Here is a 144,179-nt window from a genome sequence, read left to right as displayed (position 1 = left end):
ATTGATGGCTTGGAATCTTCATCTTCTCATTCATCCCTTCACCTGTTTGTTCTCCGGGATGGTGTATTATACCGCCACAATGTACGCCCGGACGGTCCTGCCCTACTCCTCGTCACTACTAAGCACCTTCGGTCAGCTGTTCTTCAAGAACTTCACGATTTACCAACGGCAGGTCACCTTGGCATCTCCCGCACCTACGACCGGATTCGCCGACGCTTCTTTTGGCCAGGCCTTGCCCGCTCCGTCAGGGAATACGTTGCGGCGTGTGAGAAATGCCAGTGCCGAAAAACACCATCGACGCTGCCTGCCGGGTGCCTTCAACCACTCGACATTCCTTCGGAGCCGTTCTTTCGCGTTGGCTTGTACTTGGCCCTTTTCCTCTATCCACGTCTGGCAACAAGTGGGTCGCTGTGGCGACATATTACGCCATACGCTACGCCATCACCAGAGCCCTTCCAACGAGATGCGCCACAGATGTCGCCGATTTTCTTTTACGCGACGTGATTCTGCAGCATGGCGCTCACCACCAACTGCTCACTGACCGTGCTCGCTGACATCGCCCACATCCTGCAGTCCTGCTCAACCAAGCACAAGCTGACTACGTCTTACCATCCACAGACTAATGGTCTCACGGAGCGTTTGAATCGTACCCTAACAGACATGCTTGCAAAGTATGTCTCGTCCGACCATACTGATTGGGATCTTGACCTACCCTATATGTCATTTTTGCATAGAATTCTTCGCGTCACGACACGGCCAGTTATACCCCGTTCTCTCTGTTGTTCGACCAAGAATCCACATTGCCACTGGACGCATCCCTTCCATCCGCCGCAGCAGAGACCAGCGAGTATGCACTTGCCGCCATCACCAGGGCAGCCCAAGCACGCGAAATGGCCCGCGCTCGCCTCCTGACCTCACAAGAGAAGCAACCGCGTTTGTACGATCGCCAACACAGAGACGTCCACTTTTCGCCGGGATCTCTGGTACTCCTGTGGTCCCCGACTCGTCACGTTGGCCTGTCAGAAAAACTCCAGTCTCGGTACACAGGCCCATATCGAGCGCTGCGGGCCGTGACTCCAGTTACCTACGAAATCGCCCCAGTCAGTACCAGTGCCTCATTTGCCCCGAATTCCACTGACGTTGTGCATGTCGCGCGCCTCAAATCATATTACTCTCCTGTTATCACCGATATTAAATCGCACCGGGACGATGCTTGCGCCGCCAGGGATAAGGATACATGCATATTGCGTGTTCTTGTGGCCGAAGCACGCGGGCGCCCCAACGAAGACGACTAACGCTCTCTGGCTCTCGAGCTGTCGGCTGAACTGGCCAGCGCTGCATTATCCTTTGTAGATATACTTTGTATATAGTCTCCAGTTGTTAATCCTTCGTTCGCGTAACAGTATCTACGAATTTCTAATGGAGGAAGGCGAGTCAAATGAAAGTGAGCCAACCCACCCCGCGCAATAATGGTTCGGTTCATTATCTGCAAGGCATGCGCGTAGTACACAGGCATCTCTCATTTAAAAAAGTTACACGCAGGTGTGAGGATAAATATTCTTTAATGCTCTCATACACTGTGTTGAACATGGTTGCGTGACATAATGGACGCTCCAAAAGTTGAACAGCATGGTGTCGTGAGGTATCGTGAGTATATCGTGAGTATATGAGCATCGTGTCGTCCGGCCATACTGTAAGGTATGACCGGACGCCAAGGGCCATACGTCATCCCCTTCCCCTCTCATGGTCAGGCACCGTGGGTGCTACGTCATCCCCTTACCCTCTCATGGCCGGACCCCACGGCGCCGGAGAGGTCATTCACCCGACCCTCTCCCCGGATTCGTCGAAAAGAGGATCGACTTCTCCTTCCCGTGCTCGGTATTGCAGGAGGAGGGGCCTTCTCTCTGTGCCTGTCACGTGTCATCAACGAAAGCAAGATGCCGCCCACACGATTGTAGAGAGCCTATTTAAGGGGCTCCGAAATGTACTTGTGATATACTTCATACTTGATACTTCATTCTCTTCTTATTTTCTTTCAACTACCTTTGAATAAACAGTGCAAGTTTCGCACTAGCAAATCGTCGTCTCGTCCTTGCTCGGTCGCCATGGTCTACCGGATGCCTGCAGCTCACCGACAACGCCACGCTACCCAATAAGGAAAGGTCGGTCGAGCTTCGAAAGGCAGGCGCCGCTACTTCTCGGCAGCAGTACGGTACGCTACCCGGGAGTACGCAAGAGACAGGTCGCTAGCAGTGGGATCGCCTACAAACGCAACAAAGCGGTTGCTAACGGTGGGATCGCCCCTGAGGTGCAACACTACCGTGTACGTTGAACATTGTTTTCATTGGCCAATGTGAAGTGTCGGAGCAAATGGTTCAAAGAAGGACGTGAAAGTTGCAAAGACGATCCAAGAGCGGGCCAAAGCCACCGTGCAATCACCCCAAACACAATTTCAAAGGTTGATGAGCTTATTAGACAAGAACAGAGGATAAGCATGGATGAACTGACAGAGCGTGTGAACATCAGTCACGGTTCGGTTCACACCATAATTCATGAACATCTCGGTTATGGGCTCTTGTGTGTGCAATGGGTGCCCAAGATTTTGAACCACCGCCAGAAGACGGAGAGGTTGGGCACTGCCTTGACTCATCTGATCCGGTATCCCAATGAGGGTGACGACTTCTCTTCTGCAATTGTGTCCGGGGACTAATCATGGTGCCAATATTAAAAGCCTGAAACACGACGGCAATGCTTACAGTGAAAACATTCGAATTCACCACCCCCAAAGAAAGCAAAGGCCGTCATTTACGCCGGAAAGTTGTTGACTTTGTTTTCTTTGATCGTCAGGGGCCATTACTGATCGAATTTGCTAAACCTGGAGAAACCTTTTATATTTTACAATATTGTAAAACGCCGGATGGGTTGCATGTCGCAATCAAGAACAAACGACGTGGAAAATTGACAATGGGGTGATCTTGCTCCACGTCAATGGCCGTCCCCACGTCGTTGATGTAGTTAACACAAGACTGACAAAGTTCAAGTGGGAAACGCTGCAACATTCGTCATACAGCCTATACATGTCGCCTTGCGACTTCCACATTTTGGGGCAATTGGAAAAACAGCTGAAGGGAACCAGATTCGTATCGCACGATGTCGTGAAAGAGTCAGTTACAGACTGTTTGAAGCAGCAACCCAAGGAGCTTTATGAGACGGGAATCAGGCGACTCGTTATTCAGTGGGACAAGTGTCTTCATGCTCATGCAGACCACTTTTCAATAAAGCAGCCCTTTGTCATATATTCGCATTGGCTCACTTTCATTTGACTCGCCCTCCTGTGTTTTCCAGAACTCCTGCTTCTTATATGTGCTCTCTGTTGAGACTACATTTTCGGTTTAATTACAATAAACGGCCGGTGACAGCTGCTCCTGCGCAATACATTGGAACAAAGGACAGCGTGATTGAGATTTTTTCCTGGTCGTTGCATATGTCCATAAACATAAACAAGGTTCTTGAATGACAAAGTTTCATTAAAATATTTATGCTCAAGTTGTTTATTTCACGACCTTTGCATTTTTCATATTAGCGGCATGTATGTACTGCCTTGCTGGTTTCGAACTGATATAGTTCTAAAGTTCGTGTGATATTTCCTTTGCTTATTAAATAGACAAAAAATAACATTGAAGCATTGATATACTTATAGTTATAAATATAATTATATACATATATTATATATAATTATAGATATTATTATATATATTATTACAAATATTAGTATATTTAGATATTATAGTTATTTTGTGCACAATTTTCGGGACATACGAGTATATTATTTTATGAAAGCATATGTATTTTACTTGTCTTGACAGTGCGTAGCGTCCAGAAATGCGTTTGCCGCATCTTTGGCAATGGCAATGCAGTTATCAAACATGTATTTGATCCCTTGACAAATTCTATGAGGAGGCCGAGCTGCAACCTGAGCCTCGCCCCCCCCCCCCCCCCCCCCGAACGAAATTTCTGGCTACGCCACTGCTTTTGTGGCAGATATCGCAGTTCTGTTAAATCAACTGGGTTATTCGAAGAGGCGGACACTACTTCCACGTCAAATTGCGTAGTTATATTACCTATTTAAGAACAGTTTACGAATTACCTTCACATATATTCACTTTAGAGTGAGTCTCACAATTGCAAAATTGAATCCGTTCAGTCATGAAGTAATATGCGTTTAGCCAAAAATTGTGTGCTTAGCACCAGTTTCGAGAAATATGTTTTCGGAATCTGTTGCAAATTGTACTTATGTTCAATTTTACACTTATCAGCACTTAATTTTTGACAACAGTGCTGATAAGTGTTAACTGGAACGTGAGCGCATTTCGACACAGAATCAAACGACGTATTTCTCGAAACTGGTCCTATAAGCACACAATCTCCGCTAAACGCATGTCACTTGATTACTGATCGGCTTCAATTACTCAATATATGTTCTAAAGTGAACGGATGTCTAAAGTGAAATGGAGCAGCAGGAATCAAGTGCACTTCCAACCTCTTCCACCTGCATGGTGCACCGGCTAAGCCTATATGTATACCCATTTATGTTTACGCTGATAACGTATTCCGTACGAAGTCTGAGACACCCTTCGGTGTGCCTCTACGTGTTACGGACATCCTATCGACGCATATAGAGAGGCCAACGGTGAAACCAAGATAACCAGAACACCTCTTTGTGCATGTGTGCTGCCCAGCTGCTCACAGCGTATAACAGCGATTTGGTTATTATTCGGGCACTAAGTACTGGTGCTATCAGTTATGCCTAGCGAACAGTTGCGCAGCAATTCCGCATTTCACTATCGGAGTTGTCCTCGTTCGTATCCATCTGCCCGCGTGCCATGCGCCGGGGCACCAGCAAACATATACGTCTATAGAGTTCTAGCGATTGTCTATAGTTCTTTCGATTTGTAGAGTTCCCATATATCGGGCGGCCTGTTGGCATCTGCTGAAAGTTGAAATGAATATAGTCTTCACGCTCTCAAGGGGATAGCGAATATATAACGCGCGCAGATATTTACATGTGGTGCACCTGCAAGAACAATGGCACGTTTATGGGGCGTTTATATGCCGTAAGTAGCACCTGAGTGCGTTTCCGAAGATAATACCCGCTTGCTTCGGTGCATCTCGCTTTCGTAGACCATTGGAATGCGCAGCAGCGATATTTTCCCGCTAACATCACTATACTTATAACCTTTATCGGCCAGAAATAGAACTGAGAGACTGCAGAAGAAAACGGGCGTCGTTTTTCTCTAGCGGGAGCATAACGCATAATCGGCCGAACAGCTCATGCCAATTGCGCGCTATTTTTGCCGGGGATTCCGCCGAGACCCGTATGAGCAGCCGAGCGTTGCCTTAAGTCCTCGCAGCCGCAGACTGCTAATAGCACGTGCACTTTTTAATTGCCTGCTTTCCCCGATGGACGCCTTGACCGCGCCAGTGGAACGTCCTCATTCCGCGTTCAAGGTGAGCGAACCAGCCCGTTTATAACACAGGCGGCGCGCCAGGTAAGCCCCGTGGGAAGCGAAAAGAACCACGGCGGATGCGCCTCCAGGAAAAAAGAAAGCAGGAGAATGAAAAACGCGCTTTAAATTGGGGGGCGTGGGCTCGCCGGCGATACCGGCGGCTGCTCGTGCGAACTCCAGCGTTACGCGCGCAGATTCCTCCGCGCGTTCGTATATTCACGCCGAGCGCGCCGAGCATGTACTTCGACTCGATGCCATTGAATCGTTGTGGTTCGAAAATATTCGCCACAGCGCGCAAGCGGGAGACCTTCCGAAGAGGTGCCGAATTATTGCGTTTCACGCTCGATGGCTCCTGCAGGGCCTAGGTGTCGTCCCGAAACTGCTGCGTAACCTTTGTTTTGATTCGGGAGCCCATTGAGTCGTCGTTGTTTAGAACGCTTGCCTTCACGAGTAAATTGCCGACCCGTCTGGGAGTTGAATGACCCGCAGCCCATTTCTATAGCAGCGTCGCAGTGATCGACTGCGAGCTTCTTCTTACTGCTTCGTTCTCACGGGACGACTTTGTCCAAAGTATGTTCTCGCGGCGTTGCTAGCCATTTCGTGGCGCTTCATTACAAAATGGTGCGAACAATGAAGAGCCAGATGTGCAGCTGTTCGCCGAAGCGCAATGCCTTTCGCCAAATAAATACACGTGACCAGTCTGTGTATGTGACTTTCGTTCCTGGGGGCATCCAGCTGCTTTATGAATTACGTATTAGGGCCCAGTCTCACGCCCGCGGGAAGCATTTGGAAACCACTCGAGCCCTCAGGCGGCTCTACAGTTGCGGATATCCCATGCGCAAGCACCGTGGGCCTGCTCTGAATGCTGGAAACGCCGAGAACTCAGCTGTTACGCCTTGGCGCCGACTGTTTCCTTGTGTGCCAGAACACGTGGATGCACTATACACGTGCACGATTGTCTCCGTGTCCGCGTAAATGTTTCAGTTGGTAAAATGCACGCCACGGATATAGACACTTTGGATCCCCCCATCATGGCAATGGAAATTTAAAGCCTGGCTTCTGACTATGTCTTGACAGTCAAGCAATACTAACTGAACATGTCTTGTGCATATAAAATGTCACAGCGTAACCTGTGTCGCACGCTCGTGCGCACCCTTATTCCCTAACAGCGCCGTCTATGATAGGTGTGAGAACGCTCCCGTAATGACAAAGCTAACTCAAATGCTTTACAAAATTAACAATGCTTTCAAGACGCCATCTTTCAGCTGAATTCTAGCCTGTGTCTGCATCTGATGACATTGTTCGGTTGCTAAGCACGAGGTCGTGGGATCAAATCCCGGCCACTACTGCAGCATTTCGATGAGGGCAAAATGCGAAAACACCCGTGTACTTAGATTTAGGTGCACGTTAAAGAACCCCAGGTGGTCGAAATTTCCGGAGCCTCCCACTACGGCGTGCCGCATAATCAGATCGTTGGTTTTGGTACGTAAAACCCCATAATTTTTTTTTTTAATATCGTGGCATGAATGTGCTGACTCGCTTGCTGAATCATGCTTGAAGAATTATCCATGATGATGACACTGCCAGTGCCTAGGCGCCATGAAAAAGAAGAAGAAAAAATTATCGGATGTTGTCATCACCGTAACAAGTAAAAAAAAAAAAGAAACGCTTTCCTAACTTGAACGATGTTAAATTTGTTCGGAACGAGAAAACAAAACTCGTGTCGCGCAACCTAATGAAGGCTATTATACCGTATTGGTCCCTTCCATGGTCATTCGTCAAACCTACCATTCATTCTGCTGTCTGCATAGAACATACCAGAGTAATCTTCCTTTTCCCTACTGTTGAGGAAGCAAAACGATCCTTCTATCGCGAGCGGTAAATGTGCCGTGCAACCAACCACCTCCTTGTGTGTTTTGTTTTTGTCTTCACCCGCCGTGGTTGCTCAGTGGCTATGGTGTTAGGCTGCTGAGCACGAGGTCGCGGGATCGAATCCCTGCCACGGCGGCCGCATTTCGATAGGGGCGAAATGTGAAAACACCCGTGTACTTAGATTTAGGTGCACGTTAAAGAACCCCAGGTGGTCCAAATTTCCGGAGTCCTCCACTACGGCGTGCCTCATAATCAGAAAGTGGTCTTGGCACGTAAAACTCCAATATAAATAAAGTCTTTGTCTTCGGTCTATTATTAGAAGCGAGAGGGTTCGGTCTTCTCTGGTGCCGCGTAGATACAGAAATGTGCGCTGGCAGTATGAAACCGGCAGGCAGGTGTTAGTGTAGTTGCTCCTGCTGGTAACTCTCTAAGCGCCGCCTGTGAGTCGCGCAAGACGAAGGCGCTTCTGGTCTTCTAAGAGCCACAGTACACTCGCCGTAGATTAGCATTGAGCGGCTGCGCGTGATTTAGTGTGCCGCGACTGAGGGCTCATGAAGCATACATCTCCTCACCGGTCACCCATTATTCAACCAAAAGCAGCGTGTCGGCGCCACACATGGGCACCCTCACGACGGCCTTCCTCATTTACCGTCCCTTCGCGAGGTGAGGATAACCTTTGGGAAGATTGGTGAATGTGAGTTGAGGGAGCGCTGAAGTTAAGAGGTGAGGGTGAGGGAGGGTGCGGTGACGATGTGAGGTTAAAACTTTCGCAGAGCACCGGTATAGCGAAAGTGTGCGCCGCTGCGTCCCGAAGCTGTCAGAGTTTCTCCAGTGTAGTAGGTTTCGTCAGGGCAATTACCCCTCCCGTTCTGCGTTCGTTCGAACTATCCCCTGTTATGATTGGGCGCTCGAGCCTTCGTGCGGAAGCAGTGGTGGCTGACGTTCTGCGTGACTTGACATTGTGGCACTACTCATTCGCTGGTCGTGCTTCTAAACTACGCTTGCGGCATTGCCTATGATGAGTGCTACTACTGTTGCCTCTGTGGAGCGACCGGCCATTTGCATGTGCTGCACATGCAAAGAAGCGAGGCCGCGAACACGCACAGTGAGCACGGCGGCGTCGAACCAGAAACGGAAAGGGCGCCTACGCGGCGATTCCCTTCTCCATTTCCAGGTGCCTTCCTCCTACGGCGCTCGCTTCCTTCGCGGCTTCGAACATCATATCATATCATCATATATCCAACATCATTGCACAGACGGGCCATCCTTGCTTACGCGTAAGAAAACACCAAATATAGTCGCTATGTATTCATACGTCACGGGGGTAATTACTTGAGCTTGTTGGTACGGCGTAAATCGCTGACACACAGCGCTGACTCCCAGGAAGCTCTATTTAGGAAAGCTAGCGAAATGTAACCATACTTCACCATTATCGCCATGGTGCAAACCATGACGCACAATAAATGGTCGTAGAAAAGTCAAAAGACAAAGGCTATTTGCGGGTTTGCCTAAGGATCGTAACACCTCATGATAAAGCAATTGATGTAGGTCTGGTGCAGACGTCACCGGAACGCGCAATCTTCACGGCTTCAATAATTTCTCACGTTAGCATGATCCCATGTGTCCACTCGGAATGGTGCTTCCCTTTACGAAATGGAGGCACCCCTGCGTGTTGCAATGGGCTGAAAGTCAACGTTCGTGGGTTTGCTTCATGTTATAGTCGTGTTTTTTTAAAAATCTGTAATTAAGACAGTGCCTCGTGAGACACGAAAAAAAAACTTTTTTCGCATCTCGTGGGCTTTCTTTCAGGCTTGGAAAATAGTTTTATGTAGCACGTGCAGAGGAACAGAAAGCTTTCAGGATTGTCTACAATTTTCTCATTGACACTTTTGCTCTGAGTGTAATATTTTACAAGTTTGAAGTTTGAAGTTTGAAGTTTATTACAATTTTGACAATACAAGATTGTCATGGCGCCGGAGCAAAAGGCGAGACTATACACGCCTGACTAGGCCCCTGGCGCCACGAGCACAGCAGACAACAGTGCAAAAAAATATATACATATATACACATAATACACACATATACATACTTATATATACGAATGATACAATTATACATACAAGAAATCATTGCAACACAATAAGTATAAACAATGAAAATGAAGGAATAAAGTGCGCACAGAAAGATACAGGAAGGCCAAAAGGCCACATGGGAAAAAAGTCTTGCAACGCATGAAATTGCATATCAGTCGAAAAAACAGGAAATAAATTACAAAAAACAGGTGTCATTTGTTGGAAAAATACAGTTTTGATTTCTTTCTGAACATTGAAATGGTTGAGGAATCTTGTATGATATCAAATAAAGCATGCTCATCATTAAGTAAATTAGGAATCTGCCACTGTAAAAGCTGATGGCCGTAGTTTGTTCTAGTTTTTACCTTAATAAAGTTCCTAGCTCTTAAGGTGTAGTTAGTTGTGGTATTAGTATATATAGAAAAAAAGTTCTCACGATTACTTATGAATTCTAAAAAAGCTTTTTCGGATAACTTTTGTTTATACAGACTAGCGACACTCAAAATACTGTCCTGGTGAAAGTACTCAGAGGTATGTTCGTACATCGATAGGTTATTAATAATACGAACACAACTATTTATTTTAAATTATCATGTAATAAGGCGAAATACCAGAAAAGGTCTGACTTGCTCCAAGCGGCAGCAACACACACACACACACACACACACACACACACACACACACACACACACACACACACACACACAAACACACACACACACACACATATATATATATATATATATATATATATATATATATATATATATATATATATATATATATATATATATATATATATATATATATAATTCTACAGAATTTAAGTCAGGAACAAAGCTTGTATATATGCACAACTGATAACCAGTGCGGTTCACGTAGGTCGATAGATGTACAACGCAAGAAATTTATAGAGCAAGGCACAAAGAATTGGAGCAATAACAGCCCATCCTAGGAAAAGAAATATAGCCTCTATGGAAATATTATAGAATTAATTATGGAATCGTTCCCATTTGCAACGCAGGACAAGCGGGACATTAGGCGCTAGACATTAGACATTAGGTGCCTCGCGCAATGTCCGTATCTTCTTATGATTACGGAAGGGTTTCAGGTTCGCAAGCAGGACACGCGTGCATTGGTTTCCATCCGTCACGCTAAGTGATAAGCACTTCAATTTTTTTCAGCCGCCATTGAGGGCTGCACATTTCGTTTTTCGTTTGGGTTTTCTAAGTTCTTTGCTGCCTTTATTTTTTCATCTGAATATGCTGGCTGATGTGAACATGCGCATTATATGGTTTCTTACTCTCTACCTCTCTCTCGAATAAATGGTTCAGTCGAGAGTCAGCCTCGTGCCGTGATTGCTGCTTACTGTCCCATTTTAAATCGTCTATATTTTTGAAGTACTATCGTTTTGCTTTCTTTCTCTTACTGGATTTCGCTCTCTATCCAGAGCAGAACAGGGCGCTGGCAGTCTTGCTGTTGCGACCGAGCAGCACCGGAGATTGTTAACACCAATCAAGTGTTGTTCGCGTTTCACGCGTGACAGCGCTCAGTTAATCGAATCAAAGGCACAATTAATGGGTGACCCGTTAAACCTCGTTCTCAAGGGGGGCAACATTGTGGTTCCGGTTATATACACGAGAATAAGGTGCGACCATAGTAACCGTGTCTGCCTATGCCGAATCTAATTTCCTAACGTCGCACTGAAGGTGCCGCAGCCTGTTGCGACTTCTGGAAGAAAATTCTTAATGTGCTTAATATGCCATAACTGACTTTTCGCTTCGCTCTATCATGATTGTCACTGCGGTACTCCGGCAGTATTTCAGCTTTGCCTACTACTGCCACATGCTCGCGTCCATGCTTGCGCACTTTATAATCGGCATACTGGCGCATTTAGTTTGAATGATGGGCATCGGGAAAACTGATTTCTATCTCCTTTATTATACAGACCGTTTTATTGAGGGCGCCGCCATTTTGCGATCACGGCGACGTCTATGATCCGGCACCATGCTGGTATGTGGAATCGCGCTGGAGGACCGGTGTACGGCGAACGTGCTGTTGACGACGAGTGGCAAGTTTTCGCGGTTTTCCGAGAGGTGTCCACAAGTTGCTTGGATTGGGAAACTTCTTAGCGTGTCGTCGCTATGCTTGTAGCTTCAATATAGCCGCAATATCGAACGGCGAAGAGCCTAGATGCACTCCCGCAGCTCTGCCCACGATCGAAATAGGAGGCGAGTCAAGCCTGAACATTGTCGATACCTAACGTATACATGTAACGTGTTATTCTAGTTTATCTAGCCTTGAACTCTATTAAGGTATCACTCAGGACAACAACAATTAGAGGCGTCTTCATGTGTAATGCGATGTGCCACAGCAGCGTACATACCAATCCAGGTGTACCTGCGAAGCTCCGAGGAAATACGTTTTGCCAGCTTTCGCGCTCCTAAAATTTTCGCGGCACGATTTTGTAAACATTGTTTATCTGGCACACCGGCATCAATCTTTACACAATAAATAACTGTAAAATAACTCGTTCGAAAGGGCTGTTAACATGGATAAAATGAGCTGATGGCCGCGAATATGCCCACGATCAATCAGATGCACGCGACGCGCTGAAAGATTATGCGCATCTTAGGTCTCGAATAGTGCCTGTGCGTGCAAGGGCACCTCACCCACTCAAGAGAACCGAAAAACGAGCAACTACTCTTTGCAACAGCAACGTTATTTTCTGCAGTATTAGAGCGCGCGATGAGCGGCGTCGACAGCTTGCCGGCCAGATTCGGAAGCACGGGAGAGCCTATGTCAATTAAAGCCGGCCGGCACACGATAGGCATGGCTTTGGTTAAAGAATGGGAAAAAAACACACCTGTATTTCTTAGTCGGCACGTAGTTTTCATAATACATCCTCGATCAACTTCCGCCGAAACAGTCGTTGCCGAGCATGATAATCTTAGAACACGTTTGAACAAAATAAATTCAATGTGTGTGCACAAAGAAATAGTGCACGTTAAAGATTTAGGTGCACGTTAAAGAACCCCAGAGGGTGGAAATTACCGGAGTCCTCCACTACAGCGTGCCTCCTAATGAGAAAGTGGTTTTGGCACGTAAGAGCCTATAATTTTTATATACCACGAGAAAGGAAGTATAAGAACGCTTCACGAGCTCCTGCACGTTAAAAGCGATTTTATTTATTTCGCCACTATTTTTCTTTTCGCTTTTGTTCTCTCTTTCTTTTCTGCACTCCTTAGTTGCTAGACATTATTTTTTTATAATTGATATAGCTGGTCCTTCTGTGGCCTATTTTTCACAAAGTCTCATTATTTATTCAACTTCCTTCAAAAGTGACCGTTGACGAACGACAAACTTCCGCGGGTGCTTTACTCCTGTTTGTTGCTGTCTGCAGTAGGAATCGGCAGCACCACACCCGGCGGAACAGACTCACCTCCCGCAGATCCCGCTGCCGGCGCAAGCAGCGAAGCTGTACTTTCTCGAATTCCAAGTAGCCCTCCCGCTGTTCCTTTGGAAGGCACGAAGCGAATCAGTGAAGTCATTTATCTGTGGCGGTCATCCGTGTTGATATTGTTGCCTCCATAAAGGTGGAAAAACCTGCTGTCTGCTTCCGCTCCACTGCGGTCTATTTTCGGAAGAAGAAAAAAAAAAAAACAGGCCAGCGCGGTCCAGCCTAGTCGATAGCGCGCGTCGATGTAGGCAGGCGCGCGCGCCGGCGAGAGACGCAACAGCCTCCCTCTGCACTGAGCGCGCGCAGCGCTTTCAGCTCACGCCGGCCACCGCGAGGAAGGAAGCCGATGTGTATCGTGCAGTTTATCGGACGCCGCGAAGCGAGTGCCAAACCCGTATCTTATCGACACAAACTACAAAGCGACGCACAAAAGTAGGAACAGGGTGAAGGCTCTCGTTATAGGCGCTATAAGAGACACGGCCGAGCGGATCCGCCGTTGCGTGGCTTGCGCCTTTTCTTAGAGCGGGAGGAAGAGGTAGGGGGTGCCAGTTTATAGCGTCTAACCTTTAGTCGAGCGGGAAAGCGCCTCCAGTTATGGCAAATAGCGACTTGCGCCTCATGCATAAGATGTTCCTCTTTTTATTTACTTATACTATTGCATGGAGTGCATTGAGGAAGAGACGGGCAAGACAGGAGATATCTTTTTGCTTCTTCTACGGAGCTTGTGGCTTTCTTGGGTTCGCGGTGTAGTCAGGTCGGTTTTATTGCCGCGTTCAGATCGGGACGAATAAGGCAGCTCGGCTATATACATCAGCACGTGGTATGAACGAACGTGGCGCTCTGAAGCTCTAAAGCAAAATTAAAGACGGCGCGTAGCCAGGAAGGATAGGAAGATGATATCAGGGAAAGTACCGTTATTTCAATCCTGGCTGGTTCCGCAGTCGCCGAAGGCGCAGGAGACATTTGCCCGGGGCGGACACTGTTTTTCTGTGCCGATAGTAATCGCGCGGCCTCTTGCCTCTTTAACTGCTCTGCCGGGGTGATAAACCTGATGGAAGGAAGTTTGAATGCCAACGGTGCCTGTACTTCCACTGTAGGAAACCGAAGAGAGAGAATGTGCTTGCCCCGTGAGGGACATCGAACGCCACGTCGTGCGTCAGGACTTGCATCTGGGTCAGTCCGCAGCCGGAACTAGTGCCCACGAGGCCCATCGCTCTCTTATCCCAACAACGTTATGCCCTCCGTACGTCTAGGTCACTTCGCGATAAATGACCGCGGATCTCGCTTCAGCATCTAAAATATAGCGACACGTAGACGTTCAAGTGCAAGTGATTGTTTACATGCATGGTATGCGGATTGGGCATATAGACGCGCCGTCTATGTAAGGATCCCCTGACCCCCCGACATTCGCTTCATTGTTTCTTTCGCGACTCCCTTTCGTCCGGAAGTTACTGTGCTCGGTTGCTGGTTTTCTTCTGGTGCTGCAGTTTTTCTCTGTTTACATTTTTTTGTGCATCAGTAACAGGCAACGACGTTTGTGCTGCACCCTGAAGTCTTCTACTCTGCTGGGAGGTCCTCCCCGCGGAGCTTGCCATGGAAGATATGGTCTTGGACGCGTCTGGCGGTCAGCATAGACCGCCCGCGGCTCGGAAACGGCTCAGTTCGGCAGTAGGGTCCGACGCTACTGATTCCGAGCTTTCTGACTCAAGATCGGAAGATTCGGATGCTTTCATACCTGTCAAGCACCGCCGCCCACGACGGACGTCTCCGGCGTCGTCCTCAAGTGAAGGCACTATCATATACAGCACCATCAAGACTACGACAGTAGCTTTCATTCCCATCGACGCGATGGTAAGCCTGAATGCTATCTCTCGACAAAAACTTAATAATTTCTTCTTCAAACTGGCCCCTGGACTAATCCAAGAGGTTCGCGTGAACCCCTGGAAAAATGTCATTGCCGTTGACACGACTGATGATAAGATGGTGCAAACTCTACTTGGTTTGTCTGAAATCTGTGGGGTCCACACACGTCCCTACATACCACAGGGTACAAATACAGTGGCTGGTGTCGTATCTGATGTGGACTTGGATCTCAAAGACGACGTTTTTAAGACCATGATCGTTTGCACGCCACCATGCAAAATAATTAGCGTTCGAATGCTGGGCACGTCAAAGCGCATGAAGATACTTTTCGCCTCTGGAAAGCTGCCTAGTCATATAAAGGCTGGACTTGTGCGCTATCCTGTTCGACCTTTCGTACCACGGCCTTTGCAATGCCATAAATGTTTCAAGATTGGTCATGTTCAGGGCTTTTGCACCAGAGATCTGGTCTGTGCCAAATGCGGTGGAAATCACCATGTAGATTCCTGTGAAAGTCAGGCATATCGGTGCCCTAACTGTAATGGTGAACATTTGGCAACGGATAAAGGATGCCCCTCATTGAAGAATGAAGTAAAGGCACTAAAAAAGAAAGCCATAAAGAAGGCAGCAGGAGATGAGAGCTCCCGTCGCCGTAGTGCTGCCCCAGCGACTGGAAAAGCAGCGCGTTCAAAGAGTGACAAAGAAACAACGCATAAGAAAGCAGGGGGGCGGACCTTCTGCCTCTCAGACACATCGTGGCCAGCGCTTCCATCGAAACCGCCGGAACAAGTATCTACAAAGACTTCGACCACAGTGGAAAGCGCTGCAAACACAGTACCGAAACCGGTATCAACCAACGACGATGTGCAACTTGTCAATCTTCTAAAGATGCTTGTCAACGTCATAAGATCTCTAATCGCCGGTCGCCAGACACCAGTAGCGTCAGCAGCAGAGCAACTTTTGGAGGCACTCGTTCCTGTCCTCGATGGCCTTCGCTAGACGTTCTACCGGAAACAATTCTAACAGTTGTCAGCAGCCTCGCCCCTTTGTGCTGCAATGGAATGTCAGGTTGATGCGACCGCGGCACGCTGATTTAGTCCTTCGACTAGTCGCTATGAAGACTCCACCAGACATTGTAGCGCTTCAGGAAACTAACGTCAGGAAAGACGAATATCGATTGCCAGGCTTCGTGGGTGTCCACAGTAACACTCGATGCGCGGAACCACCTTGTGGCTCTTTCCAGTGTGTGGAGGCGGCGCATACGCGCAATGCTTGAAAAGCATCAGTGTACGTTCGTGCTGACTTGGACTTCGCGGTTATTGACACAGACGGCATCTGTGACGATGAGTTTGAGTGTGCCGCTGTTACTGTGAGCCTCAGAGGTGTGTGTACGACGGTGGCAAGCATATACCACAGGCCTACACGTTCTTCCGATACGTCGCTACTTGAGTGCTTAGTGTCTCGGTGTGGTGCCTCGTTTGTGTTATGCGGGGACTTTAATGCCCACCATCCACGATGGTGTAGCCCTCCCCAAGACAATCGTGGGGCAGAGATTAACGAATTCATTATCAAGAATGATCTCCAAATACTGAATGACGGTTCACCTACATTTATTGGTAGAGGAAAGGAGCATTCCACTATAGACCTTGCGATAACAACGAGAGATGTGTGCTTAGCCTGGTCATGTGAACCCGACCCGTGGGGCATCACCTACCCATTTGGTTAACACCAACACATACTGCGGGTCGCCAGGATGTCGTTTATACAGTTACTAACTGGGACAAGTTCCGACAGCTGATCTCAGAGGCACCATCTCAAGACAGCCTATTTAAACTTATAAGTGAGTGCTTACAAAACGCTACAGTACAACGAAGACGGAATATCGGCAAACCAAATCCCGATCTCAAGCTTTTGAGGCTCCGCGCATGTCGACGGCGCGCTTATAGACGGGCGCAGCGCTCTAAACGACGCACCGACTGGACTATATACAATCGCCTTGATGCAGCCATACGGCGGCATACAAAACAGCTTCGTCGCAAGAGCTGGGAAGCTTTGTGTAGTTCTTTGCATACTGGAAGTGGTTTTGGAAATGTATGGCGCATACTGAAGGCTCTCCGCACTCCTGAAATCTGCAAGAATCCTACGGCTACATTGAGCATAGCGACTGGCCAGTCACCAAAAGTAATAGCAGAGGCATTTGCAGACTTTTTCGTCTCTCATGCATCCAGTGACACCACAATTAGCGACCTTCCTTGTTTGACAAGTCACAGCACCGTAATCGCTTCCTACGGTCCAGCTTGCCAGATGGACGAGGCAGATTTCACTCTTGAGGAGCTGCAACACGCGCTGAGCCTCTCCAAACGCCGCACTGCTCCAGGCGCAGATGGTGTGACGTATCAAGCATTGCGGAACGTCGATAAGAGTTTCCATGACCGTATATTGGACGAGTATAACGAAGTATGGAGAACCGGTGTAATCCCTGCTGAGTGGAAATCGTCCGTGGTAATAGCAATTTTAAAGCCCGGGCGTCCGGCAAGGCACCTGAAGTCCTACCGACCAATATCCCTAACTTCAAACATCATCAAGTTATGGAGCGAATGGTCTTGTTTCGCTTAGATGTCAGGCTAGAGGAGCTGAATTTTTTCCCTGATGTCATGAGTGGCTTTCGTCGCCGCCGTTCGGCTCTGGACAGCATATCAGACCTCGTCTCAGCACTCGAATTTGCTAAAGAAAACAAGCATTCCGCCTACATGCTCTTCCTGGACATCCAGCAAGCTTTCGATTCAGTTCCGCATAAGGCGATTATTTTCGCTCTTGCAACCGCGGGAATTTCGGGTCGTCTGCTCCAGTTTGTGCATAATTTTCTGTCGGAGCGCCGGATGAAAGTGCGTGTCGGAGGAGTAACTAGTGAATACCGAAATGTGACGTGTGGTGTTCCACAGGGCAGCGTATTATCACCGCTTTTGTTTAACGCGGCACTTGCCGCGCTTCCAAGTCGTTTGCCTCGAGACACTGACTTCCCTGTGAGCATAGCTGTCTACGCAGATGACATTGCTCTGTGGATAAGCGGCCCTTCGCACCTTGGTCCGCGACTTCGTGCAAGCTTGCAAAGAGCTCTCAACGCTACTTCGGAGTACTTGGGTGAAGTTGGCCTGCTCATATCACCTGCTAAGTCGGCTGCAATAGCATATCACCCTAAACAACGCGCTCGTCGAACAATGAGCCGACCGTATCTTGACGATACGCCTATAAACTGGGTGCGACAACACCGTTATTTGGGCTTAATTGTGGATGATCGCATCTCTTGGCGTCCTGCCGTTAAATCTGTACGACGCAAATCGCACTCCCTTCTTAAGTATGTGGCCGCCTTAACTGCTCGAGGTGCTGGTTGCGACCAAATAACGGCTCTTCAGGTGTACCAGTCATCTGTACTCTCAGGCATGCTGTACGCATTACCAATTTTGAACATACCACCTAGTTTGATGGCCCAACTGGAGCGAGATCATCGCGTTGCCCTTCGACTAATGCTTGGATTACCTCGTGAGGCGCAATCTATTGCATTACTTACTGAAGCGCATCAGTTACCCCTGAGGCTGCAAGCAGATCAGAGAGCTCTGTATCACATTGAGCGTCTGCACCGCGCATCGAATGGTCAATCGCTCCTTGATCGTCTGATTCACCGCCCATTATCTCGCATGGGAAAAATGGCAGCATTATTTATGGATATCACTACCATTTCTGAACATGCTGCTTCAGATACGTCTCCGCCTCCAAAAGGTATCACGAAACATGTATTCCCCATTTCCCTCACAATCCCTGACATGCACAAAAAGTCTGATATGGCTGTTTCGGCAATATTTCAATTGGCTCAGTCTCACTTGTTCGAAAAGTTTCCAGATTATCTTCAAGTTTTCACGGATGCATCTGTACACAACGACGGTCAAGGCGCCTCTGCAGCTTTTTACTGCCCTTCAACAGAAGTACGACGTATCTTTCAAATACCTCATCCAACTTCGTCAACAACTGCGGAACTAGCAGCGATTAATGTTGCACTGAAATACGTGCAAGAGGAGTTAATTACATCGAAGGTTGTCATCTTTACGGACTCCCGTGCTGCCCTTAGCAGGTTACAACGCAGTGAGCTTGATTGTCCACTTGTGCGCAGCATTAATGACTCTGCGAGCAAAATTACATCACGTGGGGTATGTCTCGTTGCTCAATGGATACCTTCACACGTAGGAATCGCCGGAAATGAAGAGGCTGATCGGCTCGCTTCAAGTTGCGTTCATAACAACTGTGACTGCCCAGAAATTACGTGCAAGCTTGATGACGCTCGTCTGCTGATTCGTCGCCACCTACTCAAGCAGCATCCAGATCAGCGCGTCGCAAATGGAACGTTCCCGCCCCGTGTTCGTGGTCGAGGCTTGCCTCGTCGCGCTAGAGCACAACTGCTCAAGCTGAGGGTTGGTTGCGTGAACGTGCACGAACGTTTATACAGACAAGGGCGTGCGGAAAGTCCATTGTGTATGTCTTGTGGCTGTTACGAGACACTTCAGCACCTTATACTTGAGTGTCCCGCTTTCAGTGCGCAGCGCATGTCACTAGTGAGAAACTATCATCTCCTTGGCCTGCGGTGTGCGACACTCGAGGAATGTTTATACCCCAGTGGCTGTGCATCTAAACGTGATCAGGCCCATCGCGCCCTACTAACCTTTATAGACCTAACTAACTTAGGTTCACGCTTGTAGCATGAACATTCGACATTCAGTTGTAGCGTGACCTTTAGTGACCGGCCCTACTGTGTGTGATCTGTACTGTACCCTAACGCTTCTTCCTTCGAAGATGGGAGGTGGCGGGTTCAAACACCTTGTAGTGTATATTGTGAACCGGTGATTACGTGCAGGTGATTACGTGAAACGGTGATTACGTGCAGCTTCACTTGGCGTCTCATCGTGGAGAACACAATCAGCCGCATAGCGAACTAGCCATGGACGTGGTTGATAATTATGGAAGCTGTTCGACGCGGCGTCACTTTAATTCCGGCTGCAGAGTTCTACTTTAGTCTTTAGATTTGTCCTGTTGCAGTGTTCTACTTTGGTCTTTAGATTTGTCCTGTTGCTCTCCTTTCCTTTTTCCTTTTTCGTCCCCTCCTTCCTATCTTCCATTTCTGTGTTGCTGTCGCCTCCCTTCAGAAGAGTAGGCAGGCGTTGTGCCCCTTCCGGTGGCAGTTGCCAGCCTGCTCCTCGCTTTCCCTTTCCTGTTACCTGTGTATATGTGTATATGTGTGCAAAACAAATAATAATAATAATAATAATAATAATTTCGTCCATATTAAGCTTTCTCAGCGTTCCTTGTGACGCGATTGTAATGCAACTAGCAGATTCAGAAAGTTGAGCGATTGCGCCATAACGTGTGGAAGGAAAGAAAACGGAAGCAAGGCCAAAGGGCAATGTGATGGTAAAAAAGAAATGTCATTTACGTCCTGTGGGAGTCCAACGCCATCGGCTAGCGATAGTATGCCTTATATGTTTTCTTGAAGAATCGGAAAAAGAGGTGAAAAATATGGCACGCCGTAGCTGGGGGCGACCGCGGGGTCTGCTGGCCACTACTTCCCCACCCTGGAGCTCAACGCATAGTCCCGACTATGACCTGGGACGGACCCTGAACGTGAGAGAGGTCGCAGCGGTAGGTTCGAATCTGTTTACCAAGGAGCATGCACAAGTTGCGTGCCCAGAGAAACCGGAGCATGGACAGTGACGTCGTAATCATGGATACTTACGTAGCTGTGAATGGTAGCAGCTGTGGCGGCCACGTTCTGCGTCCCCGCCGTCGTTGGTGCCGGGCCTTATAGCCGCATAGAAGCGTAAGGCCGCTGCTGCCAACCTACGGGATATACAGGCATGCCCTTGTGTTGGCGTAATTATTGGCATAAGCATCGTCATTGCCGCCGGTTTCATTCTGACCCGTGGCCCCTGGCCGCGAATCCTCAACTGACACTTCCTGCCACGTTGCAATGTCTTTCTCTATGGCGTTGCAATGCAGGTCTTGACAATTTTACTTATGTTACTTATTCAATAAAGTATTTTGATTTGTCGTAGAAGTAATGGCTGCTTCATCGAGTCAAAGGTTAGAACTGTGCTATCTGTCGCAGGCATTTTTTGTTTTAAATTTAGTGCAACGAGCACACGCTCGACTTGTTAGGGGGGTGAAACGAATAAGCTGTTCCGTTGGCACTTTCACTGCTGATAATGCCGAAAAGGCCCGGCAACCATAGAAATTCGATCATGTACCCATTTTCAACTACGAGGTGGTAAGATATTTTCTGCTTTTAGATACTAAGTGTTTATGAAAGTCCTATCGTATAAGCTTGATTCCAGATTGACTCCAGAGTTCAGAGAGCCGCCTTGGAATGTCAAAATATCGGCCGCCGGTTCGGTGACTTTCGATGTATGAAACGAACAGCGCCTCCGAGACTTTTCCTATGCTTGCTCGTCGCAATGAATTATAATATTTGAATTCACCGAAGTGTGTGAACTTCCGACTGCTCTCCCTTGACCCGTCATTGCACCTTCGACTACCGTCTCGTTTACCTCTACGCGACGCACCTTTGCTGCGTAGCTCGTGGCTGGGCGTCGCATTTACAAACACTTACAGTTTTCGTATCGGAATGATGGACAGTGCCTCAGACAACTTTTGTTATTAAATTCTGAATTCTGCGGTTTTACGTGTCAAAACCACGATTTGCTTATGAGGCACTCCGTAATGGGGGACTCCGGATTAATTTTGACTACCAGGGGATCTTTAAAGTGAGTCCAACGCATGGGACCCGGGCGCTTTTGCGTTTCGCCTCCATCGAAATACGAACGTCGCGGCCGGAATGAGATCCCGCGACCTCGTGCTTAGCAGCGCAACACCATAGTCGCTAAGCCACCGCGGCGGGTGTGACTGTGACGAGATGATATTACATATCCTCCTGTGCCCTTCTTTTTATAATGAAAGACAGACTTTCTGTACTGCTTTAAGCCGACTGGGCGACAGAGCATTCACAGAAAAAACGATATTGAGATCAGGGATTCGACTGTCGTCCGCACGGAAGGCAACCAGAGCGCGGCTGCACCTTTGAGGAACGACTACGCTGTGCTACCACAGCTTTAATTGAACTAGAGGAGCTACAAAACTAGAGGCGGGAAAGGAATCCTGTGGTATGACTATCACTATACAAAAATCATTAAAAGAGGCATCGTCAAGGCTTGCATCAGTCAAGGAGTTGAAAAATGATGCTGCCATGCTGTGGGGGAGATTACTGATTTGTAAATAAGTTGTTTAAAAACAGTGGGTACACCCGAACAGCGTCGTAGTGCAAATTTGTGAAAATATGTTGCCGGAGATTAGGGCGAATAGGAAAAGGCAAAAGACACCGGAAAAAGAAAATTCGAAAATACGTGTGGTGTTGCTTTACATGCATGGAGTGTCACATAGAATAAAAAAGACAGCCGAATGCCGTGACGTTCAAGTACTGTTCTCCGCTCCGCAAAAACTAAAAAAGCATGTGCGAGAGGGTGAACGCCGGAACCAAAGAAGAAAAAAAACACAAGTGCTGCATTCTGTCAGATTAAACACGTGAAAAAGTACGTGGAATGCGCTAGTTACATGGTTTACCACATCCCACTAGATTGCGGGAAAGTGTAGGTGGTGATAAACTTTATTGAAAGGGGGAAGGGTAAAGAGGGACGTGGCTTAGGGTTAGGGCTCAAGTAAGGCCCTGGGCCTGCTTGGCCTTTTCCGCCCAGTCCACCAGTTCAAGTTGTCGGTCGACGTCCCCGGAACTGAGCCAGGCTGTCCAGTCAGTCTCGCTGCTGACGGGGGGATGAGAGAACGGGAGCGAGGTGCATTCCCACATTATGTGTGTGAGTGTTCCTGTTTCTGAACAGAGCCTACATTTGTCGCTTTCCCTGCCCCCTGTAATTTTGTTAATGTATTTTGGGTGTTGGTATGTGTTTGTCTGAAGTCGCCGAAACGCGACCGCTTGCGTTTTGTCGAGTTGCTTGGCCGATGGTGGGAGCGCGCGACGCCTCAAGCGATACCGATGGGCTATTTCATAAGAAGTCTCGCAGGCTTCCTCGTGTCTCTCCTCCTCATTCACGCCGTCCGCATCCGCGGACGAGGCTCGGCGCGCGAGATCTCGAGCCAGACTGTGAGCCGACGCGTTGCTGGGCACAGCCGCGTGAGCGGGGGTCCACACGAGGGTTTTCAAGCCGCTTAGGGGGCGTCGTGTGAGGACATGGTACGCCTGTTTGGAAATTCTACCACGGACGAAATTGCCGATGGCCTGCTTGCTGTCGCTGATGACGGTATTCGCTTCCGCATGCATGGCCATGGCAATCGCGGGAAGTGTATATTAGGCAGACCGGACGCTGTCTAAACGACAGATTACGGGAGCACAAATACACGTACCAGCTCCTGACAGCACCTAGCAGCTTGACTGTGCTCTGAAAACAGTGCAAACGGTCTCCGCAGCTAGACAGCACCAAAGTCGTTGGCACAGCAAAAACGAAAACAGAGTGAGAAATACGGGAAGCATTTGCGACAGCAAAAGAAAAAGAGAAGTGCGCACTTACTCTGTCCATCATGCTCACCGGAGCTGAGGTCGAGTTTAATAATTCCTTTATTTTTCATCATGAAGATAAGGGCTCGAGGCTGGGAGAAAAAGCTGAAAAGCAACTTGACTAGCTCCAGCCTCCCAACCCGTTGATACGGTGACACGATGACACGGTGACGATATGTGATGATGCGGTGCGCTGGAACATATTTGTTCCAGCCATTCCCAAATCATTCCCTCGTGGAAGCGAGTGAGATTACCACCGTTGTTCACCCCTGTTCAGCAAGCCCACTTTCCTTCAAAGATAAGGATACGGAAGGCTGACTAACACGCCCGCTACCTTTTCTCATTATGTGGAATGCTTCCGCCACTTCCCTTGTAACGCTTCACGAGGCAATGTTTTGGGAATGACAAGTGCTTTTATTCACGTCGAGCATGAACGCACGCTTGATGTAAGGCTTCCCAAAACCCATCGGGTTTTTTCTAATTTATTTATTTTATTTATTTATTTATTCAAATACCCTAAAGGCCCTCTTGGAGAGGGTATAACATAGGGGGGGGGGGGGCACACGAAACACACTAATAAGAATATGCAAAAAAATATAGTAAGAATAAACAATTCAGCAAACATAGTAAGAACACCACAAAATACTCATGCACCAATATTGGAAGTGGATTAAAGTTCAAATAAAGATAAGAATGAAGTGTGAAAATTGAAACACCGGGGGTTCAAGGATAACACAAAAAGAGAAAAAACTGCAATACGATGTCAAACAAGATTCAAAGGTATTAAATTAGCCCTGAAAAAAAATAGCTAACACCAAAGACGCACAGAGACGTCAAATTCTGAAATGAGTCCACAGCATTTGATGAAATTGATCGGTGTTAACTTCAGTGGCAATATCAGATGGTAGGTTATTCCAGTCAGCTATGGTTTTGGGGATGAATGATTGTGCGTAATGGGCCGAGTGGCAAGTTGGGCGTTTGACTTTGCAGGGGTGATCACGGCGAGGAAAAATGACAGGGGGTGACTGAAAGAAGCCGTCGCGCAAACGATCATGATGATGAAGTTTGTGAAAGAGAGATAGGCGGGCGTGTTTCCGTCGTAGTGATAGCGGAGGCAGTTCGGCACGAATTTTTAAAGATGTAACACTGGAGTGTGGAGAAAAATCTGAAAAAATGAAGCGAGCAGCATGGCTTTGCAGGGATTCAATGTTACGTATAATGTAGTCTTGGCTCGGGTCCCAGATGGCACATGCATATTCAATTTTAGGCCTGATCAACGTGGTGTACGCGAGTTTCTTTAGGTGTGAAGGCGCTTGCTTTAGTCTGTGTTTCATGATTCCGAAAGTACGGTTAGCAGATGCAAGAGTAACGTTGATGTGATAATGCCATGTTAGATCCGATTGTAAGTTGATTCCTAAGTTTTTGTACGTGGTAGTAAGTTCGACAACATTGTTACCTATAAAGTATGAAGTTGGAATACGGGAAGAGGAGTGCGTAAAAAAGAGGAGTGCGTAAGTGAAAATACTTCGTCCGTGGGATATCCGAATCATGTCCCAATGTCCATGCACAATTTTGTAGACAAATAGGACATCCGCCCACGTCCAGTTACGGATATCCTATAATATATGTGCCAATGTTATCCAACGTGCACCTTTTTCGGCATACGAGTGAATATTTATCCTCCAATTGAAGCTTTATCTTTGGGTTTCCTCGTAATAGAATTGCTTTCTCACATCTTTGATTTACAATCCCAAGCTGTCATGTCTGCAGTTCGTATGTACGTCGTACTTTACGAATTTTGGGAAGCAATTTACTTGGAAACTTCAGTTAGTTCAGTAAATGTCACTTTCGCTTAGCGGAAGACCTAGATGAATGAGGAGTATGTTGCACTTCTGCAGGAATGAGTGCGTGCGTAACGTGTGTACAAAATGGGCCTGTTCTTGATGCCTGGGCTGCGACCATGAAAGACATTATTGCAAACGCTGTGCAAAAGGCCCTGACGTGTCCTTGAAGTACACGCATAATGTCCCCACGATGTCCCTCGTGGATCTGTAAGAGATATCCGCAGGATGTCCGTAAAATGCACGCATAATATCCCCTCGATGTCCCTCGCGGATGTGTAAGGGATATCCGCAGAACACGGAAAATGTGACCTAATGGTTATGCGAGAGGCGACCGCAGAGGTGGTCGACACATCCCTGCGATATCCATGTCCTGGCAATTGATGTTCATAAGATACCCATAGGACCTCCTTCTTGACATTAGGATGTTAGGTTCTATGTAGGCTCAGACATAAGCCGACCTACAAATTTTCGTAGGCCATGCTAGGTTCGATGTAGGCCTAGGCTCAGACATGGACCAACCTTTAAATTGTCAGGGGCCATGCAAGGATTGATGTAGGCTCAGACATGGCGCGACCTACAAATTGTCATGGGACTTGCTAGGTTTGAAGTCGGCCAGGTTGACAGCAATGATCGGCCCTATGTCGGCATCCTGATGATCGGCCGATGTAAGGCCGATGTCACTCCCCAAGAAGGGCCGAACCAAAATGGCCAAGCATGGGCCACACGTGCCACTATTCGCCACCATATACTTGCCCGACATTAGGTCGAGCAAGATTTTCCCATTGGACTGACTGCAGTGCGCCGTAGGCCAGAACCATTTTGCAAGGATGGGCAATGTTGGAGTGCCAGCAACGCCAGGCCTCCCTGCAACTACACCCAGCCGGCATTCCAGCGGAACGGAACAGGGCGAAGATGCTGAACACTCTTTCTTTGGCCGGTTGACAGTTCACGACCATGAATCCTGCAAGGCCTACGAAATAATTGCGAACTGCCTTTGTCTCAGAAAGAACAGCGCTTCAAGACGGGCAACAAGGGAAGAACCACACACACTGCGCTGACTAACAACTGCCTGTTTATTATCTCGCTGAGCCTTTCATGCAGAGCACTAAGGCAGAGTACTAAGGAGACTAGAAAATAAAGCACACCTGGGTCAGAAGGAAATGAACGAAAAAAAGACCTCGCGCCTAGCACGTTCTTGTTACAATGCAGTTTCAAGAAAATTGACTTCTTTCTTGGACAACAAAAAACGGGATGCCGACGTAATCAAAATTTAGGCGGTTAATCTCAGAAGCCTCTAAGGTTTCCCTGGTGGATGTATCAAGGTGTCTGTGCAATGCTTGACTTTGCGACAACATAGGCGTACATCCACGCTGCCGACAATGCAAGGCAAGGTTTTCTCAGATTTTTTGCAAGTTGTTTTACATTGTTGTTATGCTCTCTAAGCCTTTCGTTGAAACAATGGCGTGACTGACCAATGTATCATTTTCCACATTTCAACGGCACCGAATACACTAACTATTGCACACAGTCAGTAAAAGTTTTTTGTGTTTGGTCATGCACGCTCGTTGCGTACGCGTGTCGGAACTGACCTTAGCGCATAAGCCAATTAATGAAAAGGTAACAGAGAAACGCCGACCAAAAACGAAAAGGTTTAAAAATTTCAATAAACTTGCACGGCGCAGAAAAGACCACGCTAAGGCTCGCAGCCTAACTGGTCCTTTTAAGATTGCGTGATATTTGGTGCAGGTAAGGCAGCACAACCACTTCTCTTTGTCTGCCGTCTTGCATTGCCACGTTATGGCTGGCGTCATTGCGCAGGCTTAGCAAACACTCTGCCACAGAAATTAGCGCGTGTCCAGGATATCCTGCTGATACAAGGCAACCTGCCTGCAAAAGCTATCCGGTGCCTTGTGTGCACAGGATTTGTCGACTGCATTCCGAAAACAATGCGACACAATACTTGTTTTTAACTGTTTAGTGTGCGCCCATGTGAACGGGAGTAGCGTCTTGTTGCCTCTAGGCACGTATGACCACCTCACATGTCTTTGGCCAAAGAAAAGTTTCAAGTAAAGAAATCTGATTCGTTTTCCAGGGTTTCATGGATTAAAATCGTCATCGTTATGTAGATGATTATTTGGTCCTTTTAGATTGTAGACATGTTGACTACAATACGAATGCGCAGATGACTCTTACTGTTTTTCGTCAGTGCTTGAAACCCTTGATTTTAACTCATGCAATGTTGGAAAATGAATCAATCAGATTTCTAGGCGGTGATATAGCTGTTGGCTGCTGTCACACTGTAGTAGTTGCGCGACGCTGTATGATATAGAGCAATGCGCACCGGCTTCCAAAGAGCCCTGAGTTTGTGAACAGCCTGCTTAGTTGTTTCTAATACTAACTTCGTGCTTATAATAAAGAATGCTTGATACAGTGCAGTGTAATGACAAAATCTTTCTATTGTTGGGAATACGGGGATATTAAGGTGGTTTGATAGTAGTGGAGAAGGCTGTACAATCCTCGCAAGCTATTTGCAAAAATATTCGATTCGATTCACTTTTGGTAATATTCAATACGTATTCGATTCAGTCTCAAAAACTGCTTTTCGCATGCCCCTAGTTAGTTCCTCGACACCTCTTTCAAGAACGCTGCTGTCGCGTGCACGAGGCGTGTGGGTCCACGTTCACTTCGCATTCTTTATCGCGTATTGTGCCGCAAATTTGCAACGCGGCAATATAACTAGGAAATGTTACGTCTCAACGCCACGGAGGCGTTAATCAGACGTTTGCCATGACGCAAACACCCACCCATCCATCAACGCCTATCCAGCGGTCAACGCAGTGTGGATACTAACTGTTGACGCGTCCACCAAAGGCCACACCCCCACCACTTCGATCTTGACAGTATAAACTAATGACGAGGGGGGAAACATCAAATGCTACCGAATAACGACGGCGACCGTGGATTCGCAGATTGCTGTCCTGCCGCATATTCGATACCATCGGGCTTCGGAGGCGGGATTACTGCGGAGCGTTGCGATAGCATGGATTCCACAATTGTGATTTGCTGCTAGACAGTCTTCGGAATTCCCTAGTCGACTCGCCTAGGGAAGAGGATGGTATTAAAAGCGGTGATTTCATACAGTTGGGCAGAGGGTCCTGATGTGAACTCGGACGTTTCACTTGCTCCTGCGTGGAATGGGCTTCTGTAACTGGAGCCGTGTAACTAAGCCAATAAATCCTTTTTCCTTCATTCCTACAACCGGACGCACTCGTCGATGAACTTGGCAGATTAATTGCCCTAACGCTACCATAAGCCACTACAAGAGAATGTAACGAGTTGAAAACTATTGCACATGATGATTCGAGCTTAGTCAATTACAAAAGTACTCAGATAATAAAAAAAATCTGTAGCTATTTAGCGGTAATTGCGAGAGAAATGGGTCAGCATTGCGTCGCACTTCTTTGAGGTACTGTATCCATCATATAAACCGCGTTCACCACATCGCAAAGCGTTTTTAAGGATTTCACCCTACCCACGTGCTGCCTCTTCGACGAGCCAAGTGCCACTGACAGTGGTCACACTCGTACTGCTAACGCATTACAAAAAAAAAAAAATCCCTAGTTTGCACATGGGAACTGCTAACAAAACACAGTTGGTCTCATCCTCGTAAGGTGAAAGATTGGGCCTGTCGGTTTTACATCATGAGGCTATAGCAGCGCTAACTAAAACATATGCAACCCGCCGTGGTTGCTCAGTGGCTATGGTGTTGGGCTGCTGAGCACGAGGTCGCAGGATCGAATCCCGGCCACGGCGGCCGCATTTCGATGGGGGCGAAATGCGAAAACACCCGTGTGCTTAGATTTAGGTGCACGTTAAAGAACCCCAGGTGGTCAAAATTTCCGGAGTCCTCCACTACGGCGTGCCTCATAATCAGAAAGTGGTTTTGGCACGTAAAACCCCAAATATTATTAAAACATATGCAAAACGAAAGAGACACGCGGGGACATGCGCTAACTTCGAACTATCGGCTTTGCTTATTGGCCGTATTTATATATACATATGAAACGAAAATTCAGAAAACAAAAGCACGAAACCATCTCTGTGCGCATGCCTCTGCTTTCTAAAAGAGAAGTATTTTTTTGCTGACAATGCCACAGAAGGCCTAATAACACAATTTTCTTCCCGCGCCATGCGCGCAACCTCAGCGATAGTGCGAGTATATTCGTCCTTATAATATGTCTAGATACCACGCGGGCACACTCGAACTCCCGTTTGCACCCACAATCACGGCAATGGATAGCTAAGAACCCTTCTATCCTATTTCTTACATTGTTACAATGTTCGCGCAGGCGTTCATTCATGTACCTGCCTGCTTGCCCCACCTAAGATGCACCACAAGAGAGGAGCATTCTGAAGACAACCTTGCTCAGGCAGTCTACAGTGTCTTATTTTCCCAATTTCTTTTCATTTGTATATATACATACGGTGAATAAACAAAAGCCTATAGTTGGAACTTAGCGCTTGTCCCCGTGTGTCTCTTTCTTTGTGCATATGTTTTAGTTTGCGCTGCTATAACCTCACCCCCGTACTTCGTACAGCCCCTCTTTTTTATTTTTTTATAGCTTGACTGGCATTATATGCATGGGATAAACACCTATATGCTTTCTTCCCAAACAGAAAGGAGTCTAAAATAGACAAGTATAGCAGTCGATTTTGAACGTTGTTAGGTTTGTCGCCCACTAACAGTCGGCAATGGAAGCATAAGAGCAAAATAAGTTTTTTTTTATTGCGTAAGGATTTCTATGCCTACCCAACGAGGAAACCAATCCGTCTGTCCGTCTGTTACGAAGATGTCGCGCAAAAAAGACCGATAAGCAGTCAATGAGTTGATAATGATGATAAAAATGGATGAGGGGTTATATGGGTCTCATCACGGTTGATAATGGTTCGATGAGCATAGATACGGTGCTAAAGAGCGATCACGTCGTATGATCTTCGGAGCAATTCTGATATGATTCATAGGCACAGGTAAGAGTTGATAAGTGTTGGATCAAGTCCGATAACCTTGATAATGACCGATAAGAGTTGATAAAGGTCGGATTATACCTGATACGGTCGATAACGACAGATAAGGATTTATAAGGATCCGATCGATTGCGATAAGGTGGATACCGACTGATAAGGGTTGATAAGGCTCGAATGGAGTCCGATAAGGTTGATAACGACCGATAAGGGTTGATGAAGGTTTATACTGGTCGGATCAAGTTTCATAACATTGATAATTACAGCAGGCTGCGTGGAGATGAGCAAGTTGCACAATCCCCACGCATACTTACACAGCTTCCAGATGAGTTTCCGGGTGAATGTTTTTATTGAACGACGTATGTAAATAAAGATAATAGCTTTACCAAACTTCCTGGAAATGTATGTGCATTAACAAACGACAATGTTGCTGACCCATCGCTTCGCCAGAGTCCTCTGTAGTAATTTCTGCATAGGAAACTCCATTCCATGGTACGGCTGTTAGGCACGGCTTTCGGTGAGCGCTGCCTTCGCGCGTGAAGTCACGCCTCAGTGTACGCAGGAATGTTCACCACATAGCGTACCGCAGCTGGTAGCCGTTTATCAGCTGGCTGGTTAAGAGGGAAGAAACGTGACTAGTCCGCGTGCTGATCAAAGCTAAAAGTGACGTTGGGGCGGTCATGAAATTTACAGAATAGAGGCTCTTGGCGAATGTAGACGGTTTAAGTCACACATTGAACAGCAGGCATCTTGGCGTATAATAGCGTCAGGATGGTCTTAAATTTCAGGAAGCTGTTGTAGAACGCTGTAGCTTCAACCTAAGTATATGTACTATACGAAGTAGCCCATACTGTAGTCGGTGAAATCAGTCGAGTAGTGAACAATTTCCAGTTTGTCCTGAGACTTGTGTTCATCGTTAAGTGTTTCTAATCCTTGCCGAAATATGTATTTCCTAGATGTGCTACGTGACAACATGTAGAAACCTATTTTGAACAAATGGAAGAATACAATGAGCAATTCTGCGACAAGTCCTCGATACCACGTACAACTTCCTTTTCGTCCCAGTCGCGTTTATCGCTGTGACAGAATTCTGGCTTTCCGTTCATTCCCCTGCTTTTATACTTAGTGTGGATCTCCTTTTAATGGCTGCGGTTATAATTAGCAACATTTTCCTTAACGGTACTGAGTTTTCTGGTGAAATAGTACCGCACATTTCGCCCATTTTCTCTTCGTTGTCGGCCCAACTTCATCCTCGGGCATATGCGGGCTGATAATTTGTAATTAATAAGTATTAGGGAATTTTGAAAAATGGCCTCTTGCAGATAACGTAATTTTAGTCATTGAGCTGCATTATTCAGAGAGGCGGACATTATTTGCACGAGAAATGGAAACACATATTAAACTAATAAACAAAAATGCATTTGTTAACTTCTAAATAATTCTTTTACGCTGCACAATGGCAATTTACAAATCGTATCCGGTGATCTTACAAGGCGTGGAATGAATTTCTTCGAATGAATTTCCACAATTACATAAGTTTGGAGATATGCGCCATCAACCTCGCCTTAAAAATGCACAGTTGTTCGACTTGCGTTTTTCGCAAAACGCTCTTTTATGTATTGAAGCACAAACGTAGCTGGGACGCCCAGGTATTTGTCCCGCACATTGGGAAATAATATCTCGAAACTGGTGCCACCCTGGAAATTCATTTCAAGTGGATACGTCTTGCAAACTCACCGGCTACAATTCGTAAATTGCAATACGGGCCGTAAAGTAATTAATAAGATAATTGGTGAATTTTCGTTAATTAGATGAATATGCGTTTCGAGATCTTGCGCTAGTAATGTCCTCCCCTACGAATAATCCCGAACAACTTCCGTAAAAATTAGAAAGGATGCACCCCGTATATACTGCGCGTCCTGAAAGCAGCACGTGGAACGCATGCTAGCACTCGTCACCCTTTGGTTCAGGCACCAGTTCGACCAGTGTGCAGGCTCTGAGTTTTCGTCGCATCCTTACGCGATGGCTTGAGAGAAAGTTCGCGCGATCCGCGAAAGTGACATGAATGGCGAGACTCCGCTATCGCAACTCCGTAACTCCGTAAGACCGTAACTCCGCCCGAGGCGCCACCAGTTGCAAAGGCGCGTGAGCCTCGCTTGAGTCACTGCGGCCATTCGCCCTTGAAACAAGCGTTAACTGCAAGATGTTGATCGTCACACACCTTCGCACCTTTCCTAAAGGAAGTCGAAGAATTAGTCTTCAAAATAAATGTTATCAGCAAGTGTCTCGCATGTGCAAATTCAAACCGCTACGCCTCTTCCCTTTCTACCTCGCTGCCCATTGTTTCTTTCTCGATCAATCTGTATTGGTAAGTCAAAACCACGTACAGCGCGAACGACGAGCACTGAGAGAGACGACACACAATGCGCAGTGTGTGTCGTCTCTCTCAGTGCCAAGCGTAAACGAAAAAGTAGTAAAATGCGCTCTCAGACAGATGACGGTAGCATGCTAACTTCCGACACAGACAGCACAATACCTTCTAAGTCCCATCATGGCCCATAAACCTCAAATTGAAAGCGAAAGCATCACGATCTGGTCTTGGAACTGCAGGTACATTAAAAGCAAGCATGCATCCCTCTCGCTATACGTGCAGGCGGCGCTAGTACCCCCGGATATTATCTGCCTGCAAGAGGCGGGAGAGCAACCGAAGCCAATTATGGGGTATAAGATACAGTACGACCTCAACTACCGTAGGGTGGCCACGCTCGTCCGCAAAGATTTGGCAACAACCGTGACAGTGCTCCCCGGTGAGGAAATCCCACATCTCATCACCACAATATGGCCTGTCAAAAAGGGGATACCTAAACAAGTCGTATGCAACGTATACAGTCCCCCCCCTTCCCCCCCCCCTCCCCGCGACAGAAAGGCTGACTTCGCGTCATTGTTCCGGCACCTACGGGGAATGCTGGAGCACCGCGATCGCCTAATTATAACCGGAGATTTCAATGCAAAGCACAACACGTGGGGCTACTCGAAAGCAGACACCAAGGGCGCCAAGCTCTTAGAAGCCATAGAGCGCCACGAATACACACTAATTACAGTACCAGGTACGCCTACTCGAATAGGAAACAGTGCCAGCAGGGACACGAGTCCTGATCTCACCATCACTAATGATACCGTGGGAACAAGCTGGAACAAGCTGCAGGGTCCTAGACGACTCGCTGGGTAGTGATCACTACATTATCGAAATCACCAGCGCCTCGGCCAAACTACGCCGACCCCTAAGGAAGGCCAAAATTACAAATTGGCCTAAGTTTAGGGAGAGGCAACAGCTCGATTTAGATACAAGTCTGCCCTTCCCGGAACATCAAGGCCGCTTAACCACGATCGAGGAGTGGGCCCAACGCATCAAAGAACTATATGACGCCAACACTAAAGCGTACCAAACCTATACCGACACGCCGGCAATCGACAACGATCTCATACACTTATGGGAAGCATGCAGAGGCCTCACAAGAAGATGGCGCAAACAAAAGCTAAATCGGAAACTTAGACTTAGGATTTCAAACGTCACTGAACAGGCCAGCAATTATGCCCTGAAGGTTCACAGGGACAATTGGCGCACGTTTTGCGATTCGGTTAAAGGAACGCTAAGCACCAAAAAGACATGGAACATACTCCGCAGCATCATCGATCCTTCAAATACCAAAACAGAAACAAACACAACCCTACAAAAACTCGTTGGCGAATATCCGGGAACCGAGGATGAACTCATACAGGAACTCCAGCAAACGTACACGGGAATCTGGACCGGGCATCCGAAACCATACCCTCAATATCCGGGAGCTCCGAACGAGATACTTGATGCACCCATCACGTATGCGGAGGTATACGCGGCAGCAAAGAGCTTCAAGAAAAACACGACACTGGGTCCCGACGGGATCACCAACGCCATCTTGAGAAACCTAAGCGATGAAACCCTGCGAGCCTTTACAAAGCAGCTGAACGAAGAAATATGGGCACCGGGCGGAACATTACCCGAGGAATGGACTACAGCTCACATAGTCCTTATACCCAAACCAGGAAAACCGCGCAGGCTCGATCAATTACGACCGATCTCGCTTACGTCTTGCCTAGGCAAGCTTCTTGAACGAATTGTACTCACTCGAATAGAACAACACATGGAAGAACATGGACTACACCCCAATTGCATGTACGGATTTCGGAAAGGCATGTCAGCACAGGATGTCTTCCTCCTCCTCAGGGAAGAGGTCCTCAACCAACAACCGGGCAGCAACAACAACATACTCCTAGCCCTCGACGTAGAAAAAGCATTTGATAATATAGCACATGAAACCACCCTAGATGGTCTCGCCGCCATAGGATTCGGAGAGCGAGTATACCATTATGTCGTGGCTTTTCTCAGCCACCGCAAAGCTCGTATCGGCATAGCAGGCGTATAATCGGACATATATGATCTACCGCAGAAGGGTACTCCGCAAGGATCAATAATATCTCCTTTCCTCTTCAACATCGGACTTAGAAAACTTGCTTTACAACTGGAAAACATCCCAAAACTCGGATGTGCCTTCTATGCCGACGATATCACTCTATGGGCAACCAAGGGTTCATACGGTGACAGAGAAAACACGTTACTCACAGCTATCGGATACATCGAGTCATACATAACCACAGCAGGAATGAGGTGTGCCCCACACAAGTCGGAGTACCTCCAAGTCCGGCCTAAGCTAACTAAGGAACATCGAGCCCCGCCAATACATCTCGAGATTGCCGGGCAACCTATAAAGCGCGTCCCGACCGCACGCATACTAGGTATGCACATCCAGGAGAACAACAGCATAAAGCTAGCCTCAGAGAAATTAAATCACGTTATAAGAAGCACCGCATCACTCATCGCCGGAGTAGCGTCCAGCAAAGATGGTTTCACAGAGGACGAAACCTTAAGACTGGTACAAGCCCTGGTCATCAGCCGTGTCACGTACGCGCTACCGTATCAAGTCAAGCGCAAAAGCGAGACAGAACGCATGGACACTCTTATAAGAACGGCGTACAAAATGGCCTTACAGCTACCGTCAAGCACAAGCACAAAGAAATTACTAGCGCTAGGCGTATACAACACCTTTGAGGAGCTAGCAAGTGCCACGCTCATAGCGCAGAGGGAGCGCCTCAACAAGACTCAACAGGGAAGACACCTTCTTCAACGGCTAGGGTACCCGCTGACACCTCAGTACTGCAAAGAAGAAACACAACTCTTGCCTAACCACATTATAGAGAACATTGTAGTAGACCCTATCCCCAAGAACGTGCACCCCACCCACAATCAGGAGAGAAGAGCGGCGCGTGCCCGCATGTTGCACAAACGCTGTTTCAGAGACCCGGATACGTACTACACGGACGCTAGCCCGTATCCCTCGTAGCCACGTTGCGAGCTCAAATTAACACTCGCCTTTGTCAATCAGGGGAACCTGGTAGCCTCAGCCTCCATCCGCACCACATGCAGCGCAGCAGCAGAAGCAGCAGCAATCGCTCTCACACTTCGCGACGCTGAGAGCAAGGGAAGGTCCGCCCGTGTCCTTACTGACTCCCAAGCGGCTTGTCGTTTATACCTGAATGGAATACTCCCTATACAAGCCATTCAAATCATGGGTCGCATACTATAATGGACCCACGGTATCGTCTGGTGCCCCGGGCACAAAGACCTGCGGGGCAACGAAGAGGCGGACTGCGCAGCTCGAGGTCTCACTAGCCGAGCGGCAGACCACACTGTTCTTCAGCCCCCGACAGATCGACGAGCGACCCACGAGTTATTAACGACAGGTCAACAAATACTACAGGACCAACGGCTCGGAAGAACGCAATACGCTCCCCCACACAAAGCTCTCAATAAACTCCAGGCAAGGGACTGGCGCCGCCTGCAAACTAACACATACCCACACTTGTCTCGTCTACACGCAATCTACCCAGACAGTTATACGTCCCGAACATGTCACTGGTGTAGCAACCACACAGCGACACTCGCGCACATAACACACGAATGCACCGACCGTCCGGGCGACGCAATTTCGCCACGAGTCACAACACACACACTCACTACGTGGTCTTGGGAGGCGAGACTCTCCGAACTGGACCTGGAAGCCAACTGGCGACCCTCGACCAGGCCCGGCGAGCCGCGATCGCCAGTGGAACCCTGTCAGAGGGAACCACCCAGGAATAAACCGCTCAACGGTTTCTGTAATAATAAAGTACCTCCTCCTCCTCCTCCTCCTTCTCCTCTCTCAGTGCTCGTCCTGCGCGCTGTACGTAGTTTTAATTATGAACAACCAACTAGCCCAAGCATCCAACCTTGTATTGCTATAAGGTTCGTGACCTAAACTTTCTTTTTATAACAACGGCGTCACTTGCTATCAGTAATTACAACTGTAACTGTAGTAATTTCCTCTTGTAATTCATCTTCTATCTACTTTTTTTTCTGGCTTTATTGTCCATTTTCTTCGTGTGGTTGTAACTCACGAAAAATCTAGCCTCTCAGTTCCCTCCAGTGTTTTTGCTTATAACTTGGGAACCGTAACTGCGACTTGCCCCCCCCCCCCCCCCCTCCTTTTCTCCCATATTCCTGACTAGTCTCCAGGAAGGCGTTCCCTTCCGTCTCTCAGATGAGCGCACACGCGTGGCTCTCTTTTAGTCCACTTTTCCCGACCAGTTTCGTTTGTTTTCTGTCTTGCTCTTTCTTGCCCGCTCTGCGCTGTAAAGCAAGTAAGAACGAGCTTTGCATACCAACGTGCAATCGGTGACCCCTGACGGTAGTATATATGTGTCATGCATTTTCAATGGCAGGGTTCCTTCTCAACCGGTTTGAGATCTAGTATGAGCCACGATTTATTGTGCGCCACAAAGCGATGGAGGAAGAAAAAGCTCATCGGCGGCCACAAAGGCACACCCAGTTGAGCGAAGCTCCGCCCGTTGCTGCGCGGCTTTAAGCGCGGAGCGCACAGACAAGCCCCGAGTGCTCGAAGAATGAGTAAAACGAATTGCCGTATAACAGGCAGCAGCGCAACGGCTAGCGACCCCCTGCCGACCCTCCGCGTACGGCCGACGGTGCTGACCCGACACAAACGCGCGTGGCAGCGCAGCCCAACCCTCTTCCCCGCACCACCTCTTGCTTCTGCTTGCATGAATCAGGCTACGGAATGAACGGTCGTGCCCACAACGTCGGCATCGCCAAGTGTAGCCTTGCGCGCGTATTCCGTACATGCATGCCTGCCCTGCGAGCGTATATACCTATACACGCGCGCCGGAGTAGGAAATGAGCGCACGAGCTCGCGTTGCCGTTTCCTGCTTTTTCTCGGGCGGCCGTCACCGCTCGAGCGATTGTTTTTTTGCTTGGATGCGTGAATAACGTTCCCGCTCCGGGAAGCTATCCTTGAACGAAGTCCGTTTTGAAGAGACAACTGACGCCGGCGGAAAGAGAGCGCCACGGTGGGCCGCTTTTAATTTAAACTTTCGGAAGGAGATGGTGGAGAGGGAGGAAAAAGCCGGAGCACGCGGGAGGAAAGAGTCGCAGCATGCGGTCGGCAGCAACGGTGTGACTGGCGCACGAGTTGTTCAATGCGTTACGCGCCTCATGCATGCGGACCAAGAATAAAAATCAAAGTGCAAGCCAAAAAGAAAAAACACAACTAAATGTGTTTTCGTACGTACAGGAGAGATCTAGTCACCCATGCGCTAGGTTTTTCTCTGTACATCCCCATCCACCTTGATGGTAAATAAAATTATTATTATTATTATTATTATTATTATTATTATTATTATTGTTGTTGTTGTTGTTGTTGTTGTTATTGTTGTTGTTGTTGATGATGATGATGATGATGTTGTTGTTGCTGTTGCTGTTGTTGTTGTTATTGTCGTTGTTGTGAAATGGGTGGTTAAGAACGAGGTAAAAAATTATCAGTTTTACCCAAAGGCGAAATATAGAAAGGGATAGTATGGTTTAGCGTTGCACTGAAGGCGTCTCAGGAGGCTGGTGTGATGAGCGTGCCAGTATCTTTGCAGGTGTCGCCCCTCGATGGCCCGCGAGATGGGATTAACGGAAAACACACACACGCTGTGCGGCGCTATCGGCGCTCTCTGCGCGTTCCACTTTGATCTTGGATGAGCTCAAACGTCATATTTATGGAAGCAGGCGTTTTCCGTGTTTGTACCTGGAATAGCAGAGCTATCACTTTAAAAGTTCGTCCATTTCTGGTACCCGAGCCGCAGCGGCACACTAACGTCGCCGCTGGTGTTGACAGGCTCGCCAGTGATTCTCGAATAGAATACCTTCGCCACATCAAGCTCAGTTCGGCGAAGCCGCGAGCGCATATCAGTTGCGCTCCTCCTCGACGTGAAAGGAGCGTATGACAACGTCGCACGTGACGCCAACATCAATTCCCTGGAGGCTATTGGAATCGGCGGCCGCATGCTTCGTTGATTATCCGGCTACTTAACTCGCCGACCGTTTTTCGTACAAGCGGAACATGGCCCCACAGCTGAGCATTACACGTACTGTGACGTGCCTCAGGGAGGAGTATTGAGTCTCACGTTGTTAAATGGGACCCTCATTGGACTAGCTTAAGTTTTATCAAAACCAGTCTACCTCTCAATACGGAGATGACATTTGCCGTTGGACTTCTGCGGTTACTCGCCTTCAGATAAGCGCGCGACCACAGTGGGCAGCAGCCTTGACATTAACCTACATTCAAACAAAAGGCTTAACTGTATTGACTGAGAAATTAGCCTTGATTGAGTTCACACGTGAACCTATGACGCGATGCCCAGTATCAATTAATAGACACACTATCAACTATGGAAAGAACCAACGATTCTTTGGTTTAATAATCGACTGAAACATTTCGTAGCGCCATCACTGCGCGTACCGGAAGAAAAAACTGTCGTTGGTTGCCCTTGTACTGAGATTCATGTGCGGGAAAACATGGGGCACATCTATACATTCCACGCTTCAGTTGTGCAGAGTTCTATTTCTAGGATTTATACGCTATATACAGCCTTCCCGTGTTGTCCAGTACGCTGATTAAAGAGTTTACCGCGCCAAGCATTGTGCACGTGTTCAGGACTTCCTCGCTGCGCGTCAACAGCCGCAACAATTGTGCTCACTAAGGATCATCCCATCCAAGCATACGTTGCTGTAGATTGCCTCAGAGTGCATATTTGTTATATTTGCGGCATCCGCGATCACCACTTGCCGTTCTTGCCCTTGCATGCTGCAGAGACCTCTTGCCACGTTTTCTGAAACTATCACCGCCCGTCAAGGTTGTCTTCCATCCGGATACACACCAGCAGCAAGGCCTTCATTTGCCTTGTGGTATCTTCGACAGTCTCAGGTATGCCTAAATATTCCAGGTGTAAAGAAGAAGGCCAATCATCCCAAAATAGCGCTGAAACATATGACACTGGTATTAATGAATGAGCCGTACGGGGACCACGAATACGCATCTATACGGATGGTCCAGTCTCGTCTACCAGCTCTTCAGGTGCCGTTGTCATTCCAGCTACGAAAACTACAAATTCAAACTGTCGCACATGACAAGTGGCCGAGCATGCTGCCCTACGTGCTACTGTGAAATACCTACTGCTATATAAGAGGCACCTTAGAAATGGGTCATTTTTTACGACTCTAAGGCAGCACTTCAGAGTCTACATTTTGCCCCGTATGCCAGTACTCATCAGCAGCTAGCACATGAGACAAAAGAGAACCATTATCAAGCTACCGATAAATGACATGAAATTATATTTCAGTGGCTGCCTGGACATGCCGGTATTGCTGATAATGACCTCGCCGACGAGGCCGCCGGGTCCGCTCATGTATAAGCCTGACCAGGACCCCTTATCCCAAACTGACGCTAAAAGAAAACTAAATTTTCTCGCTAAAGTTTTGACATACAAACACTTTTCCCCCAACCTCCTGAAGTTTCATATTCATGCACTTAATCCATCCCTAAACCTATACAAGTGCCATAGAAAGTTTCCCGGTCTGAGACGACATTGTTGTGCCGCCTCGGGCTCCGGCTGACATTTACAAAGACCTAGAGAGAGAGAGAGAGAGAGAAAGGCAAAGGAAAGACAGGGAGGTTAACCAGAGATTATCTCCGGTTGGCTACCCTGTACTGGGGGAGGGGAAAGGGGAAGCGATAGGTGAGAGGGAGAAGTATTAAAAAAAAAGAAACTACACACACACGCACGTACACACAAACTGTTTCTGTGGGCACTGTCACGCAGCCCGCAAGGCGTTCCTACTGTGATGCAGTGCACCGTACAATCCTGAGTCACACAGTGAAGTCACAATCTGTCAGAAAGTCCAGTGTCTTTTAAATACCGCAGCAGTGCCTTCATAGCCGATCGCGCTGATGTTCGCGTAGGCCAGTGTCCAAGGATCTTGTTTTCTGACAGTGGGCGCTTGTCCAGTTTGTATAGGGTGGCTGAGAGGACTGCTCTTTGCGGGTTGAAACGAGAGCACTCACAAAGAAGGTGCGCGATTGTTTCATTGCACCCGCAGAAGTCACAAAGTGGGTTGTCGGACATTCCGATAAGAAAGGAGTACGCATTTGAAAATGCTACTCCAAGCCATAGACGAACTAGAAGTGTACAGTCGCGTCGTGGAAGTTCGGGCGGAATACGGAGTTGTAAAGTAGGGTCCAGGGTATGAAGTCGTGCACTTCTGAAATCGGATGAATTCCACTGAGCTAATGTCAGGTCGTTTGCCAGTACGGCAAGTTTTTTCGCTGCGTCGGCTCTCGAAAGAGGAATGGCAACGCACCTGACGCCGTCATGGGCAGATCGGGCAGCTGCGTCTGCTCGATCATTGCCGTGTATGCCACAGTGACTAGGCAACCACTGATATATGATATCGTGTCCTTCGTCAACTATGCGATGGTGTACTTCTCTGATCTCTGCGACGAGCTGTTCATGTGATCCATGGCGCAGTGCTGAGAGTACACTCTGTAGGGCTGCCTTGGAATCACAGAAGACTGACCATGCATGCGGTGGTTCCTCCTGAATGAAATGGAGAGCCGCACGCAAGGCTACCAGTTCAGCAGCTGTCGTTGATGATACATGCGACGTTTTTAGCTGTATTTCGATGGATCTTGTTGGTATCACCACAGCAGCAGCTGAACTTGCAGATGTGACTGAGCCATCAATGTAAACGTGTACGCGGCCGCTGTGCACCTCATGTATAAGTTGTAATGTGGTCTGCTTCAGGGCAAACGACGGCATGTTAGCCTTTTTAGTGATTCCTGGGATGGTGAGGCGTACTTCAGGTCTGTGCAGGCACCATAAAGGTGTGGATGGTCTTGCTGCAGGCATGTAGTTCATTGGCAATGAGGTGCGATTGGCAAAAATCATACGACTGATAGCTGCGTGTGGCCTTTCTGCGGGTAGAGCGGCAAGGTGGTGAGAAGGTAGTCGGGCAACGTGGCGAATATGCGCTCTGAGAGCGTCGGTTACCAAGTACGTTGTTATTGGGTGATCTCGAGATATGACAATCGTTGCCGCTGTAGACGCACACCTCGGAAGGCCGAGACACGTCCTTAGGGCTTGAGCTTGTAGTCCCTGGAGTACACGCAGGTTTGTTTTGCAGGTGTTTCCAAGCACAGGGAGGCTGTATCTTGCGAAGCCGAGGAACAAGGCGTTATAAAGCTGCAGCATTGATCGCACCGATGTGCCCCATGACTTTCCGCCGAGAAACTTGAGGAGATGTATTATTGTCAGCAACCTCTTCTTTAGGTACGAAACGTGCGGGCTCCATGATAGGTCGCGGTCGATAATTACCCCTAAAAAGCGGTGTTTACATGCATGTGCAACTGCTTGGCCGTTGACACTTACAGAATAACGCTTCATTTCCTTCCGAGTGAAAGAAACAAGGCAGCATTTCTCTGAAGACAGCTCTAAGTTCTGTTTTCGCAAGTACAGTGATGTTAAGGTAGCTGCCTTTTGTAGCCGTGCTCGTACCTGCAGTCGTGTTACAGCAGACGCCCAAATGCAGATGTCGTCGGCATAGATTGATACTTGAACTGTGTTGGGCAAGCATCTGACTAGGCCAACGAGCACTAGGTTGAATAGCGTCGGGCTCAACACTCCGCCTTGCGGTACTCCACAGAACGTTTGGTGTTGAGTCGTGGCGCCTTCTTCGGTCATCACGAAGAAATGCCTGTCAGTCAAATAACTGCACAGCCACTGAAAAGTGCGGCCACCGATTCCTGCTTTAATCAGAGCCTCTATAATGGCATAATGTGCTACATTGTCATAGGCGCCTTTTATGTCAAGGAATAATGCCGCAGTGAGTCGTTTCATCCGTTTTTGATGTTGAACATACGCGACCAAATCGATGACATTATCTATGGATGAGCGCCCACGCCGGAAGCCAGCCATAGCATCTGGGTACACGTTGTAACTTTCCAGGTACCATTCCAGGCGCGTCAAAATCATTCGTTCCATTATTTTCCCTATGCAGCTGGCCAGAGCGATGGGGCGGTACGATGACAAGTTTAACGGTGATTTACCAGGTTTGAGAAGTGGAACCAAGCGGCTGCATTTCCATTCACGTGGAACCAAACCGTTGCGCCAAGACTCATTGTAAAGGTTTAGCAGCATGAGGCGTGCATTCTGCCCAAGATTGGCGAGCGCCGCATAGGTAACGCCGTCCGGCCCAGGTGACGAAGAGCGCCTGCAAGTCGCTAGTGCCGCTTCAAGCTCCTCCACCGAAAACATTACATCCATGCGGGAGTCCCGTGGCACAGGAGTGGCACATGGTGTAAGGGCGCGTTGAGGCTGCGAGCTGGCAAGTCTTGAGCAAAATTCTTCGGCAACGTCTAATTCGCTGCGTCCTTGTTGTAAAGCGAGGGACTTAAAAGGAACACGCTGTTGCGGTGATACACGAAGTCCACGCACAGTTCTCCATATCTGAGATAATCGCTGACGTGGATCCAACGACTCGCAGAAACGTTTCCATCTTTGAGATTGAAGTGCGTCAATGCGGCGTTGAATCTTCTTTTGCATCCGCCTTGCCTCTCTGAGATCATGGATGGATTTGGTTCTCCTGTATCTTCTTTCAGCCCGCCGGCGAACTGCTCGTAGTCGCTGCAGTTCGGCTTCAAATTCTTCGTATTTCGGGAAAGGCTGAAAAGCACGCGTAGTATCTTGCATGGCTTTTTGAATTTCGGTTTCCAGACTTGAATGGTTCCCTCGCTGACATACTTCCTCCATGTGCGACCGAAACGCCGACCAGTCAATTCTCCGGAGTGTCGTGGAGGGGCATTTAAATAGTCCCTTGATCTTCAGGTACGTCGGAATGTGGTCGCTTCCACGGGATTCGATGTCTGGAAACCATTGCACGTTTCTTTCAAGACGCCGAGAAACCAGGGTCAAGTCTAGGCAGCTGCTGTATGTAAGCCCGCGTAAATATGTTGGGCTACCATCATTGAGGCAGTGAAGGTCGTGCTGTGTGGCAAAGGATGCTAGTCTCCTTCCCCTGGAGTCCATCTTCAAGCTCCCCCAAAGCGGATGGTGAGCATTAAAATCTCCGGTGAGAATCGTAGGGTGGGGTGTCGCTGATAGCACGTCGTGCAGTCGTTTAGAGTCGAATCCGCGTGAAGGAGCAAGGTAAACAGCAACGAGTGTGAACGTAAACTTGTTCGTTTTCACAATTAAACAAACGTACTGGTTGTCGTCGTGCGGCGGGACTGGGTGCAACACGTATGTCAGATCACATCTAATATATACGATTACCTTGCTTACATCACCACAGGTAGAGGACATGAATGCCTCATAGCCAGAAATGCGTATAACATTCTGCACGTTCGGTTCGCAAATCACAAGTATGGGAAATTGGTTTTCGAAAACGTAGTGTCTGAAATCTGAAATTCTCGATTTGAGACCACGGGCATTCCACTGCAGTAAAGATGCTTTCTTGGCTTCCTTGTGGAAGGGCAGCGAGGGGCGGGCCATGGTGCTATGCGATGCTTTCAAGTACTGGAGTCAGCGCGTCCAGCACTTGCAGTGCGCTACGAGCAGCCGGAGTGTCCATGTTTGTCAGTAGTAGACGCATGACATTCGTGAGGGATTTGAGCATAGCAATCACCTGGGAATCCTTGTCTCGCACTTGGTCAACTGAAGTGACATTTGACGTTAAGCGGCGAGTCATGTGCTGTGGCACTGGCGCGTGGCATGTCTTCGGCAGTGCTGGCCAAACCTCACTTGATGAAGCAGGAATAGCAGGGCCGCTTTTATCGTTGACATTCGTGCTGTTACTGGATACAGATGGAACAGGAGGTGGCGTTGCCGGACGAGACTTTTCCCTTGAACCGAAAGAGGATGTCGTAGACTTTCGTTTCCGAGAGTGGTGTCGCCTTATCGCTGCAGAAGCATCTCTGTGTGATGATCCGTCTCTGGCCATTTTCCGCAAGATTTTCTGCTCTTTCTTTAGGCGTGGACAGTCTTTTGAGGATGCGACGTGTGGGCCTTGACAATTAGGGCACTTGAGCTCTGTTGCATGGCAGGTGTCCGTGTCGTGTTGTTTGGAACATCGTGGGCATGTCGCTGTATTTCGGCAGACAGCGCTCACATGTCCAATTCTTTGACACCTTCTGCACATAAGTGGTTTGGGTACGAAAGGTCGTACCACATGCCGAAAGTGTCCGACCTTTACATGTGACGGTAGACAGTCACCTTTAAACACGAGCCTTACACAGGTCGACTTGCCGAGGCGCCGAGCTTGTAGTAAGGCAACACCATCAGTGGCAGGTTTGATTAAAATTGGCAGGTCGCTGTCGCTAATCGATGTGTCAATATCATAAACGACACCAGCCGTAGTCTCGTTGTCCTGTGGAATGAGGTAGTGGACGTTGATGTTGCCCAGGAGCTTTACTGCCATCAAAGCATTGATTGCGCTTTGGTTATGGACATCAATAGCCAGGACGTTCTTTCGAGTGTTAATTCTGATATCCTTGATTTCTCCTGGGACAAGAGCCTCCAGAGAAACGGAAATCGCTTGTCTATTAAGGCGGTTGTCTACCGTCATGCCACAGCGAAGGCCATCTGCGCACACTATTCTTTTTGTGCCGGACACACCCGCCGACAACCTCAACCACAAAGACCTACTTGTTCTGCATAGGAATGGGGGATAAGCCCATGTGCGACTCTTGTGGAACAAGAGAAACTATTGAAGACATCTTGTGTCTCTGTATCCGGCACGACGTCTAGTGTCTATCTCTCCGCATAGCATTGAACCGGCTGGACTCTAACCATTTTCTGAAATGAAGATCCTTGGACCATGGCTGTGAGCGTCGATGGCACAGAAAGTCAGGAAAGAGTTATTGCATTACATCAAGTCAACAGGTCTAGGCGACCGTTTATAAACTCGGTGTGCACCTCCAAATGAGCGCGAAACTGTGCTCTCTCTCTCTCCTCTCTTTTTCTCTCTTAATTCCTGTATCCCCTATATCCATTTTTAATCCCTATAATTCTTATAAAGTAATCAACAATGGTAAAAACGCGTGGGGATCCTTAGCTGTTTTTGAGAGAGAGAGAGAGAGAGAGAGAGGACAAGAAATGGAGGGAGGTCAACCGGACGAGCACCTCCTTTGCTACCCTACACTGGGGGTTGGGAAAAAGGGAATAGAAAGAGGGAGAGAGTGAGCACTGATTGCGTGTGGGAGGATGCACAGGCACACTATAAATGGTCTCTTAAGCCGGTGCACTTCAAGTAGTGTACTAGTACACGAATCGCTTTTCGTGCCAATGCCGGGTGTGGCCACGGTCCGAGTATCTTTGACCCGGAGAACGGTCTTGAGTCCAATCTGTTTAAAGTTGTCCTCAGAGAGAGGCGTTGTACGCTGTAGCCAGGCCAGGTACACAATAGGTGCTCGATTGTTTCCTCGCAGCTACAGGAGTCGCACATCACGGGCTCTCGGCCACTCCGATACGATAGGAGTAGGCGTTCGTGAACGGCACTCCCAGCCACAAGTGGTACAGCAAGGTTGCTTCGCCGTGGGAAAGTCTTGATGGCAGTTGTAGCTGTCGCATTGGGTCTAGTTTATGCAACCGACAATTGAAGCCGCTTGAACTCCAGAAATCTTGCGACTTTCTGCGTGCAAGCAGGCGAAGTTCCCTGGCAGCGTCCCACCTCGCCAAAGGTATTGGACGAGTATGGGTGTCTTCGTGGGCAGACCGAGCAGCCCTGTCAGCAAAGTTATTGCTGACGATGCCACAGTGAGCAGGAATCCATTGAAAGGTAATGTTTTGCCCAGTTTACAGAGCATGGTGGTGTACTTCTCTGATGTCGGATATTATCTGCTCGTAAATTCTGTGATGTAATGCAGACTTGAGGCTGTGAAGAGCTGCTTTAGAGTCACCAAATGCAGCCCATTCCTCTGGCGGCTCTTCGGTGACGTACGTCATAGCGGCATGGAGAGCTGAAAGTTCTGCCGACGTAGATGTAGTCATGTGTGACAATTTGAATTTAACTGTTACCTGCTTAGCTGGAACGACGAATGCGGCAGTTGAGCTGGTAGGTGAGGTTGAACCATCGGCATATAAATGTATGTGATAAATTTCGAGCACAAAGACAATCTTTGTCCAACACATTGAAGATATTAGATGATCGTCCTCTGAGTGAACAGACGTTACTAGAGCACCGTCCCGACCGATCATCAGCTCAGAAGGCAGTGAACGCACTTTTATGCTTTCTCAGAACTTCTGGTTTGCGCGAGCGTCTTTAACTCAAGTGCTGTCCGTACACGTATCTACACCTTCTCTCTCCCTTCTCTCTCTTCCCCTTCTCCCTTCCCCCAGCGTAGGGTAGCCAACCAGACTATTTACTGGTTAACATCCCTGTCTTCCTATATTACTCTCTCCCTCCCTCTCTCTCTCTCTCTCTCTCTCTCTCTCTATGATACGTCTGGTTCAGTAATAGGAGCGTCAGTTGCTTAAGGGCCGGCGATGGATGATTGGCCTTCTTTGCGATTCCGGTGATAGCAAAATTCACTTGAGGTTGTCGCAGACGCCACAGCGGAAATGAAGGCTTCGCCGCCGGTGTAAGATTACGGTATGCACGCTTGATGAGCGCTAATCACTTTCTAAAATGTCGCTTGAGGTCTCTCGGCTGGTAGGGAGGCTAAGTGATGGTCGGGGATCTTTGACAGATGGCGAATGTGCGCTCTGAGAAAGTCGACAGCTACGTGTGTCTGGATCATATGTTCTCCCGCGATTGTAATTGTTGCTGTTCTTGAGGTGCACCGAGGCAGCCCTAAACACGTGCGTAGGGCTTGACCTTGTATGCACTCCAAAACGCGAACGTTCGTCTTGCATGCATTTGTCAAGGCTGGTAGACTATAAAGTAGGAGTCTGAGAAACAGTACCCTGTACAGCTGCAACATAGAATGCACTGGTGTACCTCAGTTTCTCCCACAGAGAATTATGAAGACCTGAGCAATGGCCCCTAACTTCTTCAGATAGACGCAGTGAGGTCAATGATGACACCAGGAAAACCATGCGTCTTAATATAGGACACAGCTTTACCATTGATTGAAAGGGGATACAATGACACTTGTTTGCGCGTAAAGCCAACCATTGGCACTTTTCGGTAGACACACTGAGGCCTTGTTCTCGGAGATTCTAAGACGCCGTCATTGTTGCTGTCATCGTTGCCGTCATCGCTACCTAAGGGCGAGTCCCCGCAGAGGCCCAGATGCAAATGTCGTCGGTGTATATTGAGACATGCACTGCCGGCGGTAAGTATTCCGGTAGTCCTACCAGGACGAAGTTGAACAAAATGGGGCTCAACACTCCACCCTGGGACACACCACGGCAGATGTAATGTTCAGAAGTTCGGCCATCTTCGGTCTGTAAGAAAAAGCACCTCTCAGTCAAATAGCCCCGAATCCATTGATACATTCGGCCACCAACTCCCACAGCCTCAAGTGCATTCAATATGGCCTCATGGGTGACGTTGTCGTATGCTCCTTTGACATCTAGAAAAAGTGCCACTGAGAAGCGCTTGAGGCTTTTTTGTTCCTTGGCCTAGGTTACGACGTTAATGACGTTATCGATCGACGAGTGGCCTCGACGAAAGTCCGCCATGGCGTGCGGATAGATGCTGAATCGCTCTAGGTAAGGTACCATTCCAAGCGACTTTTCAGAAAGATATGCTTGCTCACAAGAATGACGAGGGGAGTGCTGTATTAGATAAATTCGGTGTATCTGCTGTCTGCCTCAGCACCATATCTTTCTCCGTCTGACCATCATAAACACTCGTGTGATTGTATTCGCGGGTGGAACTATACCTACGCCAATAGTAACAAACAGTGGAACAGCACATATCTCTAATAAAGGGTGAAGCCGACATCCGCCCATTCGAAGCAAATGGTTCAAAGGAAACCCGTACGGGTTCTTTGAAAGAAAAGCCTCGCAGTTGAAGAAAATTCGTCCTGGTCTGGGACTCGAACCCCGGACCACCACCTTTCTGGGGCAGCCGCTCTACCATCTGAGCTAACCAGGCGGCTAGCAAATGGCAGGGCAAACTCGAATTTGTCAACAACTCGAATCAAAGGTAATAGTTTGACGTAATAGTTTTGCGGAAACCCGCAAGGTGGAGAGAAGTAATTAATAAAAGGAAAAGCAGACAACCACCCGTTCGTAGCAAATGCTACAAAGGAAACCTGTACGGGTTCTTCGAAAGAAAAGCCTCGCAGTTAAAGAAAAATTGGGCCCCGACGAGGACGAATTTTTTTCTTTATCTATGGACCCCTCCCACAACTGCGACTGGAGTTTGTGTATACGTATTTTGTAATTATTAAATTCATCAGGTACTGTATTGATTGATAAATTCGATTGATATTTTCTTTACCAATCCAGAACCAAAAATGTTTGAAAAATGATTTCGAAGTTTAGACGTTTATGAGCTGTACCAAACGCGTTTGGGTATGAAGAGAGTTACGTCCATGTCGAGAAACGACAAACCAAGATTAACCGTGGTTGTCAGCTGCCATAGAGTAGCAAGTACGTGCGTGTTGTCGTTGTTAATACTCTGCATTTTACACTATATACAAATCCATGCAACACTTTTACTACATGTGAGCAAACGATGAAACTTGGCATAAAGATCGCACCCTCTTCAAGAAAAAAAAGATAGACAAATAGTAAAAGCTCGCGGTCTGTATTCAAGAAGCAGTTCGGACTGTAGAACGACTCGCAGACAGGAGAGACGCTAAAGACGAAGTTATTTTTTTAAGAATGAAGACGATTTGGTGGGACGAGCTGGAACTAGTTTTAGCAGCCATCTTCTTTTATGCATCATTACCCGACTTGTATATAACTTGCAAGTACACCTCTACACGTTATCCCTTCACTATTTCCGCAATGTCACAATATTGGTATCAGCAAAACAATGTTGAAAACGACCAAGAAAATTATGCGCGACTCCTGAAACAGTTTGTTAGGTATTCTCTGTTGACCACACCACGAAATAAATGGAAAAGAACAAATGTTTAAAATAATTTTGAGCGAAATGTACTAGAGCAGTGCAGGGACGCCGAAATCAGACATTATCGTTCGTACTTAACGTTGGCTTTCGCTAATATTCTGTTCACTATAGTTACTGGCCGCGTCCTGCCGAGATTAAACAAGCAGATGCAAGGTGCTAAAGTCAACCAGACAAACATCCGGTTTGCTACCTTGCACTGAGTGTAAAGGAAAGGCCTTTGCGTGTGCCTGCGTGGGCCGCGAAGGTGTCACCTATTTTGTGTTGATATATTGTTTCTTTATTTTTGCGCCTTAAATCAGGACGAAAGAGCGCATTCAGCAAAACAAACACAAGCGCTACTATCATGTGGCCGATAGCGATACCCAGCCACCGAACGTCGATATTAATCACCGACTTGAATATTTTTCAGTAAATCCTTCATATATATATATATATATATATATATATATATATATCTAATCAGGCACGTACACAAGAGGGGGGGGGGGCGGGCCACCCTCCTGGAATTAAGCGACATACACCCCCCCCCCTCCCCGCAAGAACTCCTCACACACATTCCTAACGCGCCGACAAATCAATGTTGAGACTTGACAGCTATTCGGCGGTGAAAAATTTGCTACTTCTTTCACTCATTTTGGATGGCAGTAGTTATCGACATCTCCTGGGCTGTGAAGGCCAGTTTCTCATTGATTCTGTGCCTGCGCAATTAACTTGAGATGCGTTCAAATGTCACCATCTATTCAACTGTCCCGCGTATCGCTGTTGCCTCGTTAGTTCAACGTTCTTTGTTTAGACTCATCCAGGGACCAGGAAAGGGATTTGGTTCGTTGTAAGCTGGTCTGCATGCCCTTGGAACTAGTTGCGGCCGAATAAAACGCCAGTTGCGTTTACCTTTTCTTTTTGCTTCATTATTTTCTCGAATGACGGCTCGCCACGACGCTGGTAGATCCTCGGAACCATATACCCGCGATATGGTTTAGGTAAGGTGGAAAATAAAATAATGTGAGACAGCGTCCATCATCAAACCTGCAATAACCCTCAAACCCACAAGCAATATGGCTGTCACCCGTTACCTCGTCTGGTTTTTCCCTAATTGTACAGCACTTTTCGTACAAAATTGGCAACTGGAAACAAGAGTCGTAAAGAGTTAAGAAGTTAAGCGATCTACTAAGCGAGAGAGCCGAGGCAACAGCCAAACAGGAAGGAAAAGTGAAAATGAACAATTTTAACCGTCGTTTATGTAAATATTTTGGATCAACACCTTTTTATTTGAAAAGGAAGTAGAGAAAACGCCGCCGGAAGTGAAGAACAAGTTCGTGTGTTTTCCATGATGCTTCTACAGTTATCAGTCAAGCCGCCTGACGTATCCACTTCTCTGCTGCGCTTATGTGGATGAGAGAGAGAGAAAATAATGCAGAGAAAGGCAGGGAGGTTAACCAGAGGTAGTTTCGGTTGGCTACCCTGCTCAGGGGGAAGGTTTAAGGGGGATAAAAAGAGAAACAGAGTGGAAGGGGGAGATAGAAAGAAAGAGAGACAAGCACGAGCAAAGCGCGTACACTACAGAGCGGTAGGGGGCGGTATTCTTAGTCTGTCGTGAAGTCCCGTGGACCACAAGAACCTTAATCGCGCGAGTAAGGCCTTCAACGCGGATGTTCTTTCGGCGCATTGGCCTAAAGCTTTTAGTTCTGAAAGTGGACGATTGTCCAACTGGTCCAGTACTCTGCACATCACTCGTCTCTCAGCACTGTATCACGGGCAGACACAGATAATGTGTGCGAGCGTCTCGCCGATGTTACATGTGTCGCACGTGGGGCTGTTTGCCATTCATATGAGGAAAGCATATCAGTTTGTAAAGGCAACGCCTAGCCACAGACGGTAGAGCATGGTCTGTTCATGTCGTGGTAATCCAGGCGGGAGGTGCATCCGTATGTCCAGAGACAACGAACGTAACCGACACTTGGTGAAAACATTCGAGTCCCACAGGGGCAAAGTACACTCACGGGACATCAATCGCAGCTCAGCCGCAGCGTCTGTTCGCGAAAGCGGAATGAAGACTCGTTGACCACTTTCATGTGCAGATCGGGCGGCTTCGTCGGCGTGGTCATTCCCGCTGATGTTACAATGTCCTGGAAGCCAATGAAAGATTATGTTGTGTCCCTTGTCATGGTTTGTGGATGTTTTATGTTGGCGCAGTACGTCTAGAGCCATAGTGTTTTGCGTTCTATGCTGTTGTACGCGATTGGCGGCCACGCATCGTTACGCAACTTCCCAATTAACAATATAAGTCGGTTGTGGCACTTAACTTGTTAGAGCAGTAAACAAGGGATCCAAAAGAACTGTGGTTGTTCCGCAAATATATATTTGTAATTCTTCCAGAGCAAATTCAAAAAACGCTACTATATTCGGATACAACTTGAATCTACAATGAATCCCCTCCCACGCCCTCATAACCGCCAGCTACCGTTCCTCCGCGAAGCTGTAAGCAATTCGTACTTCAAAGTTTTCCTTTTGCCCAAATAAGGCGGTATAACCAGAAAAAATGAAATTATTATCCCGTAGTTTTATACGTTTTCCCTCGCCTATTATAGTGTAATGGCGAGAGCCTAATTTTTTATTAAATGAAATAAGATGCTTGCTTTTCTGCAAATATTTATTGTCAAGTTTCACTTCAGTTGGCAGTGAAGTTTCATGAGTAAAACGGGTTCAGCAGTGAAATGAACCGTACAACACACTTTTGAAGAGTGAAATACTCAGACTCCATACACTTTGTCCATGTCTGTTGCACACCTCATTGCTTCCGCCGATGAAAAGGCTCTTCAAGAACAGCAGACGCTCCGGAGGTATCAAGTACGACGCCATTTTGAAAAGGCCACATAACGACGATTTTGTTTGCTTCTGTGAGTGGCTGGCGGAGTAATACAACCCCGCGCAGTTTGCGTGCGTTGGTTGCCAATTGCTGTTCGTTTTTTAAGTTGTATTATACTACAGTAATCTTTATTTTACACTTTCGCTTGTTTACTTGTTCGTGGCATTGTTCTTCCTGCGCTTCTTTCCTGCGCGAGTGCATTTGACGTGGTTCCTTGTTTGCCAAGTAAAGGTGAGGTGTATCTCACAGGCGTATATGTGAGATACACCATATTTCGTTTCCCTTTTGTGGGTTGACATGTCTTTACAGAGACTGGTGGGTGCTATTCACATTTGTACTAGTAAAGGTACCCCCCCTCCCTCATTTGCATAGAAAAGTTACCGAAAAAAGATATCCTGGGTACGTGCCTTATATATATATATATATATATATATATATATATATATATATATATATATATTTCAAATTTATTTTCTATAGGGAATGCCCTTATTGGAAGTTTATAGCTTACTTTTGCGCGACGCCAGTGAATTTTGCAAAATGTTTATGTCTTGATGATGTGTGAAGGTATTCGTGGCCATAGGCTGCAGGCCATTGGTTTCATTTTGTAAATCGGCGTGTCACTCGGCTCGGTGGAGGCGTTACGTGGCGTGTGACACGGTCACGCCGGCGTGCTGCATCCGGTCATCGTCCGCTGATCTTTGCGATGGCGGAACACCTTTCACTGCTCAAAGGAAACACCAGATATGCGCGTTTGGTGTTCGGCTACTCCCTGCAGCAGACAGCCCTGCGTGTCTAATGCTATGATCCAGAACTAAATCGACGTTGCCCAAACGTAATAAACAGAACGAAAGGGCGGGGCTTGGTACCTATATTCCCAGTATGCTTACCTGATGCGCTTTTCCCAGCTATAAATGGCAACTTCCTTCGTGACGAGTACAGGCACAGGAGACTCGGTACCCTAAGTTCATTTGCACAGAAATGAAATGATACATGGCTGTGCAATATAGCACAAATGACCAGGGCCCACAACATCAGATGCCGTACATGTTTCTCTGGTATACGTGAACACCAACAAATTCACAAATTTGTCCTTTATGATTTCTCTTGGCTGGCTATGGGACGGGGCAAGCACAGGATGAGTATCTATTAGGGTGTTGAATGGCCGCTCCAATTTCTATGAAATACGCTAGACACATTAGGCAGACTATGTAGTAGCGATAAGTGGCAGTTAACACACCCCTACTGATTTAATCGAAAACCCAGTCGGGATATCGCAGATAGGTTGCTTGCTACAGAGAGACTCTCATTGTAGCTCAATGATTAGAATTGATAGCAAGCGTATGTGTGTTATGAAGCAGGAGCCGGTGGAATAAGGAGTGTACCGATGCCTCAAATTTCTTTGGACTCAGATGGCTTTGCTCATCGCAAGTTTGGTTTCTGAAAAACGAACGAACCGGTGGACCAAGTTAATTATTGACGCGTGTCCGATAACAACTGCTCGTCTCACTTCGTTTCAATCAGCGCTTTTCCTAACGGCCGTCACTTCGCTAATTTGCGGCGCTGAATTTCACGCAACCAAATATGCATACCGGCGGCCAGGAGGCGAGAAACACAACAGGACAAGGAGGAGAAGAAAACAATAACAAAGTCTGGTCCACTTCAAGCACACCGTGCTTCGGGTGCCCCCCTTTCTCTATCTCTTTCTTATTCTTCTATACTAAAGGAAGAAGCTGTGGGGAATGGCCGAGAGGAAGGGGGAGGGAGGTGTGCTGAAAGCGGTGCACTCTCCCTCCCCCCCCCCCCAAAAAAAAAGAACAACAGGAAAAAAAAGAAAAAGAAATCCGACCACGGTCTTTCCTTCCACTTTCACCCCGCGGAGCAGGACGTCGAGGTTTCGGCGGGGGTGAGGAGCAGCGGCGGCGGTGCACTCCTTTCTTGCCGGTCAAAAGCCCCTTTCTCGTGGCGGCCAGCTAGCAGTGCGTCCTCGGATATTTCGGCGCGCCAAGAGTCACTCGCGAGGCACAGGCCAGTACAGCAGTGTGTTACGCTTGCGCGATGGCTCGGCCCCGGTCCTCGGTCGTGGTGGTCGCGGTTGCATTGGCCGCCGCGTGCGCTTTCTTGGCCGCGGCCGACGAGGAGCAGCACGCCGACGGCGTCGGCACCACGGACGCCCCGTCGGCGTCAGCCGAATCGTCCACAGTGGAAGACATCGAGCCCATAGTGGCCGATGCCGTGCAACAGGCCTTCAAACTCGGGCTGCCCGTGTTCACTCAGTTTGGTTCCGACCCGAACATATCCAGCGAGTGTTCGGCCGCGCTCGTCAAGACCATGCTGGGCCTACGCCGCATGGAGCCCTGGGCCATACGCAGTGAGTACACGTGCGTGCTTGTCACGACTTCGGCACCTCGTGTTCTGTTTGCTTCGCTTGTCAACCGTGGTTGTCTCCGCGTGGTCACGGACTGGCTCCACGGAGGCTGCAAACGCAGATACAGACACAAGTTTGTTTATCATGGAGAACCTGATGATGCTTTATAACACAGCGTGATAGTTTGTTGAGCGAAAAGAAGGACAAAAACCTAGAGATGACAGACATCCTTGGGTATTAGGCTATGATGAATCGAAAGAAGGAAAAAAAAGGTTGATGCTCTGATGACTGAGTGGCGTTTTTTTTTTTGTTAATTTCATTACACCTTAAATATACAGCTGCACTCGCGTGCATTCAATGCTCTGTGCACGGCAGAAGTTTTGCTGCTGTAAGACGTTCGTAATTCTTAGAAGAGCGCTGATAAACGTTGCTACGTCCTCTAGATGCAGGTAGTGTGACCGGGCACGCAGGCTTTTGCTTTACCAATGGTTTAAACAAAAGTCTGCGCGCTTGGCGGTGTCCCGTGGAAAAAAAGAGAGAGAGAGAGAGAGAGAAAGAGAGAACAACTTTTCCTGTGTCTCTATCCTTTAGGCTTCGTTTTTGTGGATGTTGTATGCCACTGGAATGATTGCTACGTCACTTATCCTTTAGAGGCAAATAACCTCGAGCATTTGTTCTTTCTCTGCCGTCCCGAGTTTCTTGCAGTCTTAGCCTGGAAAATATTTTGAGAGCACTATACTGGTACATTGATTTCCTGTGTCATTAGGTCAGCGCCTCTGGCTTCCAATGAATGTTATTTTCTTTCATTTTTTTTTTGTTCGCCTGGCTGGCCAGGAGGCGAAATGTCGGAACGATATTAAATATAAGCACGGACGTCCGTTTCACTCCGGTCTATGCCGAAGTTCCTTTATTTTTATAGCGGATCCGCGTACGGGGTGCGGTGCTTGAACAAATATATAGCTGCAAAAACTTTGCAGCGTTGCCTTGTGAAGCGTTGCCAGCGTTATAGTGTAATATCCTGGAAAATATTACAGTGTAACGGCACGCCGGACATGTTCACACCGTGATAACCCCGCAAATTCATCTTGGCTCACTTGACCATCCATATGAAGAGCAGCATAACTGTCGACATCTCCCAGTATGATTCGCATGCTCAATACATAAATTCTTCATCCTGTCATCTCACCAACTGCATCCGCAAATATACCTGATTTATGCAGTGAGCTTCTGGCACTACGACACTCAGTTTCCATCCACGTCAGAACGAAGCGTATACCGTACACGCTCCCATTTACTGATGGCCGGAGAAAGGGGAACAAAGAGGGAGCAGTGAACTGGTGCAAGAGAGCGTGATCTCCTCCTTGTAGCCCTGGCACTAACGAAGAATGATCGCCTTCACCTGCTCCTTTTTTGGACGTTGTTTCCTTTCTTTCGTCTTCGCTATAGAAAGCGACTACCTCCCGCTACTATTGACTTTCACGGGCTTATAGCCCGTTCTGGGTACGACTGGGTTTAGCGCTCGGCTGTCCGTGATGAATGATACCGGAAAACGAGGTACACCTTCGGCGCAGAAAAAACAACAACAGATAAACAAGGAGGGTCGAGGCGTAACCGCCCCTAAAGTGTGCATGCAGTCAGCCGTCTCAATGTGCGGTCGCTATTTCACGATTGCTTCGTGCACGTTAATTCGTTGCTTCACCTCACTACTCACCCTCTTTTATACCGTATTACACTGTGTAGGTCGTGCGAGTGCCGCGTGATGTCAGCAATACGGAGAACCTCCTCAGGTCTGCAATAAAGCTGAGACAGGTATATGGGCGGCAGTCCAGTCTTCCTACGGAACTCGGCCGCTAACTCAGTGGATACGTTCAAACCGAATGCGTGTAAGTCATCTAAGAAAAACGAAAGCTGGTATTTCTTTTATCGAATTATTTTTTCTTTTTGTTCTGGTATACTAACGACACGCGCTCCGAAACTTCATAATTCAATGGCAATGACGATTCACTGTTCCGCATGTTGTCTTTTCGTCATTTTCTTTATTTCGTTTTCTCTTTTTTTTTTGTCCATCTGTTCTCCATGCAGCTTCACGCACTATTTGTTGCCTGTCAGTGAGCATAGTCCTCTCAACATCCTTTAAACTGCGTGAGCAATGTACACACTGAATGCCTGCTCATGATTGAAGGAAACCACTTAGCCAGTCGCAGCGCTTCCTCACTTTTTCCCTCCTTCTCATATGTTATCTTTATCGCCACATTTAGGCTAGGCACTTTTCTTCACTTTATTTTTCTTTTTTTACGTGATAAAGTGGGGATAAAGCACCCTTTATGGGCCAGACGCACACCACCCCGCAACGTGGTTAGGTGTGTGTTTTATTATTATTATTATTATTTTTAATTTTTGCACCTGTGTACAGAAAATGTCATTCACAGCCCGATAGTATATCGCGGTGGTCGCAGACCAACCCGCTGCTGCTGCTGGCATAGAGAGCGTGAGAGCGAAGCGGCTCCTGCGGTTCTTTCTGCCAAGGTCGTGAAAGCGAAACACACGCGTACGAAGCGCACGGCACGCGTTCGTTGGCATTTCGAGCGGTCTTTGCCGGTAAAAGAAAACGTGCGTACCACTCGAAATTACCGAGATCGCAGCTCCTGGCTCACGCGAAGCAAGTGAAGCGAGAGGCTTTTGCCTTGAAAGGGGATTTCCTCCTGTGCTTCTCGGCACTCGCGAACGCGTGCGCTGCGGGGAAGAGCCGCGCGCAACCAGCCGTGCATTTCTGTGTAGTCTTTAAACGCTTACGGATATATTACGTGACGAGTGGATTTAATGAATACCGGGATACTTCTATTCGAAGGCGCTGTATACTTTGAACAGAAGTGGCGCACCTGTTATGCCATAAAGCCGTCTCTTATGATACGCCATCTGTAAGCGAGGAAGTCTGGCTCGGCATTTTGCAAATGCCGTTATGCGGGTAAGATAGCCCGTCGTTTAAGAACAAATACGATGTCCTCTGTTCATGATTACCATTATTTTAGCGAAATTTCAACAGTGTGAGTTAAAAAAAAGGAAAAAAGAGGAAAAAAATTGCTTATTTTTAAAGGGTTGCGCGAAAAACTTACGCGGTCATTACCCTGCCGACAATCTTCGGAAACAGGTGGCCTGCGTACTACACTGTAGGGAATATTAAACCTGTAATCAGAGAAATTTGTCGACATTAATGTATACGAGGAACATATCGCAATTGTCAATTCCCAGCCGCTCGCCTGAGGCACGAAGTTTGTTTTGAGTTGCTCGTGATGTGACGATGTATGGGTGTGCGTGTTTGTGTGTGGCGGGGGGGTGTAGAGAGAGAGGATTAGCTGTTGTTCGACTTCCCCCTCTCACAAACACCCTGATATATTTTCGCCAGAAGCGCGAAGATCTTGTGCGTTCAGATACTTGCGAGATCAGGCCACGCTCTTGCCTCGGTTCACATTCCCTGCAATGAATAAACTGCTCTCTGATCTGGCACCTCCGCGGTAGCACAATGACTGGCCGTAGTGCTGCTCAGCTCGTGGTCGCGCATTCGATCCTGACCATGGCTGCGGTATTTCTACGGCGGCTAAATGCAATAATGGTGGTGTACGTAAATTTATATGCATGGTAAAATTAATCAAAAGGGCTCAAAAGTAATCAGGGGTCCCCCAATATACAGGGTGTCTTATAATCAGATCGTGTTTTTTGTCGCATGGAACCCCCAGAAAAACAATAGACAATACTGAGCTAACCCAGTATGAAGCCTTTGTTCACGATCAGTCGCGCTATGTAAGAAAAGGTGAGGCCTCAGTGTTAAGTAGTTATTATATATGAAGCGCATGTTTTCTTTTCTGTTATAATAGCGACGTCGTCACTCTGTTGCACGTTGCTGTACGTTTAGTTGCTTTGAAAAAAAAAAGAACGCACGAATCCAGATGATGTTCGCAGTACCCAGTAGGTGCAATCCGCGGCACCATGCTAGCTCAGTTACTGCGGACGTTCGCGTCACTCTCGGCCCGCATCGTCACTTTTGTGGATGCGCGCGTCCGCTATTGGTCACGCTTCTCCGCTATACTCATTTAGAAAGTGAGCGATCGATTTCTGAGCAGCCATGTTGTTCAAGGACGGTCACCGCCATGCATGCAGTGCGCGCTTTTGTGCGGCCCGGAGCCACACGCACGTATGCACACATGGGCACAAAACGAGCGGTGCATGGTATAGGAAGTGAGGGGCCTCAGTGGCCCCCAGAGGGGGCCAAAACGGCCGAACCCCGACGGAGAGAGCGCTCTACCCCCTCCACGATTAAAACAATCGTTACGTAAGGCAACCCAGTTCTGGGCGTTTTGGAGCGTTCCAGGAAAGTCATTTCCATCCACAACGACTTCCTCCTTCGCGCAGTCGAAGGCAACAAACGGCGGATCGAAATGTGGGCCACCCTCGGCGGCCGCTGCTCCGGAGCGACCCCAGTGCCAACGGCCATTCAACGCGGCGCTCGTCTCAACACCGAGGGGTGGCGGTCTTCAAGGAAGGTCTTATGGCACTGTCAAGAGGGCGAGTGAGCAAAGCTGATCACCGCGTCAATCTACAAAAGCCGCGGTTACGGCATCGACCTATCTTGTTTGAGATCACGCCCAGTGCACCACGAGTAACTCGTGGCCGTTCATGGGATGGCCAGGATGCTGCGCCCTTACAGCTTACCATACTACATGACGCTTGACGGGCAAAGACTGTAAGCGTCCCGCGGCCTGCGTCGTCCAAAGGGTCGTGAGTCGGAAGGCGCCAGCCCTCGATGCCTTTGTGAATGTGCACCTCCTTAGCCAAATGGCCACTGAGACAGATGCGCGCATAAGTGCTGTATCTCGCGCTATACGCAGGAGTTTCACTGCATCGTGCTCACAAAGATGTCATCAAATAGCTTTTCATTTCGGAAGCGTCTAGAACGTTCTCTCCGCGCAAGTGAAACATCCTTCGGTTTTCTCTGCGCTCTCAAATATCTTCTCAGGTAGGCCGAGCTTTTTCGCTGTGCTGCATATATTGCGCTCGTGAATCAACTTTTCGTGTGATTAAACATGAATTCTTCCTGCGGATGCCCGCCAGCGTTAATAATCTCCACCCCAAAACATTTGTGAATTTCTAGAAACAGTGCACCCTCTACTTGGAAGACCAAGCAGTTCTTTCTGACGTTTCTGACAAAGCAGTGGTTACTGAGACAGCCGAGTAAGCTACCATGTTTTCAGTGGAAAAGCTTTTATCTTATTCGGCATTCCAGTGAGTGGTCCATCTGATAAGAAGAGATGCACGAAAGGTGGTACCTAACCATTAGTATAGCCTCACTGGGAAGCTTTCTTCGAACCGAACTGTGGGGCAACGAGGAGCAAACAAACAGGTGCAATGCTGCAGGTGGACATCCCTCCCTTGCACGCAGCCCAGGAAACGGAATGCCGGAGAGCTGAACGACTTCCCCTGAGACGTTCGGGTTCTGATCTCTCGCACGGACACCGTTGGCGTGCCTAAATTGCACCTACACGCTCGTTCTATACTTCTCTCCACGCATTCTTTCTTCACCGTGTAAAGCGCGTGGAGCTGGGCGTGTTTCTCTGCCATCACGATCTCAACGTACGTATTCTTGGGTAGCTCGGTTACGCAATTCCGGAAATCGTGTGATAGGTGCGCCCTTCCCTACACTGTGACTCGGAAGCGAAAGCAGGAGAAAGGCCGAGAAGGGCACTTTTACGACCGCTGCTTGAATTGCGTAAGCGGCAGGCAACCCAAGCCGCGTTTTGCAAAAGGTCAGTGCTTTAACGACGGTGCACGGCTTTCGGACGAAGCGGAAGAGGCGGCGCGCAGTCTCTTCCGGCCTTCGCGCGTGTCCGATGGCTCTGGAACAGAGTCGTGTACGAACCCGCGAAACGTCCCACCCTCTAAGCCCAACTCCAACCCCTTCGACGACCCAGGGCCCGCTCCACACCGCGGTGTTGCCCCTGCTCTCAGTTCGTGCTCAGTCCAGCCCTGTTACGCTTTTGTGTCCACGGGACAAGATGAATCACCCTTTAAGTTACGTGAATGCTTCTCTCGTCACGCGAGCCCCATGACGAGAACCAATATGACAAGCTCAGAAAGCGACACGCGCAAATTGACGCAATTCCTGAGGTCGACCGACTTAAGTAGCCAATTGTTATTGTCTTGATGTGCACCTCCGGATGAAGTGACCCCCTCAGTATTCTCTCCCCTGCTTTCTTTCTTTCTTTCTTTCTTTCTTTCTTTCTTTCTTTCTTTCTTTCTTTCTTTCTTTCTTTCTTTCTTTCTTTCTTTCTTTCTTTCTTTCTTTCTTTCTTTCTTTCCATCCCTAAACTTCCTTTTCCCTGTGTAGGCTAGCAAACCTGACTGCGCATGTGGTTGACCTCCGTGCCTTTCCTCGCTCTCTCTCTCTCTCTCTGTTACTACGCGAACACAAAGCAATTAGCACGGTTGGCCAGAGTCCGTGCGTGCGCTGTGTTCACGCGGATCTAGTTGGCTCATATCATCACAAACGTGACCAACCTGTAAACAAAGTATTTACAGCATAGAGTCCGTCGTGGCGTTCTCGTCGACTGATTCGAAGAATGGATACAAAGCAACCCTTTCTTAATCTGTCCAGAGATTCTCTTCGGTAATCTGATGTCTACGTCATTTCGTCTAAATTGCCAAAATTACGTTTCTTTGCCGTGCTGTTTTATGCAGGCCGCTTTTTCCCCCATGCTCTATACATTCATTATCGCTGTCGAATTCGATAGAAGGTATCCCCTTCACTTGTCACTCGAACATTGTAAAATTGAGCTTATTATACGGTTTCACGGAGCAAGTAATGGATTGTGCTGATGATGCTGGACGATAGAGAAGAATGAAATTCCGGAAACGCCTCTCTCGCATAACTGCCACTGTTTCAGAGCATAGCTAGAGATATTTACGCAATGCTGTATTTTCTAATCTCTCTCTCTCTCTCTCTCTCTCTCTCTCTCTCTCTATTTCTTTCTTCCTTTCTTTCTTTTTCTCCCTTTGCCTGGTACAAGAATTTTCCATATTTCTTCTGGCAAGGCATTCCGGACATCCTGGCTTGCACTTGCAAATGAGTTCGTGCGTTGGAGCATTTCGTAAAAACAGGCTCTAGTCATCGCGATAGCGAAAATGAAAGACAGAGAGACAAAGAGAGTGAAAGAGGTAAATGATATACGGAAGGCAGGGATATTAGGGGACAAGAGGATTTATAGAAAGGCAGGAAGATCAACCATCAGTGGCTATTGTTAGCTACTTTGCATGGAGATAAAATGAGAAAGAAAGGGGAGGGAAAGAGAGATAGCGAAGATAAAATTCGCCAAGCCGGCCGCCAGCTGAAATAGAGTTCTCAAGAAGGAAACGTTTTGTGAACACGGCCAGCTATCTCATGTCGGCGAAATTTGCGCTCATCCACCACTTGATCCAGCGTTTGCGCTCACGATCCATGTTCCACGCATTTTTCTATACATAATATGAGCTAGATTTTGCAACTATGTTGCGAAGACATTGATATGGTACATGTTTCTAGGTCTCTCGTAGATATGATATGCGTTTTTATAGAGCGGTGACAGTTACGAGCTCGAACTCCATACAGTGCTCGGAAAATTGTAATTCTTCCCATTGGTTTTTACCAAAAGAAGGCCTACGCGGGAAAAGACTGTCTCCGTGGTTTTGCAATTTCCACTGTTTCCTGAAGTTTCGAATTCGTATGTATACTTCCTTGCGCACAAATTTGACAGTGAAATACCACGCATATAGCATGTGATGCAGTTTATAAAATGCATTTCCATGGTAAAACTTCCGGTCTGGTGTCCACAAAACCGTTCGTACACTAGAACGATTCGACGAGTAACAACAAGAATCCACATTCGTGACAGCGAAACAGTTCTTACGAGTGAACAGCTTCGTCAATTCGGCTCCCCTTTCGTATAGTGAGCGCACTTAGTTTACGCAAAGCGTCACTTTCCCATGGAGGCTGTCGTTTCTTGCGCGTTGGCTGCCACTACTGGAGCCACTGGTCGTTTTATTGTCCTAACCTTCGTTGCATGGTCATCCCCTTGATATGTAAAGTTGCTATGTTCTATTCTAGTCCTTCAAACGTTAGCGTCTTACAAAAGGTAGCATGCGGTATAGTGCTATTCCCGCGTGGTTTTCTCTCACTTGCGGACTGTGTGTCCTTGAGTTATAACAGTACACGTTTCGCTCTCAATCTCACGCAATCATTGCCTCTGGTGAACACCGTTACACGGAAGTCCCAGTGTTTATCGATCACACATGACGACTTTCCTTTTAGCCTCGATCGCAAACGTATCCTGCTGTTCTGTAAGCCGACATTACATTGTTCCACGTAGAGGGCAGACAAGCGTACAAGACACGACATCGGAGACCCTCTTGACGTCTTCATCTCGAGGGTTTCTTCTGGGCTCACTACTTGCCTCCTCTCGACCGCTTCTTCGTACTGCTTATTTTTTTTCCCCACTTTTTTTTTCTCGGGCCGCACATTCGTCCCTCGCCAACACCCAAGGAGTGGAGCGTTCTCCTTCGCGGCGTGCTTCCACGCGCGCGCTTGGGCGAAGCCGCGTCCGTGCCGACCGACGCGACTGCATGCAGCCCGAGCGCCTCATGTACGCCGGGGCCCGAAGAGGAAGCGGAGAACGCGCCGCAGCATGCCAGCACGCCGCCGCTCTCTCTTTTCCGCGCCGTTTCATGTCGCTTGGCCCAATGCTCCACTTGCGCCGGTAACAGTTGTAGCGCTTACGGGAAAACAAAAGAACGGCACGTAAAGCGCGCGCACGCGGGCAGTAGACACGACGATGGCGGGAAGCTCACCCGCCGCTGGACGCGGCGCCAACGGACGGCGCCAAGCGAGACGGCCGGACCGCGCCGCACCGTCGTCCCAGGTTGTCAAGCGGCCGCGCGCGTTCGCGGGTCACGCTGGATTTCAGACGCTGATCACGAACGACGACACATCCGTTTTAGGCGTAGAGAAAAAGAAAGAAAGAACATATATGGCGCCGCGCTAGCATTCATGCAATGGCAGTAGCAAAGGCACCTTGCGTGTACTTATGCAGTCGGTCGGGTCGGTCCGCGCAGGCTCTGGTATAGAATAAACGAAAAGGGGGACTGAGCAATCGCCTTTTTGAGATCACCTTTTTGAGATCGCATTGCCTTTCATGGCTGCTATCTTTGGAACTTTCTTGTGGACGAGAGTATTTTTGTAGCGAACCTTCCTCGCCCACCACAGCGTATTCTCAGATAATTGTCTCTTTTTTTAATACTCTGCATTTCTTGAAACGCGTCCTATCATATCTCAATAGAAATGGGGTACGCGCTACACGCATCCTCGATCGCCTTAAAGAGGCCTGCGGCGCGTTGCTCCTACCGGCGGTTTTCTTTCGCTTCCAAGACGTGCTTTTGGCTTGCGTTGAGCCCGTATTCCTGCGGAGGCTGGAGTTATTTAGTTGCAGGAGAAATTTGAAGCGAACACAAGGGTGGTGCACTATAGAAAGCTCGTGGACTCTGGTATTAGTCACCGAAGATACCACCACGTCAGTGGCCATTACCACGAACTTTATGCGGCGGCTACGTGGTGTCACACGTTGGTCAATATGAATGCTAAGTGCGCAACCTTAGCTATATACTTACGCAACTTCGTAGAAAGCCATGTTTCAGCATATACCCGTGCAGCAATCTTAAAGGTGTATGTTTCGTAAACGACGTTGTTGGACGCCCACTGGTAAGCCGGTCCTTCTGTTCGCCACTCTAGTGCTGTAACTTTGTTTCATTATTGTAATGCCACCTGATCTTCGTTAAGTAAAAGAAACATAATAATTTGTTCACCCATGCATGTCTGTATATAAATAGTTGCTTTTGTTATTGCCAGACAAAGTTTACTTTGACGCTACCATCATATGTGCACAGAAGATCATAATACACACACTGCCGGATATCTCTCAGCATTCTCATTCCCACGTGTTGGCAACGGAAGTCACCTACGCGCGACCTGGCTCATTTGTAACTGAGCCGCATCGGTTTGAGTTCTCTGTAATTTTTAGCAGTTTATTTCATTTTCTTGCGACATGTACCGAGGTCGGCTTAATTGGCAATGCACGCACCATCGCACATAGAACCGTTTCCGTTGGGGGAAGGGTCTCCCCGACCGCGAACCTGCAGACACCCAACAAACGCTCCTACGGGACGCGTCCTCGGCGCGCGGTCAACGCTCGGCGGCGCCGCGGGCACCAGAGATCCACGATTCCGTGCAGACAGCCGAAACGCCTCAGCGAGCGAAACTCTCCTTAGCTCTCTCGTCGCTGCTGCTCGCAAATGAGAACAAGTCCACGGGGAGCCGCGATCGAGCTCAAGCGTCCCTAAGGCCACGCTTCCGGAATAACAGCTTCCGGTCAGCGGCTAGCCGTGTAAAGGAGCGCGCGGCACAAAAAGAGCCGCGAGCGGCTGCGACTTCATGTGTAACAGTGCTCGCGCAAAATTCGTCCTCACGCCCCGATCTCGCGTGGAGACTGTTACGAACTTCAACCGCTGCACCACGATAACGGCTTTGTGGTCCCGTAGCGCTCGTCACCCGTTTCGTGACAGAGCGTTGGTAGCGAAGACTCCGAGCCTGGCGTCGATGAGAATAACAAAAGGGACTTTATACATTATATACAGGTTATCATACAGGACATGAACGGGTCGGCACTGGGGCCGAGTGCTCACAACAAACGCGACTGTTCTCGCACGACGACGTCCGGCGAAAACGCGTTTCACATCTCACCCCAGTCGGGAGCGATACTCTCTCCCGGTGGGGTCGGCAGATCCTGTTTTCGAGCGGCGTGTCACTGCTTTTATAATCCCCGAGGCACATTGTCACTCAAACGGCCCAATACAAAGTCAGCACACGACGGTCGTCCGAGGGGTCCAACCAGCGACCGCGCTGGCCACCCGGTTCAAAGTTCGCGCGCGCGGTGACCTCCAGGCAAGGGAGGTGCGGCGCCGGGCTGTCGGCCACACGCGGACACGTTTAAACACGCTGCTTCGCCGAGGCTTCTCCCGGACGAAGGCGCAGCATCTTGTCTTGTGAAGGGAGAATTATGGCGCTCGCAGGATAGATTCTGCATCTTGCAGATTCGGGATCCGGGCTTGTGGTAATGGCACAACAGCATCCCCGCCCTCAGATAAGGCGCCGGGAAGACGAGCTGCCTCCACGTGGCTCGGATGCCAGGCGCGCACGTTCGTCAGGCTCGTCCAAGTTCACGTCCAGTGTCGGGACGCCAGGTAACCTCACGTGCCCAGGTCCGACTCGCCAGGACAGGAGCTCTGCTCACCACGTCGTCGCCAAGGCACCTTGACCAGCTCCGCTCGGGTCGTTCCTAAGACCTTGCTTCTCGCCACTGGTCCCGCTTGGTCGTTCTGCAGCTTGCAAAACCGACCGGCAAAAGGCAACACCCAACACGAACAAGTGCCCTCTGTCTCCCGTCAAACACCAGACAAGGCCATAATTCAAATCAACCTAACTAAATTGTTTTCCCCTTTTTTTCTCCCGCTGCAACAAGAGGCAGGTGTACGATCTAGCACACAAGGCTTAAACAATCAGTTTTCAAATCAACAACACATCAAAATAGAAACAATTATTAATCAGCAATAATAATTACAAATAGAATGGTCCCCTTGAAATCGCTTTGGACCGAAAACATACTTCTGAGGAAGCAAATGAGGTCATTCATTTTTCCCGGCGATATTTTCGCGGAATCTGAAGCTGCTTATATTTGCGACCCTGCTTATCCGTGTAGCGGCGGTACAATAAGCCAGATTCCTTGCCAAATGAAACCTCCTTTTTTTTCACTCCCCGTTTGACGCTCTTCCTCAGATCGGCTAGTGAACAATCTTCCTGTTGTTCGCGAATCCGAGTTTCCCTTTCAACTGCAGCCTGCTCCTGCCAGCTGGCGGAAACCGGAGCGAGTGTGGAGCCCGCGTCGCCTAATTGCGGCGTCGCGTCTCTATCGCGGCTAGCACTGCACGCGTCACTCCCACTCACCTCCAGGACCCGCTCGCCTAGGCCAGCCTCCGAGCTCTGCCTCTCCCGTGACTGCTCGCCACTCAAGTTACCGTGATCGGTCCGTGTGCCGCACCGCCTTTCGCTAACCGACGCTAAGCCAAGTTCCCTCGACAGCGGGCGCGCTTTGGATCGCGTGGGGGCCATGTACGCCACGTCGGCAAAGAATGATTTGCCCTGATCCCTCAGCAGCTGCTCCGAGCTATTTGAGAAGAGGTAGGAAAATTGCTCCGGGAGGGCGGCTGACACAGCGGCTTCGGTGTTAAGTTTCCCAAATTCTCCTTCAATGCTAACCGTTGCGATCGGTAAACAGACACTCTCCTTCTCGGCCACTTGCCGTATCCTAACGCACTCTCCCGTAAAATCACTCGAGGAGACGAAAGACGGGTGAACAACGTCCATAGTTGCTGCAGAGTCCCGCAGTGCTCGGCACTTCTTGCCGTTTACCTTAATTTCCTGCACATAGGGCTCCAATAGACGTATGTTCTTGTGAGTTTCCCGTATCGTTGCAAAAGCAATTCTCTCTGGGCAGCTTGCAGCGATGTGCCCTTGCTTTTTGCAATTGTAGCAGGTTAACGGTCTCCGTTTTTCAAAAGAACGCGTCATTTCGTTTCGCTGTTTCGGACCATCGTCATCATTCTGAGATGCATTCTGTCCATCCCTTACAGTTTCTTTGGGAAGGGACTCGTCGTCCCGAAACTCGCGACGCGTGATTTCCTTCCGTTCGTCGGGCTTCCCGTAAAACCCATCTCTTCTATCTGCTTTTTCTATGCGCACTGCCTTGCTGTGCAAGCTGCGGCGTGTGTAATACTCTTCCGCTAACTCTGCTGCCTTGTTTAGCTTAACCTCCTTTAGCCTATCTTGCAGCCAGAGCCGGACATCCTCATCAATGCAACGGTAGAACTGCTCCAACGCGATGCATTCGACAATTTTGTCGCGGTCGTCGTAAACCTCTTCGCCCTTCAGCCATTCCACCAAGTCGGCTTTTAGACGAAACGCGAAGTCAACATTCGACTCCTTACCCTTTTTTGCATACCGGAACCTCTGCCGGAAAGCTTCGGGCGACAATTTGTACTTCCGCAGTAGCGCTTCCTTCACATCACTGTAGCTCTCAAACGCCTCCTTCGATAAGCAAGTTATTACGTCTGATGCCTCCCCAGGAAGCAAGGCTAACAGATTCTGTGCCCAAAGGGATCGCTCAATGCTATTCCGTTCGCAGACGTGCTCAAATTTCACGAGGTATTTGGCCATATCCTCTCCGACGACAAAGGGTGGAAGTTGATCGCGTATTCTTGGAACATTAGAAGTGAGACTAGGCGCCGGCGAGTTATTTCGGATCTCCAACTCTTTCATTTTAAGCTCGTGCTCACGTCGCTCCCTCTCTCTCCTTTCCTCCTTTTCCTCCTCGCGAAGTTCCTTTTCTCTCCTTTCCTGCTTTTCCTCCTCGCGGCGTTCCTGTTCTCTCCTTTCCTCCCTTTCCCGTCGTTCATTTTCCTTCCTTTCCTGCTCGCAACGTTCCTTCTCCTCCCTTTCCCGACGTTCATTGATATCCGCCCAGGCCTCTGCGGCTTCCTCAGCCGTTACGTCCCCGGTCCTCATGACCTCAAGGATCGCATTCTTTCTTTTGGTTGAGCCCAACTCATTGCCCAACTCCTCACAAATTTCGAGAAGTTCCTTGACCTTGTACTTCTCCATCGTTCACACTGTCCTCCTGCTGTTTACCCTTTTTGAATATACCTGCCGTACGCTACTATAACACTACTAGTAAGACATATGCAAGTATTTCACACACTGCCCTGTTTACCCCCTCAGCATCCCCTGGTTTTCAAAACACTCTTACTAGGCTTGAAACACACAAGGTTATCACAATGCAACACCAAATCCTTCCCTAAGCTACTATAACCTGTGTCAGAGAAAGTCTGGTGTTTGAGGTAAACTTCAGGCACTCACCGCGCCGAGGTAGCTGATGCCGGTCAATCCCGTAGCTGCCATCCAGTGTTACGAACATCCCACCGCTGCCACCAGTGTTACGAACTTCAACCGCTGCACCACGATAACGGCTTTGTGGTCCCGTAGCGCTCGTCACCCGTTTCGTGACAGAGCGTTGGTAGCGAAGACTCCGAGCCTGGCGTCGATGAGAATAACAAAAGGGACTTTATACATTATATACAGGTTATCATACAGGACATGAACGGGTCGGCACTGGGGCCGAGTGCTCACAACAAACGCGACTGTTCTCGCACGACGACGTCCGGCGAAAACGCGTTTCACATCTCACCCCAGTCGGGAGCGATACTCTCTCCCGGTGGGGTCGGCAGATCCTGTTTTCGAGCGGCGTGTCACTGCTTTTATAATCCCCGAGGCCCATTGTCACTCAAACGGCCCAATACAAAGTCAGCACACGACGGTCGTCCGAGGGGTCCAACCAGCGACCGCGCTGGCCACCCGGTTCAAAGTTCGCGCGCGCGGTGACCTCCAGGCAAGGGAGGTGCGGCGCCGGGCTGTCGGCCACACGCGGACACGTTTAAACACGCTGCTTCGCCGAGGCTTCTCCCGGACGAAGGCGCAGCATCTTGTCTTGTGAAGGGAGAATTATGGCGCTCGCAGGATAGATTCTGCATCTTGCAGATTCGGGATCCGGGCTTGTGGTAATGGCACAACAAGACGTAGGCGCGGCGTGAGCGAATTCTTTCCGGAGACAAGCGATGCACCCCGGGAGCCGACACCAGCTGCCACTTTACCGAAGGGCACCATCATCATCTCTTCTGCCCCAGGAGGGTGCACAAGCTGCGAGCGTCCGTTATTCGAGAAGAGATTCACGATGAAACGGAAGTGTCACGGGTTCGCCGTCCCGATCATGCGTGGCGGCAACGGTTGACGTTGCGCTGACGTTCTCTCCGGCCGCCGGGCCTTTATTTATTTTTTATTTTGTGCCTCTCGTTTTACGTCAGAGCGAAACACCGCGTGTTATAGGCTTGCTTCCTGCTGTCTGGCCCAAATCACCCGCGAGCCACGCGGCACCGTGAGTCGACCGGGCATTGCTCTTACGTGTCCCATTGGTTTTGCGGAAGCGGGAAAGCGGCGCCAATGGAGTCATCTCTCTCCTTCTTGGACTGAGTGGCGGAGACTTGCAGGCTGTGTTGTAACGTTTTGTTTTGTCAACGCAATCAAGTACGAAGCCGGAGGCTTGTTGAAGTGTAGCTGCGAAGCGTAAGCAAGACTGCTCACAACGTTCCTATGCTTGCTGAAAAGCGGTTTCTCTCTCCATAAGCCGACTAAAAGATAAATAAATAAATAAAAAGAAAGAAAAAGTTAAAGAAAAGGAAACGTAAACTCGAAACAGTGTTCACGCTTTTATCCGGCAGTGATGGTAACTCACATTTGAGACGTGACTCTCTGACTGCAGCAGGTGCTTGTTTGTCAAGCTGAGCACGCGGTCATAGGAGCAATGTCGGTCAGTATGTGTACCTACGTGGCTACCACGACTGCGTTTTGACGAGAATGCAAACCGATTACCCGTGCGGTGAGGCTCTCAGTGGAATTGAGGCGACAGCTTTCTGGTCGACCATGCATACTAAACCGCTCCCTCTCCTCCACAATATGACGCTTTGTTTCATGTCTTTATTCGAACTAGTTATGGGACACAACAGGGTATTTATATTACCTTCTCCCTCTCTACGTCATGCAGGGGTAGAAGTGATATGTACACATAAGTACGTACACCACGCGCCCACACCTCAACTGTAGGACGGTGCACGAATCATATTGCTGAAAGAACTGACTGACAAATCAATCGCTGGAGAATTTTGACCGGCCCTCTTACAGAAGAAAAATCCTCCCCCCCCCCCCTCCCCCGCAGCACAACGTATTCGGCGTGCTTACAGAGCGGCTACTTGTGCTATCGTGCAAGTTCGCTGAAGGCGCGCGAACTGCGGCGCTCGTCAGTGCGGGTTCTAGCGGTCATTCTCGGTCCCGTATTATTCGACGCGCGCCCAGCGGCGTCTCGCGCCTCGATTCATTACGCGGAAATGTGCTACATGCGCTCTCGAAATAGCTGCAGCGCTCGCCTTTTCGCAACAGCTTGCATGGCGCCAGGAACGTTTTGATCCCACCCTGTCTGCAGCTACGGGCACTCGTAAACAGGGGGACGCCTCGAGTGCGCCCGGGGCGTGAACATTTCGATGAGCTGCTACGATGAGATACCCGACGAGTGCTTACGTTAGCAAGGAATAAAAAAGAAAAGAGAAAACAACTCTTCCCTCAAGTAAAAGACGCTTCCTGCGTTTCTTCTCAAAGCAATGGCCACGCATCGTAGAATGCGCGCGCACGCGTAGTGGACGTGCGAGCAGCCTAAATTCGTCCGCATAGCACAGCCGGCGCCGCTAACAAGCCACCACCGACCCCAGAAAACTTCCATGGGAATAACAGCTCGTTTCGGCGGGAAGAGATCAACTGCCGCGCCTCCCCTTGCGGCTCACTGGCGTTCGTATACTTATCAGATGGGCGGACGAAATAAGCGAGTGCTGGAAGCGTCCTCCATGCAGGAAACGTGCGTAAGGATATACGTTGCATGATTGCGCCGTGGAGCGGACGGAGACCGCGTGCTTCTGAGTTGCTCGTTTTGGCCGTGTATACTAGCCGTTCAACTCAGCTGTGAACTTCACGAGCGGGAACGTGTTCTAGCACACTTATCTAAATCTCGTAAAAGGGAAGGCGCGGCAGCGTAAGCCAGCTTTATCTTTTCGCACAAAACAACCTTGGTGAACGCTCATTGTAACTACCTATTCCTATTGCCTACTTTGGTAGTCAGCCTGTTTTTCCTTGTGTTCGGGCGTTTCTTCTATGCCATTTTTGTAGCACTCTAACTCCGCATGAACTATACATAGCCGACCTGCTCGTGAGGGGGGGACTGCTATTGTCTGAAAAGACGCCTCTTTTTTACTTCCTTTCCTTATGGCAGTTAATCAGTTCCTGATGACTATTTCTCTTATTCGCAGTAACCATTAGTACAAAAAAATTCTTCACTGGCTTCGGAATGATCAAAGTGCGTGAACGAGTTGCTGGCCGATCACGGAACGCTATATGCATCGCTAAATAATCACATTCAGTTGAATACACGCTACCACGAGAAATATATTCGCGCTAGTCTTGCGAACATGAACTGTCACCAAATGCTTTGCACGTAAGACGTGTACGGAGTAATGCATAAGTTAATAAACAAGCTCACCTTTGCATTTACTCACCTACGGAGGAGGACAACATAACAGCATCAATCGGAAGTATGCGCTTCGGTATATACAAGATTTCCAGTACTTTCCCCACTATGCCACATTGTCCTCAAGGTACCGTCGTATCTAGGCTACTGCATATGTTTTTTTTTATTTATATGATATAAGAAGATGTTGACACACAATTTAAGGCGCCGGCTGCTCCTTATCTCTTGAATGGTTCCTTCATACAGCATACAGTGTTCAAGATTACATATCAAATAACCTTTTCCCACAAGCACCAGGATTTGTCACGCAACATTTTCACAGGAAGACTACGACGTAAGAAACACATGGTACATACAATATACAAGGTAAATGTATCCACAGTTATGTAGAAAAATGTCCCGGAAATGCAAACGATACTGTCGCCTAATAACAAAGTCTCTAGTCAGCGGGTGGTACATATATCGTGTACATGCATTATCCCATATAGTCACAACAGAACAGTCAACATAACACAATCCACAAACACATACATATATACAGCGACATTGAAATGAAATTAACAATAAAAGCGTTAATAACGTCCAACAATGACACTTTCTTCAAGAAAGGTCTTTAGTGCTTTTAAAGCACTTTTCTGCAAGGATGTTGTCAGCCAAGGACCCAAAAGTTTCTTTAAATTGAAAGGTCTGTGGTTTAATTTAGGTGGTGTCGTGGTGCGGGGGGGGGGGGGCAATCTAGAAGGAGGTGATATATATCTTCGTCGACAAATCCACAATCACATTCGGGGGTTGCCGCTCGACCAATTATGTGTAAGAAATGCTTTGTGTAGGTAGTGCCTAGCCTTAATCGATGAATAAGGGTTTCCATAGTTCTGTCTAATGACAATGAAAATTTGAATTCAGTAAACGGATCAATATGACATAAGTCCGAGCTCTTGGAATTCTGGTCAAACCAAGTGTATCTACACATTTTGAAAGACGTTGTCCTTATAATGCAGCGTAATTCATTCTTTGATATTGGGAGCGGAACCGCATCATCTTTGAGGTGTGCTTGTCGTGCTGCTTCATCGACTGCTGTGTTGCCAGGAATGTTACAATGCCCTGGTATCCACTGGAATGCTGTTGCATGTTTCGTTTCGCTTGCCTTTGTGATGTTTTTAAGTGCTTCCTATATTATACTGTCACTGAATGTTTTCCCTTTTGTGCTGCACAGTGATGTTAGAGCCGCCAGTGAATCGCTGAAAATTACCCATTTTTTACGCATATCAATTTTATCGCACATAGGATTGCGAACAGTTCATCCGTTGTGGACTAAGTCGCACGAGCTAACTTAAATGATTCTTGTTTGTTGAGGTGAGGTATAATGAATGATGAAGTTGAAGAGGTTGCTGTACTGGAGCCATCTGTATAGACGTGTGTGTATCCTGAATACCGCATATATATCTGGTAAAGTGCTAGTTGTTGAGCAGCTTGAATGAACATGCCTCTTTTTCTGAATATCCCGTCTACTGACAATTCGAGTTTTGGAAGTGTAAGCAGCCATGGAGGATATTTGACGTCTGAGTTCCAAAATTCATTTCTTGGCACTATGTGAAGATTTTCTCGAATTTCTGTATGAAGATAACTTCTATCTCGTTTCATTATATTTAGAGCCAATGCGTGGCTTTTATGCTGTGTTTGACGAGGGAAATAATGTCGGCATATTTCTGTAGTTCGCATAACTGGAAATGATGATTAGCGAGCCTCAGCTATTACAAGAGAGCTATAAGACACTCGTGGAACTCCTAGACATATGCGTAGTCCTCTAGGTAAAAGTTTTTGAAGTCGCTCTTCTGACGTGTGGGAAAGTCCGTGTAAGATGGGCGCGTAATACGCAATTTTTTGTCGAATTAATGCGTTGTAAACAGTCAGCATGGACGATACTGATCCACCCCATGATGTGCCTGCAAGTCTTCGAAGTACAGTCACTATGACATTGACCTGGTTTCGAGTTTTTTTGTGTCCGGTAGTAAGGATAGCTGCCTATGTATATCAAGTATTATGCCAAGAAATCGATGCAGTACGACGATCATTAGAGGGTGTCCTTCCAGATTAAGAGTGAAATTTTTTAACTGCCTCCAAGCGTAGGGTAATACAGCTGCCTTTGCGTGTGATAGAACCATTCCTCTTTCTCTCAAAAATTAGTTAATGATATTTATGCCGTCTTGGAATGCCATCTGAAGTAGTTGAGCATTAGACCCATATGTCCAAATACACATATCATCTGCATACAGTGAAAACTTTAACTGCGATGGGAATCTTCTTGTTAAATCAGCCATGACTCTCGCATGTGTTCTTTATTCACCCCAACGAACCAAGCAATTTTTCTTGCTGCGCTCCCCCTATTCCTGTGATATTCTATTCAACATAAATTCATTCGATACGTCGCTTAATAAACAACCGATTTATACAAACTGCGTAGATATAAAATAATTTTAGCGCCCCCTTCCCTCGGCGCCCGCAGTACATTCTTCCACTCCCTCTTTGGAATTTGTCGATCGAGCGTTCGGGCAGATGGTGAGCGAATATTGCACAGCGCAACTCGTTCGAAACAGTGCGAACGTAATCTGGAGTGTCCGATATTAAACGCCGCTGCGTTAAGTCATGGAAGCTTTACGGCACGGCACACATTAGCAAATCAACATCTAACTTTCTTTATCAAATGAGTTACAGTTAGATGAATTATTTTTTTTAATTGCGATAAAGACTTGCGACGTAATTCTTTGTGTATATATGTATTATACGTGTGCTGTGAGGCCTGTGTTGTGCATTAATTGAAGGGGTGTTTTGTGGAATCTATTATCAACTATCCAGCGGTCGCAGCTAGTTGTGACACTGTAGCGGAGGGCGGCTTGCAGTAGGAGAGGCGAGCGTTCCGATCGTAAGTCTGCACATGTCCATATTAGGTGGTACGCACGTGACTCCATTACTGGGACTGAGCAGTATGGACTCGTAGCACCCAGTGGTAAATGCGACCAATTCCACATTGAGATCACAGCCGGTGTAAGGGCCACCCCGGCTCGAAGCCTCCTAAGCACAACCTCCCTACGCCCTAGTAACGTGAACGGGGAGGCAACAGAAACACGGTGACATAAGAGCGCATGTGTCCTGCCGGAGAAAATTTTTACGGGCGCGGAGTGAGTTAAGGGGTTGAAGTGGGTGGGGAATAGACGGAAGATCTGAATTAGGAGGGCAGTATGCCTACTGGATGGCAGCAATCAATGTTGTGAGGGTTCGCAGCATGGCCTTGAATCCAGTGTACCTTGACGTAAGTAGCTGTTTTACTATTCATAGTGTGTATGGTCTCGCAGATTTCTAGCGCCTTGTGAAACTTCTTGAGTTCTTGACAAGCCCTTTTTGTTGGCCTCTTATTTCATATGCAGTCAGGGCGATGAGCCCCCGCCAATGTCTCTGCTTGCGTTAGTGCAGAACTGCATCTTCTAATGTCACGCGTAATGATAAATTATACCGGGCACCTTGACGAGACAAGCGGTTTCTCTGTATACGGCGTGGCTTGCAGCTTAGTGTAGGGCACTAGATAGAAGAAGGTAGATGATAAATGCGCAAGAGCACATACCGCTACCGCATGCCGAGTACGTATTGAGTTTCGCTTGAAATACTCTCGACGAGAGCTTGACAAGTTCGTCTGGCTTGTTGCAGCGAAAAACGCGAGGGTGACTGGCGAATAAATACGCACGCACTCATATTCTGTCACGCGCACACTGAAGGAGCGAGCACAAGGCACACGCACGCGGGTACCTGCTCTGAGCAACGCACGATGGCGTTAACCCAGTTATGCGGTGCGTTTATTTCGGGGAAACTCTCGTCACGCCTTCGCCTATCAACTCTTTCGCTACCCGCCATAAGTGCGGAAGGAGTGACAGAGAAGGGAAAATATAAAGAAAAAGAAAAAAACACACACGCGCGCGCGCGCGCGAACAAGGGGGCGCGCGCTGCCCGAATTGTATACGAGGATGGCGGATCACCGGAAGCCGACACCAGGAAGGAAGTCGCGGACACACCGGCGAGGGAGGTTACCTTCGAGAATCCGGCGCACGTATATACGTACCGCGGGGGTATTCGCCGCTCGGACGCCGGTCTTTTTTTCTCCCTCGCGAGAAAGAAAAGGTCAGGAAACGCTGCAGTCGCGAGCGCGCGCTGCGCTTGGGAGCGCTTCACGAGGTACACATATTTTTGGGCGACGGGAAGAAAAAGAAACGAGAAAAACGGTAAAGCAAAGCAAAGAAAATAAATATGGCGAAGTTCTCCTTTTGTAATACGCAATAGATCAGGGCAGCAGGAATCGGAGCCTTGGTATGCCAAAAAGTACGCACGAATGAAAGGTGGGTGGCGATCGAACGAATTTTCTGCACCAACTGTCCGTGGCGTACGTCGTCGATTTTGACAGCACCTGCCTGCATGGTGATAACTGCTTGTTTATCAATAACGAGTGATGGCGTCGTATTTTCAATCAAGAAAAAGCTCAAAGGTCGAAGCGCAATATGAAGTTCGACATTTGATTCTGTGATTTGCAATGATATTTTAAGTATTAAAAAAATCTGGAGAAACAAAAGAGTGTCGAAAACAGAGACTTCGGTGTTACAGCTAGTCTCTTCAAAAATGTTCTGTTGACAGCTTCGAGCGTTTCGCTACACTTGAGCTGCCTTTAAAAGGAGCGACACAACGTGCTGAGGGTGGGGCAAACCTCAACCATACACTGCGTTGCTCTGAAAGGAAACTATGCCTCGCTATGGGGCCGTCATCAGGGCGACAGCTATGACACTGATAGCGGGCTTCATTCCTGTTCGGGGCGGATGCATTTCGGCCTGCATAGTGCAGTGAGAAAAGTGTGTAGCGGCTATATTTAGCAGCCCAGGCGCGGCGCACAGCCGCAATGTGCAGTGCCGTACAGTGTTCTGGTTCCCAGCATGAAGGACTGCCGGCTCGCCGACGAGACGTGCGGAGCTCATTGAGGACTAACCCTTGAGGGCCGGCTCGCGCCGAAGAGAAATGCCGGCGTCCATTTTCGTAATTGTCACGCTCGTTTTCTTCCCCCTTTTGCTTCTTTTGCATCACGCAGCTGGACGGCCAGCAGCGTCTATTTTAAGAGCGCGAACAGCTATATCGCGACTTGCGCGGCGGTATAACGCGCACCGCGGCCATGTACGAAGGCGTTTAACCCGTTCGCTCTGCGTAGCTCCGTCACAATTTGGGTGGGCACAACGTCTTCCCCTTTCGCTGAATACTCGCTCGCCGAGCTTTATGGCTAGAGCGCGCGCCTGCTCGCTTGTTGGGAGGGCGTGCGCTCTTGTTTGAACCATCCGAGCCCTCTCCAATCACGCTTTGTGCAGCCAACATGTCCCATGCATTGACGTGCTCATAACTTCCGCGGGGCGGCGTGTGGCGCCGACGTGCTTCTCCGGCCATGTACACGTCCTCATATGCATGCCTGTGAAGCTGAACTCGCCACGGGCGAAGGTGAATTGCCACCCTAAGCCACGTTCTTTAGTTCGCCCGTTGTTTTTCTTCACGACCCGCGGTCACTCGCCACGGTCTTGTAATGAGTCTTTGCACAGAACAAGGTCACGCATTGTCCCATCTATTTCATCGTCTCCTTCCTCGAATGCAATTATAACGCAGAATAACGCCCTGTTCAGTAACGAGACCGCGATCTCGACGCGTGGCTTTCAACAAAGCCGGGCCGCTGGGTTAAACGCGAGCGTGTTCAGTTCGAGTGACCCTTCACCCTTCGACCCAAAGGCGCCTTTCGCCTTTTGTGAAGTGCGAAGTGCGGCAGGTGCCGTCTGCTTTTAGCACGGTGCGTAGGCTGCCGGTACTTTCATGGACACATCGTAGTCACGCATTGGGAGCCCCAGAAACGGAAAACGCGGAAAACCTAACAGAAATAAGTACGTGTACGAGCACCGTGCGTGACCTCCCTGTATAGAGCCGCTCGTTCGTAAGAGAGCGCAAAAGTGTGCGCTCGACGTTGTCGATCACCGGCCACCCGCATTAACGCTGAGCGTACTAGGATCCTTAATTTGGCAACACTCACGCTCTAGATGGCTCGTTCAGTCGTCAGAGCTGATCAATTGCAATAAGCTTTTTCTGACCCCGGTGGTATCTGTACATATCTATACCAAACACAGTAAACAAAGGAATATATACAAGGTAGAAGTGTTTTTCATGATATAAAATATAAAAGAAAAAGAAGTGCCTTCACTGCCTTCTGAGCCGATCATCAATCGGGACGGTGCTCTGGTATTGTGTGTTTCAGAGGACGATCATCAAATTTCCTCGAAAAGCAAACATCGTAATTTAGTGGAGCCTTCTTTTTTCACGAAACGAAATAACACAATACGCCCCACTCCTTTTTTTATTTAGCCTATGCTTGTATCTTGCTAACTAATCTTAAATGTCAACGTATTTTTTGATAAGACAAGAAATGTGAGCCACATGTAGCGGAGTCCACATGCCCCGAAGGTTCCTGACCGAATCCTTCAAGTGCAATGGCGCACGCACATAAAAAAAAGTACAAGGGTGACCCTAGCACGTGTTAGCATTGTGCCACTTATCACGGTGGTGTTGACATCACGTAAACCTATATTGCGACCAATTGTCCATATCTTTTTTTTAATTCGTGAAGTATACATTGCAGAACTTTAAGAAAAGAACGAAAAAGAAGCATTTTTTCGTATGTATAGTACGCCCACGCAATAGATAGATAGATAGATAGATAGATAGATAGATAGATAGATAGATAGATAGATAGATAGATAGATAGATAGATAGATAGATAGATAGATAGATAGATAGATAGATAGATAGATAGATAGATAGATAGATAGATAGATAGATAGATAGATAGATAGATAGATAGATAGATAGATAGATAGATAGATAGATAGATACAAGAAACGTGGGGTCCACCACAAACCAAAAATCTGGTGCGCGACAGCTAGCAGGACACCACAGCTTTCTTGTCAGGACATCTCACATTTACAATGCGTACCTGTTCGTCGCAGATGCTTTCCTGGCGTCAATTTCTGTACTGCACGGAACAGCGACTCTAGCAAAGCATCCAATTCTCTACTGGCTCATTTTCTCTCTCTCTCTCTTTTTTTTTATTACAACAAAGCTGCATATGTCTAGATTCTGGAAAAAATTTCGAGAATTTCTCCCCATACATGGGCCGATCCCGAAGATAGTGCCGTACCGGGCTGATCCACGGCGGAGTTGAAGCAGGCTTTAAGCACTCCGCCACCTTGCAAAAATAGCAAAAAATAAGTTTAATATCATAGGCCCAAATACAACCCGTATCAAATATTAAGCTGATAAGAACAGATACTATACTCTGAACCGTGTCGGTCATGTCTACGTTTGCACCGCCCTCTCTTTGTCGGCGTTCCAAGCGCTTGCGTATCGCCTTTCCTTCCACTCTCCCATGGTGGTGGTCCCGTAGGCGTGCTGCCCAACGGGACCGCGAGGCGGAAAGAAATGCGCACCGTCCATGTGGTCCCGATACCGCAAACTTGGAATATTTCACTGGAGCAACGGCCAGGTTTCAGAGGGAGTTTGCGGGTAACCAATTTTGTGTGGCCTGTGTTGTGTGTGGCAGCTTGTGGTTTTCGAATGACCTCACAACCATTACTGCACTGCGGGACGTCGACCGACGCACGATCGCCTTGGCTACGGTGAAGCAGTGTGTGCCCTCGGAGTGCTGTGGGGTGCTTGTCTGTTCTACGTGCCGGCATTCATTAGTAAAAGGCGTCGTGCCGCGTTTTGCAACAACACTTGGGTATGTATACTGACCGGTGCCACATCATCTTCCGAGGCTCAACATCGTGGAGGAGCGACTAGTCGCGCCTCGCCTTCCATTTATGTGCATATGGTGTTTGACGCACGGAAAAGGACAGTTCGACATTAAGTGGCCCACATACACTGCTTCACTGGTCACTTTCATAGAGTAGAATGGAACTGAACTTTTTTATTATTGATTTGATGGTATTCGAAACGTTGGGAACTATCATCGTCGGTATTTCCACATTCGGTTGTCATATGAACAAAATAAATGAAATTAGACAATTATAATATAACACGCGCACAGGCGCACGCACGCACGCACGCACACACGCACACACACACACAGCGCGCGCGCACGCACACACGCACGCACACACGCAATGACGAGCATTTAAGCGTCGACGCATTTGAATGGACGGCAAATATAGTGGAATCATTAGAAACCTTGGTACAATGCACAATTAAATATGTACAATTGAAGTAGAACTGTGACTCGAAGAAAACGCTGGAATACATAAAATAGGAATCAGTGACAAATACAGGGGCAGCCTCCTCGAGACGCTTGCACTATAATAACATAAATGGTCAGCTATGACAAGTCATTGCTAAACACCATACAAGCTGGTTAATGCCTATAGGAAAGCAAGAATAAGGAATAAGGAATAAGCAAGAATAAGTAAATTAATATATAACAATTTACTTATTCTTGCTTATTCCTTATTCCTTATTCTTAACCCCAGAATATAGAAAAACGTACAGAGAAAATAGTAGGGGTGAGCGAACATTCGAAACTTTCGAATAACGAATCGAATAGTGTCCTATTCGATTCGGTCTTGAAATCAAATGGTGACTATACGTAAATGGCGAATGTTTTTCGAATACATTTCGAATATTTCAAAACGTCAACTGCGCCCACTTCAACATAACATTGGAGAAAAAGTACGGTAAATCCGCCCCCTCCCCCTCCATCCCCCGTGGCATTGTACCGACATAAAACGTGAGAACTTGTGTAGGGGGTAGGCCACGTCGCTTAGGTAGCCATAGTTTAAAGGCTATACAGCGATCATTCATGCTCTCTGAAGAGTCATGTGCACGCGAATAACATAATTGTTTGCTCCATTTATGTTTTAATCCATAAGGGAAAGAGGAAGAGAAAGAAGTTTGATGCCCGAGGCGCCAAACCAAACCTAACAGATGCTCTGAGCTTCTCGCTGTTATACATTTTCTTTTTACGTCTTCGCCGTTTTCGTCATAGTCATTTCATCAAGGATGAGCAAGACGACGCTCCCACGACCATCTGAACAAGGTCAGTCGTCTGCTTCATTGCTCATTTTTGGACGACGTGCCTTTGGAAGCTCGGACGAACTCGATTCCTAGGAGAGCTCAACCCCGGAAGTCATGTACTCTTAACAGCGAGTACACCGTAGCTATGGGCCACCGTCTGAAGAAGATGCGCCTGATGTCGACTAAGACGACTTCATCGAATCATAGTGAGCAAGAATCATTCATGGTTTCTTACGTGCCACTCTGGGCGTCACACAGCATGAACTCTTCAGTAGGCAGTTTCTGACCGAATATTTTGAAAGCGTGGCCCCTGGGCAAATCAACGAGATCAAGATCAACGCTCTAGAGAACATCCTGACATCCTGAATGTGAAAAATGCCGCAATACTGGCGAAGTTAAAGGTCGATCCGCAGTTAAGTGCAATCCCCGTCCGCTCCTTTTTTACTAAGGGAAGGACACAACGACTGGTGTGATTTCGAAAGTGGAGCTTGAAATAAAGTATGCGGACCTCAAGAGTCTTTTGACGTCATTGGTGCGCATCCTTGAGATTGACCGCTTGGGGAACTCCCGATGTTTCAAGTTAATATTTCCTTCTTGGACAATACCAGCGTCTCTCAAAGGGGGCTACGTGATACACCGTGTACGACCATTTGTTCCGAGACCTCTTCAGTGCCGGAAATGTCTAAAGATAGGACACGTGAGCACTGTTTGTAGAAGTGAAGGGTTTTACGTGCCAAAACCACTTTCTGATTATGAGGCACGCCGTAGTGGAGGACTCCAGAAATTTCGACCACCTGGGGTTCTTTAACATGCACCTAAATCTAAGTACACCGGTGTTTTCGCATTTCGCCCCCATCGAAATGCGGCCGCTATGGCCGAGATTCGCTCCCGCGACCTTGTGCTTAGCAGCCCAACACCATAGCCACTGAGCAACCACGGCGGGTATTGCGGCGGAGAACACAATACCACCGACTGTGATGTGTCTTCATTTAAATGTCCCAACTGTACTGGCTCTCACCCAGTGACTTCGAAGGAATGCCCGAAGATGAAACAAGAAGCTCGTACTCTTAGAAAAATGTCAAGAGACCAATCTTCACGTAAAGAGACCGCTCAATCTGTTCGCCAAAGTGACCAGCATTCGCGAAAGAGCGCCACACCTGTGCCTGTGCGTGCATCGAGGTCGGTAACCGCGCCTACTGCTAATTCATGGTCGGTGAGAGCACGCAGCGAATATTCGCCTCCACCGGCTGATACAGACACGGAATGGCCTTTGCTGCCCTCTAGGCACAAGGCCGTTATAGCGGGCCCTAGTGGTCCTCTGCGCCAAGAAACCAAGAATGATAGGGTCGTTGAATCCGGTGAAACTACGGGCAAGCAAGGAGATGGACACAATGAGAAGGAAAGCGTGCAGAAAACGCTGACGCACCTAGTAGAGTCAATGCGCGTGATTCTCGGCGGTCTGCAAAATTCGGCCGCTAAGGGTGTCCTGCAGGTGCTCGCCATACTGGAGCCGCTTATCGGAGCTCTTTACATGCTGTAAAACTTTTGCTTGGCGCCTGTGCTGCTCACGCAGGGAAGGCCCACACGCAAGCTTCGGCTTAGCGCCTTTATCACTACAGACAAGATATAGAACCCGGTAGTGGCTTCATGGATGATATTTCTGAATGTTTATAACCAGAAGGTTGAACGCGTGCTTTCATCGTTGTGCATCCCTCTAAGTCATCATCATCCCTCATCCCACCTTTATGTCCCCGTTCCCCCTCCCCCTGTGCATAGCAGCATGCTAGAGCGCGTTAGTTCAGGCCGACCTCTCTGCCTTCTTTCAAATAAATTCTCTCTCTCTCTCTTTAATGCATAAGCATTCGTTGGCGAGTACCCCAACAAAATCTGTCAGTCATGCGAAAAGGGCGATGCTTTGTATCTAAACAAAAGTTCGTAACTTTCGAAGAACTTTCATCGTTATAATACTGTCAACTTAGATGATTGGTAGCATTATAAGCGATAAGGAACAATTGAAACCAAAAAACAAATTTATTAGTGCTAATTTTGTTAGCAAAATCGTGTTCCTGACGCGAAAAGGGTGACACGTACCTTACTCATAGGGATACGTATGGCTCCATAGAAAATGCATGGGGAAGTCTGTAGTGGGGGTGGGCCAAGTGAAATTTGGAGGTGGGCCAACGTGATATTTGGGGGTCGGCCAACTTAAATTTGGGGGGGGGGCTACTTGACATTTAGGGGTGGGCCAACTTAAATTTGAGGGCGGGTACGCTGAAATATGTGAAACAATATCAAAAGCCAAGTAACAGCTGAGCCAAACCATGCTTGCGCATTCGTAGAGAATGCTCAGAATTTCTGTACACTTTTTCATAAACAATGCTTCATAACGTATGAGGGACGCTCCGAAGGAAAGTTTCGTCCTTTATTTTAGCACAGAAACTTTATTGTCACAAAACAAAAATACACTGTGGCATCATGAATTATAACGTTGCGCTATTTTCCCACATAGTCGCGACCGTTAAGGGGACGGGGTTATGTGAACCTTCAACAGCGTCGGCTTGGAGCTCGAACCAGGTTGACCATCGGAGAGGGTTCGGCAGGGAAGACGGGATGATGTAAGAACAAATAACAGAAGTTTAATATATCGTTACGGGTGAGCGGTGCGCTACAAGAGAAACGAATACAAAAATGGTCAGCATGCGTGCATCTGCACGCAAGGGCACAGATGATGCGACCGCACGTGGCGGCTCGCTGGCTTTCTGATACCCTCCACCATCCGGGCATCCTCATTCTCTGCTGCCCCCTGGTGGAGGAGCTTGTCAGGACACGTTGGAGCAACCCCCAGAGAGGGGCACGTACGGGAGGGTATCTACTCCTTGGCGTAGACGGGTTGAGCGTCGTAAAGAGGGGAGTAGGATTTGCACATTCCACGCATACTGCCGTCGCACATACCCGACGGGCAAGTCTTTTCATGTTGACGAGCGTGGCAATTAGGTACGCCATGTCCCAGGCGTTTGACATTTGTTCCATTCATTGCCGCACAAAGTGAACCGTAAGACCATCGACATCGAGACCTTTGTCGTAGTGTGCAATCTGCTTGAAGAAACCACTCTGGTAAAACTCTGTGCCTTCATATGCAAGGAATTGTCGCACAGCCTGCTCCACCTCAGCATTGCTTTGGAAGTGACGTCCCGAGAGTGCGGTTTTCAATGCAGGGACAGGTGCCCATTCATACCGTATAACAGCGCACACTTCCGTTGGCAACCCCGTTGTCCGCACACTTCTGTCTGCCATCGTGATTTGTACTCGAATAACCTCGGGCACCTCGACCACCCCGACCTGCTGCTACTCTTTCTTCGGGGCTCTGCGCATGCGTCATTCCTCTGCTGACGCTCCTTCCGCCGTTGAACCAGCGACGGGGGTGGATTATTACGGCGATTGTTTCACATGGTGTACCATCTTCTCTTAAAAAAAATGACGAAATTACTTTCGGAACGTCCCTCGTACTGTGTAGTAATGAGAGAAACTTGCTAACTTTAAGAATATTAGGATGTGAACAACATTTTCTAATTACTGCTATAACAACTATTCATTATTCGAAAATTATTCGAAAACTCTTGTATATGCGATTCAGTTTGTTTCTGGTACTATTCGACTCGTATTCGATTCGGTCTCAAAATTCACCATTCGCCCACCCCTATAAAGAGTCGTCAGTAGTGAGGCACACTGCCACTTGGTTAAAAAACATTAAAGTTTCTAGAGCTTTTCTTCGCGCTTGACGGTCATTCCATGTCCCAAGAACTTTTCTTACAGCAAAAATACGGTCATCAAGAGCGTTCAGTGTTGACCCCAAAGCGTTCCTTTGAGATTTACGAAGACGGCAAGTCAGGAAACTGTCTCTACGTTCTCCCATAAGTGACTGCGGATTTGATCCACCGCGTGGTCAACCATATCCTGTTCTTGTTAGCTAACGACGATTTCTTTCCACATGATGACCAAATAGAACGAATGCGCCTTGTTAAGATGCGTTTGTCTTGATTCCCTAACGTCCGTTTCGAAATGGCTGATCATCTGTAAGAATCGTTAAACGGGCACAAGGAAGAGACTAGGCTCACGTGTGCTGTTTACAAATTTCCATGCTGTTTTTAGTGGAGCTTTCGTAAGCTGTCATACGCCGCAGACGGCCACATTACTTAAAAGAGACAAACGACTGCATGCACTGCTCGATACGGCAGAAAACATGCAGACAGTTATTGAAAATACTTTTGGCTTATTTCAAAGCATCAGTATAACTCGCGTGGGCGTTTAGAGGGTGATTAATTTAAAAGGACACTATAAATGCCTAGTAGTGCTGGGTTTGTCATGGATTCATGTGGCGATCACCATCATCCACAAATCCACTTAAAAAGGAATGCCTCTCTCAGTAAGGTGGGAGAGGCATTCACACATCACGCGGTTGGCTCTGCGCCAGTTATTCAACGTTTTAACGCGGAGTTCTTGGGATTATTCATTATTAGAGGTGGACAGCGAATGCTTAAAAAAAGAAGGGAAATAAATGACGCAGAAACTCCTCTGGGAAGCATATACTTAGACAAGCACAGATCCATGGGCTATGTTTAGAGGAGAAAGTGGCGCAATGCTTGCGCATTATCATCATCATCAGCAGCAGCAGCGGTGGGCGTAACCAGGATGATGATGATGATTATTATGATGATGATGCGCAAGCATTGCGCCATTTTCTCCTCTCCACATAGCCCATGGCTCTGTGCTTGTCGAAGTATATGCTTCCCAGAGGAGTTTCTGCGTCATATTAGACTAATTCATCCGGCGAGTGCAAACGGCAGCGCTGCGGCAACAAGAACTGGTGCTGACGGGCCGCAAGAAGTATTGACGACGCAAGCAAAGTACTGCGGGTGGCGGCGCCAGGTGCGCGATGACGTTCCGATCATTATAATCGTTATCGCTATTTAGTGCCTTATCAATCCGCGTCGATCCATTCTGTACCGTGACCAAACGAACTCCGCCGGCGGCACTTCCGCGCTGCCCGCGCCTTCAAAGCGATCTGCGATGCCTACAGAGTGCCGACTGGTGATCGCTTCGCGCCCTGTGTTCTCGCGGCTTACTTAGCGTTGAAGATACACGCGTGGGCCCGTATCTTGCAAGCGATCTGCGAAAGTGGCTGAGTGCCGCGTCTGCTGAGAGCCCCGTGAGCACTGTGTTCTATTCGGTGGCGTTGAAGCGAGAGGCTGCACGAAGGTGAATTTGCTCACTGCTGTGGGAACTATCTTGAAAGCGGTCGTCTTACGGGACGGACGCTTTTCTCGTTGGGTAAGCATAGAAATCTGACGCATTTAAAAAAGGACGCCGACATAATTGCCACATTCAACACGACCTCAATGTGATTCGGGCGCGTGCATGCTCTGCCCTTATGCAGATGGCGCTACAAGGAAAAAAGAGACACAGGCATCGGTAACAGCACAGATACTGCTGGGATTTCTTCATTGACTCAAACGTCTTCTTCGGAACAGCACACGGTTAGCGGCGGGTGTGCTGGCCGGGTGATGACAGCCACGAGGAGAAGCATTACGGCGCTTGGGTCATTTCCTTGCGGGTGTTTGCCACACCTGCCTCGAAGAGGTCTCCTTTCCGGCTCACTAGCTGCCTATATTTGCGACCTCTCGCTTAGACGCTGCCGAGCCAACTCGACTTTCTGAAAGCGCAGTTCGCGCTGCACTTTCCCTGCTGCGGTCTCAAAACTGCGCAGCGGGCCGCGAACCGTGAAGCCGAATGCGGCCACAGTTGTGGTTCGCTAAGCCATTAGCGAGATCGTTAACCCGAGGAGGTTCATTTTTTCCGGTCAGCCGAAGTCGAACGCAGACCTTCTCGCACAGGTCTTGTTCGTGAGCTAAAAGAAGGAGGCAAACGAAGTAAACTGCTAGGCCGGTCCTAGGCCGTCGGAAGACCACATGGAAGAGCCCCTGGTGATTGTCTTTCCACACTGCCGAGCCGCCATGTCTTCTTTGCTTGTTTGTTTCCACAGCAAAAAATAGCAACACGATAGTTCATCTCCAGTGCACAGAGCTCCATCACCAGTAGGTGTCCTGAAAGCGGCTCTCTCGGAGCACTTTTCGAGCAGATGGTAAGGCCGACACATTTCGCGGCGAATAGCAGAATAATGCGTTATTGAGTGGATATATGTAAGTGTCCTTAGGTTATTTGGTAAACTGTATAACACTTAACTAGGGGGTGCTTGTGCGTGTGTTTCGCCAGACAAAGGATCTACGTTAACTGGACTGTGGAAAGGAATTCTAGGAAAAAGCCTGGAGCGAACCGCTACCGTCGTCGTAACGTGCGCAAGCAATCACGCAATCGAAACACCAGCGCGAAATGTGGGAAATTGTGAGTCCAAATATAAATATCAAGACAAGGCAAAAAAAGAAAATTATTTTCCTTGTGTGTATATAAACTGTCTTTAATACTGTTGAAATCGACCGTTGAAGTCGACTGCTGACATTTAATATAGTCACTTACTCAGAAAACAGCGCGTAGAACAAGGAACCGATACGTTATCGCTGTCCAAGCGTGCACCTATTAAAAAAAAAAAGAAAGAGAGCTTTAGAAATATCTTTAAAAATGCCCCAAAAATCTCTTTTACATTTAGAAAGCTCAGGAGGCTCGTTTTGGAGGGTTGATTTCACGCCGCCATGTCGCAATGTCGCGTTCGGAGCGGATCGTCATTGCAACGTGTGAAAAAACACTGCTTCAGCACGCCAATGTTCTACAGCGCAATTACAGGTGGTCTCTTTCAAGGAGACCGGCATGTACTCAAACGGCCAATTACAGTAAGAGCGCATTCATTGTGAGAAGTGACACAGAACTTTCTTAGGCTCCTAGCTAAGAACGAAGAAAACTGCGAGATATAAGCTGTCTTTGTTTATAAATAGTATTTAGTATGTACGGTTCTGTTGTAGTTCATACATTCTTTTATTATTGCATGGAACAGCGAGTGTAGTTCGAACTGTTCAGATGGATTACCTGAACAGGCTGACATTACCAGCAGGACTAATCGAACTGCCTAAGCAGCCAATTAAAAATAGTGCCTAATTATATTTTAATTCTTCTATTTAGGGTAAAAGTTGGAATTGTGAAATTGAAGTCCTGCAGTTTTGATTCCATGTCTGTTTAGCACAAACCCAAGACTTAGCTCCAACTTTCGTTATATCTGTCCCCAAAATCTGCTGAAGGACGCATTGTCGCTCCAGCCGGAACTGTTAGAGGGACGGGTAGATATACATACCCAGTAACACAACTGATGAGCGGCGCATACCCAGTCTCACATATCCGCATACCGGTGACGCACGTTGACTCCGCAATTTGTTTGGAACCCGGTTCCCTCATCACGTCAACCCGATGTTCTAACCAGTAGACCATGGACTACCCAGTTACCCATGTTGGCGGGAACACAGTTATATACAGACACAGATAGACTGCCACCGAAAGTGCGTCTAGCGCTGTAAGAATGCCAGTCGAATGAAATGTAACTGTCTATGTAAGTTGCTACTCGCCATCGCTACAGTCATTTATCAAGCCATTCAATCGCGTCCCGATAGTTCACGCAGAGTTACTCATGTCACAGTGTGAGTTGATCTTCCTGCTGCTTTCTGTACCCCATGACAAAGTAACCTTTTCTTCCATCGAGCCTGTTTTTGATGCCGCGCTTTTCGTAATATTTCACAGCGACATGGATGGAATTTCGTTTTTAATACGGTAGCATTCTTAGGGTTTTTGACAGGCTTTATAGGGGCTAACTATCGATCTACCTACCTATCTATGTGTCTATGTATATTTGTACCTAAGCACTTTCCCGGCAACCTGGGTCACTATGCTGTCCATGGTCGAATGGTTAGAGCACCGGGCTGTTGTGCTTAGGGCTGTTGTGCAGGGTTCGAAACGGACCATCGAACCAACTTCAGCCACTGAGTATGTGGCAATGTGTACATACGTGCCGCTCTTTAACGGACCTCTTTCCCGCCGACATGGGTCACTGTAGATGCGGAACTGGGTATTGCACCGCCTTTTAATGAAACTGTTTGAAAGGAAACACTGACTTGGAACACCGGGTATGGGCCAACAGCGCTGCGGTGGCCTTCAATGAACCTCTTTGATGCCAACTTGGGCAACTAGGTATGCGCCCCTCTACAATGACAAAAAATATCCCTCAAATTTATCTGATGCTGAGGGGAATCAAACTCACGTCACGAGGGTTCCTCAAGGACAGCAACTCGGCGCTTTATCGAGCTGCGCCATGAATGCACTGAGTATGTGCCGCTCTTCAGTAAACCTCTCGCCAACTTGGGTTCCAGAGTGTGTGCCACTGGGTGCGCGGTAAGCGAGGGAACAATTTTCAGTGTTCGCAGGCCCCGAGGTGCTACGCTTCTCGTCTCGGAGGCCATGCGCAGACTTCTCGGCAGCGCCACTAGATGGCGCAGCGTGTACAGAAAAAAAAAAGAACGCGAGAGAGGAGCATGGTTGCCGCATGACGCGTTTCTAAGCGTTCGCACGCGCCGGTGTGCCATGAATTTCGGAGGCCAGGCGCAGGTTTTACGGCGGCGGCGGTGCTAGCATCGCGCCGAGTGTTCTTAGGAAAGTGCGAGAGAGGAGTCCCGCTGCAGTTCGCGCCTCATACATAACTCGTTTTGACGGTGGCAATACGCTGTGTCGCTATATTGATGCAATGCTAAACGCACTGCCGTCGACAGTCATCGTGAGGTGGGTTCCGCCGAATCTTTTCCCACATTCATATACAAACGAGCTGCTCCTATTCATGTGCCACGTTTGTACGGGCGCTTGTGTATAATAATGGGGTTTGGAAGCTTCTTACAATCGAGAAATGAAGGTATGTTATAACATATTTAGCTTGATAACTATTATAAAACACTTCTGGGCAGGGTTGTGAACATGGTCGCTGGCTCGACTACCTGTAGTGTTGGCCGTATTTCGGTTGGGGCGGAATGGAAAAACGATCGTGTACTTGTGTGTAGATGAACATTGAAGAACCCGTAGTGGTCTAAATTAACGCACTATGCCTCCACTGTGGCACCTCTTAAAGTTCAGATGTGGCTTTATTTATAGAGTCCTTCATTTTTGGGGCAAAACCGACAATTCTCGATTTTTTTTTCACCCCGAACAAGATTTATGAAAATCGTGTTACACCCTGTATCTCCCCGAAGCTTTCCTTTTCGTAAACGATAATGATAAAGACACGTGTTATGAAAATAATTAATTTTGCCCACCTATTTTGATCAAGTGGTCAATATGCAGGATGTCCCAGCTAACATTAGCCAGAGCTTTAAAATATGCGATTGCCACGCAGCTGGACAAAACCAAAGCAATGTTGTTTGCCGTCGCTTTCAGATACTCAAGTTAATTTTCATTATTTCTAATTAGATAATTAATCTTAATTAGTTAATCAACTTCTCAAATATTATAGTTAGATGAAGAGTGTCAATGAAACAATTGTAGACCAACATGAAAAACTCGCCAATACAGCTTTCTGTTGCTCAATACGTGCTACATAAAAGTGTTCTTCCGAACGGGAAAGAAACCCGCGAATACACGCCAAGTGCCTCGAGCAAAAGTCGCGCGGCACTTTTGCGTGCATTTGCGGGCTACTATCACGTTCGGAAAAACACTTGTTCTGGTTTTGCTCATTGTTTTCGCTTAAAACTCAAGTGAAAACTGGCACATGCAAACAGAAAACGTATAATCAGCGTCTACCGACGTTGAGAGAACGATATAGCTTGTTGCGTTCTTGTAGCTTCGTTTACATGAATACGATATTGACGCGTTGCATCGCACATCCCTCACGACGCATATATTTCAACGGTGGTAATGCGCTAGGAAGCGAATTATCGCAGCGCTGACGTTGTTCTGCATTTCAAACGGTAGATGTGACGTTGACAGGATACTTACCGAACTACGTTACGTTCAACGAAGCGCAACTGTCGCAAGAGCGGAACCAGTACGACGACAAGGATGAAAGGCACGGCAGGTCTAGGGTGGACGCAGAAATGCTCCCACTGCATATGAATCAATCAGAAATCAAGTGTCAAGAGCGCATTGCATTTTATCCAGCGTTAAGGCAGGTCGATTCATAGCTTTCTTTTCCTAGGTCTCACATGCTATGTAAATTCTTGCCTCCGTTTCCCAAAAAGTACTAGCATGCGCTGTCTAAGCGGTATCATTCTAGATTCAGGTGTTAATACCGAAATATAAATTTCCCTTTCGTTTTAGAGCGCAGCTCTTCTAGGCGCCCGTTCCTGCGGCGAGCGGCGGCAGCGGCGTAACCGAGCGAACGAGCACGACGTAACCGAGTAAACAAGGAGGGTGCGCGAAGATGGCTACGAGATGGCGCCAGGGTAGCGCACGTCGTCTGGTAGATTTGGTGAAGGCGGCTGATGTGAATCGAGCCACGCGTCACCCATGCACTGGCTCTCGCGATCGCCAGATTAGCGAGGCTTTCGCGGCGCACTTCGCTCCGTTTGCAACGTGCCGCACGAGACATATTGTCTGCGCGAGCCAATATATTGCGAAATGAAAACACGTACACAGCTGCGCTCAAATTTCACACAAGGAAGTATCGTAATCGTCGATGGAATTTTCCAGCGCATAATTCCATGTGAACAATAAAGTCCATTCTTTATTCTTCGTAGTTTCTCCTCGCCTGTGGCGCTCTCCGGTTGAGCACGAGGTGGTGCGGGTTCGATTCCCATTCTCGACTCCACCATTTCAATTAAGGTGCTTTCGTGCGTAAATCTCGCTTAACACTACGCGTCGTCCCAGTTACACAACTGCAGCTTTGAGACCTAAAACCCCATTAATCAGCGTCCGTCGCCTATTGCGGGACGTTATAAGCATACTCACTCTTCGTCTTTCTTTTAAGCTAATCGCTGTAAGGAGGAAGGAAAAAGTGGAGAAGGAAAGGCAGGGTGGTTGAACAGTTTAGCTTAACCGGTTTGCTACCCTGCACATGGGAGCGGGATGGGGGAGATTAAAGGTGGGGAGAAGAGATAGAGAGAGCACATAACACGGCACACACATCGTTAGTTACAGCCCGTCACTCTTGCGCGGTACGTGACATCACTGTCACAGCCGCTTGTCCAAGCCCGTCTCCTTCATAAACCGAAGTAGTCCCTTCGTCACCTTCAGCTGCGATGTCTTCTGTCGGCCATATGTGAAAATAGTTGCAACTGACAATGGTCTATTGCTAAGGTGCGCTAGAACGGACGCCAGGGACTGTCTCTGAACATTATATTCAGGACAGTCGCACAGAATGTGTTCCAGCGTCTCCTCGCAAAGACAGGCATTGCAGAGAGCGTTGTCGGCCATTCCAATGCGAAATGAGTAAGATTTCGTGAAGGCCACCCCTATAGCCATAAGCGATAAAGCAGGGTGGCCTCACCTCCGCGGAGTCCAGTTGGCATACAGAGATGCATCAAAGAGGGCAGGTCGTATTGATGATTGCTCCGGTTGGTCTGGCTGCTTGGCGTGCACCATAGAGAGAGCGTGATCTCCCGTGCAAGCACTCGAAGTCTGCTGGCTGCGTCGGACCGTGAAAGTGGTATGACCTCTTCCTGTATGTCTTCAAGAGCTGCCCGAGCTGCTTTATCGGCGTCTTCATTTCCTATGACGCCGCAGTGACTTGGCAGCCACTGAAGCATCACGTGATGCCCTTTCTCACGTGATGTATGGAGTAGGCATCTAATATCGAACATGAGCTGTTCGAATGGCCCGCGACGCAGAGCTGATAGCACAGATTGTAGGGCTGCCTTTGAGTCACTGAAGATTGACCATTGTCGAGGTGGTTCCCGATTGACGAAGTAAAGTGCAGCGCGAAGAGCAGCTAGTTCCGCAGATGTTGATGTCGTTGGGTGGTCAGTCCTAAAACTGATGGCAATAGCTCTTGCTGGGACGACCACAGCACCGGACGAACACTGGATGTTTGTGGAACCATCAGTATAAATATGTATACTGTCCGCGTACCTCTCGTGCAGAAGAAGCATAGACAGTTGTTTCAGCACAGGCGACGACAGCTCAGACTGTTTCCCGATTCCTGGTACGCTGAGGTGGACTGTGGGGCTGATAAGACACCAAGGGGGTATCGATGGTTTTGGTGAGGCGGTGAAGCCCGAGGGAAGTTTGTCTTTGTACTTGACGATGGTTTTAGAGAATGATGCTTGGTGCCTGTCTGAAGGTAGCGTTGCTAAGTGGTGATAGGAGGCACGTGCAAAATGTCTGACGTGCGTTCTCAGGGCTTTCACCGTAATGTGAGTTTGCATTGGATGGTCCCGAGCAATCGCAATAGTTGCCTCTGTTGACGTGCATCTTGGCAAACCAAGGCATACTCTGAGTGTTTGAGCTTGTGCTGCCTGCAGAACACGAATATTTGTCTTGCAGATGCTGTTCAGTACAGGCAGACTATATCTTAAAAAACTGAGAAAGAGAGCTCTGTAGAGTTTGAGCATTGCGTCTACTGACATCCCCTACTGACATCCCCCACGTCTTTCCTGCCAAGTATGTAAACAACTGGGAAATTTCTGTCAGGCGCCGTTTCATGTAGGCCACGTGCGGGCTCCAACAGAGGTCTCGGTCGATAATTACGCCAAGAAATCTGTGGGTTCTGACATAGGAAATGGTCCGCCCATTGATTGAGATGACATAAGGCGTCATTGGTTTAAAAGATTATATCGACCTCATTTTCCATTATCGGACGTTTTAACTCTCAACCACCGTCACGAAAGGACGAAGTTCATTACCTGCGGTGTGCCTCACGCTCAATGTAAGGCAAGGGAAAGGCACGGCGAATGAGGGGGAAGGGGAGCAGGGCTTAGGAGGTGGAAGTTGGCGTATAGACGTTGGCGACTATAACCACCGGCTTTCCAAATGAAACCAGTAAGCGCCTGTGCACATCCGTTTCCATGGCCGCTCGCGGGCTGACTGTCGGGGCTGGCAGCTGGTTCCTTTTTTTTTTTGCTCCACTGACAAGGCCGCACGCTTGTGCTGCGGAGCGGACGCGCACGTATACGAAGCGCCGCCAGTACGTATCGCTTCTCGCGAAACGCGTATACCCGGTGGCTCGGGTGTCCACGCTGTTACTATATAAAAACCCCTTCGGAGCCCCAACCTTTCCCGCCTCCGGCCATCCATGCGTGCGCGACAACAAAGCAAATGCGACGGACGGCGGCTGCGACGGAGAAAAAGGAAGTCGCTGAAGATATCGCACGGATGGCCAACACGCGCTGAACGAGCCACGCCGTGTGTGCGGGAAGGATGCAGTACGGCTCCCTCGCCCGAGGTTGTTTATGTTTTCTTCTCGTTCAACGAGATACACATGCTCGCATATCCAGAATACGTCGGCATATCATATACGCATACGGCATGCACAGCGGGAGGGTGATCGCGAACGGGTTTTCCTGATATTTAGAAATGGGCGGAAGCAACAAAACAAGGGAGAAAAAAAGCCACAGAATAGCGCCAGGCCGTGAATGACAACGCGGAAAATAACAAGAGAGAGAGAAAACAGAAGTAGCAGACACACGACGACGTCCCGCGCGGGATAACGTGGCTCGTCGACTGAGGGAGGTCTGAGGAGCGTGACCGAGTCCTGTTTCTCCCTCTTGCAGCCACTTTTATATATATATATATATTCAGTCTGATGCTGAAAGAGGTCTCATGCGATAACAAAAAAGAAAGAAAAAGCGCTCAAGTCAGATAAAGTTGACGCCGCTTAGTTGCGTGCGAGACGCTCACTGTTCGCTTTCCCGATTGCACACACTTGCATGGTTCGCACGCCCGCACGTTGGCGCCTCGGCACAGTGGTGCACGGGCCCAACAAAAAGAAGGGCGGCAATACGATGTTCTTTGGGCACCGATATGCGGCTTGCGCGAATGCGTGCAGCCGTGCCGTATGCATAATAAGGGCACGCAAGAAGCCCAACGCTCCCGGCAGGAAGGAAATGCTATCCGCTCAGCTGCCTCGAAGCTGCATTTGCAGGATTTCTGAAGAGCGTGCCAAACTGACGGTTTTCGCTTTCGCTCGATATAGCTCGCACAAAGCAAGCCATACAGGCGGCGCTCGTTCTGAGTGCCAGAGGCGTCGTTTCTCGTATAAACTCGCATCGAGTCGGCGCCAACGCGAGCGCTGCGGCGAGTGAACGGAGCACAGCATAAATCAACGGTAAGAACTCTGTCACTCACTGAGATGAATCTAGTTTTCGCTAAAGATTAACAGGGGCATACTTTTGCAATATGTATTTCTAAACGAGCGAAACAGGGAACATTATTAACTGCTAAGCAGGAATTGCTCTATAGCCTACGATAGAAAGGGGGAGTGATGATTGCGTATATTTATAGGGTGTCCCAGCTAACGTTAGGCAAGCTGTTATAAGAAGAATGGAAGAAGAAAACACGTGGTGCAACGTACGGTTATAAGACCTACGGTGTTCGTTCAGTAGACCTGTGACGAACGAACACCTTAAGTTTTATAAGTGTATCCTGAACCCTGTTTTTTTTTCTCCATTCTTTTTATTATTTTAACTGCTCGGCTATCGTTAGCTGGAACACACGGTATACATCACACCAGCATCCCATTAAAGCGAAAGCGAAAGCTGTTTCGCGTCTCAGCGACGTTCACTGGTATGCTAACACACTGTCATCGTTGCGGAAATAAAGGAACGGGAAGCTTCCAAATTTAGACGGAGAAGCTGAGGACGCATCAGCCATTTGTGCGTTGCTGTGACGACATAAAACAACATGATGCCACGAATGTCCCTTAGTTCACCTTTTATACGGCACTAAGGTCGCCAGTCCGACGACGCCTACACTTTCGACTAGCAGATGTTCCCAAGCATTGGTACTGATTGTGGTCTCGTAACAACACAGCCTATTCGCCAGTGCACTCGCGTGCCCCCGACTGGCAGCTGGGTGAGACAGGCTGCACAGCTATACTGCGCCCCTGGAAGGCTAGTAAGTCGAATATCCCGGATTTCGTAACATGTATACTATGACATATGATATAGGGCCCTATAACGTAAAACTATTCCAATATGTTTCTATTCCAATCTCCTGACGTCAAATTTGCGTAACCACCGACGTAAGCACCGGCCGGTCACCCACAGGGTTGTCTGTCAAGACCAATCAAACACTCTCCTCGTTCATAGGAGGTCACTTTTCTTTGCTTTAAAAACGAATAACATTGCCTACACTGAGCGGCTTGTCGTATCTAATTGGCTGACAAGAGGTGACGAGAACATTCAAGTGGAGAGCGATCCGCTGGGGCAGAGCCAGTGCACTGAATATCGATAACCGGAAGAAGAGGGTGGTGCCGGCGTCTGCGATTGGTCGGCTTTCCCTTACTTAGCTTGTGATGGCTGGTCGAAAATCGCGGCGGCATGCAACGGAAGCTTAAGAATGACGCTAAAACTGACCCTCAGCAAAGAAGAGTTGGCAGAATGAGGTGGCAAACCTGCCGAAAGTGCTCGAAAACGTTACATGGCCACACAAGAAGTTTTATTATACGCAAATACACCCATGCTCTCCGGCAAGTGCGAGTAGCCAGCGTCTCAGCGATCGGCGGCAGCAATCTTTTATTCCTTTCGGAACGGGGCAGCCTAGGGCTATTCCGAAGAAAATTCAGTTTTGTTCGGCATATTAATGCATCTTTATCGCGTACACGTCACTTTTACGCGGTGAGATTGTGTGGTTTTGTGACGTCGCGTGACAGGCAGGTGAAGTGGGTGCAGCCCGAAAATTTTTACCAATAGCCGAGGGCTAATGGCGAAAAGGGGTCAAATCAGAAATAACCGTTTTTCTTTTTTTTTGTCAAATCATGCATAATCAGTGCGTACACATCATATCAGATGGGGAGTTACCGCGGTTTTCGTGACGTCGCGTGACAGGCAGGTGAAGCGGGGGTGGTCCAAAAAAGTTTTTCACCAATCAGAGAGGGCTGATTGCAGAAACGGAATAGAAAAGTTTGGAATAGTTTTACGTTATAGCGCTCATAGTTGCGGTTATCGTTATGGTTTTTTTTTCTACTGTTCTTTTTTGTTTTTGAATTAGGGCGTATAAAATTCGATTGCTAGTTTTAAAACGCGAAGCCGGATAGAAATCGGGGCTTTTGTTTTCTGGCATCCCAAACTAGGAGATTTTCTGGTAACATTCACAAACGATTAGCACAGGCAATGGTCTCTTTTTGGTAGACTCAAATGTTTCGGGCGCAGACAAGTGAAATCACTCAAAGCAACATATATAATGACAAAGAGAGCTGCTCGCCATTTGTGTTAGAAACTAATCTATACAAATCCATGTTGGCAGGCGTTATCTACATCTTTAAGGAATCCACATACGCAAAAACACGAAATAGATATGTGTTTGACGATTCATTCTTTGCCTGGATTCTTTTTAACAAAGCAAAAATGCACAAATTGTAGTAGATACGTGCATGCTTCGCAAGGGTTGTGATGCTTAAAATTCGTTATCTTACAGGCCCTTGTTGACGTACAATATAATTGGCACGTTGAGAATTTCTGTGTTCATCCTAGACACGTCGGGCCTTTCAACACACCTCTGTTGGGCCTCACAACGTCACGTTTGCCAGCAGCACTGCAGAGAAACGTCCGCGCGGCGGTCGGTTCCTAGCGCATGACCACCATGTATGCCACCTGCGGGAAACGCGCTGCGTGTCGCAAAGCGGAGAGTGTTCATTCGCCATGTAACATCTACATTTAATGTTTCCCTTTTCTAAAAGGCGGACCTTCGAGGAGAAGTCAGGTTGAGCTCTACTTCGATAAAACTTGCGCGGCGCGCAAGAAACAGTGGTTACAGAGCTTTATCCAAAAACTGAAGGACCCTAGTGTTAAGCGTGTAAATCTACCTCTTAACTCACTCCAGTTACATTGATCAGAAGCGTTATAAGGGACACCGACCTTAGTTGTTGCGGTGGACGTGGTCCCTTGCATTATTGTTGCATATTCCAGTTTGGTTGGGATATTAAGTATAAGGCAAAATACCAATTCATGACTTGAATAATTAAACAGACATTCAGGCCGGGATGCCATGCAAACCTTCGAGTTGAAGCGCTGGCAGCGCAAGCACAAGTGTTAACGCGGAAACACACGTTGCGTAGCGAAATGACAGATCAAGTTCCCACTGTATTTTACATCTTCGCGAAATAATTCGTGCTGTTTATTTGTCCTTATTTATTCCTTGCGCGAAACCTTTCAAACCGCAACGTAGACAGTTCTGGACGAAGACTGGACTGCGAACATCGCAGCATTGGTGGACCATCGCTCTGAAATCGATGACCTTAGGTATGAATTAATGGTCGGTGGAGAGTGCAGTTTTCGAGGACAGGAAAAAAAAAGCGTGCTTTTGAAGCGTCACGCTTTGTGCATGCAGATTATAACTCGAACGCTGTGTTGATTGCTTAAGCGGAAGACGTCATTTATATGACAGCGTAACACGGCGAAACCGCCTTTCTATGGTTGTCGGAAGTGCCCATACCAGGATGATAGAAAGGGGGGGTGGAGAGATGACAGCCGTGGTGCCCGTGACCGTTTGTCCGTCGTTTCTCTGTTCGGCTTGATATGTGCCTATAGGCTGGCGGTAAGGGGGTGAGAGTGCTTCGGCCGCCTCTACATTCGCTCCTCGTGCACGTTCCGATACCTCCTGAGAAGTCTTTCGATCCGCTGGGAACCATCCCTGCTGCGCTAGCACTGCGGTGACCGTTCGCTGTCGGTGTCCAGGAAGACGCGACTTCCTCCGAGGATGCGAACAAAGCGCCGCGCATCGCTGCAACGTCACGCGAAAGGCGTGCGAAACGCGCGCTTCCGGCACCGTTAGCTGCTGCTCGAGATATTGGCATCCCTGTTGCACCGCATGTGCTGCGCTTGGCGACCCCTCTGCCTTTCACTTAATAAATGTTTTCTCTCCCTTCCCTGTTTGCTTCATGTGAACATACTGTCCTAAATGCCAAACGTGCGCTGAAATCAAATTAAAAAACAAAACATATAACAAAGGAGCGCCAGCACACACAATCGCGAAGCGACTACAAGTCGCTTCGCGATTGTGTGTGCTGGCGCCACTTTGTTATATGCTCTTTTTTTAATTTTTACTGCTCATACAAATTCCGCCGTAATCCCACACCTACGGAGCATGGTGCTCCTTCGCTGAAGCCGCAATAAATGCGAGTGCATGCAACGCTGATTAGCGGCAGCTACGGGGCACCACTACATTTAATGCATTTCGTCTCGCACGTGTTATACAATCTCCTCCTATTCTGTAGATGCGCAGGGAATCGCAAAGACACATTTAACTGACGAGAACAGCATACGTCCTTATTAGGTAGCCAGCGAAAAAAAAATCCTAGCTTTGAGACAGCTGCCGCACGAACACCTCAGCTATTCACTATATACTATATTAGCTGTCTTCACTGCATACCCAGCGGATGTCAAAAATACGCTCGAGAACAAACGCGTACTTATTTGTCAATGTCACACAGGGCCGTGTAAAGTCCCGTGTAACTGGCCGTGAACATGGCCAGTTCGTTTAAACGTGAACGCGTTTCTGAGAATTCGTTATCGTAGTGCCTTCCACTCCGTGGTGTTATTTGCTCAGCCAAGTTTTATGTCTACGGTGAACTCGAGAATGGGCGCCCCGTCGAGGAAAGGATGAGCCAACATTTTTTTTAATGACGTTTCCTGGGATCTAATGCCAGGGCTGCGTTGTTATATGGCCCAGAATAGAAGGATTTGAGGAAAGAAGAAATATCGTCAGCCTAGCTGGGATGGCGAAATTGCGTGCAAGCTCGATATATTCCTACTGCAGACCGGCACAAACAAAAAATCAGCCCACCCTGCCGCATACAATACAAATCCTTTGTCGAGGTGGCACGTATCGTCGGCATCTGCCTCTACAACAACGCAGGACCACATGAAAGAAAAGAAGGCACTATCATACACACGCCAAAATGGAGAGCTAGAGACGAAGCAAAGCACGTACGAGCAGAACGTTGGTCGTGCACGGTCCGAAAAAGTAAAAAAAAAAGGGAAAGAACCAGGAAATAGGGAGAAGGGAAGGGGAGACTCTTTGTCGAAAAGATCTTGTTTTGCGTCCTCGCTTCACGCGGTCAAGGAAACGCACGCCTATCACAATATCAACAACAAGAGGCCCAAGCACAGAAGTGGCTGGCTCTCTTTTTGTCCAGCCGTTCAAACGAACTTGCCTCCCTTTCGCCGTCCGCTAATAAGGAAACACTTTCGAGACCTATATACATACGTGCTACGTACTACGGTCCATGTGCATGTCGAGTCTCTCCTCCCGTAGCGTGAACTGACGGGGCTGTAAAATTTTACGAATAGCCTGAGGGGTGTGAGCGAAAGATCTAGATCGACCGGTTCCGACATTTCCGAAGCCGGTGCGGCAAGCAAAACGCAGCCGGGTCGTTAGCTCTTATTTCTTTCCGGCCACCTATTCGCATTCCCACTGCTTTCCGTTTCTTTTCTCATCCACAATGTCCTGATTATTGCCTTCATTTGCAATAATGAGGACATCTTTTGGGTAAAGGTAGCTTTTGGGCAGATTTTGTGTGAACTTATTGGCCGAGAACAAAATACACGGCCTTCACACGCCGCCTTATATGGTAAGTTTGTGGACTATTACGCATTATATTATATTCCATATGTAAAATCTAGAATATATCAGTCATCCAAAAGTGTCCTCCATTAACAATTTCCATGTTGCCTCCATTGTCTGGTTGAAAGCCTGCTCAACTACAATAGAGTACAAAAGATATCCTTCAAGAAATGCTCAACGTATCTGACTAATGATTAGTAGTGATTAATGTATCGTGCCAAGAAGGAAATAAAGCCGAACATAAGTCGAGCGAAGATATGCGCATGGACACCCCATCTATCTCTTCAGTTTGGACCGTCTTTTAGACGCCTCACATTGCGCACCGGGAAATCAATCAAGCTTTCTTTTTACTTTTTTTTTCAAATCTTAGATGTGAGCAAAGCGGTAGGGCGAGTGAATGAGGACAGTCAGAACATTTTTCAGCTAAAAGAGGGCACTCGCATCTCGACGACCTCTAAACCAGACACAACGTCGAGGTATGGCGTCGACGCTCCTGATCATTACTCCTGCGAGGCGATCAGGATGACAAAGAAAGCTTGCTGCAGAACCTGCGGCAGCGCGCGACTTACCCGGTGCACGGGTTCTCTAGAAAAAAAAAATGCACTGGTACACAGAAAGGTCCCGGGGGTGTCCGGGGTTGTGAGGTATGCGTGGACCGCTGCATGCCTCAGGTCATCACTATGTGCCCTTCCTTTAGTCGCGGCTCTTTTCGTGATCACCGCGCGGCCTACTTAGTGCAGGGCTGCGCGCGCAGTAACACTGGGATCTTTGTCCTCGCTCGTACTTCTCAAATTATACACAGAACAGGCCAAGAGTGGAGAAAAACAAACTCAGTTACTTGTTCGTGCCTAGTGGAAGAGGGCACGATATAGGAACCGGATGAAAGAAAGCAGCACTCATCGATGCGCCAGGTCGTGAGTCGACGAAACAAAAAAAAAAAAGTTGGGGCAACAAAAGCAGAAGGAAAGAACGTGTATGTAATGCATATCACCTTGGACGACTTCTTCACCAAGAAAAGATGCGCGGGAAAAATACAAAAAAGATAACATTTCTTGGATAATTTCCTTCTTATTCATAATTTGCTCTCCCGCTCGACAACAGCGTTGCTTGTTAATGAGCGGTTGTCTTGCAATTTGCTGAAAGCGTTGTAGTCTAAATATTCGTTTTGGTGCTGTAGAAAACGGTTGAAAGTTGCTTTGCAGATAAAAAAAAAATGCACCGACTTCTGGATGGAAGCCGGTGCAACAAAACTCGACTCAACTCTGAAGGTCAACGGCACACTTGGTCCCCTGATACTGGTTTCACGTGTTCCCATTAAGATCACATGCTCGCACTTTTATGTGCTATGATACCACCCACGTGCCCCCTACTTTAACTCTATAAGCTTAATCCGTGTTACTGCATTTCTGTTTTAGCGCTAGACGCGCTCACTATGGCAAACTGTTGCATAGGGATTGAGAGGTGGATGCTCCTGCTGTAGGATGTCCATGTCGTCAGGCTACTTCGAAGTAGGCAACATCTGGAACTGTCACGACAACCATCAGTCAATCAAACGAAAGGAATGGATGTGTAGCGTGACACAAACGCAACATTATCATAAATTATAGTAGAATATTGGTAACTAGATAATCGGTTCATGGAGTTTAACGTCCCAAAGCAACTCCGGAACTGTGAGACACGCCCTATTCGAGGGCTCCGGATTAATTTGAACCCCCCCGGAGTTCTTCAACGTGCACCTAAACTTAAAGACACGAGCGTTTTTTTTTTTTTTCCTTGAATTTCGCCCCCCTCGAAATGCGGCCGCCGCAGCAGGGAATCCAACCCGCTATACCTCTTTCTCAGCTGCAGAAGGCATGGATAGCCACTCAGTTAGCGCGGCGGGTCGATAACATCGTTCACGTAACAATATTATAGGCCATGCGTGAACGTCTCAAAAAAATGAAGCGAAAACACGGGGAAGGCGGGAGATGGAAATTCAAGACCACGAGCAAAACGAGAACACTGTGAAAGCAGGAGCCAACGTTTCGACAAGTGGACTTGTCTTTTTTAAGGCCACATATGCTTTCATCGGCATAGTATATATATGTAGGGTTCTAAAGGGGATTGGGTAAGGCGGGTGGGTGAGGCAGCGACCGAAGGTGTGTTAACGGCGAGGGTGTAGAATTGAAAATAAAGGCGGCCAGTGACACGGTGCCATGCACACGGCCGTGTCATCGGCCGTGTGCATAGCGCCGACCGTGGCCACACGTAGGACTGCTACCACGTGACGCAGTGCTGGTACAAGCGCGTCCGTGGAACTTTGTTATATTTCCCGCTCTGTGCAAGCGCCAGGGCAGCCCTGCGAGCGTGAACTGCAGGCTTTTCTTTCGTGGACGCAGTGGCTGACTCGAACGGCAAGCCTCCGCCGGGCATGCTTCAAGGGAGCGTGGCCGACCTCGGAAACTTCGACGAGTGCCTGGACGTGGTGGTGCGCGATTTCTACGGCGACGTCGACTTTACGGGCCAGTACTGCAGCCTATTCGTGAACCCCAAAGGTGTCCCGTTCCTGCGAAAGATGATCGCCAAGTTCCAGGAGCAAGGCGAGATGATGGTACGCCTATACCGCTACTTGTTGCTTGCAACCGAGCGAGAAACTTGTTGTCCAACGACCAGACAGAAAGAGCATGTTTCTAGGCGGACCACGCGCCTATAGGCTGAATTCCGCTTTCCTTATAGGTTTATCCACCGTGACTGGTTGCTTAACTAAGGCAGACAGTTGTGACGTATGCTTGTTAGCTATACGGAGCTTACGCGAGCGACAAAAAAAAAAGTGTCACCTTAAATCTCGGCACACAGTATAGCGTCTTAAGCGCAATGCATTACTAGCAAGCCACCGTTTGCTTCGCTACAACTCATGTGCAATTTTGCAGCGCTCACAAGAATATTGACCACAAGATGAGGAGAGAAACATTGCGAATTTTTGTGATTTATCACGAACACAGTACTTGAAGCACTTGTGTGTAGCTTGGAGCGTGCGTAACTTCTGCGCGATGTACGTGAGTGTTTTGTGTGTTTCTGTGCTAACCTTGCGTGCTTTTCAGCCTGCCCGCTAGTTTAGTGGTCACGTTAGCACGTACCCCTTTAGCAAACGTTCTCATTCTCTATTAAAAAATTATTTCGTCGCCATAGTTCAAACCGTGCCTATGCATTAAAGCAGTGGTTTTGTGTCAAAAGCGTGTTCTTATTTTTCTAGCTACTCCCTCCCGCATTTACGCTATATCTGCCATTTAAAGACAGAAAGAAAGAAAATTCAGAGAGGAAGTTTACTACAGCAAGTGTACTCATACGATTGGTTCTCTGGTTACTGTTCCCATTCCCCATATGTTTTACCTGTGGACTATCAGGCACCGTAAAGCAAAATTTAGCATTAGTAATATACATAGTGCATCCGCAGTTTTACCTTATGCGCAAGAGAACGAATTATAGATACTACAACGACATTAAGAGAAAGCTTTACCTCCCGGCCAACTGCGATTGTCCCATTCAATTAAATCAAATGCATTTGTGAGAAACGATTTGAATCAAATTTGTTCCATTTGAGAGAGAATGCTAAATTATAGCAACTCAAGGGAGAAGGATGTTTATTTAAGACCTTGAATTTCTTACAAAATTTACCAACAATCAGCAAGCTAAAAAAACGAAATTTATATATTTGAGGTATAATTTTACAGTTTACATCAAATTGTTAAAATGTCCCCGAAAATTTTGCAAAAGTTCTACGCACAAATTAGTGGTATATTTCAGAGCGGTGTACGTATATAATAATCGTACATCACTTTTGTCCCTCTTTACGTATTATTAGCTCCAACTTGCAGAACTGTGATATTGGCTTTATTGCCTTAGTTCATGGTTACAGTTACAGAGTTGTAAACTTGATATTAGAATTGTTTTCAGAGTTTGCAATTAGCAAGAACGTTTTTCTTAAACAGAGGCCATAAATTGTAAATCCTCTGCCTACAGTTACTACATTTCAACTTTCTCTTTCAAATGCAACAAACCTCATTAAAGGTGGTGCAGTGTTTGCCGAGAAAAACGATTTCTCCATTACCGTGTATTTAGATAAAAGTTCCCGAGCTAATTTTCCTTCTCAAGGCATCGCGGTCCATGGAAGGGACATCAAACACAGATCATGCACTTGGCTGCATATACAGAGTGCATGCCTCAATGCAGGCTGCACACTGGTATCTTCCGTTGCTGATGGTAGAATTGCTCATTATTCTGGTATACGTGAAACAGAACAGTGGGCGACAAGCCTCTTATGATCTTCGCAGGCCATAAGAGCCTTGTAGACACATGTACCACTGGTCTGTAGCGCTACTGCGGGCTCTAGCCAGCATTAGAGCCTTCTGTCACGAAACCCAAGAATGAGCACAGGGCCATGGTGTCCGTCCGTCTCGGCCGTCCACAGCAGTAAGCCGTAGCGCGCTACTCACACAGGGCGCCAACAACCCGATGAACTGGCTGAACCAGGACCTGTTTTTCGGCATCCAAATGGGCATATGCATCCCGTCCAAGTGCTCGGGCACCGAGCTGCGCCACATGGCGGCCACGCTGCTGCACCGGTACGGCTTCCACACCGTGGTGCGCGGATGCCAGGTCAACGAGACCCGACCGCTCAAGCCCTACCAGCGCGGCCTGCTGTGAGCGAAACTTTTTTTACCACGTCATATATCCTCTCGACTTCCCTACACAGAAACGGCATCACCCGACGGCATATCAATTTTTTCGGAAATATATGCTACAGATCTTATTGGAAAAGTAGAAGAATCCAATAGTACGCAATGAAAAAAAGTTGGCGCTCTTTTTTCTATATAATGCCCCCCGCCTCTCTCCTTTCCCGCACATGAACACACAGTGCGGCGATGCTCCATCGAATGCAGTGAGCAATTAAGCTACAAGGGCTCTTTTTCTTCTTTCTGTATTTCTGTTACCGCTGGAAATAGATGAACCAACTGACATAAGTGCGTGTCAGCCTATCAGGTGAACTGAACGCGAAGGAGAGATAAAATGCCCTCAACGTTAATGAATCTCGAATTTCGAAGTTATTTTTGCCCGAACGGCTAAGGTTTAGCACGGCTATATATTACGGATATGCGCGTAACGCACTGCCTCTCTGTACTACATGATTATTTATTCCCTGTTTGGTGATAGGTGCCGGTAGTAGTTTCCTCCCCCCAGACAGTAAATATTCTGTACGACACGACCTGCACACAATAATATATTTCCTAGTTATTTTCCTCAAGCAATGTCCTAGGCAACTCTGCGAGCTCATTAGGCTTTTTTCGGGGCTAGGCTTGACAATTCGTGTTGTCTCGAATGTCTTTTATGCAAATAGCTTACTGCAAAGTCCACTTATTACAAAAGCTCCAAATACGCTCTTTCGTTGTGTCATGGTTTTTGTAATTTTAAATTTGCCTTGAAGAAGCTTTTTCATGTTTATATAGACAGCGAAAATTGTTTGGGGTGCTGTTGACTGTCCGTACGCTCCGGGAAGCAGCCGGTTCAGCACGCTGCATGACGGATACGAGCGTTTGAAAAACAACACTCAACTACGTACACATCATCTTTGCCACACCCCTGAGGGGAAATATGATAGCAGAGGCTGCTGTGCCGAACCTGGAAGACAGCTCGAAACAACAGCCGTGAAACTCCATGCATAACAGATGGTGACATAGTTGCTTTGGGAATAAAGATGCTTCAGAAGAGGAGGAGAAAGAGGAAAGAAAGGGAGAAGGCAGGAATGTTAACCAGAAGATCGTCTGCTTGGCTACCCTACGATGGGGACGGGAAAAGGAGAATATAAAGGTGTGAGAGAGAGAGAGAGAGGAAGGAAATTTGGGGTGATATCGCGCACGCGTGCGAAGAGCACCACTAATTAAATCAAAGACGTTCGCACAGACTAATCGCCCTCAAGAAACACAAAAGTGCCTTCACAGCCTTGTGGGCCGACGAGTGACGGGCTCTCATTTACCCAAATACGAAGTGAGATAAATTTATAGTATAAGTTTAACTATACGCATTTTGCCAATACTGCTGTCGATCATACTAAAAGACCCTGTCGCTACATTTTTCGGAGCTGCAGCTACCTTACCACTAGGTTTCTGCATTTTCTGGTTCTCTTTCCTCCCTCATCGTATATTGCATTAATTATTATTAACATTTCATGTCTCTCTCGCTCTCCCAATGTGATCGGTGGCATAAGTCGGACTGAGATAGCACGACCCGCCAGCAGTTACGCCCTTCTGGCGGGCATAGGTATCAGCGGCAACCTCTGTTAGGGCGTGAAAACAGAGCTTGAGAACAAAGCGTACTTTGCGTCGTCACTGGCTGTGAACGACCGACTCGATCTACCGAGGATCGACATGCAACTTGCCATGCGGGCCGAATTGAGTCAAACTACCCGTGAAGAAAGGCTGACGCAGCCAGAATGGGTGCTTGCTCAGCCCTACCGGCGAGTGTTTGCACCATCCTGAGAGGTAGTCCGGTAAGCTGACTGGGCCCACCTTTGGAGGCTTTATGTAAATGCGTTATCTGAGGGCCTTTCCCCTTGCCCTTGCGAGCGCGTTGAACGCCTGTATGGGGCCAGCAGGTACAACGCCCACGACCGTCGGCTAGTGTTTTGTTACCCTTTCATCCCATGACTCATGCCCCTTATTGTGGACTGTCAAATAAACGGATGGGGAATACAAAATAATGATAGTAACTAATAACATTTGCGAAATTCTATCAATGATGAATTTTGCCATTATAGCTACCTCGCTTTACCACTATTCCTTGAACAGGTTGGTAGCCTCTAAGGAATATACTGCATCAGAACGGCAAGTTGGGCCAGTTGGTTGGGATTCATGGTAAGGTTTGTAACAGCGCACCCAAGACATTGCAAGGACAACAGAAGGAATAAAAAGCGCCGTGTCGTCGTTTTATTCCTTCTGTTGCCCTTGTCTTGGGTGCGCTGTTACAAACTTTACCATGGAGCCTCTAAGGCACTGGAGATAAGTAGCTTGGGGTTGTCATGTCTTCGTCTCGGTATGTAGATTATGTAACATGAAATGCGCCTAAAAGATTTAGACCTTTAAAGCGTACCATATAGGAAGGTCCGGGGGACACTAATCTGCTAACGCACATAATTCTTATTCACCCTGTTGTAGATTATGCATCATGTGTATAGAGCCCTTGTAAGCAGCATGTCAATGATAAAATTGAATCAGGTAAAAAACGATTAAAAAATCATAGGTAACTCACTTTATTTCTTGTACTCATCACCGGGATTGTTCACTAAAACCTGCTTTACCCTCCTTGAGTTTACCTTAGCTCGGCAAAAGATGCCAAATCGATTCAGTGAACCTCCTACGCTCTGTTAGTCATTCATCTAAGAACTCGTCTTTCCCTTGAGGCATACCTTACGTTCTCAAGCGCTTTCCACTAAAAGTCGCCACAGCCTTAACCTGAAGCCAACTGTTGATTACACAATTGGTCACGACTGTCATAACTGCATCGTTGTAGCAGAGTGTGTAGCTTTTATAGGTAAAGCTGTTCAAGTACGACCCGTAACTACAAGCTTTCCCTTCTGGAGCGCCTTGTCGCGAACCGAACACGTGCGCAGTATTCACGGTCCACACCTGCCGTTCCCGTTGCTATTGCGCGCACATATATCATGCGTAACTTGCTTCGTCCACGCGGCCTGACACATGTCTTGTATAAGCTGGTTGTGGTGGTTTCACTTGGCTAAGCGTACTCCATGACATGACAGACTGCTTCAAACCTTGCCTGCACTGCACTGCGGTCGTGCCTGTCTCCTTGCGCACGTGCGCGTGTTTGCTTAACTGACATTCTCGAAAGTGTGCAACCGTGGAGAACGCCGCAAACAGAAGTGCGTTTTATTTTGTATAGTTGCACATGCCACACAACAGCAAACGCGTGAAAACGTCCACTCAAGCGGAAACAGCGAGAAAATTGCGTCTTGTACACTTGCAGGAGTTACGCCCTCCTAATTGCGGGCGCTTTTCCTTTAGTTCCGGTCGTGCTGCCGATGCACGGCTCACGACTAATCGCCCTCAGCTCGACGGACCTCGTCGGGTGCATTGAACGCAGTTTCTTTCTGGTTCCACATCGGCTTCTGGAAAAAAAAACAAAAGCGGTGTAAATATTTAGGTCATTAGCCTACACTGCGTACTTTGAGTAAAATACTTTTTACATAACGTAATAATGTCAGCAAAAGCCATGCACTGTTTCTGCGTGCACTACTGGCGTGGCTTCTTTTTTTCCCCATCGAGTTGAAATAATCTTGCATCGTAAGGCAGACCAGATATACTGGTTTGACTAGCGCGCAACAACATCCCTTCATTCTATATCGAGGAGCTTATAAGAGTAGGATAAATTCGCCGAGAGGCTCGTTTAGGCTGCTTCATCTGACTAACCTAAACGTCCTAAAAAGAGTTGAAGTTGCTGATTGTTTATTTAGTGAAGCCATTGAGAGGGGATCGACGAAGTCGAGAGCCAATCGAAGGATCGTTCACCTCATGACTCAGTATATATGCAGTGCCGCCGCATTTTCCGCGCTGGGAAAACTAAAGCGTGACTGAAAGACATGAAGCACATTTACTTGACATGGACTAATGCTGTCATGTCCGGTAAGTACACATTCTCTCTCTCTCTCTCCTTCGATAGTTAGCTGTCTTACAGGAATGATGCCTACTTTCATTGAGTGCCATGAAAGAAAAGCAAATTCAGGACTGACTGTTGGGGCCAAATGTAACAGACGTGGATCAGCATACACCTCGTCGCAGATTGAAACTCCTGTCAATTGCCTCGATCGTTTCACGCAATATCTCTGAGATCTAACTGATTCAGGCGCCAGTGTTTTCCAGCTAATCATTGTTTCAGCGCTATCAGCTAACACGAAAGACGGAGAGGGGTTAAAATCCAGCTTTAAGCAAAAAAAAAAAGAGGGTAGAAAAGGCACAAACACAGAGGTACCAAATACAGGTCACGCTTCATTGAGATTGAGCGGAGTTAATCGTGGTAAGAGGTGCGCGCCTTCTCGCTCAGACGCTGAGGCAATCGCGACGAATTGTTGATTTGCGCAGCGCAATGAAAGCTGCGTAGAGACAGGATTAGCAAAAGCTGCCACTCTGTCGCCAACCACAGAGCTCAACGAATACCGGCCGGCATTCAAATTGTAAGTTGGTCGGCCATCTGGAGGCCTTAGCTCACTGCATACACCGTCGGTCGTGAGTCACGCGAAACAAAGGCAATTTTGACTTTATTTCGTGACCAAGACATCAAACACACTATGTACAGCTTGCGCCGAGTGTGCATGTCTGTGGGCGTGGTGCGCGCTCGCTTATTTGGGGGTGTGTACGACGTGCCTCGTCTTTCAACCTTTGGGGTGGCGTGCTTGGCATGTGGTCAGGCAATGCGGCTTCTATCGTGAAAGCGTATCTCTATAACGTTCTACATGCCGTCTTTGTTGAAAGCATGCCACCCTCTCCCCCCCTCCCCCCATCAACAACAGCTCCGAACGCGGCCGGTTCAGGGAGGGAGAATATGAGAAGACCGTCTAAACAAATGCACGGCTGTCGCTTTTTCTATTCTTTTGCCGAAGAGCGCAATGGCCATCGAGTGATTCCGTCTATCCGCGCCGGAACGGAACGGAGCCTGTTTGCCAGCAATGCAGACAGACTGCACACACTCAGGGCAATTTCAAACAGCACCTCATGCGAGATCCTCTAGGACCCGGCAGGGTTCCTTACTGCCTTTGGTGTTGCGCTGCTAAGCCCGTGGTTTTGGTACGTACTACCCCAGAATTTAATTTCATTCTTTAAGGATCCTCTAGGCGTGGCATAGAGTGCGTCATCTGACGTGCATATATGCTTAATCAGTGTGCGTGCATTCAGCGCCTTCGAATGCGTTGTAAAATTACACGAATTTAAGTCGTTATTTATAGCATAAATTAGACGGTCACGGTGTGCTTCGCTCTGACCATCACTCGGAACTGTGATCTTCATTGTAAATGCAGGTAGCTATCACATAAAGGGCGACGTAAATCTGGTCAATCCACGCTCAGCGAATCACCTTCGCACCGCATCACACAGTGTACACGTGTATGTGCGCGAGTGTATTAGCCCATACGTTTGAGTATGTGTGTAATTTTATACATCAGTCAAATGTATTAAAGTGTGGGGTATTACGTGCCAAAACAACGATATTACTATGAGGCGCGCCGTAGTGGGATACTCCGGATTAATTTATACCAGCTGGGGTTCTGTAACGTGCACCCATTTCTCGGTACACGGGCGTTTTTTGCATATCTACCCCATAAAAATGCGGGCACCGCGGCCCGGATTGAACCCGTCACCTCATGCTCAGGAACACAATGTCTGCTTCTATCTCGGTGTGTACAAAATTTGGTTAAGATTGGACATTTATAACGCTGCTATGTTTATTATTCTTTTCTTCATGCAGCATATTCCTCGGTGTTCTTTCTGTTATTATTCTACTCGGAACTGCTTACGACGTTGCCCGCTACTACCTGCCAGAGGAAAAAAAGAAGTTCCTTCCAGGTAAGTTTAAAGGAAATCTATGTATATATGAGCTATCGTAAAAAAAAACTGTTACTCACTCCGTGCAAAGCTTCATCTCAGACGTGAAACACTTTATAAACTGGTACAGCTGAATGAATTCATTCTATATGGAGGACGAAATGGGGCTCTATCCAGGAACAATGGCAACACAAGAGAGAATTCTCAGAGGTGCCAAGCTAAGGACTAAGGATGTGCAAATAGTAATTTTCGAGACCAAATTGGATACAAATTGAATAGTGCCCGACTCGAATCGAACCGGATCGCATATCGAATACTTTTAGAACAGTTTTCGAATAACGAGCTGGCCGTTCTCAGCAATAATATAAAGAAAGCTTCACATCCTAGCATATTCACAACGTCAGCAAGCTTCTATCATTACACTGTGTGTCATGAAGCGGTCTTTAATATTATCGCAAACTGGAACATTAGGAGCAAATAAGCATTTTATTCTCATACTGTAAGGACTAATTGTTGAGTGCGAATGGTATAGCGGTTTAACTGAAAATGTCTGGCTACCTGAGCGATGTTGCGTGCCCCACTATGTAACTTCTCGAATTTTATGAGTACTATGACCACTGGGAAGAAACTTAACTCACTTTTGCTCCAACTTTATGCTCGATCACGCGAAGTAGGATATTTGGCATATTCAAAATGAGTTCGAAAAGTATTCCTGTTTCCGAATAGTGACTATTGATTCGGTCTTCGAATCGATTAGGGCAATATTCGAGTCAGTAATCAAAAGTTTCGAATATTCGCGTGCTCTTTACTAAGAAGTGACCCGGCTAGCGCGCATTGTCTCACGGAAAATAAGTTTTGTAAGCCACTGCTTCAATTCTTAGATAAAGAGTTCCATCCACGCTTTCACTTGGATACTCCCATATGCCGCAGGACAAGATGTTAGAATAAAACAAAATTAATAGCAGTAATAGGCTAGTTGTTGCTTTCATACGTACGTTTCTTATATTGTAGTAAACACTGCGTTAGCACAATGGCAGTTGTCATGTCCACTCTATTTACATAATACGCACAAGTTTAAGCCCCCGCGAAGCGTGTGTTCCCAAGGTACTTCAGGTGTAATGCGCTGGGGTGCACTTGTCAATGGGGCATAGAGCGCGACAGCGGTGTGCAGCAACATGTGTTTGCGCCGTCCAGTGCAGTTCGCAGGCTCGAGACAATTCCCTTCTCAGCGAACTGTCCTTCATTGGCAGGCTACCGCCGGTCGTACTGCCTTCTGTGCAGCGAGAACAGCTTTTGAACAGTGCGCCATATAGGTTAGCTTTACTGGCTTTACATCTTGGCGACTGCTGAGGCTGGTCTAACGTAGGGCAGTATGGTTGATGAAAGGAATCGATGAAATCCAATTGCGCAGCGAGAAACACGAGCAGCGTGACCAGCCGATCTGGCAACGCGTGCGCTCAAAAGCAGGTTATCTCGAATATATGATATAGATCACGCAAACGAATTTTAATTTCGAGCGCGCAGTTCCCGCTCTATTTATTTTGCCCGCAACGAACATAAAAAATATGCTTGTCTTCCAACCGCGCTTCATAAAAAAAAAAAGAATCTAAGCCTATGCCGGCAATCAAACTCGCAGCGTCGTGCTTAGCAGCTGGACACCATTGCCAATTAGTCACCGCGGAGGGCAAATGTCGAGAAATGCCAGTAATAATGAACGACGTTGAGGGATGCTTGTACACGACCCAGCTGCCATAGGTGCATTGTTTAAATAAATTGCCAGCTTCGTCCGAAGGCGAAGCATTGAAATCAATGGGTAGCGTTGCGCTCGAGCTCCTCACGCAGAGTTCTAACGACATGTGGAGACGATGTGTCGTGACGCAAACCGTGAGACCACTGATGCTGCTGCGCAGCAGGAACAGCGGCCCGGCGAATACCAGGCGTGCCACAAGGTTGGCGCAACGAGGAACATCGTGAGGAGTGTTGCAGGCGTCGCAAGTCGTTGGTGCAGGAGCTGAGACCGACGGAAAATAGTCGGTGTCGGTGCAGCGACCAATGAAACGATTACACAGATTTAGCTTGACGCTTACTATCCGTTCCGCTCAGACCAGTGTATGCACCACGGTGCGACACGCACACAGCTGCTCCACAAGAACGCTAGCGTGTGTGCTAGCGTGCTAGCAGTGGAAGGCAGAACCAGCATCGTGCCAGCAGCGGAAGGCAGAACGCTGCCATGGTTCCACGTCGAGCCAATTGAGTATACGGTGCGCCCCCTTGGCCTCGTCATTTTTTGCAGCCAAAATAATTGCGCGTCCCTGGAGATCTTCAACCTTTCAAGCTGGGCGGACCGTGCGCATGCGCCGTCGATATCAGAACGGCAGAACGGCGCCGGCGCGCAGGCGCCTCTTGTATCTGTTTATGATTGCAATAAAATTGCGCTATGGGTGTTGCTGTCACGCTGCGCGCTGGTGCACCGTGGGTGTACCGTGGGACCCAGCTAACGTTAGCCAAGCTGTTCAAAGAAAAAAAGAGAGGTTAGGAAAGCACAGTGCAAGATGCAGTTATAATGCCTACGGCGTTGGTCGTCAGAAGTCCGACGACCGAACACCGTAGGTCTTAAAATTGTATCTCGCACCGCATTTCTTTTAATATTCTTTTTTCTTTGAACAGCTAGGCTAACGTTCGCTAGGACACCCTAGCTATGAGCTCCAGAGTGTTCCGAATATAACAAACTGTCACGATCTGGTACTCGCAAAATGCTCTCTGTAAGTTCACGAAAGCTCTAACTTAGTAAAGAAGAAAAATGTTGCTTTCGCTGTCCTCTTGCTGATTACACTTCGTTGCTGGGCGCTCGCAGAGCCGCTGACCAAGATCCTGACGGCCTTCTCGGTTGTGGCCAACACCAACATGCTGCTCACGACACATGCGGACAGCGAATCGGACAGCATGAAGCTGCGCTTCATTCACGGCATGCGCTTCTGGAGCTCTTCGTGGGTCATTCTGGGACACACTTACTTCCTTGTCAGTGTGACCTCGCTGGGTGAGGCTGCCTGGAGCGAAGGACGCGGAGTAGCCACATGCTGCTATAGTGTGCTTTGTATAGGGGTGCCGGTATTTGCGCTTTCAAGCGATGCCGCTAGTGGAGCTTGAAATGTTCAACAAACTGCGGCACGAAGGCCGCTGCAGCCACAAGAACTCAAAGTTCACCAGACATCTCACAAATGTAGTGTGTCGTCTCAAGTTGCCTGCGAAACTCTTTCCATGAGCCATCACGAAGCTTTATTGAAGCGCGTGAAATACCTGCGGGAAGTCTAAGAAATGTTTCGAATAGGTGCTTTAGCTGGTGCAGAATGTTTCCGAATCAATGCTTCCATGGTTGAAAATTAGCCTTGTGCGATGAGCGAGTTACAGATGCCCAGGTAAGATAAGCAAAGAAATATCGTGACACAAGGATGCGTAGGTTCCTTTGAGGAGGAAACACGTAGAAAGGAGTCCAGGGTAGGACAAAAGAAGTTCAGTAACCTTCTTTGCAGGGCTAGTTGGTTTATACTGGTGGGTGGAAGAAACCAGCGAATAAACACATACACAATGAAAAAAAAAAGAAACTCCATATGAATAGCGCTGGTTTCCACCAGCGCTTGTACTGTCCAGTTCTTTGTGTTCGCGTTTATGCGCTGTGCCATTCCACTCACCGATATCATGACAGAGAGCCAGATCTTTCTCGCGCCAGTGCACAAATCTGCGAGTGACAGGACGCATGTCTAGACGCAGAGAGAAACAGTCGCCGCTTGATGATAGCAGTTTTTTTTATTTGTTCTGCGAGGTTCGTTAACTTGAAAGACGCTCATAGCAGCGCTTTTCAGTCTATCTTGTTACCGAGATTAACTCTTAAACCCATCATGCTTCCTCTCCTCGGCAAAGCTAGATGTAATTTCAACAGTAACAGCCACTGTGGTTGAGTCTCGCTGACGCCAACAAATAATCAGGCACACACGCTCTGCACAAGGCTGAATGAGTCGAATGACAGAGAGAGCGAGAGAGAGAGAGATAAATGACATGCGAAAGGCAGGGATGTTAACCGGAAGATAGATATCCAGTTCGCTACCCTGCACTGGGGAAGGGGTAAGAAAAGACAGAAAGATAAAAAATGCGCACTCATAGAAAGAGAGGGAGATTGCAGAAAAGAGAGAGAGGGGAAAAAAAGAAAGACATGCAAACACACAAAGGAACGCAGGAGTGTCACAGTCGTTCAAGCAAGTCGCTTGACCAGAAGGATCTCATTATCGCCTTCATCGCCTTCTGGTGTGAAGACCGCATGAGCCGGCACTCAAAGATAGTCTGCTCAGAAAGTGGCCGGTCGTCGAGGCGTGCCAACTGATAGCTGTAGTATCTCTGGTAGCTGTAGCGGGGACAATGATAGAGGTTATGTTCGATTGTTTCCTCGCTGCCACAACTATCACAGGCAGCACTGTCAACCATTCCGATGCAATAAGCAAATGTATTGGTAAAAGACACTCCAAGTTACAGTCAGCACAGAACAGTTGTCTCGATTCGGAAAAGTCCAGATGGAATGCGTTGTCAGAGGGATGGGTCCAGGCGGTGCAGTGGACTATGCCGGAAACCTGGCGCGTTCCACATGAACCGTTTGGCATCACGCGCGAGTAGTGGAAGCTTTGTTGTTGCATCGGTTCTGGATAGCAGAATGAGATCCTTTACGGCATGTCCATGGGCCCTCCTAGCGGATCGAATTACAATTTCATTTGAATGTGCCAACATTCTCAATTAAACCTATAAACTGAAAGTCATTGTACTGAATAGCAACGATTAAATTAAGCGTGGAAAGGTTTCACACATTTGCACTCATTTGTATGTAATTTTTCACCAGCCTTAGGTGAGAAATATAAGTACTGAACCTGTCACATGACATGGTATACGCCACGTGCTGCAGGGCTAATCCATCAGCTAACAGCGCAAAATGTGTTTTGATGCCTTTTCCTATGTATTTGCGCAACGTGGCCCCTTAAGTGTTAGCCCGAGCAACGCACGACGCTCAGCGACCTGACGAAATCTCGACGTAAACACAGTGAATGAAGCATTCATAGATATCTGCCGAGGGACTGCAGTATATCGTCACTAGGCGTCGCGAGTCAGCGCTAAGAAAGAAGTTACGACTGGGACCCGCGCTCTGCAAGATGCGGGCGCTGAAAAACAGGAAGTGGAGACTAAGAACGGGGGCTTTAAAGTATCTTAGATAATTGAAATAATACTTAGATATTTTATCATTCATATATGTAACGGTAGATATTTTAATTCACACTTATAAGATACTTATGTCATTTCACATTATAATCCTTAAAAAATGATAACAGTTTTCACTGACCGATAATTTGCCAATCCCCAGGAGTGGGTTGCGACATTTTACTAAGGAACAAGAACAAGAACAAGTATCCACGCCACAAGTGAAGGAACAAGCAAGCAAGCAAGTATTCACGCCATCTTGTCCAGCTGTCTGTCTTGCCTATACTGCGCACTTCTTCAACTGTCAAGTTGGTGGAGGTGCGGGATATAGTTCATCCGATGGCGTAAACCCCTCCTGGTAGCAGGAGTACCAGCCCGGTGAACACAACTGTCTACCGGGCCAGCAGGCGAATTGGCGGATTGCCTCCGAAGCGTGCTCATCAATCCGAAACAACGCCGGCGTCCCCACGGACCGGTATGGAAGGACTTCTTTTTGAAGGAACGTCGACGTCTCCATCGACCGTTGTGCAAGGTACGGCCACAACAGCAACTCAGTAGCTGCTTCAGAATCTACGAGTGCCGAAAGTGTTTCATAGAGATATTTTCGAAGATCTAGAAGACTGGTTGGCTCAGTTTGAGCGCGTTGCAGATATCAACGAGTGGAGCGACGCGGCGAAGTTTAGAGCCGTGCACTTCAGCTGGGAGGACGGTGCTTAAACTTGGTATGAGAACTGAGTAGGGCTCATCAAATCATGGCTCCAGTTCCGCCGTTCCTTGCTAGAAACCTACAGCGCTGCTGATTGCTGCGAATGAGCCGAACTCCCCGCATCCACCTCTCCCGCATCCATCTGCCGAATGAGAGCATGATGCCGTACGTCGAGGATATGACGCGCCTCTTTTGTCAGGTAGACCCAACTATACCAGAGGAAAAGAAGCTGTGCCATTTGATGCGTGGAGTTAAAGAACGGCTATTTGCTGGCCTTTTTCGAAGCCCGCCGAAGACCGTGGCTGAATTCTTGACTGGAGCTACCAGGATGGAGAAGATGCTACAGCAGCGCTCAGCTTTGCATGACAGGCAAGTGAACGCTACTTCACCGACTATCCAGCGCTCAGCTCCATATGGCAGACAAGCGAACGTTGCTTTACCGACGGACCCGATTGCCCTTAGAAACATTGACTTTCTTCGGAACCTTGTCCGCTCTGTGGTGCGTGGTGAGCTTCAATGGCTCTGCTGCCAGTTTCAGCTCACGCTGCGTTCCATTTCTGCTCTCGATAGAAATGAAGTTGAGCAAGCGATCCAAGGTCCCGTTCCAAGGAGCAATACGCCACCTGTGTCGACACAACTGCAGCGTGCATCGTATGCGTAAGTTTTGGGGCGAGCCTCTGTCCCATCTCCGACGCCTTTCGTCCCCACCACTCTTACACGACGTCATACGTCCCACTCCCATCAAGTCAACCGATCCAACGTATGGAGGATCAGCACCCGCTCCAGACGAAGTCTGTCGTCTGGCGTTCTCCGGACAAACGGCCTCCCTGCTATCACTGTGGTGACACCAGTCATGTATACCGCGAGTGCGCATACCACCGCCTCGAGCTGCAAGGTTTTGCCGCGGATTCACCAAGGCCCAGATATGGCGAAAGGCCTAGGATGATTGAGGAATATTTCAACCAGCACAGTATGCACTGTTCCCGCAGCGGCAGTCGCGTTCATCATTTCCCAGGCGATCTTCCCAGCTCCTCGGAGCCCTTCGATGGCAGCGCAGATACGGTCGCCAAGCCCTCACCTGGAAAACTAACAACCACCACCCTCGGCTGCGATGTCACTGAAAATCGTCATACTGAAGACCTCCCATCGACGCGAGTGTGGTCTACTCAACGCGATTCAACAACGACAGCTGCTGAACTCAGCGACAAACTCTCGTTAGACGTAACTGTTGCGCTCGACAGCAAGCCCATTAGTGCGTTATTGGACACGGGTGGCGACTACTTAATATTTGCTGGAAACTGGATGGAACTTAGGAGAGTTATCACGCCTCGGTCTGGAATGCAAGTTCGTACTGCTGGTGGGCATATCGTAACACCGTTGGGCATGTGCACGGCAATTTGCCTTATATATAATCTGCGATTGTTCTCCGGACCTCATCTTGGGAGTAGACTTTCTGCGAGAGTGTGGAGCCAGTATCGACCTCCGGGAGCGCACAGTCACTTCCTTGACAGAAAGTGCAGCGAACAGCCTCGACAACTGCCGTAGTAAGGCGCATCGGGTTTACGCGGACAGTGTTACATTACCACCACGCGCAAGTGTCCTGGCAGCGGTCGTGCGCGACGGCCTGCGTGACGGTGCAGCTCTTGCAGAGATCAATTTCTCTCTTATGCTGACTCAAGGTGTATGTGCAGCCCGCAGCCTCGTCATGCTTCGAGGTGAATGTTCTGTGCTTCTCGTGACGAATTTCAGCCAGGAACGTCGGTACCTATTTTGTCGTACTGCTAAAGCTTTCGCTGAGCCCATAGCAGACGTTGTTGAATGCTTTACGTCTATGACAATGGACAGCCCAGGCTCGACACTTAGCAATATCGGCACCAATTGAGACCTTTTGGAGGAAAATCAGAAAGCGCTGCGATAATTGCTACTTCGGTTCAAGGAGTGATTCGCATCTTCTTCTAAGGTACGCCAAACGCGTATAGAGAGACACCGAATAATCACGTGTGATGATTCTGGTCCTATACGACAACTGCCTTACCGCGTTTTGGCGAAAGAGCGCAACGTGATTAATACACAAGTCAAAGAAATATTTGACGATGACGTTATACAACCGTCCCAAAGCCCTTGGTCGTCGCCGAGGCTCCTCGTCAAAAAGAAAGACGGAAAGAGTTTATTCACTTCCGCGGATCGATGGTTCAAATTAGATCGACTGCTGCGAACCAGGTATTTTTCATCCATAGATCTGAAGAGTGGATAGTGGCAAATCGAAGTTGACAAACGAAATCGGGAAAAGCTGCCTTTCTTACCCCGGATGAACTGTAGGAATTTAATGTGTTACCATTCGGGGCCTGTGCTCTGCACCGGCTACATTCCACAGAATGATGGGCACTGTTCTGACTGGTCTGAAGTGGCGCAGTTGTATAGTATACCTCGATGACGTCGTCGTGTCTGCGACCTTCCAAGAATATCTGAAGCGTTTAGAGACGGTACTTGAGGCGATCCGCTCCGATAATCTCACGCTAATGCCACAAAAGTGTCACTTTGGTTGCAAAGAGTTGAAGTTTCTCGGGCATGTCGTGAGTGCCGACGGCGTCTGGCCTGACCCCGACAAGACATCTGCTCTTGCTGCTATTCAGGTTCCACGACACAACAAAGCAGTACGCTGCTTTCTCGGTCTGTGTGCATACTATCGCCTCGTCATTGCTAATTTCTACCGGATCGCCGAACCATTCATTCGCCTCGCACGAAATGACACACCATACGTTTGGACGGAGGAGCAAGACGCAGCGTTCACCGAGTTACGGCAGCGCCTGCAGGAACCTTGCTCACTTTGACGAGGACGCCGACACCGATGTACATACCGAGGAAAGCAACATCGGTCTTAGCGCTGTACTCGTCCGACACTAGCAAGGCGTTGAGAGAGTGATCGCGTACGCCAGTCGCACTCTTTCACGCACCGAAATCATCCACTCCACCTCCGAGAAAGAGTGTCCATAGTAGTCATGTGGGACATCATGAAATTTCTGCTTTATCTCTATGGTCGCCATTTCAAGTTAGTGACAGAACCGTTCGTCGTGTTGGTTGGCCAATTTACGTGACCAGTCCGGGTGACTGGCACGATGGAGTCTCCATCTGTAGGAGTTCGATCTTACCATCGCCTACAAATCGGGTCGTAAATACGAAGATACAAAGATTCGACACATTGTCGCGCGCTGCCGTCGAACCTTGAAATAATGACATGGACGAAGACGGCGGATTCCTTGCGGCCCTCACCGCATCTGATCTGACCTTACGGCAGCGCGAGAACACCGAAATGCGCCCTCTCATCAATCACATAGAATGCAAGAATGTTGCGATACCTTGACACCTTTCTCGCAGTCTCTCGACCTTGTGCCTTCGAAAGGGTGTCATGTACAAGAAAAACTCGAGTACCAGAGACAGAGGTAGTACTTGCCGACCTCTGTTATGGCATTGTCCTTGCCTGTCATAATGAGCCCACATCTGGACACTTGGGTTTTTCACGTACTCTTGCCAGAGTAAGCCAGACGTACTATTGGCCCAGACTTTCTACCACGGTCAAGCGTTACGTGCAAAGCTGCCGTTTGTGTCAATGCAGAAAATAACACCAGGGGGTTACTCCAACCCATCGCACCACCTTGAGCGCTGTTTGATCAAATCGGCACGGATCTGCTGGGACCCTCTGCCTTGGCAGCCAGCGGAAACAAGTGGATTATAGTTGCCACAGACTACAATCGCTACGCCGAGACGAAAACTGTACAATGTGCCATGGCCTACGAAGTTGCCCATGCAGTTTCTTATAGATCGCATAGTCCTCAGACATGGTACCCCATCATACGTCGTCACCGCGACAGAGTAACTGCTTTTACAGCCCAACTGATAGAGGACAGCTTCAAGCTGAGTTGGACGCAGCATTGCAAGGCGACTGCCTATCATCCCAGCCGACCAACGGGTTGACGGAAAGGTTAAACAAAATCTCTGCTGACATGCTGTCTATGTATGTAGATGTTCAGCATAAAACATGGGATCAGGTCCTGCCATACGTTACATTCGCGTATATCACCGCCGTTCAGGAAACCACACGATTCACCCAGTACCGTCTTGTCTACGGGCGCGAGGTCCAGACCATGCTAGACGCAATGCTTCCGACGACATCAACGCTCCGCTTACTTCCAACGCCGAGCACCTTATTACACACAGAGGAAGCTCGTCAACACACGCGCATGCACATCACGAAGCAGCAGAGTACAGATGCACGGCGCTAAAACCTTTGGCATCGGCAAGTCGAACACTAGCCACGTGATCAAGCCTGGGTGTGGACCCCGCTCCAGCGGTTGTCTGAGAAGCTGCTTGGTCGATACTTTGGACCTTACAAAGTGGCACGCTGCGTTAGTGAAGTGAACTACGAGGTCATTCTGGATGGTGCCGCGTCGCCTCGGTGTCGACAGCACAACTCAGAGATAGTTCACGTTGTTCGCCTCAAACCGTATTTCGCGCGTAAGGCGGGGCAGTCCCGACCTCACGCGACTTCTACATCTTCGCAGAACGCCTAATGTTGTTGGCGTTTCTGTGCGCACATTGCTCCGTTCTTCCGTTCTTTCTAGTTTAGTAAGCATCGGGTCGATGATTTTCTTTGGCTGCTGAATTATGCCACTAGGTGTGACGAGCCAGCGCTGAGAAAGAAGTTACGACTGGGACACGCGCACCGCAAGAAGCGGTCGCTGAAAAAGAGGAAGTGGAGACTGAGGACGCGGACTTTGGAGTATATTATTAATATTAATCAAAATTTTACTTGCTCATTTTTACGTCCATTCTTTACTTTATGTATTTTATTAATAAGTTCATGTTACTATTCCTATCTAAGCAAGGCTGACTACCTTATTATAAACTACTTTATTTCATTTAATACCGGTTATCATTTTCAGTTATTCATTTATTTTCATTTTTGTTATTTATTTATTAACTAAACTATCTCACTCCTATTACCAGCCCGTTCGTGGCGTATCCCCTACAGTGGGTTTGTGCCATTAATTGAGGCTTCCTCACCATCATTTAGAGTATCCACGCCGTCTTCTCCAGCTGTCTGTCGTATAGCGACCCTGTGCGCATCCTTGTGACTCATTTCGTGACAATATAAGCATTATGGGCTCCCACATAGTACTACTATCTCGTATGCCGCGAGACACTCACTGCTGACCACGATCAGGGATAGCAGAGGCTGCGCTAGTGCGGTTTGAGTCGCAGCACGATAGCAGGCGTGCACCGCTCTTCACTGATTCCAGGTCCAGGTGTGGGTTCGTATGGAAAAACCTACTTTCAATTTATTCAGTAAGAAAGGAAATAAAACACCAATGATGTCTCTGGCGCGCGCGCAGTGTGCTTCTGCCGCAAAAACAAATGATAAATCTTTAGTTGGACTATAGTATACCGCCACAAACTGGCAGTTTGGCCCATATGGTACCTCATGGACATACGGTTCTTAAAAGAAGTTTAGATACACATATTTTGGCGCAAAGTTCGAAGGTGAGCATGGAAAATGGTCACGGAAAGGTCACGATACATTTCACACTTTACCATTAAAAATATTTCATTGAAGAAGCGCAACGCTTTATTTATTCGCGCAATTAGGTGTACATTAATATGTGAATCCGCCTTTGTTTATACATATATAATTTTTAATGTAACGTTTACGTCTACGCAGTGATTAGGCTTGTTATCTGTGAATTGGTTTGTTTTTACAATATTTGTATTCTTTCCTAATTTGCTTAACACATGTGCTATCACTGTTCATATTCTTATAGTAATTTTGCTTAATGTGCGTTGCTCCGGCATGTCTCGTATTGGCCCATTAAGTAATGCAAATATAGATCGCTATTCAAGAAATCATGGTTTTGTTAAAGACAACCACTATGCTGGCGTGAGAATAGGCCGGACAAGATAAGGATAATTTATCTAAATAGCAAAAAAATACTCACAAGGCTAGTAATTGATTTGATTTGCGATTGGCTTTGCGTTTGAATTATTGCAGCGGACTCGCTCAACATAATCAAGTACCACAGCCAGGCTGCGTTCCTCATGATTGCAAACGCCTACCCATGCATCCAGACGTTCCTTTTCATCAGGTGACGAACGTTCTCTACCGACGCTTGCATACAGCGATGGGCACGGAACACGCGAAGCCATGCGAACTGACCGGAAAGCTCATTGGCGCCGCATGCTCAGTGCGCACCGCTGGCAAGTCATCTCGATGCCCCTCCAACCTCGAGCGCGTTCATTATACGAAGCCCCGCTTTCACTTGTGTTTCTTTTTGGCTCACAGCGGATTCCTCGTGGCATACAACGTGATTAAGTACCTCAAGGATTACAAAGGAACCCTGGCCGTTCCTATCGTGTTGCTGCTGGTCCGGCGATACATCAGGTACGGACACCGGCCGCCTTTTAAGAGGCGTCCTGTAGACCCTTGCAAAAATAACACAAGCAAATACCTCTGATGTGAGAAAGAAGGCCAAAATTAATCATAATTAACGTATAATCAAAATGTTTATTTTTTCAGAGAAATTACAAGTGTACAGAAGAAAAATGCGCTTGCTGCAATAAAAAGTGTAGTACGCAGCCAACAGAAGGATTCGTTAATGAAGGCTGTCCAGAATTTCCTGCCTGCATACTAAGCAATGTTAAGCATTCTTCCTGTTTATGCGGCAACTCGTCATATTGCGGGCGTGTTAGGCGCTATTCCCGTCTGGTGTGGGCAGAAACCAGAGGACGACGGGACAACGACTCGGCGAACAAAGGCTTGTATTCCGCAATGGTCGAACCGACAGACCACTTTCTGAGAAAAAGAAATAACAAAAGACGCCGACATGTTAACTGCGCAGGTCACCGGTTTCCATGTATGTCAAGAAAAATGCTGCTACTTCTGTTGAATTTAAGAGGCCACGTGTGATCGTGTACGGCAGGCGTATACGTGTCGTTATGCCATCCGAACGCCTCTTCCCATTCATCTCTATGCGGCCTTTCGGCGGGACTATCAGGCATGTTATGCTCAGTCAGGCGTGTTATGATCACCGAAGCTAAGCAGCATTTAGCTTGCTCACTGCTCGGGAGAAATACTGCCTGACAGCACCCGCTGATCGCTCCTGGTCTGCCGCGCAACAGGGCCCATATATTCCCAAAAACATCTAAAAACATCATACTTCCAAAAGCGCTCCTCTTTGCGAAATCGTCTTACCCATAAATTTCTCGCAAGAGAAAATTTCAGCCAGTCCTGATGCTTGACATATTATTATTGAAGGCTGCCGGCCAATGAAAAAAAAAAGGCCCTTATGAACGGAAAGCTTTGTGAAATCGACCCCTGAGCCCAATTTTGTACCTGTGTTCGCAAAAAAAATTCTTACTCTTGAATTGTCCGTAAGAGTGGGCGTCAGCCAATCGTGATGCAGGACATATTAATAGCGAAGGAGGCTGGCCAATGGCAAATGATTTTTACGAATGTGGATCTTTGTGAATTCGGGCCCAGGTGTCCACATTACGTGACAGTTCCGGTGTCCGCTCCTGGAGATCGTTCATCACCGTAGCTACAGTTATAAAACTATTTTTTTCAGAGCGTACACCGTGAGTAAGCGCACTTACTTCTAGTGAACCTTTCCGTTGCTGCTTTTTTATTCATTTCAATTCATGCATATTTGCAAAGTGAATCCCCCCAGCGGCACTCTGAATCTGTTTATGGGCACTCGTCCATAGAATCACAGCACCGGTGATGTTCCTGGTGGGCGTGTGGCTTCTACTGCCGCTGTTCCTCACGGGACCGCTCTTCGCCGAGTACAAGGACATCCTTTTCGGGCAGTGCGAAAAGAACTGGTGGCGCGTGCTGCTCCACATCAACAACTGGGTGCCCTTCTTCGACATGGTGCGTGCTTACCCCTCGACGGCTAACTTTGCCGCATGACTCGATTGCATAGGTCAAGTCTCCTTCAAAAAAATAGAAAAAAAAATGAAAAGTACAAAAGAAGAACTACTCGCATAGCTAGGGATAATTGGGCCTGACAATCTGCAGAAAACTGTTACATCATTAAGTTTCAAAGAATGTTAGCCGAAGGTTTTACCTCTTTCAAACTTAATGTGGAAGGGTTTCGCATGCTGAATAGGCCATGTGCATCGAATACAGGGGCCCTATAACGTAAAACTATTCCAATATGTTTCTATTCCAATTTCCTGACGTCAAATTTGCGTAACCACCAACGCAAGCACCGGGCGGTCACCCACAGGGTTGTCTGAACAGACCAATCAAACGCCCTCCTCGTTCAGAGGAAGTCACTTTTGTTTGCTTGGAAAACGAATAACATTGCCTACACTGATCGGCTTGTCATATCTAATTGGCTGGGAAGAGGCGAGGAGAACGCTCAAGTGGAGAGGGATTCGATGGGGCCGAGCCGCTGCCCTGAAAGTCGATAACCGGATGAAGAGGGTGGTGCCGGCGTCTAGGATTGGTCGGCTTTCCCTTACTTAGCTTCCGGTGGCTGGTCGAAAATCGCGGCGGCATGCAACGGAAGCTCAAGAATGACGCTAAAAACGGACCCACAGCAAAGAAGAGTTGGCAGAATGAGGGGGTAAACGTGCCGAAAGTGCTCGAAAACGTTACACGGCCACGCAAGAAGTTTTATTATACGCAAATATACCCATGCTCTCCGGCAGGTGCGAGTAGCCAGCGTCTGAGCGATCGGCGGCAGCCATCTTCTATTCCTTTTGGAACGGGGCAGCCTGCGGCTATTCCGAAGAAAATTCAGTTTTGTTCGGCATATTAATGTATCTTTATCGCGTACACGTCACTTTCACGCGGTGAGTTCTTGCGGTTTTGTGACGTCGCGTGACAGGCAGGTGAAGTGGGTGCAGCCCGAAAACTTTTTACCAATAGCCGAGGGCTAATGGCCAAAAGGGGTCGAATCAGAAATAACTTCTTTTTTTTTCTGTCAAACCATTCATAATCAGTGTGTACACATCATATCAGATGGGGAGGTATCGCGGTTTTCGTGACGTCGCGTGACAGACAGGTAAAGTGCGGGTGGTCGAAAAAAGTTTTTGACCAATCGTGGAGGGCTGATAGCAGAATAGGAATAGAAAAGATTGGAATAGTTTTACGTTATAGCGCCCCAGGTGGAAGAGTTCACACATTGCCGCGTTCTATTCGATTCTAATTCAGTTATTAAAGTTCTTTTTTTTTTGCTTATTCAAGGCGTAAGTTCTTTTCAGAACACTTTCGGTTACTATATTTAAATCTGCGTGCTAAACGTAAAATATTCCCATCTGTTTTTTCGAACTTCATTTTCGCCTAAACCAGCAACGTTATTTTCTTTTATGCGATGGTTGTGGGTTCGGTTCCCACTTGCGGCAACTTGTTTTTTCGCCCACTTTAATTTCCAATAATTTATAATTTCTTTATTTCATTTATTAAGCAAAAGTAATTTCCCCTATGTTGTCCTTGGTGTCAGTGTTTGTTGGCTTCTTATGATTTATTTTCTAGAAGTTACTTATATAGTATAACAGCAATATGACGTAAAAAACAAAGCAAGACAAAATCGCCTTCTGGTAGCGCACAATTGCAGTTCACAGGAGACAAGTACAGGTCTCATATTTTGTATATTCCTGGATTAAAAGCACGTACAGCGGTGCCTACGCTGAACAGGGGACACAATCAGTCGCCACATATAGGCTGCGTCTGAAAATGTTACATAATTAGCTTATTGATTCGTTCTGCTCGATAAGCATACACAACAATGAACTTTCTTCTTAAAATAGTCCAAGGTTTGGAAGACCTGTTCAGCAAATTTGTGCCAAAGTTCCGAAGATATGGTCGCCATCGTATATTAGCCCGGCACCTTTGGCTAAATTAGTATGACTTGTAGGCAGCATTCTATAAATGCTGTTTGAGATGCGCGTTTCAATGAGACTGCCATCACAGGCAACTTGAACAAGCCATCAAGTGAAAGGGCTTCTTCAGCCAAGAATATACGAATATACTATATCAAATTGCCATTTTAAAAGCAAAGGTACTCATTTTCATCCATGCCCAAAATTATCCACAGTGACTGAATAATCTTATGATTGCAGAAAACTGACAAACACAAGTTCACTTGCAATAACACAATATCATCCACCTTAATCTGCACGTAAATCGATTTCTAACCTTTATTTATTGTATTCCAGATATTGCGGTTTTAAAAAATACCCTTTATATGATTTTTTTTTGCCTCAGTGTCTCGGCCATCTGTGGTACATCAGCGTCGATTGGCAAATCTATGCTTGCCTTTGGGTCATCCCCATGTTAATGATCAGGTACGCCATTTTAATTTATCTACTCGATCGTTGTTTCCACTGTCACCTGTTTTCATTCCGGTGAATTTGGGAGCTTACAGGCTTTTTACTACAATTTCTTCGACATAAGTGCAACAGAGTCAAAGGTTCGGTAATTATTATGCCTTCCGTGCTTTCTCTGAGAAAATATTCTTACGGCGCAACCAAGAGTGGCACCGGTCAGAAGAAGGCGATTTGACGTGTGTAGGTGGAATCGGTCTCGACAGCCACCGTGTTTATGCATCGTTGTCTCTCTTCTAAATATTGCAAATACATCGTTATATGTGACTTCTGCTGCTTAGGAATATTTTTAACTTCCAGAGGCACAGTTCATAATTCTGACAAAATGAAGTCCCTTCAGATTTTCTGCAATCCGCTAAAGTCATAGAACATTAGGATAAGTCTGTGAACCACTGTTTCCTTGCTCGTTTTCGATATGGCAAAATACTGCCGTCAACACTCTTCCCACTTTATAAAGTCAAAGCAATCGCTGAGTGCACGGGTTCGCTTTTCATGAATTATCATTGTCGCGAAAGGACAGTGAACGTTAACGATAAGCGAAGCTAATTCACTTGAATCCTATAAGAATTCGTATATTCATTCGGAGAACAAAAATATTTAAAATCTTGTTTTAATAGGGGACGACAGCGATATAAAATTTTAGACAGAGCCGAGAAGAGCGGTGGAGAAGTAAAGAATACGTGACACGGATGAATATTTAGCGTAGCAGACTGATATCTGGTTGTTTGCAAGGTGATCATCCCGCTCGACAAACCTTTATTTTTGCTTATTATGTATTTAGGAACCAAACTATTATTGTGTAAGTTAAAGCAATGACGTCGGCCAAAATTCCCTTCTAAACTGATACTGATGTGCCCAGCATCGAGTGGCACAGTTACCACGGCTTTCTTTTTCTGATAATCACTTCCAATGGCAAGCAGTTCTGAATAATAATGTACAAATTTTATCGGTATCGGTTCCTTTTTGGAATGAATACAAAGACCTCTACTTGGAGTGAAGCGCATGATCACACTGTTGAACTACAGTCCACACACTATTCCCTTCCGTACCGCTAGGTTTTACATCATACAGTAGTTACAAAACCAAAGTCATGCTTATCGGACCTGCTGGTTCTTCTCGCTCCGTCGCGAAGATACATTTTACGACGGTTTCTGTACGTGTGTCTGCGGTAGCGCCGTTACGAAGCGAAACAGCAGCCAGATTCAACCTGATTGGCCCTTCTCTTGTGCGTCATTTCAGGTACAAAAAGGTTGGCTTCGCCGTGCTCACCCTCGTCGTGCTCGTCACTTCTGCAACGGTCGCGATACAGACTCGTCTCTATGACTATGGACCCACAGCTATCTACATCGACACCAACATCAAGTGAGCCTCGCATCAATCTTGGGATAGCGACGCACAGTGTCCCACAGAGCTATAAGTGCGAGCTGTAGTTAACGCTCATTAGTGGACTGCATGAACCATTAATCAATGGACAGTGCGAGCACTGCTGATAACTGAGAACCTCTGAATTGTAAGGGGCACTCAAAAGAAAAGCCAAGAAGTAGGATGTTCAAAAGTGTTCAACTATCACCGGGTTATATTTATGCTGGATATAACAAGCGTGTACGTAGTACCTGAAGAAGTCATGTCTATTCTATGCATTAGCGTACAGTGTGCTGAGATATGGAATCTGTTCTTTTTATTTCTGTTCAGTGTTTTGGCGCAATAAAGTTGATTCTTTACTAAAATCCATAATTTGGGCGGTGATGTATGGTGTGCACATTACTAACAATTCCAGTCTTTTTTCATGCTCGCACATGCCCTCGTTCAGGCTGTTATTCAAAGAAACGGTAATCCTTTTGTATATATGGAACAATGAGTTCTGCCTCCCGTATGTCCCCGCCAGAGCATTATGTACACGCGACCGCTTTACCTTACCAAGAGTACGGACAAGATATGGCAAACGTGTCCGTGCCTTCTATGTACCTGATGTGTTAAACGACCTGCCAGATAAAGTTTTATCTTCCAGCACACGGAAAGAAGTTAAATCTTATATTTTTGATTTGTATGTGTAATTTGGTTTCTTTCCTTTCTTTCTTTCTTTCTTTCTTTCTTTCTTTCTTTCTTTCTTTCTTTCTTTCTTTAGTTTTATTTTGAGTCTTGTACATAATTGATTTACTGTGCCGCTCCCTGGCTTGCTCCATTCTGCCGAGCGCTGCCCCACAAGCCCATTGTTGGCTTGGGTAGGCTCGTATTTGTATGTCATTTTCGAAATAAATAATTAATTTATATATATATATATAAATTTATATATATTCTATGTTAACCACGCCCACTCGTGCAACAGCCGTTTTAGTTAACGTTTGATTCCCAATGGCCTAAAACAAAAACTCAACACAGCACTGCGCAAGTATTCTAGAAGAAAGTGTATGTTTCAGTAACTAGGCTTGTTGAGGCGGGCAGGACGCCCGTAACTATTGCGTAACCTCAGCAACGGTCTACATCCTCACTTATCGAGACTTCCTGCGCTTCCATTAACAAGGGTAGCCCGCTTCGCTGCGTCTGCAACGACAGTGAACATAACTCGCTCCAGTTAGGTAATATTCATCAAAACAGGAAAACACTTAAATGTAATCACAATTATCCATGGATATTCATATATATGTGTTGAGCTATTATATAGCTTTTACTGTGGGATACACATTTTTTAACTGCTACATATAATATTATACCCATATACACTGTAAAGATAGCTAGCTCTACATGAACAGTTGCTCAGTTATGATTCTAGTTCATATGCAACGAACACGATAAGAAGCGCAACACTACGACCCCGCGTATACTATGGTTACGCGTGTTCAGCTTGCGATAAGAATTTGCTTTGTTTCTAGACGTATCGCGCTCATCTTCATTCAGAAACTGGATGAATGTGAACGAGTGCCTTTTGCTTGTTTTCAACCCATCGCAGCAAGACGATAGATGCTGGTAACCAGGTGTACTTCAAGCCTTTCGCCCACGCCGGAGCCTTCTGCGTCGGCATCGCCACGGGCTACGCTGTCCTCGTATTCGGAGCTATGAAAATCAACCTGGTAATTCAGTTTCACCGATCCATTTCCCTATGTGCCTTTGTTGAGCCCTGGGGTCCTATAACGTAAAACTATTTCGATATGTTTTATTCCAATATCCTGACGTCAAACTTGCGTAACTGCCGACGCAATCACCGGTCGGTGACCCGCAGGGTTGCCTGAAAAGACCAATATAATGCTCTCCTCGTTTACAGAAGGTCACTTTTGTTTGCTTAAAAACGAATAACATTGTCTACACTCAGCGGCTTGCCTTATCTAATTGGCTGACAAGAGGCGCGGAGCACGCTCAAGTGCAGAGAGATTCGATGGGGCCGAGCCAGTGCAAGGGGAAATCGATAACCGGATGAAGAGAGTGGCGCCGGCGTCTGCGATTGGTCCGCTTCCCTTACGTTGCTTGAGGTGGCTGGTCGAAAATCGTGGCGCCATGCGACGGACGGTTAAGATTGCAGCTAAGACGGATCCTCATCAAAGAATAGTTGGCAGAGCGAGGTCCTAAAGGTACCAAAGTGCTCGAAAACGTTACACGGCCATGCAAAAAGTTTTATTGTACGCAACTAAACCCATGCTTTCCAGCAGGTGCGATTAGCCAGTGCCTGAACGATCGGCGGCAGCCATCTTTTATTCCTTTCGGAACGGGGCAGCCTGCGGCTATTCACCAAAAAATTCACTCTTTTCGGCATATGATAGCATCTTTAATGCGTACACGTCACTTTGACGCGGCGAGTTTTCGTGGTCTAGTGACGTCGCGTGACAGGCAGGTGAAGAGGGTGCAGCCCGAAAACTTTTGACCAATAGCCGAGGACTAATAGCTAAAAGGCATCGAATCAGAAATGGCTATCTTTCTTTTGCTCGGTCCAACGATGCATAATCAGTGTGTACGCGTCATATCAGATGGGGAGCTATCGCGGTTTTCGTGACATCGCGTGACATACAGGCAAAGTGGGGGTGGTTGAAAGAGATTTTGAGCAATCGCGAAATGCTGATTGCAGAATTGGAATAGATTTACGTTTTAGCGCCCCTGCATGCGACTAGAGCCACAATAAACTTGTTCAAGTCATTTATCATTTCACTGAGCCTGACGCGAGATTCAAATTATTATGAGGTAAAAGCCCCGAATACATGCCTTTGGACGAAAAGCGCACTTGTCGGCTGCGAGAAGACGTACAACCTGCCAGTAAAACCTCAGCACATAGTGCATACTTGGGCAATCGGTATTGCAGAGGACATCTCGAGGAATTATTTTTCTCCTCTTTTTTCGTCTTGCAAGTAAGCTTTTGCAGTCCCTGTGTGCGGTCAATTCATTTACCATTGCAATTCGTCTGCAGTGGCATGCCTATCCGGGGGGTGATTATTCTGCGCAAGGGTCATTTAACTACCACTACGGCCATATGAGGCCGAGAACCCCAAAAAAGACCCCTCAGTACGCAATGCGCCGTGGATGGGGTACTTTATGTTCCTAATGCACTATTGCAGCCTTATTTTTGTAGCCATTGTGTGTGAAAGTAGGCAACCAGCACCGATGATATGCTTCCGTGGTCGTGGTGTGCATTGTTTGGGTGGCAGAGAACACAGCGCTTTCTCTGGCTGGCTTACTCGCGGTGTTTAACATAAAACACAATGATACACAGAGGATACAACGCCACGTTTATTCTTATTTCATTTCCTATTACGTTTCTCGTACGAGTGCCGTGAAGAGTGATGCGCCTATTCGGCACAAGCCGTGAGCAGCTGTGCATTAACGAGACGGCGCGACTCTTGCGACAGTTGATGCAGGCGGCCATGTGGGTGCTGTCGGGCGTGATAGCCGCCGTGGTGATCTTCGGGCCATTCCGGTGGTACAAGGGCGCCGCGTATGACACGGCCGACGCGCTTCTCTATGCGGCCACACACCGCACCGCCTGGTCCCTGAGCCTGGCCTGGATGACGTTCGCCTGCGCCACTGGCCGCGGCGGCCTGGTGAACCGGTTCTTGAGCTGGGCGGCTTTTGTGCCACTCAGCAGGCTCTCGTTCTGCGCATTCCTTATGCAGACCGTGGTCATCCTCACTAGGAGCTTGGTCACCCGAGAGCGCATTCACTACTCGCATACCTCCTTGGTGGGTGTACATGTGCAAGCTGTGAGCGCCTGCCTTTGCTATTACAGTGATCTTGGCAAAAGCGCGCTATGAACGGGACATAAAGGCAAAGATACAGGTACAATAAACGCGTAGCTTGTTTGTGGTAGACGTTTCGTTGCCTATGCCCCGTTCGTAATGGGCTTCCGCAAGTTTACTATATGAATTACAAGCTAGCCCGAGTTCACACCCTGTTTGCTATTACATTTTACGTCCAACACAAACCCCACAGGTCTAGCGGTGTTCCCAGGATTGCGGCAGCAACGTTTGCAGGCAACTGAGAGCTGAAAAGTGCCTTTTACTCCCAAGCACGTGCACTGCAGCCCATGTTCTTGTTCACTCTTCAATTCCCTTTTTAGGCTCCAAGGGAATTCTCGAGTCAGAAGGCATCGATTACTGCATGCTACTGCTATTCTGAGTGAACCATGAGCATATGCACTCACGGATTGGGGTTAAGCTGTACAGCTATGCCACTCTTACGCCTAATGCCATGCACTGCCAATTTTGAGTTAGGAGTGGACTGTGCTGGGCTCAAAAGTATTTCACATGAATTGAAGTAATACCTTGAAATCAGTTGGACGATATTTGCTCCTTTAGGACATTTTCCCCGAAGCGTGCTTATACGCACGAGACAGGCGCTTGCTCATATTTCGCTTATCTAGAGCTTCAGTGACAGTAAACTTTGTCTATTCTGTGTGCGTGCAATGCGGCCGCTTTGCGTTATTTTGTCCGTACGGTCTCAAACTGGGTATGTACTCTCCTCCTGCGGCGCAGTTCCAAGACTTCCTGTTCGCCTTCATGATGACATACATGTGCGCCTTCCTGCTGTTCCTGGCCATCGAGGCGCCCGTCGGCAACTTGGAGAAGATGCTATTCCTGGGCAGCACCAAACAGATGGCTCAGGCCTCGCAGCGTGCCAAGACGCCGCATCAGCAGCCGTCGCCCGGCATCGCGGCCCCCGTCGAAGTGGTCATGATGCCGCACAAGAGGGCCGACAGCGGGCCGGACACAGACAACTACGACACTTCCAAGAGCCGCCTCTGACACCCGGGGGCCACTGTTCGCGCTTTTAGGAGTGCCTATGTACGAGACCCGCGTTTTAGCAAGGACTGATGACAAATGCGGTCTAGGCTGCGCCAATATTCGGGCTGTGCACTACGAACGAAAAAAAAAATAGGAGCAAGGGAAGCGCTCGTCAATGGCGAGGCTTACTCGCTCACACATATTTCACCCCCGCAGAGACTTGCCGTGTGGAGCATTGCACCTGAGAATTTATTCTTGCGCTGCAGGGGTCGCATGATCGATCAGTCACTTTCGGTGCTACTTTCACTTTCAGGACGACGTTGCATAAAGCGAGACGCCTCTTTTTCTGTCGATGTGAACTAGTGGACGTCGCAATACTTTTGATGCACATTTTATTAATGCACTCTTCAGTAACAAGACGTGGAACTAAAGTTGGCGGGGAATGCAGTCGCCCTCGAGTTTTTTTCGTTACATCCACTTTTAACAGCATGGGCGCTCGGAACGCTCGGAACCTGATATGCCTGAGAGTTGTCGATCCAAACCCTGGACCAAAACTATGTAAAAGGCGGAGTATAGATGACTCATGAGTGGAGTTTGCACTCAACAGTGTTTTTCTGTTGTAATGCGTAGGTCTGCCAACCTCGGTTAAGTAATGCCTTTGGTCTTGTATATGACGCCGTGAACAACATGTTCAAGCGTCTCATAACAGCGTGTGGTTGATTAACATTATACTGCCGCTACTGACACCGTATTTCACTGAACGGGGCGTGCGAATTTAATAATTCTGCTGTAAATATCTCTCGAGCTTTTTTTGGCACAATGACACAATATGTGCTTTGCCTTCAACGTACATCTGTCAAGAAAAGCACAATAATTGTACCGTTTTGTAATAGTTGTAATATTTGGCGATATGAAACCATCATGTGGTTCTCATGAGGCGGGTCCAGAGCGAACAATTTTTATAGTGTTCAGACCTTTAGAGAGAATGTTAATCCAATACGGCAGGGAAGGTGTGCAAAGAGGAAACGAATATAACAATTGTTTAGTGTATAAGGTTTGACGCTTCACAAATTTGCAAAAAAATTGCTTCACTTGGTAAACTCTTCATTTGCTACAAAAAATCGAATATGTCGGTCAGACGTCTACAAGCAACACTGCCTGCAGAAGACGCCAACAACTTTTGTTTTTATTTCTTCTTGGCACCTGACGGTGCTGACAGTCATGTCATGCATTCATATCGGTTTTCCAACAGAAACACAAGAACGACAGTGATTAAGAGTAATTCCATGAATAGATAGGTGCCACGAACTTATGCGTGTTTCCTGAAATACTGAAAGTCATGCTTTTAGGCAAAATCTGGTGCACATGGCCAGCTTGCTGGTTTAACTGTTTCAGGGAGATGTTCAGTGCCTCACGACAAAGGCACGTCGATGATAATTGAAACACTACATTGGATGGCACACCGAGCAATGCATATGCTCTACTGAGATTATCTTTCATCGTTTACTAGATATAAAATATCTTACATATCGTTACTTTACATACCCCCGCCACAGTGATTGTTGCTCAGCTTGCAGATATGCGCTTTATATTTGGATAGCTCGTTTTCTGACCTTATTGCTTAGTAACAGGAATGTTAGCACAATGTTCTAATAAGTGCAGTCGCTGATCACCATCTCGTGTAATGCCAATATTCCTTCGTCCAAATTGATAGCGTGCCTTAAGATCGCCAAGCAACCCTTAAAGTCATACATGGTAGCACTTCTATTCCACCATGACGTCCTTTTGATTAAAGCAAGGGCCGGTTCACTCATGATTGAACACTATGACACCGTCTTTAATGCACGCAAACTAAAGTATACATGTTACACTCGCTGCCAGACATGCGTGTTTTTTTTAACTTATAAATGTTTCTGTTTTTCATGTTTCCTTAAGTTTGATCGCACTACTATTTTGCGTCATGGCGCATTCTGTGTTTCAATTCATTCGTGAACTGAAGCATTGTAAGCGATCACTGTATAGATGTATAGCAATATCACTCGCGAATAATGAGCCAATGCTGTTAACAATTTCATATTTTCGAACTTTTTTCAGCGATGCCTTCTTAGCAAAAAATTCAAGTGAACAGAGAAAACATTAAACCATTTCTGACGCAACGTGATTGAACTCCGATTTTGTGTTCTCGCTAGCTCAAACAGCACCGATAATACAAAATCGAAGTTCCGCGGTCCCAACAATCACTTATTTATATGACTCCGTTATAAGTAAAATTTAAGGATTCAACGGGAATCAAGCTTATGTGATAAGTTGTTCAGACTTTAGTCAATCGGGTCAGAGAGCAGCAAATATTATTTCAAGCATGTCCATTATTATCGGCATTGAATATGTGGAAGCAAACCTTCATTTGCTTTCGTTTCTCACAAATGAACACTAAAGTACACCCACAAAGCAAGAGCCAAGCCACAGTTCTCATTGTCGGCATAGGTCAATCGAGGTAGTCCACATTAAAAGATTCTACAAGAATGATTAAGCCAAATTATACTGGCAGATTTCTCTCTGAGAATTATCGTTTGCTTGAAGAGGGAAAGCATGGCTTATTATAAAAAAAGAAGGTCTCAAGTGAACACAGGATTTCAGTTTGCGGGCGTAGACCGTAAATATGTCATGTCGCCTGGGCGTTCTGTGACGTTACAGGAACCTAGCGCAGAGACACAAAAATAACAACGCTAACAAAAAGTAATTGAATGCACCGGCGCGAATGTTGGCTTGTCATCGGGCGCCGAACGGCACCGGTAGCCGAGGCCATTTCGTCTCTTACTCATCCTATGTATTGGTGACATTCGCATTTTTTTACAAGAGTTGTGTGCCAGTCTGGCCTGACCAAATGTTTGCCCCGTGGCTCTGGCAATGTCATGGTCGCTACTCAGTTAAAAGAAGCAGAGTAGAGTACATCGCTTACTTTGTACATTCCTCATAGCGCAAAGGAGAAAAAAAAGCAACGAGTCATTAACGCGACACATTATGGGGCTGGTTCCCATTTCCTATTTGCTGTGTGGTGACGCGTTTGACATGCTCATAACATGCTGCTTCAATACTTTACACAGGCCTTTGCTTCATATTCTGGAAATATAAAGTCAAAGCGCGACGCCTATCTAAACAAATAAGTTGGTCAAGTGTATATTCCATGTACAGAACATCATACAGAGCATCTTCATTACAAATGTTACATAAGTGAAAGAGAAACAATAATATGGAGAAGGGAGTATCGGCTAGGGCAAATATATCAAATCGATGGTGATTGTTCACTTACTCTTCACGCCTGTATCCACACAAACGGCTGATTATTCTTGATGGAGAGCATTGGACAAATACTAATGCATTGTGGCGATGCAGCACTTGTCCACAGTTCTGAGTTCTTTTTCTTTTCTTTTTGTTTACTACATCCAAAACACAATCGCAGAACTCAGTGCAATTTTATAGGAGCTTATTTCATTCTCAGCAAGCAAACACATGCAAAATTCCGCAGTTCTCACCTTGCACTAAAGTATCATGCCTGTGACACATGTTTTCATCACAAATAGCTGTTACTGCCGCCTTTAACGAAGACACATTATAAACAAGCTTCTATATCGCTAATAATCAAATGTTCGGAACTCTACTACGCCACATAAAATTCCAGAGACACAAAAACGGTCATCCTGTGGCTTCTTAAGGCCTTTTGTGTCTAAGTATAAAATATAAAATGGCAAAGCAGCACATTTATGAATTTATGTAAAGAAATTTCGAAGAAGTAACAATGTATAGAATAATCTGATACACGAGAAACAAGTTGGTTCCGCGACTGGTTAGTCAACACAATGTTTACGCGGGTACTATAATCACCTGGCACTAATTGTACAGCAGGTTCCTTTGACCTTTTAGTGCTACGTCTGTGAGCAACAGCATCGTTTGGAATGTCCTTCATCCATGCAAGGTAGAAAGCAAGTTCTCAATTACTGATGCAAAAGCTTATGTAAATTCAACCTATAGCTGTCTATCTGTAAGCCAGTTTTTTTTCTGTGTGTGTGGACTAATTTAGTTATATTTAGGCACGGTTGTGTAGTTTTATTTCTGTAAATGCGTTTGACAGCTATGGCATACAGAAAATTATGGTACCACTTGAAAAGTTTTGGTGTAGCGCTCCCTTCGAGTCGTTGTCCTGCGCACTCAGAAGCTCGCGTCTTTCATTTCGTTGTTCCTTGGCATTTACGTGTTGATAAGCGGACTGATAAATGGAGAAGCGAGTTCGCCAATACCATTGTATAACCGAACCCACAATAACGTTATGTAACAACGTTTAATTATGGCGGCATCTTTGACAACAGTTTCAAGCACCATCAGATTGGATATTTCACGTAGCTTCCACCAAAATTTTAAATGAAAGCGGTATATCGTAGGCACATGCGACCAAAGGTGTACTGTTCAGAGTTGTACTGAGCAATCTGAGTCTTTTCGTAGTTAGCGCTCTTAACTAATTAGTTAAGATTCTTTATGTAAATTCATAGGTATCATTTGGCATCGCTAAACACGCTCCACAAACTTCCGAAGTAAAACTTATGCCATAAAATGAAATATACATAGTTGATTTTAAGTACTAAGTTAGGCGCTCTGCAAAAAATAATCTGAGTAACTCCAGATGACTGCGAACAATAGGGCGCTGGTCATATTCACCAACAACGTACCTATTCCTTTTTTTAAATATTGGTTCAATTTAATTAAAGCGCCGGTATGTTCGTACCATTTTCAGAATGAAAATATAGAAATCATATTGTGTTTTATGCCTTAACTATTTTTCTGTTCTGTAGCTTTGTACAGTGCACTTTTAAAATCTTAGGGATCACCTTTTCAGAGGTTACTGTGTGCTAAGTAAATAATTAAATTACACTTACTTCAAAGCTGCTTCAGTACAGATTCTTCTGGAAGTGGTGGTGTAAGCAGTTCGTTTTGTTAAAGTTGATGTCGCAGATTTAGTCACCAGTACGTACCTAAGAGGGTACACATGCGTGAGTTCATTGTTGTCAATTTATATTTTTTAACAATCAAGAAGGTTTCGTGCAATGTTTCCGGAAATAGATTGAAGTATTTATTGATATAGACGAGAACGTGATGATTAGAGATATAACCTTGATGTATACGCTCAGGAGCAGAAAGCTTGTTCTTACATGCACATATCAAATGCTTGAGACAAACTAACCTATTCATGGATGATCCGTAAAACTGTAATCCCAGACTGTCTTAAAAAATATTTCTACAACACTTTGAAACATTAATGCTGTTTATTGCATTCTCAAACTGTATACCGGCCCTCGCAAGTTTTTTTTTACTAGTTATCTTTAGACAAGTAATCTGGATCCTACAACGGACAAAACCACGTCTATGTTGATTTCTATTGTTTCAAAGAAATTCAGGGATGCTTGCTTAAACAATTTCTCCTTGTGGCAATATGTGCCCCATCTCCAAGAACAGAAACTAAACGTTCTTATGAAGTGATGAGGAGTATATATTCCACTGGACCATGCTACATTACCATGCCGGCTGCGTTTCTTTTTAGGTTATCCAGGTAGATTAAACTACGCAAATAGTTTAACAGTATGAGCCCAACGAAGCGCGGCTACACAAACACTAATCATCGGCGGCAGCTCCATTACCCAGCACGGAAGCATGCGTCACTGCAGACAACTGCTCAGCCTAACTTGCCCCCAACAAAAAGCCCATCTGTGTCATGTTGAAAAAAAGGAGTACTCAAACGTCATGCCAGAAGCTAAAACTGCTTTACGGTTAGGCTTTAAGAGTTGCCACTGTAAAAGCTTAATTTGATGTGTAAAAAAATTCACGGTAGTATCCCCCAAGGCCTGAAGGTTAGGCATGCTTAGTTTAACTGGCTTTCTGCTGAAGGTGATTTGTTTCATATTGTGCAACAAAGCGCTGCTGGCTTACCTGGGCAGCTAGTGACGCATATCGGCTCGGCATAGCAATTAAGATGAATGCTTAAGATTCCAGCAGCTGTGTAGCCGTAGCTTGATGATGTGCAAGCTGACTGCCCCACAAACAAGGATGTTTGTGGCGACATTGTATGTACGTTTACAAAAAGCAAAAAAACAACAACAATGCAGTGGCTTTCAGATGCATAGATAGTTAATTTAGATGCAATTCAGTGAATTGGAGACTTCTCGGTATTTGTTCGACACGTTTTGATATTGTTTCATCCAAAATAAATTTTGCATCAAGGGCAAATCATTCGAACAGAATCCTAAGGAACCATTTCATCATTTTTCTTCATGCAATATACTAGACTACATTCAGAATGCTTCCGCAAGTGCTTGCAAAATGTAACCCTGTTGTATACAGATCCAACTTCTTGTAAATAAAGATATCAGAAAAATATTTCCATGTGTCCTTGACGATTGAACGCAGTACATATTCTTCATGCAATATGACCATTACTTACCTAATTAGCCAAACGTACTTATTACTCAAGTGACGACATCCACAGTCAAAGCAGTAACCATGCATATCCCGACTGAACCCATGAAAGACAGCAAATCTAGACGCCGGATAATTGTATGGTTTCCGTGTGGCTCAGACAAGAGTTTGGTTGAGAGGAAGGGTAAGTCCTATTACCTGAAATCTTACTCGATATTTCAGTGCAAAACCACAGAAATCTATAAAAAAAGTTTTAATTTACTTTAGTTTTCTAATACTTCACATATACAAGGTGTCCCAACTAACATGAACCAAGTTTTAGAGAAAGATGGATCATTTGGCACCCACGAAACTAAGTACGTATTGTTCGCAGTCGAGTTGAGTTATTTTTGTTGACGCTCACTTAACTGGTTAAAACTAATTAAACTTATTAATTACTGTTCTAATACAGACCTCGATTACGAAGTTGTTGACTACTATAAGGTACACCGAACAGGGTTTGTTCTGAGCAAGATGCCATTACATCCTTAATGTTTGAACTGAAAAAGAATGCCCGCGAAATATAAAAACGTACCACGCGATTATACGCCCACCAAAGCAGCCCCTCAAGCAGGTCCCTTGGTACGAAAGGTATTGGGAAAGGTATTGTGGCGGCACAAAGGATAAGTGCCCACGCACTCTTTCCACGACGCGCCGAAACCTACCGGCACTCCTTCCCGCACCGACACCCCAGACTGTGTATATATGTATATATATAGACAGATCTCTCCGTGAGCCTGCTGGAGGTCACTGTTTTCTAGTGCGGAATAGAGTTAAGCATATAGAGTAACACTACTGCCGGTGCATGGGTGAGTAATCACGTGGTATTTTTCCAGTTCAGCGGGCTTTCTTTTCGAGCTGGAAAAATTGGGCATTCTCATTGTACCTCGCTGAAACATGCCAGTTCGATGTTCTTGCAACTGTATACAACCTCCTAATTTATATCTTATCAATTAGGACAATAAATAACGAGTTAAATAAATGTTGCAATAAACTAATCAAATGCAATGAACAAAAAACTTACTGGAGGCTTCTCAACTGAACTATGAACGATATCTACTTTGTTTTAATCGCGCAAAATGATCCACTTTTTATTTTAATACTCGGTCCCTGTTACATGGGACCCTCTGTGTATGTAACTGCTTAGTGCATATGATGAAACTAAAACGGTGCAGTAGTCTGAGGCACACGCCGCCGAATGTCGGCTTAGCGAAAAAATGCAGCTACAACAGATGAGATCACGCTGCAACTCGTAAGTACCACATAATTGTAGGCAAGAATATTCTTGCTTTACGGGGATCGGCTGTAGGTGCGCGATAAGATACAGCTAAATACTTAAAGCAGCATTTATTCCGTCCAAAAAGGAAGATGCCAAACTGTTGACTCATCTCTCTTTTTTTTTAATCAGTCACAGTTTGCAACCCAACCCTGAAGGAGGCAAGCAAGTACACGCCGCGAGATGGCAGGTATGCAGAATTTGGCCGAACCCGAAAAAAAAAAGCCCTTGTGTTGTTTGTAGCTTGACATATGATACAATGGTTTGGTATATGGTACAACGCAAATATTTCGGTGGCCGTCACGAATGCTTACTCATTTCGGATCGGAATGGCCAACAGACCTGTGATAACTGTAGCTGCGAGGAAGCAATCGCCTACCTTCTCTGTGCGCATCCCCGCTTCAGTGCGCCCAGGAAAGAACTGTGAAGAGACTATATATTACATATGTAGTCTTGACAAACGCCCTTTGTCGGAGGAAAGGAACCTGGGACACTGGCCGAGACCGTCCTCAGCATAGAAAGCTTTAAAAGCGTTGTTATGCTTCTTGCAGAGAACTGGTCTTAGAGACAGACTTTAAGCAGTGCCGCATTTTCCTATCCTTCTTTCTATGTTTTTATTTTGCTTTTTTTTTGAAACACCTCTTTTCGATTATATTTTACTCCCCTTTCCCTAACAAAGGGTAGCTAGCCGGTCTGAGAGCTGGCTAACCTCCCTGTCTTTCCGTCTATTCCTGCTTCCTTCCTTCCTTCGGTGGTCTTCATTTCAAGCGTCCCCCTACTCCCAAGCACAGTATTGGCAGGCAATATTGTTTTCCATCTCATAAAGATTGATGATGAATTCTATTAATATTTGCCGTAACGGTATTCTGTTAGCGACTGAGGCTCAATAAGTCCGTATTTCCGAGCTTTGGTCCGCTCGAGGCAATAAGACTCTGAGCGGAGACTTTCTTTCTTTCATTTTTTTAAACGCTGCGGCCAATTTGCAATGCGACTATCGGCAATGCTGTCAACACTACATATATGAGCTGCAAATAAATAAATACATTCTCAGGTTTTTCGTGCCAGAACCATTACGATCGCGAGGCATGCCTTAGTGGGGAGCTGTGGAATAATTTTGAACCCCTGGGGTTCTTTAACGTGCACCCAATACACGGCATGCGAGCATATTTGGATTTCGATCGAAAGGCGGCCGTCGCGGCCAGGAATCGAGCTCGCGACCTAAAGCTTAGCAGCTCAACGCCATAGCAAGCTGCAACGTTAGCATGGGTTCATATGAGGCACTACACAAAGCAATAGCGAAAAACGCATCACAACAAGTCACGTCTCCACCGCTTATTCAGACCGCTAAAGCGTAACAAAGGGGTATTTCTTTAATTAAAGAAGAGTACAAAGAGTACTCCCTTGTCATTGTTGCTGTTGCGAGAAGGCTGAATTTCCTTAGACATTCGAAGACAAGTCGCATAATGGCACTGAGGTTACAATCCTCGTGTGTCAATTCGTAAATATGCTTTGGTGACTTCGAATGGATCTCTCACATACAAACCCCTAGGCCCAAGTTATGTTAAGTTGTGCTTTTGGGAAAAAAGTACGCTTAACTATCATCTCGACGATATCCCACAAGTAGAGTAACTCAAGTACCTTGGAGTTAAGTACAACGGAAATCTTAACTGTCGGCCGCATATTGAATATATTGCGGCAAAAGGAGCTCGTACAATGGACATATTGCGCAAGTTGAGCAATCGAAGAAAAGGTATGCAAAGAAAATCCCTCTTGATGGTATATAAAATGTACGTTCGTCCGGTTTTAGAATTTGGCTGTGTTTTATTCCCAGGTGTTCCATCATACAAGCTTCGACCGCTAGCTTTGTTAGAATGAAAGGCGCTACATCTGTGCTTAGGCCTTCCAAAATACGTTGCAAATGCCGTATTATACCTGGAAGCGACAATCCCACCCATTTTATGCCGATTTCACCATCTGACCGTTCAGACTTTCTTATGACTATATGAATCGTCATTAAGCCGTCCTCAAATAATTTTCATCTCCAATCCAGAATTATTTTTTTCCGTTCATTGGCCCAGATTTCATACACTACAGATTATATTTGTGGAAACGTTACTTGGACCACTAAATGTGCAAATTCGCA

The 144,179-nt window shown here is 47.3% G+C and overlaps 1 protein-coding gene and 1 non-coding gene across 2 annotated transcripts; one reads left to right on the top strand and one right to left on the bottom strand.

Moving 5' to 3' along the window:
• The first annotated feature begins 54,718 nt into the window (after positions 1 to 54,718).
• On the top strand, positions 54,719 to 140,605 carry LOC135902661 (nose resistant to fluoxetine protein 6-like). The gene is made up of 13 exons (XM_065432878.1): positions 54,719 to 55,031; positions 103,534 to 103,745; positions 105,632 to 105,834; positions 111,659 to 111,756; positions 114,590 to 114,772; positions 123,720 to 123,813; positions 124,011 to 124,109; positions 125,432 to 125,597; positions 127,941 to 128,020; positions 129,299 to 129,421; positions 131,007 to 131,127; positions 132,889 to 133,218; positions 134,011 to 140,605. Exons 1-13 carry the CDS (start codon positions 54,719 to 54,721, stop codon positions 134,278 to 134,280), a joined length of 2,292 nt encoding a protein of 763 aa, XP_065288950.1. The 3' UTR covers positions 134,281 to 140,605.
• On the bottom strand, positions 79,559 to 79,748 carry LOC135902678 (U2 spliceosomal RNA). Its single transcript, XR_010564568.1, has one exon. It is a non-coding gene; the product is annotated as a U2 spliceosomal RNA (small nuclear RNA).
• Positions 140,606 to 144,179: the final 3,574 nt, after the last annotated feature.

This window comes from Dermacentor albipictus, chromosome 1 (assembly GCF_038994185.2).
Source record: "Dermacentor albipictus isolate Rhodes 1998 colony chromosome 1, USDA_Dalb.pri_finalv2, whole genome shotgun sequence".
Taxonomy (NCBI): Eukaryota; Metazoa; Arthropoda; class Arachnida; order Ixodida; family Ixodidae; genus Dermacentor; species Dermacentor albipictus.
This window is presented reverse-complemented; position numbering and strand designations above follow the sequence as displayed.

Excerpts from the sequence above, each read along its gene's own strand:
- LOC135902661 (XM_065432878.1), top strand. The coding sequence starts at position 54,719 with ATGGCTCGGCCCCGGTCCTCGGTCGTGGTGGTCGCGGTTGCATTGGCC. Across the intron at positions 55,032-103,533 it reads GGAGCCCTGGGCCATACGCA|TGGCTGACTCGAACGGCAAG; the intron begins GTGAGTACACGT and ends TCGTGGACGCAG. Across the intron at positions 133,219-134,010 it reads ACTACTCGCATACCTCCTTG|TTCCAAGACTTCCTGTTCGC; the intron begins GTGGGTGTACAT and ends CCTGCGGCGCAG.